This window comes from Pleuronectes platessa, chromosome 5 (assembly GCF_947347685.1).
Source record: "Pleuronectes platessa chromosome 5, fPlePla1.1, whole genome shotgun sequence".
NCBI lineage: Eukaryota > Metazoa > Chordata > Actinopteri > Pleuronectiformes > Pleuronectidae > Pleuronectes > Pleuronectes platessa.
Window position 1 is genome coordinate 10,594,979 of NC_070630.1, and position 124,575 is coordinate 10,719,553.

General features: G+C 41.5%; 6 protein-coding genes across 10 annotated transcripts in view; 3 read left to right on the forward strand and 3 right to left on the reverse strand.

Moving 5' to 3' along the window:
* caspa (caspase a) overlaps positions 1–685 on the forward strand; it is a 5,571-nt gene extending 4,886 nt beyond the window's left edge. Inside the window, exon 8 of the mRNA XM_053421940.1 lies at positions 1–685. This exon is cut by the window's left edge and continues 494 nt beyond it. The gene's annotated coding sequence lies outside the window, so the exon portion shown is untranslated.
* Positions 686–14,626: 13,941 nt separating this feature from the next.
* On the forward strand, positions 14,627–28,978 carry LOC128439599 (caspase-1-A). Its single transcript, XM_053421941.1, has 15 exons — positions 14,627–14,729; positions 17,097–17,217; positions 18,017–18,079; positions 19,192–19,275; positions 21,643–21,697; positions 22,330–22,451; positions 23,966–24,040; positions 24,439–24,584; positions 24,696–24,790; positions 26,508–26,602; positions 26,834–27,010; positions 27,100–27,334; positions 27,886–28,038; positions 28,139–28,248; positions 28,388–28,978. The coding sequence occupies exons 1-15, from the start codon at positions 14,683–14,685 to the stop codon at positions 28,499–28,501; spliced, it is 1,692 nt and encodes a 563-aa protein (XP_053277916.1). The 5' UTR covers positions 14,627–14,682; the 3' UTR covers positions 28,502–28,978.
* On the reverse strand, positions 26,200–79,572 carry stx1a (syntaxin 1A (brain)). Of its 4 annotated transcripts, none has more exons than XM_053421942.1 (10): positions 79,423–79,572; positions 65,145–65,222; positions 58,714–58,813; positions 46,754–46,828; positions 44,355–44,428; positions 43,862–43,970; positions 36,610–36,683; positions 36,388–36,522; positions 32,950–33,060; positions 26,200–27,574 (listed from the first exon to the last, which is right to left on the reverse strand). In XM_053421942.1, the coding sequence occupies exons 1-10, from the start codon at positions 79,450–79,452 to the stop codon at positions 27,407–27,409; spliced, it is 954 nt and encodes a 317-aa protein (XP_053277917.1). In that variant the 5' UTR covers positions 79,453–79,572; the 3' UTR covers positions 26,200–27,406. The 4 variants fall into 4 exon arrangements, with proteins under 4 accessions (XP_053277917.1, XP_053277918.1, XP_053277919.1 ...); XM_053421943.1 differs by lacking the exon at positions 26,200–27,574 and adding an exon at positions 28,497–29,891; XM_053421944.1 differs by lacking the exon at positions 26,200–27,574 and adding an exon at positions 30,459–31,434.
* A 1,105-nt stretch (positions 79,573–80,677) lies between these two features.
* Positions 80,678–85,317, reverse strand: bud23 (BUD23 rRNA methyltransferase and ribosome maturation factor). Of its 2 annotated transcripts, none has more exons than XM_053422652.1 (12): positions 85,114–85,317; positions 84,921–84,958; positions 84,182–84,277; positions 83,915–83,997; positions 83,510–83,606; positions 83,318–83,414; positions 83,158–83,208; positions 82,983–83,068; positions 82,674–82,719; positions 82,526–82,587; positions 81,341–81,430; positions 80,678–81,149 (listed from the first exon to the last, which is right to left on the reverse strand). In XM_053422652.1, the coding sequence occupies exons 1-12, from the start codon at positions 85,159–85,161 to the stop codon at positions 81,095–81,097; spliced, it is 849 nt and encodes a 282-aa protein (XP_053278627.1). In that variant the 5' UTR covers positions 85,162–85,317; the 3' UTR covers positions 80,678–81,094. The 2 variants fall into 2 exon arrangements, with proteins under 2 accessions (XP_053278627.1, XP_053278628.1); XM_053422653.1 differs by having other exon boundaries at positions 84,182–84,288; positions 85,114–85,210.
* Positions 85,318–86,068: 751 nt separating this feature from the next.
* Positions 86,069–88,501, forward strand: LOC128440078 (uncharacterized). The gene has a single exon (XM_053422655.1). It carries the CDS (start codon positions 86,087–86,089, stop codon positions 87,263–87,265), a length of 1,179 nt encoding a protein of 392 aa, XP_053278630.1. The 5' UTR covers positions 86,069–86,086; the 3' UTR covers positions 87,266–88,501.
* Positions 88,502–89,047: 546 nt separating this feature from the next.
* LOC128440077 (SH2B adapter protein 2) lies at positions 89,048–109,196 on the reverse strand. Its single transcript, XM_053422654.1, has 9 exons — positions 108,972–109,196; positions 99,826–100,780; positions 95,698–95,799; positions 95,345–95,436; positions 94,929–95,029; positions 94,669–94,830; positions 94,351–94,553; positions 93,257–93,431; positions 89,048–91,844 (listed from the first exon to the last, which is right to left on the reverse strand). Exons 2-9 carry the CDS (start codon positions 100,747–100,749, stop codon positions 91,510–91,512), a joined length of 2,094 nt encoding a protein of 697 aa, XP_053278629.1. The 5' UTR covers positions 100,750–100,780; positions 108,972–109,196; the 3' UTR covers positions 89,048–91,509.
* Positions 109,197–124,575: the final 15,379 nt, after the last annotated feature.

Consider the following 124,575-nt stretch of genomic DNA (forward strand, 5'->3'; position numbering starts at 1 on the left):
TCAATCTAGCTGTCAGGATTTTAACTATGACAACATGTGTTGTTATGGTAGTTTTAAAGGGGAAAAAGTAAGTGGACCACTAACCCCGTAGCCGGGGTAAAGTGAGACCCAAGACCACTTTTTAAAAAACAATCATATTTTCACCGCCCTTTGTCCTGAAGACATTCTGATCATTTCCATTGCTAGGAAACATCCTGAATTAATGGGAAATGTGTACATTTTACTGATATATCAGTTTAGCTCGCCTAGAGGGGAGCAAATGTAAAAAATGTCTCACATTACCCCGCTCTCTCTACACGTGTTCATAATGTGTGCTATTGGCACATAGGGGACCTATTTACTTCAACGGCCCATGTCTTCGTCAGTTTTGTATTATTCAATTTTTACCCTTGGGTTAGGGTTAGGGTTTGGCCGCCGGAGAATCTTTTTTATCCCAGGGTTAAGGGTCCCATACAGTCTATGTGCAGATGTTAGCTGACACTGGTTGAGAGGTGGGGAACACCCTGGTCTGGACAGGTTAATATCGCAGGGCTGTGTGTGTGTATATAAGCAGTTGAGTAATGTGAACTTTCATACTTTTGTACTTTTACTTGTGTAAGATTCATCAATAACAGTTCACTATGTGATGTTACATTTATGAGTAAACAAGAAAAGTTCAAATAAATGTGAGAATTGAAAAGACAAACTGCGTCTCTTTGCACATTTGACTATATGACTATATGGGGGAGTAGACAATGTCTTGCTTACCCAGATGAGCGCCATGATAGGGAATGTTACTGGGTGGAATTTTTTATAACCTCCTTCCCCATAGAGGTCATAATCAGGAGCAGATCAGCTTCTCTGAGCACATTGTGTGCACATATTTCAAAGTTCCATTGAATTGGGGTCGAAATACCCACTAGTTTACTATTAAACGCCTATTTTGACCTTACTAGTAAACTAGTGAGGTGCAAAATGTTTACTAGTAAGCTAGTGGTGTTGAAATGTGAGCTAGTTTACTAGTTGAAGTGTCTTTTGACCTTACTAGCAAACTAGTGAGGCTAAAAGTGAAGCAAAATTATTCAATAATAAAGAGAGAGACAGAGAGACACACACACAGTGTGATTGAGACAGACAGAGGGAGAGACAGAGAGAGAGAGAGACAGACAGACAGACAGAGGGAGAGACAGAGGGAGAGACAGAGAGAGAGACAGAGAGAGAGAGAGAGAGAGATTTACATGGTATAAAAACCCGATCAAGTCTGACTGGTTGAGCCAGTGCAGTCCTTGCCATCACACCCCCTAACTACCAAGTAATTCACCTGCTCACACCTACATGCACATGCTGGGTGTGTGTTAATATAGTTTTAAACTTGACACATTATCTAAGTGCCATAAAATAAGAATTGTTCTCAAAACGCAAACTGTTTTCCCGCACTCTGTTTTACATTATCTTGCACTTGTTTGTGATATTGTGGGACATTTTGCAATTTAATTTAGTGCGACGACAAACTGAATTTGTGACGTTCGTGGTTGTTCTAACTCAGGGTCTTAACAGGAGCTGTGTGTGTGTGTGTGTCTGTCTGTGTGTCTGTCTGTGTGTGTGTTTAGCAGTGGGCAGGGATTAGGGTTAGCTATGAATTGGTCATGGCTAAGGTGAAAGTCAATGCAAAGTCTTACTAAGGATAGCTGTATAGATCTGTCTCTCTCTCTCCCTGTGGCTGCGCATGTCTTTTTTTAGCTGTGAGGGCTAATTTTGGTTCAATACCATCATTGGGAGGACATTTTGACTGGTCCTCAAATATTTATAGGGCTACTTGAGGGTTAAGACATGGTTTTAGGGTTAGAGTTAGGGTCGGGGGCTAGGGAATCCATTATGCCAAGAATGTTCTCACAGCTATAGAGAGACAAGAGTAGGTATGTTTGTGTGTGTGTGTGTTTGTGTGCACATATATTCAAAGTTCCATTGAATTGGGGCGCGTTTTAGCAATGTGACCCCGCCCACCATGTTGACTGACAGTTCCACAGGTGGAGCGTTAAACTAAAAGTGAAAGTGCAAGATAAGAGCACAGGGTGCGGGCTTGTGTGTCTGTGTGTGTGTGTGTGTGTTTGTGTGTGTGGGGGAGTATGGCAAGCTGTTTGAGCATTTATTCCATATCCTTGATATCACATTTCAGTCCCCTCCACTAGTTCGGTCTTTGTCAGCACTAGTTGGACATTTGGTAGCACTAGTTCAGTATCTTACTGTACTAGTTGAACAAAAAATCTTACTAGTCACTCTTTTACAGCAACTAGTGGCACTTTTGTTCAACTAGTTACAACAGAAACTGTACTAGTAACTTTGTGCGCTGCACTAGTAGCACCAAAGTCCCTACTAGAGGGCTTTTTGCCACACTAGTTGTCCTCTGGACCGAGCTAGTAATGCAGGTGCAAAATGTGTACTAATAAACTAGTGGGGTCGTATTACCCACTAGTTTACTAGTAAACGCCTATTTTGACCTTACTAGCAAACTAGTGAGGTGCAAAATGTTTACTAGTAAGCTAGTGGGGTTGAAATGAGAGCTAGTTTACTAGTTGAAGTGTCTTTTGACCTTACTAGCAAACTAGTGAGGCTAAAAGTGAAGCAAAATTATTCAATAATAAAGAGAGAGAGAGAGAGAGAGAGAGAGAGAGAGAGAGAGAGAGAGAGAGAGAGAGAGAGAGACAGACAGAGGGAGAGACAGAGGGAGAGACAGAGAGAGAGACAGAGAGAGAGAGCGAGAGAGAGAGATTTACATGGTATTAAAACCCAATCAAGTCTGACTGGTTGAGCCAGTGCAGTCCTTGCCATCACACCCCCCAACTACCAAGTAATTCACCTGCTCAAACCTACAGTGCCTTGCATAAGTATTCACCCCCTTTGGACTTTTCTACATTTTGTCATGGTATAAACACAGATTAAAATTTATTTCATCGTGAGTTTATGTAATGGACCAACACAAAATAGTGCATCATTTGGAAGTGGGGGGAAATATTACATGGATTTCACAATTATTTACAAATAAAAATCTGAAAAGTGTTGAGTGCATATGTATTCACCCCCTTTACTGTGAAACCCCTAACAAAGATCTGGTGCGACCAATTGCATTCACAAGTCACATTTGCAAGTCACATAATTAGTAAATAGGGTCCACCTGTCTGCAATTTAATCTCAGTATAAATACACCTGTTCTGTGACGGACTCAGAGTTTGTTGGAGATCATTACTGAACAAACAGCATCATGAAGACCAAGGAGCTCACCAAACAGGTCAGGGATAAAGTTGTGGAGAAATATGAAGCAGGGTTAGGTTATAAAAAAATATCCAGAGCTTTGAACATCTCTCTGAGCACCATAAAATCCATCATAAGAAAATGGAAAGAATATGGCACAACCGCAAACCTACCAAGAGGAGGCCATCCACCCAAACTGAAGAGTCGGACAAGGAGAAAATTAATCAGAGAAGCAACCAGGAGGCCCATGGTTACTCTGGAGGAGTTGCAGAGATCCACAGCTGAGGTGGGAGAATCTGTCCACAGGACAACTATTAGTCGTCTACTCCACAAATCTGGCCTTTATGGAAGAGTGGCAAGAAGAAAGCCATTGTTGAAAGGGATCCATAAAAAATCCCGTTTGGAGTTTGCCAGAAGCCATGTGGGAGACACAGCAAACATGTGGAAGAAGGTGCTCTGGTCAGATGAGACCAAAATTGAACTTTTTGGCCTCAATGCAAAACGCTATGTGTGGCGAAAACCCAACACTGCCCATCACCCTGAGCACACCATCCCAACAGTGAAACATGGTGGTGGTAGCATCATGCTGTGGGGATGCTTCTCTTCAGCAGGTACAGGGACATTTTGACTGGTCCTCAAATATTTATAGGGCTACTTGAGGGTTAAGACATGGTTTTAGGGTTAGAGTTAGGGTCGGGGGCTAGGGAATCCATTATGCCAAGAATGTTCTCACAGCTATAGAGAGACAAGAGTAGGTATGTTTGTGTGTTTTTGTGCACATATATTCAAAGTTCCATTGAATTGGGGCGCGTTTTAGCAATGTGACCCCGCCCACCATGTTGACTGACAGTTCCACAGGTGGAGCGTTAAACTAAAAGTGAAAGTGCAAGATAAGAGCACAGGGTGCGGGCTTGTGTGTCTGTGTGTGTGTGTGTGTTTGTGTGTGTGGGGGAGTATGGCAAGCTGTTTGAGCATTTATTCCATATCCTTGATATCACATTTCAGTCCCCTCCACTAGTTCGGTCTTTGTCAGCACTAGTTGGACATTTGGTAGCACTAGTTCAGTATCTTACTGTACTAGTTGAACAAAAAATCTTACTAGTCACTCTTTTACAGCAACTAGTGGCACTTTTGTTCAACTAGTTACAACAGAAACTGTACTAGTAACTCTGTGCGCTGCACTAGTAGCACCAAAGTCCCTACTAGAGGGCTTTTTGCCACACTAGTGGTCCTCTGGACCGAACTAGTAATGCTGAAAGTGTTACTAGCTATCGAGTGAGCTGCAAAAGCTCTGACTTGTAAACTAGTCAATCATGGATTCAGCTCACTAGTAAACTAGTGGCCTACAATTTGCTGCATTAGTTGAACTAGTGGGAGCCCAAATGCACACTAGTAAGCTATAGTGCAGGCAAAAATACCCACTATTATACTAGTAAAAGCCTATTTTGACCTTACTAGCAAACTAGCGAGGTGCGAAATGTGTACTAGTAAGCTAGTGGGGTTGAAATATGAGCTAGTTTACTAGTTGAAGTGTCTTTTGACCTTACTAGCAAACTAGTGAGGCTAAAAGGGTTTACTAGTAAGCAAGTGACAACGAAAAAATGCCTTCTAGCTTACGGCACTTCTTGCATTACATGGTACTGAGGGGCATGAATTAAAGCTTCCTATTGGCTCTCCAGCAAGAGCTCCACCCAGCAAAAATGTATCCCTATAAAGCATGATGAGGTTTCACTGTTGTGAACCCGCCAGCTCCTTGCTAACTATCCATAAAGAGTAAAGCACATTTAGTTTCACATGTGTCTCTGCGTCAGATTCATAATTTTTTTCAGTCAACAATGAAACAAAGGTGAAAATGTTTTAGCATTTTTTTTAAATTTTGAACAGATTTCTAATAGATGTAAAGAAAAAGTAAAATCTCAACTCTAGATGAACATTATTAACAACTAAATATAAATATCCAATAAATCGTGGTAGCCTACTTTACAGAAAACACTTCAAGTCATAATCTATATTCAATCTATTAGGTGACGGGGCTGTCAGTCCGTGAAACCAATAGTGTTCCCTCCTCTCCCTGGGAAGTGAAACATCCAAGCTACCTCCTCTTGAGGGGAGTGATACAATCTTTCGTGCAAATTAATGATGAGTCATCTGTGCGCACCAAAGTTAACCATGGTGTTCCACAGGGCTCTGTGCTCGGCCCAATTTTATTCTCATTATATATGCTTCCACTAGGAAACATTATCAGGACACACTCGGTAAATTTCCACTGCTATGCGGATGACACCCAGTTATATTTGTCGATAATACTTGAACAAAGTAATCAATTAACTAAACTTCGAACATGTCTCAAGGACATAAAAACCTGGATGACCCGCAATTTTCTCTTATTAAACTCAGACAAAACAGAGGTTATAATACTTGGCCCCAAACACCTTAGAGATACATTATCTAATGATATACAGTGCCTTGCATAAGTATTCACCCCCCTTGGACTTTTTCCCATTATGTACTGTTACTAACTGGAATTCAAATAGACTTAAATAAACTTTTTCCCGTTTGATCAACAAAACATGCTTTGGAGGTGCAAAATAAATTTTATTGTGACACAAACAATAATGAGAACAAAAAAGTTGACATCTGTTGGGTGCATAAGTATTCACCCCCCTGTGTCAATACTTGGTAGAACCCCCTTTCGCTGCAATTACAGCTGCAAGTCTTTTGGGGTATGTCTCTACCAGCTTTGCACATCTAGAGATGGAAAGGTTTGTCCATTCTTCTTGGCAAAAAAGATGAAGCTCAGTCAGATTGGATGGAGACCGTCTGTGAACCGCAATCTTCAAGTCTTGCCATAGATTCTCTATTGGATTGAGGTCTGGGCCATTTTAAGACATTAACATTCTTTAATCCAAACCATTCCTTTGTAGCTCTGGCTGTATGTTTAGGGTCATTGTCCTGCTGGAAGATGAACCTCCGCCCCAGTCTCAAGTCTTTTGCAGACTGCATCAGATTTTCTTCAAGGATTTCCCTGTATTTGGCTCCATCCATCTTTCCCTCTATTCTGACCAGTTTCCCTGTACCTGCTGAAGAGAAGCATCCCCACAGCATGATGCTACCACCACCATGTTTCACTGTTGGGATGGTGTGCTCAGGGTGATGGGCAGTGTTGGGTTTTCGCCACACATAGCGTTTTGCATTGAGGCCAAAAAGTTCAATTTTGGTCTCATCTGACCAGAGCACCTTCTTCCACATGTTTGCTGTGTCTCCCACATGGCTTATGGCAAACTCCAAACGGGATTTTTTATGGATCCCTTTCAACAATGGCTTTCTTCTTGCCACTCTTCCATAAAGGCCAGATTTGTGGAGTAGACGACTAATAGTTGTCCTGTGGACAGATTCTCCCACCTCAGCTGTGGATCTCTGCAACTCCTCCAGAGTAACCATGGGCCTCCTGGTTGCTTCTCTGATTAATTTTCTCCTTGTCCGACTCTTCAGTTTGGGTGGACGACCTCCTCTTGGTAGGTTTGCGGTTGTGCCATATTCTTTCCATTTTCTTATGATGGATTTTATGGTGCTCAGAGAGATGTTCAAAGCTCTGGATATTTTTTTATAACCTAACCCTGCTTCATATTTCTCCACAACTTTATCCCTGACCTGTTTGGTGAGCTCCTTGGTCTTCATGATGCTGTTTGTTCAGTAATGATCTCCAACAAACTCTGAGTCCGTCACAGAACAGGTGTATTTATACTGAGATTAAATTGCAGACAGGTGGACCCTATTTACTAATTATGTGACTTGCAAATGTGACTTGTGAATGCAATTGGTCGCACCAGATCTTTGTTAGGGGTTTCACAGTAAAGGGGGTGAATACATATGCACTCAACACTTTTCAGATTTTTATTTGTAAATAATTGTGAAATCCATGTAATATTTCCCCCCACTTCCAAATGATGCACTATTTTGTGTTGGTCCATTACATAAACTCACGATGAAATAAATTTTAATCTGTGTTTATACCATGACAAAATGTAGAAAAGTCCAAAGGGGGTGAATACTTATGCAAGGCACTGTAGGTTTGAGCAGGTGAATTACTTGGTAGTTGGGGGGTGTGATGGCAAGGACTACACTGGCTCAACCAGTCAGACTTGATTGGGTTTTAATACCATATAAATCTCTCTCTCTCGCTCTCTCTCTCTGTCTCTCTCTCTGTCTCTCCCTCTGTCTCTCCCTCTGTCTGTCTCATCTCTCTCTCTCTCTCTCTCTCTCTTTATTATTGAATAATTTTGCTTCACTTTTAGCCTCACTAGTTTGCTAGTAAGGTCAAAAGACACTTCAACTAGTAAACTAGCTCACATTTCAACCCCACTAGCTTACTAGTAAATATTTTGCACCTCACTAGTTTGCTAGTAAGGTCAAAATAGGTGTTTACTAGTAAACTAGTGGGTAATACGACCCCACTAGTTTATTAGTACACATTTTGCACCTGCATTACTAGCTCGGTCCAGAGGACAACTAGTGTGGCAAAAAGCCCTCTAGTAGGGACTTTGGTGCTACTAGTGCAGCGCACAGAGTTACTAGTACAGTTTCTGTTGTAACTAGTTGAACAAAAGTGCCACTAGTTGCTGTAAAAGAGTGACTAGTAAGATTTTTTGTTCAACTAGTACAGTAAGATACTGAACTAGTGCTACCAAATGTCCAACTAGTGCTGACAAAGACCGAACTAGTGGAGGGGACTGAAATGTGATATCAAGGATATGGAATAAATGCTCAAACAGCTTGCCATACTCCCCCACACACACAAACACACACACACACACACAGACACACAAGCCCGCACCCTGTGCTCTTATCTTGCACTTTCACTTTTAGTTTAACGCTCCACCTGTGGAACTGTCAGTCAACATGGTGGGCGGGGTCACATTGCTAAAACGCGCCCCAATTCAATGGAACTTTGAATATATGTGCACACAAACACACAAACATACCTACTCTTGTCTCTCTATAGCTGTGAGAACATTCTTGGCATAATGGATTCCCTAGCCCCGACCCTAACTCTAACCCTAAAACCATGTCTTAACCCTCAAGTAGCCCTATAAATATTTGAGGACCAGTCAAAATGTCCCTGTACCTGCTGAAGAGAAGCATCCCCACAGCATGATGCTACCACCACCATGTTTCACTGTTGGGATGGTGTGCTCAGGGTGATGGGCAGTGTTGGGTTTTCGCCACACATAGCGTTTTGCATTGAGGCCAAAAAGTTCAATTTTGGTCTCATCTGACCAGAGCACCTTCTTCCACATGTTTGCTGTGTCTCCCACATGGCTTCTGGCAAACTCCAAACGGGATTTTTTATGGATCCCTTTCAACAATGGCTTTCTTCTTGCCACTCTTCCATAAAGGCCAGATTTGTGGAGTAGACGACTAATAGTTGTCCTGTGGACAGATTCTCCCACCTCAGCTGTGGATCTCTGCAACTCCTCCAGAGTAACCATGGGCCTCCTGGTTGCTTCTCTGATTAATTTTCTCCTTGTCCGACTCTTCAGTTTGGGTGGACGACCTCCTCTTGGTAGGTTTGCGGTTGTGCCATATTCTTTCCATTTTCTTCCATCCCTGACCTGTTTGGTGAGCTCCTTGGTCTTCATGATGCTGTTTGTTCAGTAATGATCTCCAACAAACTCTGAGTCCGTCACAGAACAGGTGTATTTATACTGAGATTAAATTGCAGACAGGTGGACCCTATTTACTAATTATGTGACTTGCAAATGTGACTTGTGAATGCAATTGGTCGCACCAGATCTTTGTTAGGGGTTTCACAGTAAAGGGGGTGAATACATATGCACTCAACACTTTTCAGATTTTTATTTGTAAATAATTGTGAAATCCATGTAATATTTCCCCCCACTTCCAAATGATGCACTATTTTGTGTTGGTCCATTACATAAACTCACGATGAAATAAATTTTAATCTGTGGTTATACCATGACAAAATGTAGAAAAGTCCAAAGGGGGTGAATACTTATGCAAGGCACTGTAGCTGCGCTAGACGACATTGCCCTTGCTTCCAATGAAACAGTCAGGAACTTGGGAGTGATCTTTGATCCTGATTTATCCTTTGTTACATCGAGACTTGACTATTGTAATTCATTATTATCAGGCTCCAGCAGTAAGTCGTCAAAGACTCTACAGCTTGTCCAAAATGCCGCAGCATGTGTCCTGACGAGAACAAAGAGAAGAGAGCACATTTCTCCAGTATTAGCATCGCTACACTGGCTTCCAGTTAAATCTAGAATAGAATTTAAAATTCTTCTCTTCACCTTCAAGGCCCTTAATAATATAGCGCCTTTTTACCTTAAAGAGCTGTTAGTACCTTATAAACCCACTAGAGCACTCTGCCTCCAGAATTCAAGCCTACTTGTCGTCCCTAAAGTCTCTAAAAGTAGAGTAGGAGCCAGAGCTTTCAGCCATCAAGCCCCTCGGCTGTGGAATCATCTACCACTTTCAGTTCGGGAGGCAGACACCATCTTTTCATTTAAGAGTAGGCTCAAAACCTTCCTTTCTGATAAAGCTTATAGTTAGAGCTAATTAGTGTGGAAGAACGTAACTTTTTCTATTTTATGACACATGACACACGGAGCTTCTCTTTCCAGCTTCTCCTTCCTCTTCTCCATCACTATCCCCCTTCCCCGGAATCCCTTTGCTTTATCACCCGCAGATCCAGGGCCTCTGTGGCCGCCCCATGGATTGCGGTTTGTGGATCGCGCACCGGGGGTCGCAGTGTTGGATCCAGTGTGGCGGATTCTGAGTTATTCAGGCTGATCGTGGTGCTGGTGGCGGACCCTGTGTTGCGTTGGCATTGGGCACGGGCGGTGGACCAGGACCGCGGTGGTGGCTCGTGATGGGTCCTGGTGGGCGGCGGTGGACGGTGACTGAGGACTGGAGTGGCGTCTGGTCTGGATGGTTGCTGACCATGAACTGTGATTGCAGCGGGACTGCTTGGCATGTCATGTTGGGGTTGTCCTTCGGGATGTCTACCCTCATCAAATGCTGCTAGAGACTTTAATCTTTAATCTTGAAGACTTTAATCTTGATGATGTTTTCCTGCACGTGGCATTTATTGCACTTCTGTCCATCCTGGGAGAGGGATCCCTCACATGTGTCTCTCTTTGAGGTTTCTACGTATTTTTACCCTGTTAAAAGGGTTTTTAGTAGTTTTTCCTTACTCTTGCTGAGGGTTAAGGACAGAGGATGTCACACCCTGTTAAAGCCCTATGTACGGTGGCCCTGAGAGCTCAACGAACAGCAACTTAAGAAAAGACATGCAAGTTAAGAAAACACATGCAAGTTGACAAAACACAAGCAAATTAAGAAAACATCTTCATCACGTTCACAACACAACACAACACATTACAGAAACGCGCTGCAAATAGAGAAACGCGCTGCAAATAGAGAAACACGCTGCAAATAGAAAAAAGCGCTGCAAATAGAGAAGAAATGACAACGGAAGTGTTTCCAGAGGACAGCTAAAAGTGATGGACACTGCTGCCACAAAAACGTCCAATACACCATACAAATTCGGTTCCACACAGGGTTCGGCCACCAGCGGCTCTGGAGCCGAACGCGGCTCTTCAGCCCTCTGCAGTGGCTGTACAGTACAATGTTGTGCATATGTTTCGCGAACGCTGAACTTAACGAATCAGTTTTGTCATATTATTAACGTGAACGTAACGATGAACGTGAGTGAACGTCATGTTCATTTTTTAAATCATCGTATCAGGCCATCATGAAATACCAGGAGCGGGCGAGTGTGTGTGTGTGTGTGTGTGTGTGTGCGCCTGTGTGCGTGTCCCGGCGCTCCGACCCCGCCCACTCGCTCGGAGAGAACCACAGTGAGCTCTGAGCAGGAAGATGGTCCGATCTAGAGACATGCCGTCTTCTCCTGTTAAACTGAATAAACAGCGCTAACAAGCAAGCCCCTGTTTGTGAGGCAATTTATTGTCCATAGTGTGCAGGGGTACGAAACCTTTACTATCAAAAGAGATATTTTGCCCCCTCTTCTGAGCGTGTGGGCAGGGTCGGAGCCCAGGGACACACACAAACACACACACACACACTCGCCCGCTCCTGGTATTTCATGATGTTCTGGTACGATGATGATTAAAAAAATTAACGTGACGTTCACTCACGTTCATCGTTACGTTCACGTTAATAATATGAAAACTGATTCGCTATGTTCAGCGTTCGCGAAACATATGCACAACACTGTACTGTACAGCCACTGCAGAGGGCTGAAGAGCCGCGTTCGGCTCCAGAGCCGCGAGTGGCCGACCCCTGTGTGGAACCGAATTTGTATGGTGTATTGGACGTTTTTGTGGCAGCAGTGTCCATCACTTTTAGCTGTCCCCTGGAAACACTTCCGTTGTGTTTTCTCCTCTACTTGCTGCGCGTTTGTCTATTTGCTGCGCGTTTCTCTATTTGCAGCGCGTTTGTCTATTTGCAGCACGTTTGTCTATTTGCAGGGCGTTTGTCTATTTGGTGCGCGTTTCTGTAATGTGTTGTGTTATGTTGTGAAATTGATGAAGATGTTTTCTTACTTTGCTTGTGTTTTGTCAACTTGCATGTGTTTTCTTAAGTTGCTGTTCGTTGAGCTTTCAGGGCAACCGTACCTATGAGATGAATTGTAATTTGTGTGTAATACGGGCTATACAAATAAAATTTGATTGATTGATTGAATCTCAATCCCGATGTGAATTACTGGCATTGCAGCAACAGCATAAACTGCAGTGTGTAAACATTGGTTAGCTATCAGAAATGACCATCACCAAGCACAGTACAGGTCTACAATATAGCCCCCTCCACCATTAGTGTTTTGATATTTCAAGTTTTTTATAGTCACAGGACTCGGGAGCCTCGGGAGTGGCCAGAGGTCAAAACCTGCATCTTTGAAATTCCATACATCAGTAAAGTCCATTTCAATTTTATTTTGAAAAGAGAGATAAAAGATTATATATAAAGGTAAATCAATTTCAGAGGATTATCAGACAAGAGTTCACCGCACAATGATCAACCAGAGCCACAGTCAACACAACTTTAGAATAAGCTACTTGTTTACCAGCAAGTGCCAGAGCTGTCATCTCAATAAGATGAATGACAAAGTATTTAACATGGTGTTTGTCTGTATAAGGTGTAATTGTAAAATAAATGAGAATGTGTTTGCTTATTATCACATTTTCAGAATCCATTTAGAATCAGATGCTTTTACAAAGCTTCTAGCACAATATCTTTTGGCACGTATTTAACCTATACGTAAATGGGAAAAATAGACTCGAAGATACAACAGGATCATGACAGGAACAGGAAGTTTAATGTTATATTACACCAAATAAGGATATATGTATTTGTTGGAGTGGAATCATTTTTTAATGATAATTCCAGACTTTTCATGTGACTATTGTGGTTAAAAACAGAGCTTCTAATAAACAGAGGCAGGGTTAATTCCTATAAATAAATGCAAATGCTTATAAATGTTATAGCTTCATTTTAACTTTACAAAGATGAGTCGATTCCCGACAGAATTCCTGACTGTGTTGATGCTTTTACTGTCTAATTCTGTCACTGCAGCTCAGAATAACACGAGGAGACTTTGGGACATGGTACTGAAATATCTTAACACATTAAAATAGTTCACATTTAAGATCGACCTCATTAGACAAATTTGATCCACATTACATTTAACTCAAGCAATCAATCAAATTGAATTTGTATAGCCATATTCACAAATCATAATTTGTCTCATAGGGCTTTAACAAGGTGTGACATCTTCTGTCCTTAACCCTCATCAAGAGTAAGGAAAAACTATCAATAAAACCTTTTAATAGGGTCAAAAGATCGTAGAAACCTCAGAGGGTCACATATGAGGGATCTCTCTCCCAGGACGGACAGAGGTACAATAGATCACGTGTAAAGGAGAACATCAGCAAGATATTTGCAGCATTGATTCAAATAAGCACTTTGTAGCATAACTGAAAGTCAATGAATTGATGGATTATTGTCAGTAATGGTCGAGTATCTGAGGAGAAATATTATTTCCATTCATGTAGTAGTTTGTTCATTATCAGACACAACAGCAAAATTATTCAATAATAAAGAGAGAGACAGAGAGACACACACACTGATATTGAGACAGACAGAGGGAGAGACAGAGGGAGAGACAGAGAGAGAGACAGAGAGAGACAGAGAGATTTACATGGTATTAAAACCCGATCAAGTCTGACTGGTTGAGCCAGTGCAGTCCTTGCCATCACACCCCCCAACTACCAAGTAATTCACCTGCTCACACCTACATGCACATGCTGGTTGTGTGTTAATATAGTTTTACACTTGACACATTTTGTAAGTGCCATAAAATAAGAATTTTTCTCAAAACGCAAACTGTTTTCCCACACTCTGTTTTACATTATCTTGCACTTGTTTGTGATATTGTGGGACATTTTGCAATTTAATTTAGTGCGACGACACACTGAACTTGTGACGTTCGTGGTTGTTCTAACTCGGGGTCTTAACATGAGCTGTGTGTGTGTGTGTGTGTCTGTCTGTGTGTCTGTCTGTGTGTGTGTTTAGCAGTGGGCAGGGATTAGGGTTAGCTAAGAATTGGTCATGGCTAAGGTGAAAGTCAATGCAAAGTCTTACTAAGGATAGCTGTATAGATCTGTCTCTCTCTCCCTGTGGCTGCGCATGTCTTTTTTAGCTGTGAGGGCTCATTTTGGTTCAATACCATCATTGTGAGGACATTTTGACTGGTTCTCAAATATTCAAAGGGCTACTTGAGGGTTAAGACATGGTTTTAGGGTTAGAGTTAGGGTCGGGGGCTAGAGAATCCATTATGCCAAGAGTGTTCTCACAGCTATAGAGTGACAAGAGTAGGTATGTTTGTGTGCGTGTGTGTTTGTGTGCACATATATTCAAAGTTCCATTGAATTGGGGCGCGTTTTAGCAATGTGACCCCGCCCACCATGTTGACTGACAGGTCCACAGGTGGAGCGTGGAACTAAACGTAAAAGGGCAAGATAAGAGCACAGGGCGTGCGCTTGTGTGTGTGTGGAATTTCCGAGATATCTTTTTTTTTTAAGTTAAATTTTTGCTGGGTGGAGCTCTTTCTGGAGAGCCAATAGGAAGCTTTAATTTATGCCCCTAAATAGCATATAATGCAAGAATCGCCACTATTTAGTGAAATTTTTGCTGTCACTAGGTTAATAGTAAACCCTTTAGCCGCACTAATTTGCTAGTAAGGTCAAAAGGCACTTCAACTAGTAAACTAGTGTACATTTCAACCCCACTAGCTTACTTGTAAACATTTTGCACCTCACTGGTTGGCTAGTAAGGTCAAAATAGGCTTTTACTTCGTCCCGTCCTGCTGGGATAGTTTTTGTGTCGGAAGCCGCTGATAGGGGACCTGTCACCATGTTCAGGAAAACGGACAAGCCCACCATCACGCACCCGAAACATAAGTAAGTAGCACATTTTATTTCACACCTGTCCACTCTGTCCACCTGTGGGATCGGTGGAGCTGTCTCCAGCCCTACAAAGGCTTTCTGCTTCAGGTTCACATTCTAGAAACTTCCTGTGTAAATCAGTCCTTCCTCATAGTGAAGAAAACCACTTGTGAAAACTTCAGCTAATCCTCCAGCCTGTCTTCATTTCACATGTGTCACTTTTATCACCTGAGCGACAGCGTTTCCTCTAATGGACTCATGGAAGTATCTAAAGTATTGAAATTGAATGACACAGAGGATTTTACCACCCCACTGACCCTGACTGGTTAACAAGGCTGGCGGACTTGTACAAAAATACTTTCTCAGCCCTGACACACCTCAAGAATAAATACAGAGCACAGCTAAACGTGGAGAATGATCTCTGAGTCGCAGTCTCCAAAGTAAAGCCGAGAATGGACTTGCTCTGCTCAATGCATATTGCCCACCTATCTCAATAGTGAGTTTAAAAATGAAAGTAATGTTTAGGCTAAAATAAATAACCCTAAAATGTGTGCACATGGCAGCAATAAGGTGTCTGCTGCTCATTATGCACACAGACGCGCACAGACGAGCACAGACATCACCTGCGCACATTTTTATACTTACAGTATATGCTCACTCAGCCCTGCTGTTCATACAGGGAGTTTCCCTGTATTCTGGTTTTATTCTATTTCTTAAATTGCTATAAAATAATATCATGGCTGTAAGGCTGTTTTTCTTTTGTGTTGTATTAATGCCTGTGTTAGCATAGGCCTAATAGTGCGTGTGCGTGGCTGTGCCCAACATTATATAACACATGCCAGTCTCTGGCACCGTTAGTTTGGGAACCCCAGGTTTAGGAGACTGGTTGTCTTTAAAGGAGTGGGGTGTTTACACAAGGACCTGTTGGTTTGAGGTTTTCAGTGAGAAAGGGGAACAGTACGTATTTGCTATCCAAGTCTGTTTTAACTGAAACCTTCTCAAGGGTGTTTTTCATCTGGATGAGCCTCAACAGACAAATTCCCTGCCACTTGTGCAGAGCTCTGCAGGATATACTTGTTCAAAATGTTTCATATTATTAGCAGCAGAGGCTTCTGCAATTAAAGCTTCTTCAATCAGCAGGAGTTACATATCTTGTGTGCAAATGGTGAATGGGTGTGGACATGCGTGTGTGTGTGATGTGATAGGTGGTGGGTTTGAAGTGATTGACATGGACAGTCTCACACACACACACACACACACACACCTTGGATAGTTTTGTTGTAGTGTGTTTCTCGCTTACATTTACTGCTGTCACGTAACCTCTTAACAGCTGCTGTAATCCGATACTGTGGTTTGATGCTGATGCTTAAATTCTTCTAGAGACTTAATAAATTAGATAACGAGAATTGCTTTTTCATTCAATTCATCAAAGACGTAGGGGGATCAGTTTCAGTACATGCACTGATCTGTTAGATATCGTCCACCACTGACAAGTGTCTTCCTCATCACACACGTTTGTTTTTGAGACATTATCAATATATCATGATCTGCCTCACAAGTATTGGTCTGAATTAACTCACGTTGAGTCTCCTACATTTGTTAACTGAACAACAATATGCTATGACATCATTTCATATCATAGCATGTTCATGTTACTTATCATACATGCAGACAGTGTCTTTGAAAAGCTAAGATCAGCTGAGCTAATATATCATCCAGGCTCTGGTTTCAAGCTGTGTGTGTTATAGAGCTACTTGTGTCTCCTCACTGTCTTTGCTGACCCCAAAGTTTATTTGACACGTGTCACGACTACCTAGCTCACAGTAGTCATGACATAGGGAAGACAGACACCGTCGGGTAACGTTTTAACAATACTTCAAGTTTATTAACAAAATAGATACAAAAGACAGGTGCAGGCAGCCTTCCCGCGTCAGGCCAGGCCAGAGCAGGAAACGAGACCCTTTGAGGTTCCGGGACACCGTTTATATAGTGATGGCCATCACCTGGTGGCCATCACCTGGAGCCCCGCCCCTCATTAACCACAGCCTGCAATCTCCAGCTCCTCCTACATGTTGAACGGAGAAAACAGGAGACATTCACACATAGAAACCACAGAGCCTAGTGTCAAAGCCGGGGCGTCACACACGTAGAACACAACAATCCGTCAGACAACTTTGCAAATTTGTAACTGAGGGTTGGGTATTGACAGTATGTCAGCTCTTGTGTCTCAGGTTTGATTCTCCATTGACCAGCATCATTGTTAGAGAATCTAACAGACAGAGCCTTTTTTTCTCTTCCTGTCACTTGTTATTGTAACACAACCTTATATTTTATTATATAATCTCTGGTTAAAAAATAATAGTTAATGTGTATTTTATTCAGCATGACACAACTGGAGGAGAGGATGATGAACTTCCGAGGGGACCATGACCGTGCCTTCCACCTTGATCGCACTGAGGCGATGCCCAGCCTCAACTGGGGCAACATGATGGATGACAAAATGGTAGGAAAAAACCTACATGTCCCTTCACTCACTGTACTTGCCACTGTGGCTCTGTCATTAACCTCTGTGATCCTCCGTAATCCAGCCAGAGCACTTCCCACATGATGGTGGTGGTGATGGGGTGGTTGTTGACTATTATGGGTAAAGCAAATAAAACAATAGGTCTTGATAAACAGTAACTTCTTAACTCACTTTCCTGATGTTAATATCTTTTCATCGAAAGCACACACACTTGTAATGTCCAACAGTTAAGATTAACTTCAATAGTAAATTACAAAAAACTAATCAGGTAAAAAATCGATGCCACTGACAGGCAATAGTTCTGCAAAATACACCAGATGAAGAAACTTGTGTAATATATGTTTTAGAGTAGGACAATTATTAGGGCCCGAGCACTGACAGGCACTGACAGACAGTGAGGCCCTATTGAAATTGTGAGAATTTTTCAGATTATTATTATTAGGGCCCAAGCACCGAACGTTGGGAGGCCCTATTGTAGCCCTAAAAAAGTTTTAGAGTAAGATCTGGCACCAAAATGTCCTTAGTAATGAATGAAGTTCTATCTTATCATAGTGACATATCATGATAAGGAAGTAAGTAATTGTAATTTGCAATCTAAATGTAAAAAATTAAGAATTTAACTAACGGCAACATGTTTTATTTTCCCTATAAAACTTACCCGATATTTCACATTCTAATTTATCGGGAGACAAACCTGACAAAACCTTTTTGGTATGTTCGAGCATCAATCACAAACCAACAGATATTTTATGTGTCTTCTTTCTCTCTGTGTTTGCAGGCCAGGCAGGTCAGGGGTCTGCAACGGTCGGCTGCAAGCGCTGGAGCAGGTGGCTTCTTTGTGGTGAGTTCAAAGTTTATTTGCATTGGATACAGAGTAGCCCATAGTGCTGTGTAGTAAGTGTTCAGTGTCTGATGAACACCTCACAACTGGGTTAATAGTAATTAGACAACTATGTACTGTATTCAGAAATAATGGACATTTTGTCCGTGTGCTTCTGCTGGAATCTGTCTTGTTTGTTATGAATTCTGACTGAAAGTTTGATTCGATTTGGGAGTTTAAGAGGCGCAAGGAAGCCTCTACAAGTGGGGGATTGTGCTCTACTTGTGTGGTTTGCCCTCTGTCATTTTAGTGAAAACATAAGCATTGTGGCGTGTGACAGCTAATTAGCAGAGAGCTCAGGTGAGTCTTCAGGTGGTTTAGCTCTGTAATCCCTGCTCCTGGTGCTGCCTGGCCCGTCTTTAAAAGTAGCCTCACGCAGCTGCAGAAAATCCTCCTCGACAAGCCGCCTGTTGTCTGTCTTCATCCTTTGCTGAAGACATTTTGCATTTCTGTTCTGTAAAGTAATATATTTTCATATAATCTATGTTGTGTTGTCCCTAAACTGAAACTTAATAACTGAGTTTTCTAAGGAAATGTGTGAATTTGCATCAATAACGTTTTGCTTGTTCATTACGTTTTTAAAAGGAAAAATCGTGCAAACACATTGTCACAGGCGCATTTACTATTTACAGTGTAGTTCACTCCTCTCTGGGTGTCATTTTACAAACAGTGCAACCATATCAGCATTACAGCACGTGTCACGTTACTGACAGAGACCATGATTAAAGGAAACAAATTCCAGTTGTGCAAAAACAAAGGAAATATTAGTGTTTATTTTATATTTCAATTATTTAAAACGTTCCTAAATTCAGTGTGGCTGTTGATGTAAATACATTTTAGCCTGAGAAAGAAGCTATTTACGAGTCTTCCCACTTGACCACCCCTCCTGACAAGAGAAATGTTTTTTACTGCGTTCATTCAAGTCTGACACATTTCTGATGAATATTTTGGTCCATTTCAGAGAGTCGTAAACAGGGGTTCAAATTTTCAAGTTGCAGCTAACAGAAATAGTCTGCAAAGGAATATTAAGGGGGGGAAAAAACTGAATTTATTTCAATTTGTTTTTTTTTCAGCACCCACCGACCTCTGTATCATTAGGCCAGAGGATGGAAGAAATGCGCAACTTGGCTGACACGCACTTCTTTAACGACTTAAAGGTGGGTCTATGTGTGTTTTTCATCCTGCACAAATGCTTTCTTGTCACCTTTTGTGAATTGTAGTGTTATACATCCAAACAGGAGGGTTCGTTAAGATTTTAGTAAAATTCGCATCAGTTGTTTCATCCTATCTCGTTATCAGCGTCATGGTGGTGAAGTATTACCTCGGAGCCCAAGGGATACCATGAATTTGACATGTGCTGTCAGTCTCTGTCATTGCTGGGTGACCAGCCCCCAACTCCCATAGCGGCTAGCGCAATTTGGCAAGCTCTAGTGTTTCTGTGGCCATGCTGTCTGTGTGTCATGCTGTGTGCTTGGTGTCACTGTCCACCTACACCAGACCCAGTCGCATACAGCATGAAATCCCCTGCAGTCTACCCTCCCATGCCTCTTTACCCCCATGATTCATGTAGGCCTAGTGTAAATTCTGCCCCTGGGGCACAGGAATGGAGGGATCAAGGGTAGGGAGGTGTGTGTGCGTGCGTGTGTGTGTGACGACCTCTGGTGGTTCGGAGTAGGACATAACCTAAATGCAACAGGTTTGGGGAAGTGAGGGTGCAGTCACACAAAATTCAAGACCCGATATAAAGCAAAGAACTTATTTATTTACACAAAGCAACACAGGGATCAACAACTGTCAGTGGCACCAAGAAAGGAACACAAAGTACCCCCCCCTTTACAGGTACAATAAAAGTACAGCGGGTGGTGCTCACTCTAACCTTGGGTATTAACAAGAAGTAAACCTAAGTGTGTGTTATATGTAGACCCCGGAGTATCTTACCTGTCCTCGTTGTCCCTGTGCGCACAACAAAAAAAGTTAAGACAAAACCAAAAATAGGCTGCTAACAACTCAAATAATACAGGTAAAACTAAATCAATGCACCAGCAAACACCCAAGCAAAACCAAGCAAAACAAATCAGAGCTCTGCCACAGCTCAACCGAAAAACCTCCTCTCGCTAACAAAAAACAAAGGACTATTTAAAGGTGAAGGTCCGATGGGAGATCCGGAACACGTGTGGTGATTTTATGATTGGAAGCAGGTGAGATGAGCGGCCATGATGCTTCTTCGTCTGTGGCCACTTCACTGACGCGTCCTGCCCGAGAGCTTCCCCTCCGGTCCCCGCAGGCATCGCCAGTAAACCAGGAGGAGGAGACAAAACAACAACACAAAACAGAACACAATACATGTATACATACAGGACATACAGAACACTGTACGTAACAGTTTGTGTGTGTGTGTGTGTGTGTGTGTGTGTTCATGTGATGGGGTGTCTGGTTTATAGTTGGTACTTTCCAGGGTTGAGCAATTCTGGTTATTATTATTATTTTTGGCGTCAAAGTTTGATTACACACCATTAAAATGGAAATTTGATTCCTAGAAATTTTTGAAATTGTATTTTATAATTGGTACTTTCCAGGGTTGAGCAATCCTGGTTTCTATTATGATTGCTTGTGAGTTTCATATTGTTACATTGTGTACAGCACAATCCTAGTTGTTATTATTATTATTATTATTTTTCAATATCATTATTATGATATGGACATTTCATGTTATTTAATTTCCTTACCTTAGCATATAATACGTAATGCATAAACACCCATTTTATAGCTCACTTTAAATATTGTCCTCTACCTCCAACCCAATGTTGGATAATGGAAATCTAGTGACATCTAGTGGCACAGAAATTAAACCATGACTGAATTGAGCCATTAGGTTCAGCAATGTTTGGGGCTGGGCACAGATGCAATATAACAGATCATTTCACATCTTGAAAATGTCCCTGTCCTCCACATACCTCATTAGATATGTTTCTTAAAAAGGCAGTTATCTAAGGCATCCAACTATGGGGATTTCAATGGAAGTCTTTTTTTTTTTATCCAGCAGCATCATTTGAAGTTGAATTTATCAGTATTTTACGGTGGCCCTGAGAGCTCAACGAATAGCAACTTAAGAAAACACATGCAAGTTAAGAAAACACATGCAAGTTGACAAAACACAAGCAAAGTAAGGAAACATCTTCATCAATTTCACAACACAACACAACACATTACAGAAACGCGCAGCAAATAGACACACGCACTGCAAATAGTGAAACGCGCTTCAAATAGAGAAACGTGCTGCAAATAGAGAAGAAACGACAACGGAAGTGTTTCCAGAGGACAGCTAAAAGTGATCGACACTGCTGCCACAGCAGACACAAAACGTCCAATACACCATACAAATTTGGTTCTACACAGGGGTCTGCCACCCACGGCTCTGGAGCATAATGAAAATATTGTGAGTTGCTGCCCTACACCAGATACACAGTATCTGCCTGTGTGTAGAGTGTAGAATGATGATTATGTGGTATATGTGTGTCTCACAGGTGAGTGCAGAGGACAGCTTTCATCCCATGGGGCTCCAGAACCACCTTCCCAGTGGTAAGAGACTCAAGCTGATATGTCTCTGTTGTCCATAAGATCACAACTTTCTCGGCCCACACACAAGGGAATTTCACTTCACAAAAAATACAGAATATGTACATAATATACACCTTTCACAACAGACATAGTTTGTATGGAAATGTTACTGACCCAAGTGCAGTGGCACTGGATGTTTGCACGAGCATGTAAAACTTAAATTGTGTATAAGGCAGATATTTAGATAGACGTGTCCTTATATGTGCAGATTAGACCGTCTATATGTATATAGGCAGATATGGTATACAAAATGAATATAAATATATATATCCATGCATTTATGTGTGTGTATATATATATACACATAAATGCATGGATATATGGATATATATATATATATATATTTATATTCATTTTGTAAAATCTCAATAAGGGGCCAGAGCCAAATTTAACATTATTCGGCTTATATATAAGCTTATTCCTCTGCATATTATGTGGGAGGTTCTTACTCATTGAACATGAACAAAAGCGCATATATTTTGAAAAAAAAACAATCCCAGTTAGAAATCCATCATTAGAGAAACATGCTGTATATAATACAATATGATGATATTGCCTGTACAGTGTACTCAGTCATCACTCTCGTGCTTTAGAAGCGACTCGTCGCTTCGTCAAGCCGTGCATGGACGTGAAGCTGGGCCAGTGCAGCTATAACCCCTTCGCCTTGCAGGAGAGTAGTGAGAAGCAGATCAGAACAAGAATGTCCCCACAGATGGTGAGTTTGAGCTGTTGTTCAGGGAATCTTTATTCTACCTATGTACTCATTTCAAAACTCCCAAGTGGGATTTGACGGATAAATAATCATCCTGTTTGATTGATACCACATGCTGCATTTCAGTGTTTTTACAGAATTATATTGCATTTGTGGTCTTTCATAAATGTTTGAATAAATAACACCATAAATAAGATGCTGCGCTGTAATTATTTTTAATTCCAAGTAACCTCAGTGAGGGTTGGCTCAGGGAGGGTCGATTTCTTACAGTATTGTACACATTTACGTCTAGTCCTATAAAATATCCTTTTAAATGTGGTGTGAAAGTCCCAGTCTGAGTCATTGAGTCTCTGATGTGAGATCATGTAGTTTAAAATGATCTGCTGTAAGATCTTTGATCATTCATTATTACCATCATTACTATCAGTTAGTGGTGCTATAAGAATAGTTCCCAACATGTTTAAAATAAAGAGGTGGCAATGGTTTGTTAATTTAATTCATACAAATCATACTTTGTTGCAGTTGTTAGCCGTTGAAGAAGCTTTGTGAGAATATCAGCCCACATTATGTTGAAGTCGGTCAATCACAGAAAAGCCTTCTTGTTCCCAGGCTGTGGAAATGCAAACAGCCTGTAAGCAGAAACCGTGCTTTTAAGAGGAGCTGTCTGTATTTGTATTCCCTCTCCATTAAGGACCAGATTAATGTTTAGTTCGGACTCAACTCACGTTACTTTTATCTTGTTGTTTTATGCTTTATCAGTCATGGTGTTACATGAGTTACACTTGGACTGAAAAACAGCTGTTATTGTGCCAGTAAGTGTGGACTCCTGCTGGTACCGATCTGCTTCTTCAGGACACCTTTGGACTCCTATCTTTCACTCTGGCCCAGGTTAACTGGTTCCATGCTCATTGTTCTACAAAAACTAATCTTCACCGTAGACTCTTATTAATAATCTTTTATATCCCCTACCTATACAATGAATAATACAATTTGTAATTATAATTTATAAAAGACGAGGCACCACCCTGGTATCAGGGACCAACAATCAAATGTAAAGATCAATCTCATTTAGATCTAGTTCTAGTTTAGAAATCTCAGTATTTACTATTAAAGATTAAATAATGAACAGTGAAGGTTATGGAGTGTAGTGGTTGGCAAAATTCACTTATGTAACATTAATGAAAGAACATTTGTGAAAGAAAAACATTTTTTATGAATATAATAAAATAAAAAAAATGCAGCCTTCCGCCCTCAGACAGATTGTAGAAAAAAATAGTAGAGGGGGAGAAGTGGCCTTATATTGGCCCGGTGACCTCACAGGTCCTGGGCCCAGAGTGACCAATAGGAGTGACCCTTGTGGCTTTTCACACCTCTGGGTGAAGTTGAGGAATTCTGGGAGACTGAGTTCCCTGTGCTCTGGCTTTGTCAGGAACAAGGAACATGTGGTTTCAGGCTTTTGACTACACATATAGGCCGAAGGGGAGGGCTTCGATTTCACAAAAACACTGTCCCAACAGGTGTTTCCTGAGATCTACCGCAGAGAAACTCCCCAGAACAGGCCGCCCATTGAAGCTGATTTTGACAAATATGAGGTATGTCATGTGTTTTTGGAGTACAACCATCTTCGGATTGTCGCTGCCATTACTATACAATTGTTATTTTTGAAGTTGTTTTATATGGAAAAGGAACATTACACTCCTCACCAATTAAACGTTACACAATGTTTATAAGAACGGGGGCCAGCTTACAGAATGTGTTACACATACAAATACTGACATATGCATACATTGAATGGATTATCTCTTGAAATTAACTGGTGGGCTGTATGTGACTTACAAATTGCAACAGCCAGTGACAAGAAGACACAAACAATAAATATTACAATAAATAATATAAAAATAAAAATGTTTTCTAGTTATGGCACTTATTGAATATTGCACAAAAGATGAATCGGTGTAGAAAGTTAACTTGTGATGTTGGACATATGTAGGGGCAGATTTTGCGTGGGGAGAGGAATGCTCTGCCCCGGAACAATTGGGCCAATTGTGATGTGAAGGAAGCAGCCGGACGTAAACTCACCGCACCAGCCTCCAGGTTCTTAACCACCCCCAATGACTCTGTGGCCAACACCTACAAGTGAGTGTGCACAAATCCACACGTGTGTGTACAAGGACATGTACTGGATGAACTCCAACATGGTATTCTAGTTGTAGGCTGTAACTTTGTGTTATGTTGTTGTGATTGCAGTCTGTCCAGCCTTTTGGCTAACAAACAGAACATGGCAAGCAACATGTCAACTTTGCCGAAACGCTACGATGAACTGAAGAAGTACAATGGGACTGGTAAAGAACACATCACAACTTTTAGAAAACTTAATTTAGGTGTTGCTTACAGAAACCTAGGTCATATTTTGGACATCGAAGCATGGCTTACGCCACGCTTCGATGTCGCTTCCGCGTCCGGTGTGAACCCGGCGTAAGAACAGCTGTTTCAGCAGACTCCGGCTCCTGGAGCTAGAGAAACCAAACTCTGCCACTGGACATGAGGACTTAGAATAATAACACCCTCTTGCTGATATGCTCGTGGGCTGCTGCCAACCAAATAGCATAGTATAGGAAAGCCCCTGTAATCCATTTTATTACGTTTTTCGCAAATAAAATTCGTCTTTTGACAGCATCACCTGTTGTTGAGTTGTCTGTGGCAACGCACCAAGCACCAACACATAGTTTTCTTCACGAAGAGGAAAACGCTATGCCCCCAAAGGAAAGCACCCATTATAGCAACCGGACAGGACAGAGAAATTAACCGACTGAGAGTCCTCGAGGCCTACGGGCCCGCTAACATAGTACAGGAAGTCCATAAGTGCTAAAGGCAGCAGATTAATGAACAATGTACAAATGTAGTGCAATATAGACTATCATCCGATTTTCTATTATTACATTTTTATATTCATACTTGAGACCGCTCTACTCTTGTGAGTAGAGTGCTTGATTGTTGCTGACGGTTTTAGTCATATTGTATCTAGGGCCTGTCACTGAGGACTTGCACTAAAGTGTCCCAAACTACAGACTATTACTACTCTCCTAGGAGCAGATGATCAGCTCAGCTTATGGTGATCAGCAGCAGTATGGTTACAGGTAAACTATAATATCCAAACAGAGATTGCATTTTGATGCTTTTAGTAACGTTTATCCTACCGCCTATTTAGCATCGCTAGTAGCACTAGAAGCGGTGCTAGAAGTTCAAAACTTCTCTAAAAGTGTTGAAATGCAATCTCTGTTTAGATATAATAGCTCACCTGTAACCACTTGTTAGACTTGCCAGGCAAAAAGTCAACGCACGCTTGCTGTAACACATCCACTCTGAGCCAGAACAACCCTAAGGATGTGGGCGCGGCTTAAGTGTACGGCAGTGTGCCTGTGCAGGTGCAGAAAGGTTCTGCATGGGGGAAACCAGTGAAGTGTTGCCTGGGTTGACCAATAGGATGGCCAAGATTCAGTGTGAGTTGGCCACAGCCACCCCTGGCCACCCCCAGCTCCACCACTGCTTGTTAGACGCCTTAATGCAATTGTTCGACATCAAAATATCTGGATCCAACCCTGCACCAAAATGTAATGGTTTCTTCTTTGACCTACATCACATCTTTCCAAGTTTAGTTGTAATCCATCCAGTAGTTTTTTGGGCAGGGGTGTTAACATTATAAACTATGTTATTATTATAGAACAGAAGACTATCGAGTTGCTGCAGTGTCTGTATTCACACAACAAACCACAGCAGTGAGTACAAACAGCAACGCAGAGACAGGAACTGTCACCTTCATACGTCCTGAAGCTGCCTCTGAAGTTCTCGGATGACAGAGTACTAACGTTAATTTTTGAGACCAAACATACTTTAAAAACAACGCCATCTATTCGGTAGCATGAACCCTTTGGCAGTTATGGAAAAATAAACAGTTGAATTGTTGTGGCTGCGAAAGATAAATCAACACATCTCTTACCAATATTGTACTTTCAGACTCAAATATTTTATTACGTAATCTTGTATTTCTGTGGTTTGCAGCTGCAGAGCCTCGGAGCATTAAGGAGGAGGGCTGGTCGACCACACTCATCCCCACTACTGAGGATTTCTGGAGGAATAAACAGAACAAGAAAGAAGTCAGTCTTTCATTAAAGTCATATAAATGTGGCTTAATTGATAGAATTACCCTTTTGCTATTTCATTATCTAGTGGAAAGAATGGGACATTTTATTGAGTTAGTTTGCATATCAGTTTACCTCAAAATTGTTTTCTCAAATGTATCTTGTGAAAGTTTTCATTGTAGACATGGTACATTTTTGTTTAATTTACATATAAGAATACAATATCCTTTAAACTCTACTTTTCAGATTTACCCTGTGACCAAAAATAACTATAGGAATCGTGTGGCGCTGCTTATCACCAATATAAAGTTCACGGTTAAGAGAAAACACAGACATGGAGCTGAGAAAGACGAGGAGAACGCGGAGAAACTTCTCAGAGATCTGGGATACGAGGTGGTGAAATACACAAACCTCACTGCAAAGGTGCGTCACGGTGAAAAGGGGAATACATATCATGTTCCTGGTTGACGATGAGTAAATTAAACCTAGCTCTTTCTAATTTCTTCTCACAGGCCATCGATGAGGCTGTAATCAAGTTCTCTAAACATCCAAAACTCCGAGAGACAGACAGTGTGATGGTGGTTATCATGTCTCACGGGGAACTGGGAACTATCCAAGGTGTTGAAACCTCAAAATTGGAACCGGATGAGTTCCCCATTGACAACATCTATAAACACTTGGGTCCAAAGAAATGTCCGGCTCTGCTGAACAAAACTAAAATCCTCATCATCCAGGCCTGCAGAGGAGGTAATTCTCATCCGGTCTTTACAGATACACCAATCTTTCTATAGTAAGGGCTATGCCCAAACTATAAGTGATTTAAAGGTTTGAATGGAAATTGATATGTTGGAAGTGGAGGAGAAATGAATACACGTTGAGTGAAGGAGTTGAGGTGAAGCTGTCTCTCATAGGCTTGTCTGGGTGAGGGAGACTCTTGTTCTCAGGCATCATTCCACCAGAGTTTATTACAGGACACCCAGCCAGTACCTAGAATTAGACATGCAAGAGGTATGAACAGTTGAATGTAGGGATGAGAAAAGGAGCATGAAGTACTGAGGGTAGGGATGAAGGGATTCAAGGGATGCATGTATGGATGAGGGGATGAAGGAATCAGGGTAGGGATGAGGGGAAGAGGATGAAGGCATGAGTGTAGGGATGAAGGGAGAAGGTAAGGATATTGGATGAAGGGATGCATGAAGGGATGAGGTGATGAAAGTAACTAAACTTAATTTAATGCAAATTCATGAAGGTCTTGTTTTCTGTATCAGTCTGTATTAAAAGTGGGCCACATGTTTCAGGTGAGGAAGGCTCTGTGCTGATGAGCGACTGTGCGGCTGTGCCGTATCAAATCAGACTGCACGGGTTTTCTCCTGAAGACCTCGAGGACGATAATTGTCAAAGATACGAACACAGAGAAAAAGACTTCATCTCTCTTCTCTCCTGCACGCCTGGTTCGTTTAAATCTAAAATAATCTCATTCTAAATCTCACGACAGACTGAAGATGAAAGACGATAAATGTATCTTCTGTTTTTTCGTGTTTTGCACTGCAGGCACCGTCGCATATAGAGATCCGGTTCTTGGGTCTTTGTTAATCCAGTTTATTGTCAAGGTATTCAACAAGGCCGCATACGAGGATGACGTCGAGGAACTTTTCAGAAAAGTAAGTGTAGACTCTTCTTAATCCATTCTGAGTGTAAAATATTCTTGTATAATGTGTTTAAAAGGAAAATAACATCATTAATAAAGCTGTAATGATGGTCTTGTTTTTATAAAATCTTATACCCTGTCTGTTTCCACAGGTCATGCAACACTTTGAAGAGTTCTGCCCTTCAAACAAAAGGCAGATGGCGACCAAGGATAGATGCACACTTACAAAACGCTTCTACTTTTATCCAGGTCTCAATGTGGTTTGACACTTCTTCTTATGAACGTGTTATGATATCTTCAGGGGTTGTACATAGGGGATCTATTTACTCAACGGCCCACGTCTTCGTCAGTTTTGTATTATTCAATTTGTACTCTTGAAGAATTATTTTGATAACAAAGTTCTTGCAGTTAAAGTGAATAAAGTAACTATAGCTTCACTTTTCTGACAAACCTGATGAAGTGACATTCGGGCCAGAGAATATTTTTTATCCCAGGGTTAAGGGTCGCATACGGTCTATGTGCAGATGTTAGCTGACACTGGTTAAGAGGTGGGGGACACCCTTGTCTGGACGGGTTAATATCACAGGGTTGTGTGTGTGTGTATATAAGCAGTTAAGGATTAGTATAGTGAACTTTCATACTTTTGTAATTTTACTTGTTTAAGATTCACAGTTCAAACTGTGATGTTACATCTATGAGTAAACAAGAAAAGTTCAAATAAATATGAGAATTGAAAAGACAAATTGCGTCTCTTTGCACATTCATTTTTGCACATTCCCTTTAAACATTGTTAAAATTGTCTACCTCAGTCTTTATGGATGTGTGTGATAAGTGAATATGAATTAGGATTTTTCTTACATTAGATTTTTCATCTTTGTTTTATTTTAATCTATTTTTATATTGTTGTATTTAGACATGTATCGACGACATCAGGTGTAGACAGGGGGAAATAAGAATTTCATTGCATTGATCACTCGTCTCAGTAAGTGGAGGCCTCCAAATCAAAAACACAAACGCACTGAATGTGATTTTTCAGACAAACTTTACTTGAAATAAAAAAAAGACAAGGAAAAAACAACTTGGATCAAACAAACATAACCATGTCGTCACAATACAACACAAAGGCAACAGGTCGAGTAGGCAACATGGTAACATGGTTGCATTGTGCACATCTGATGAGTCGCCAGAAAACTGAGAAGAGTCTTTCACGGGGCTACTTTGAATTCATACTGACTGAAGTTCATTCATACAAATAAACAGAAGTAGTGTGACAGAAGAATGTGCTCTTTTCTAATCTCAGGGTTTGTATATATTAAAGAAAGACATAATACAACAAGCGTACGACCTCCAACCAGACGAGACTCCATTTTAACAGCTTCTTTGAACATACTGGCAGTGTTAGAGAGCTTTTTTATATATATATATCAGTTTACACTTTATACAAAACAAACAGGAGACTATTAACAAGCACTCACATTCTCATCCCATGACTCGCACTCTGCACGCTTAGCTACAAACAAACACGCTCATCACCGCTCACTTGATGCATGTACACACGCAGTCACTCACACCGCAGCCACAGTCAGAGAGGCTGCACGACTGGTAAGGCCCGGACGAAAGGATTGTTTGAAAAAGTTTGGCAGTGTGATGAAGACTCTACGAGCAAATCAAAAAAATCCCACATCAGTACGACTGTCTTCTTTCCCTTTTCACAACAGAATACCAAAAACGCCGTTTGACAGTGAACTAAACCATGCAGGGCTTTCGAAGGGTGGTAGAGTACATCCGGGTCAGAGTAAAGAAAAGATAACAGAAATTAAAACGGGAGAAGAAACAGATCTATAGATAACGTGGCTTTGAAAACACTGCCGATAAGTGGCCTGATACTTTGCCTATACAGCACGAAGTAGACATTACAACTGAATATTTGGAAGTTGGAATGTATTAGTATAGCGATATGTAGCGTTTAGCAACTTGTTCCATTCAAGACTTCACTTTTGGAAACATCATATCTTTGACAACACAAAACACTCAGATAAACAGTTTGCAGCACCGCACATTTACAAAATAGCAAATCATGCGAAAACACCTCTGGCCCTGTACACTGTTTCAAATGTGTTTATCGTACAGCAGGCACCGCACCTTGTGCTAAACGTGTTGTAGATTGCATTCAGGAAAACAGGAAACGGAATTTGTAGATCTGCTCGGTTTTAGATCTGTGTGTGTATCAGTGTAACTGGGACAGAGGGTTAGGCCAACGTTCCCCCGATGATGGAAGCAATGACAATCCCCAGAACCACACAGCATATAAGAATCATGATTTTCTTCTGATCAGTGTTAACAACAGATAATCCGAGGCAGCATTTGGGGAGCAGAGGAAAACATGTTAGAAATATGACTTAACATATTTTAGTATTCATAATATTCAGAACAATATGCAGATTGGAAAAAAGCAGAAGGAGTAAAGAAATGGATCTTGTCATGTTTGCGTATGGAGTGTGGGTTGGATGCATCGTCTACCTTTACAAAAAAATACATTTATAGTCCCTGCATTTTGTTCAAAATACATTAAACAACATATATTACATATATATATTTTCACACATGCAACAAACATACACACTTTTATTTAAAGACACTGTGTAGAAAATAGAAATCCTGAATTTTAAGGACATCTAGTGGTTGTAGAAGGTAGCGCAGACAGGTAGCTCTAGAAATAAGCTGTGTATGGACTACACTGTGATTGTTGCATATTAACGGAAATCCACAAAGTGGCTTTAAAGTAAACTTAAACTTTGTAGTCCCATTTCCGTGAGTTGATTGCTGAAAAAGCCAATGTTCAGATGAAAGGCTCAATGGCAAATCTACTGTAGGGGCTCATATCCAGAGAAGTCCTTTCATATCCAGAAAACGTTACAATACAATACGTTTAAATATATTTTCTTTAATTTCAATGAATAAATAGCATATATATAAAATGACCACATGAAATATGCCTATTTCTTACTGTATCAGCATTTCCTCACTGCACATCACAGAAACCACTGTAACACCTGAACACTTTGTACTGTGCTGGGCATCACGTCAGGTCCTGCCTGCTCTGTGAGGTTCTCTTATGGTCCTAAGTGAGTCCAATAGTGAGGGCAATAATGAGGATGATCACACATAGTGCAACACAACCTCCTATCAGGATCTTCTTCTGCATGGGGGACAATGAGAGGGGAAACAAGAAGAATGGAGTCAAATCATAATTCAGTGGAAAAAGGCGAGAAAATATAAAGAAAAGGAAATATTGCTACTGCACAGTGTTTGATTATAAGTGGGTAAATAATTATACAGATCAGGACCCTTGAAGGGAGTTGGGGTCATCTAGTGCATGGAATTCCTCCACCTTTGAGTGCTGTTACAGATATTTACCAAGAGGTGGCACAGTTGTTCCACTGTGTAGGGTTGTAAAAAGAAGGAGAGTGACATGGGATAATTACACACCACTCTCTGTGAATATGGGGAATGAGGAGCTGGAGCCAGCAGGTGGTTAGCTTAGCTAGCATTGAGACTGAAAACAGGGGGAAAGAACTGGCCTCAGTCTGTCCACAGAAAAGAACTCCACCAATGAGCACCTCTGAAGGTCAGCTCACTGATTAGCATGTTGCATCTGTCTAGTTTAAACACCTATCTATTTCTTTTAAATGTCTATTTCAGCTTCGGTTCAGTTACTTACCCGTTTCACGACCTCTCAGCTGCAGGTGATGTTCAGGTGTTACAGGACTCTCACTGTTCTCTGTGCTTTCTGCTACTGTTTTCATCAGCTTTTCTTGTTTTCTTAGTAAACAGGATTACGCAAAAACTACAGGACGGATTACCAAAAAAATTTCGGACGGATGAAGTATAGATCAGCAAAGAACCAGTAAAATGTTGGTGTGGATCTAGATCAGGGGGCAAAGCCAGGGATGTTTTTACCCCACTGTCTTTCACATTGCAAGATACAGTGTTTTCTGATGTTTCCCAGGGAATCATTTGTGGATCTGGATGAAACTAAATAAGGCACATTTAAGGAACTGATATCTATGAGTGAGAAATGTGGTGCAGCTTGATTTAATTCAGGCGAACTATTGAGCCTTGACGGAGGTATGCGCTCCTCTGAGTGCTAATTATTTGTTTATTTTGTGTGGTATTTCTGTTTGTTTGAATTTTCATGTGTCTTTAAATAAAACAAATAAAAATTGGCCCCAGACGTATGCATGCCGCTGGCTGGGTATCAGCACTGCAGACTATGTCAAATACACTCACGACACACATCTTCTACATGCAGAATACATGCCAAGTGAGCATGCACACTTTATACAGAACATGCAATGCCTCTGAAGGTTTCCATTTGACAGGCTGTTTTTGAACATGCATCGTTTTGTTGTATTTGTGACTCACCCTCCGCGCTTTACTCTGGTATTTTACCGCCTTCTTAGTGTCTGATACTGCCCTCTCCACATAGTCTACTGAGTGCTCCACATTGTACTCTATGCGGTCTATCATTTCCCCCTAGGAGAGGTTAGTGGAAGACATGCAGACAGGTGGAAGAAAGAGGGGACCAGAGGTGGAAGCAGGAGAAGGAGTGGATACAGGTGAGGGGAAAAGAGGGAAAGAAAAGAGAGAGGGGGAAAAAGAGAAATGATAACATGAGAGTCAGTTTGTAGACTGTGTGCATGTTGCATCTCACCCGGCTGCTTGTCTTTTTCAACTTTTTGCATTTTGGGATTCTATCCTTCGCCTGCTCCACATACTCCTGAGCGCCAAGGACGCTGTGCTCAATGTTGTTCACCAACTCACCCTGCAACCAGACAAGAGGAGTCATGAGGCGGCATGAGCATAAGGGCCCGCACACACATATGCAAATGATTCAATGGCAAACACGATATTATCTTCACATTCGTGTGGGACTTATCAGCAAGAACCCACATTCTGCACCATCTTCAATCACACGAAGCACTGGTCTTCATAGATGCATTTTAGAATACGCATTACAAGAGACATTTTATGAATGATTAATGCATTCGATTTATACAGCTCTATTATGTATATATTCTGAAATGACATATAGATTCCTTTTTATTGTTTGAGCCTTTCAAAAGTCATGTTTAAACCACAGACTATAATAACGATGGATGTTGCATATCCACTTCGTTCCACTATCCAGAAATGAGGCTAAAATATCCCAGAAATGAACACTGCCGTATTGCACATTTAGAGCCTGAATCTGCGTATTGGCGTTTTGGGGATGAAGCTGTGGCCGCGTAGTCCCGTTGAAACACGCAACAACTAATTAAAACTAAACTTGGTTCAGAAAATGAACCTAAAATATCAAACATATACTCAGATTTTTTGGTTTGGTACTTGTTTCAACCATTAACATGGAGGAGGTGGGATTTAGGACCTATGCTGCAGCCAGCCACCAGGGGGCAAAGACGCTTTGGATTCACTTTAGGGGAGCTGTTGTGTCATCCATCTTTATATACAGTCTATAATTTAAATCAGCATTAATCAATCGATCAATAATGACCCAGTATAGGTATTCAGCTACTCTTCTATTCAAATGGCTGTTGCACTGAAACAGTGCATCTCTCCATGCATACATTCCAGCAACTGTATGAAATAAATAGAAAAATGAGGAATCACAAGAAAATTACCTTTCCATATTAGAAGGGGAGCGCTGTTCTCTGTTCTCTAGAGCTTAGAGTCATTGTTGTGGTGACAGTGTTGTGGATGAGAACAAAATGAGGGAAAGACAATAGAGAGCGTCGAAGACAGAGAGAGCAAGGCTGAGAAAGGCAAAATTAAAAAAACAGACCAGACTCAGGTATAATCTTGAATTACATGAATTGATAAAGGAGGGGTTAGTTCATTGAATTATTTACATTAAAATCACTCAATTTGTGAGCATACACACACACAAACACAATACAATTATTAGTTGATTCAACAATTATCACTCCCAAAATAAAATCATGAAGAAAAGCCTGTTATTGCTTTTTCCCGTTGCCTCAATTCGAGGACATTCATCATTCTGCATTTTCTCTTATTCATGTGTTCTCTCGCTCCGATTACTTTTGCATTATTCAGACTGAGTATTTCTGATGATGGAAACAGAGTCTCAGTGGGGGTTCGGCCCACACGCACACACACACATTCACACATACATACACATGTAAACACACACAGGCCTACAGATTTACCTGAAGCTCTTCACTTAACTGAAAAGGGCAAAGGCGACTATGTCACTTGAGGATTATCTACATACACTCCTGATCAAAATCTTAAGACCAGTTAAAAAATTGCATGAATTTGCATTTTGCACTGTTGGATCTTAGGAAGGTTCTAAGTAGAGTTTCAAAATGCAAAAAGAAGAAATGGGAACAAGAGCCCAAAAGTTGTGAGCAGGCAATTTATTGAAAACAACAATTTAACTGAAGTAAGCTGTTCATCAGCTGATCAAAAGTTTAAGACCACAGCCTTTAAAAGCCAAAATCTGTGCAAAAATTTGGATTCCATGTCATTTCCTGTCAAGTAATCTCTTGATGACAAAGGCAAAAAAGCTCACCGTCTTTGAACGTGGTAGGATTGTTGAACTGCATAAACAAGGCCTCTCACAACGTGCCATCGCTGCTGAGGTTGGACGCAGTAAGACAGTCATTTTTCATTTCTTAAAAGATCCTCAGGGTTATGGAACAAAAAAATCAAGTGGTAGACCCATAAAAATCTCACCGGCGCTGAGCCGGAGGATCCGAATGGCTGTCCGTCAAGACACGGGACGATCCTCGTCCCAAATTAAGGCCATTACTGGTGCTGACTGCAGCCCAATAACCATCAGACGGCATCTGCGAAGGAAGGGCTTCAAAAACAAGAAACGTCTTCAAAGGCCACGTCTCCTTCAACGCCACAAAATTGCCCGTTTAGACTTTGCAAGGGAGCACCAAACATGGGACATTCAAAGGTGGAAGAAAGTTTTATTCTCTGACGAGAAAAATTTTAACCTTGATGGTCCTGATGGCTTCCAACGTTACTGGCATGGATGCCACCTCAGATGTTTTCTACGCGGCACAGTGGAGGGGGCGCCATCATGATCTGGGGTGCTTTTTCCTTCAATGGAACAATGGAGCTCCAGGTTGTGCAGGGGCGTCAAACAGCAGCTGGCTATGTGGAGATGTTGCAGCGGGCCTCCCTCAGGACTGAGGGCCCTCGTCTGTGTGGTAACGACTGGGTTTTTCAGCAGGACAACGCTCCAATTCACAATGCCCGTCTGACCAAGACTTTTTTCCAGGAGAATAACATCACTCTTTTGGACCATCCTGCGTGTTCCCCTGATCTTAATCCAATTGAGAACATTTGGGGATGGATGGCAAGAGAAGTTTACAAAAATGGACTTTCCAGACAGTGGATGCCCTTCGTGAAGCCATCTTCACCACTTGGCGCAACATTCGCACTAGCCTTTTGGAAACACTTGCATCAAGCATGCCAAAACGAATTTTTGAAGTGATCAACAATAATGGTGGAGCTACTCATTACTGAGTCAGTTTTTGACACTTTAATTTCTGTTTTAGGAGTTTTTTTGTTTTTTTTTAGCTGTGGTCTTAAACTTTTGATCAGCTGATGAACAGCCTACTCAGTTAAATTGTTGTTTTCAATAAATTGCCTGCTCACAACTTTTGGGCTCTTGTTCCCATTTCTTCTTTTTGCATTTTGAAACTCTACTTAGAACCTTCCTAAGATTCAACAGTGCAAAATGCAAATTCATGCAATTTTTTAACTGGTCTTAAGATTTTGATCAGGAGTGTATGTGGTATGAAAGCACATGACGCTTTTAACATTTCATTAATTTTTCAAAGAATAAGTCATGGTTCTTGATGGAAATATCAGACATGTTTAGGAGACCGTTAAGTGTGCAATTTTGGTGGAGATCCAAATAAAAATCTGGATCTAATGTGGTTTCAGAAGCGGACTGTTGGGCCTTGGCAAAGGTATGCACTATACTGTGCAATTCTAGTTATTTAACTAAATTTAAATCTTTACCCTCCCAGACAGCAGGTGGATCACCAATTTATAGATGTAGTGAGTTTGAGACAAATATTTTGTCTGAGTGAGAAAGGATCAGTGTCCTCACCTGACTTTCCACCAGCATGGCCATATCCATGAACATGTCGTGAAGCTCTCTAATACTGTTCTCCAGCTTGATGATCTCAGTGTGCCGAGTCTCGATCTCGTTCATCGCCTGCTGGGTGATGTTGTCCATAATGATCTAAGACGATGTATCAGAGAGAAATAGTCAAATATGATAAATAGATAGATTTGTGTGCTGTCAGTTTGCACTAGTTATATCGCTCACCCCCGAAGTGAAGATAGCTGGGTTGTCACTCTCCAGCATGCTCTCCAGCTCCTCGTTGGTTGTATTTCTCCCAGCTGAAAAGACAAACACACAAATCAGAATAAATTATACAAGAAAAGTGCTCATGGTAGATTAGATTTACAAAGTGTGCTACTGTTCCCCAGAAATTAAAACAGTTGAATGCATTGCTAATGGGTTTAAAACAGAATCCTCACCTGGTTATTCAGAAACCCCTCCGCTTATTAATTTGAGTACACAAGTTAATTATCTAAATGCTCTCTCTGTATTATATATGTTTTTATTTAATGCTATATTTCAATGTTTTCATACTGTATTATTTCATTCCCCAATGTTATTTGCCTCAATCCTGAAATGTGTTAATCCAGTTTCAACCATGTGATAACTGTTCATTAAAAAGTGCTATATATAGTTTTTTTATTAAGCTTATCTTTATCATCTTATCTACTGACCCAGCTTGTAGCACTTCTTACTGCTTCTTCCTGCTGATGTGCTTGCTCCTGGTCCATCTTTATTTTCCCAGACAGAGTTGTCCTACTTCATAATCCTTCCCCCTGCACCTGCGTTAATATCCTTGTGTCTGAGTCCGCCTGCAGAGCTGCTTCTCACAGGCTCCATTTCTACCCCACTGACACTGTGAGTCACAGTCAGGCTTTGGACATCTCAAATCCTCTGTAGATCTATGTCCTGTACATACAGTATGTTCTGTCTCTAAACCTGCAAACCCACAAACTATGAGCAGATACTGTCTCTTTGTTGATAAGACCTTGTCATTATCAATGTGAACATAGAAAAGAACAAGAAAAGAGGAAAGAAAAGTAATTCAACTTCTTGTCGAATGGATGCAAGATATGAACATGCTTGTAGGTATGACAGAGAGCGAAAGCAAATATAAAATCTCAGTCGTGCAACCAATTCAACCACGGACAAATAACGAATGCACGATATATTTCACATATCACAACACGGTCTAAGACAAAAATAAACTAGTTTAAAAATAGTCAGATCTTTCAATTAAATAAAAACAATACCACAGGTCAAATTCTGGGACCAAAGTTATCGTATCATCAGAACTAGAATTACAATCCTGTGGTGGTATCTTATATATACAGTCTATGGTGTGTATGTCTCCACCAACCAGTGCAGTTTCAGTCTACATACACAGTTTCTTCCACTCTTATATGAGGTCACTGTGTCCTTTGACCACTGAGTTTTAATCAGTAAATCTTTGAGTCCAACTGAAACTTGTACAGAAAGCATAAAGCCTCCAATGACAGGATTTCGCCAACGTGGAGTCATAAAAACATTCTTAAAAGACCAGTGTCTAGGAGTTCTTAGTATCTCGCTGAACAATTTCGCTGAATTCATTTTTCCAGTCCCTCAGATATATAACCAGACATGTTATCAAGGAGGTGACGAACCAAAGATGGCGGTTGTGTGAAACATGTTCTGCCCTTCCCCCCTAACAACTAATCACCCGCCCGAACAGGGAAATGTATCAAGACCTGAATTCACAAACTATTTTTTTTTTCTTTGTTCAAGTGCTCTGGTTGATGAGCTGCCGACAGCAGGTCCTAGCTCTTGATTGTCCCTAAACGTGGTTAGTGTGGTTATTATTTTGAGAAGGATTCGGTCAATTATGAATCATGATACATGTAGTATTTATGAGCTGTGATCACGGAAAGTGAAGTAATTGCTCTCTCCACGTTCCATTATCTCGGAATAACTACTCCCCTGTTGCCAATTTTTCCATATAATTTTAATATATGATACGATTTTAGAATACAGGACAATATTAATATCCCTTGTATATTTAAAGGACTAATAGTAGTAGCTGTAAGAAATATAAAATAAATCTGAATGGTTCTACAGAGCCATCTTTGCCAGATATCACTTTAGTAGGCAACATCTATTTATGAGCTCATCACCACATCAGCGACAGTGGGTGTCTGTGTGTTTATGTGTGATGACGCCGGGTGGTGGGAGTGGGGGCCTCAGTGGCTGAACAGGTAGTTTGCTTGTGAGAGTTGATGGTCGAGAGTCAGAGCCAACGATTGCCTTCATGAACAGAATACTGATGAAGCTGCTCTCTAACATTTACCGCTGCAGTAACGTGCGACCGTTTTACATTTTGTTACATTTTACTTGGCACATTGTATGCAACAACAATTTCACATGACGATTTCCATTTATTTGCAGTTAACTGGTCAAGCTTTTCATTACTGTGCTTAGGAATCTACTCATGTTCAGCGATGACATTTTGCCGTTTGACAAATGAGAGGACGGACACGTCGCACGGAGGAGCGAGGGACCACGTTCACCTCATTACTGTGATCAATTCCCTTTTCCTCCCACAGCCTCTCTGATGATAAATAATCCCTCTATCATTAAGGCTAAGACTACAACATTAAAGAGGGTCAAAGTTAGAGTTGAAGGACGGAGAGGAGCGACAATGAGTCATGGATAATTGTGTGTAAAAAAAAAAAAGGAAACAAAGGCACTCTGGTGCTACCGTACCCTATTTATCTCACTTCCTACACACACACATACAGGCTTTTTTTATAAAGCCCTGACAGGCTCAGAGGGAGGCTCTTATTTGTAACCATGGAGACCTAAACCCTGAGAAGCCTAATACGAAGCCAAGAAGTCTTAGCGTTTATGGGTTATTAGATCATTCATACTATGTTGCTACCAGTTACAATATTATTTCATTTCCATTGTTATGTAACACAAATGAAGTGAGACCCCCGAGGAACGGAGAGAAAAAGGCAAATCACAAAAATCTTCATGCACACAGAGGGACAGAGGAGAGGGATTAGTTTGCTTTTGTACTCTGCCATTTCACCTGCAAAGGAATGAGGGAAGCATGTGCAGCTTTATCTGCAATTGTATTGGGCATGCTGTTTGTGAATTTCTCTTTTTTCCCAGGAGTTTTGAATGTGTCCACTGGTAAGTGATACTTTTGAGAATAATGCAATTGTTTTCATATCGACAGAACAAATATAACTCCCTGCAAGAGAAGGTGTTGGAAGAATAGGATTCTAGGTAACCATTTCATCTGCTTTGTCACCTTACTTTATAAAAGACATACCTGGATGGAAAATACCTGGATCTGTTCCCCACTGTCTAAGTGCCTATCCCACCGCACTGTCTAAGTGCCCCTGAGCAAGGCACCTTACTCCCCCAACACCTGCTCCCCGGGCGCCGTGCATGGATGCCCACTGCTCTGTGTGTCCTCCTGTGTTCACCAGATGTGTCAAAGGCAGAGAACAAAGTTCCCCCCATTTGCATGTTGTGTGTGTGTGTGGGGGACCAATAAATGTATCTTCTTCAATAGTGGGTTGGTCTCAGAACCGTACCTATTTATTTATCAATTGTTTGGTTGTCATTAATTCATTTTTATTGTTGTATTGCTCATTTTGATTATTATTTATCCATTTTAATTTGTAAGAAGGGTGTCAAAGAGTCTTTACTGAAAGTCATTACCTCACAGCTGCAGCAGCATAGTAAAGGGATGGGGCCAATTATGAGTTAGGGCATCTAGAGTTAAAAAAAAGAAGTCTGTACATAGGTCATATGCTCTATGACTAGAAGCCAGATCTAACCAGTTCTTTAACTGGCATTCCCCTAACGTTCCTTTGTGGTCCCACATCTCAGCGGAAACGTTTCGGTTTTAACACAAGGCTGTTCTGGCTTCAGCGCAGCACAGTATAGGAACAGCTGTTTCAGCAGACTCCGGCAGTCTGCCACAGACTCCAACGGATGCCTGATTCGATTTTCATTAACTCATCTCTCAAGCTAGAGATGCCAAACACCGCCACTAGAGATGACGACTTAGAAAACGAACAGGCTGTTGCTGACATGTGCTCGTGGGTTACTGCTAACTAAAAGCAATTAGCCATAATAGATGGTTATCTGCTTTAACGGCATCAAACCAGAGCATAGCAGTGAGCGTGAGGGAACTTAGAAAACTAACAGGCTGTTGCTGACATGCTCATGGGTTGCTGCTAACTAATAGCAATTAGCCATGGATGCTGACCACTCAACAGCTTTACCGATGAACCTTTGACTTAGCGGCTACACCTTCCGATAAACCATTGGCACAATAGGTTAGTAAGTCCAATGAACCTTTGGAAAAGGAAGCCCTCAGTTCGGAGACATTGGTAAATAGGCTACGTATACCATAGGAGGCTAGATGGCTACTTGCTTGTAAGGCATCAAACCAGAGCATAGCAAATCAGCGTGAGGGATAGTATCAGGTGAAGAATGATACCCTTTGACTTTTGATGTAAACCGCTTTTATTTTCCATGATCAGCAGTTTTTATTTTATTTTATTTCGTACATATGAAAACCCCTGTAATCTGTGATATAAGGTTTAATAAAAGCCGTCGTTTGACAGCATCATCTGCTGTTGAGTTGTCTGTGGAAGCCCCAAGCACCAACATATAGTTTTCTTCACGAAGAGGACAACGCTATGCCCCCGAAGGAAGCTCCACTTCATCCACACCACAGCAACATTACTGAGGACCTAAGGGCACACAAACCTCATCTCAGGGTAGAGAAGTGCTGTAAGGACCTCTTGCCGGCTTAAACCAGGTTGTTCAGGCCTGGTATGTATAGGCCTTTTTTATAGCTTTTTAAATAGTTTTTAGGCGAGGGTTTTCTGTACAGTCTTCTTCTAGTCGGAGACTCCCAGGGACAGGCTGTGAGTCATTCGGCGTCACAGGGGGCCTCCTTGAGTCTACTCACAGAAGCCAGTGGAGAGTATCACATAAGAGGGCCATCTCCACCCCCTCCCCTTCCTGCGTCCGTACGCCTCGGTGCTCATACGTCGCCTCAGGTCGAGGTCCATTGTAGCAACCGGACGGGACAGAGAAAATTTGCAGTCAGAGAGTTGGGTTCTCTCCTCTTGTCCTCGAGGGCTACGGGCCCGCTAGCATAGTCCCGGAAGTCCGTAAATGCTACAGGCGGCAAATGAATGAACATGCCGTCGCCAGCGGAAAAGCCTCAGCTCTGTCTTGTTAGATGCCTGAAAGCAACACCACTTGCAACAATACAGAACAGTCAAATGACAATCTCCCTCAATCCTACTGAACCCACAGGTCTAATCATAGGATAAGGATGTTAATATATGGATGATATGTTCATCAATAATTAACAAAAATTATACAGAACTGCTATTATGCAGGTTTGAAATGTGTCATATTTGCTTTCGTCTGAGTTAAATGACAGCGGTGACATTTTATGTGTCGCTACATCCAGGAAATGGTTTTCTTTATTTAGAGCAAAGACTAAAATCAGGGGGAAACCGATAGTTTGTCTCTGAACAAAGGTTTAAAAAAAATCTGCCAAAGAGAAAGACTATTTCTTCCTTTTGGATCCATGCATTATTATTAGGAAATCTGTGAGAATGTATAGAAAATACCTTATCTAGCAACTATAACTAAAGTGAAATAAATAAATTAACAAACAAACATACTTGGTTGAAAGCAACTTCCTTCTTAGAGGAAATGAAAGATCTTTAGACAGGCTAACAGTTCCCCCCTATTTTAAGTCTTTGTGCTAAGCAAAGCTAACCATTACCTTGCCTTCTGATTTACAAGACATTTAGGGGCATCAATTTACCACTTAAATCTCCATCGGCCACCAGTATTTTTTCCGCCTTAATATCAGCAGTAAATATTTAGACTTGGGGTTAATGTGGCTCTGTTGGCCATGCAAATGTGTGGGAAATGCTTTTATCTTGACATTGATGTGTTTACACAGTGTTGCTCTCATCTCTGTATCCAGCAGGTTGGAGTACAGGTGAACAGGAAAGGGCGAACACAGCAGAGGAAACATTGATTCTCTCACAGACCAGACTAGATTTCTCTCTGTGTGTGACATACTTATTGATTCACACACAGACAAATAAAAGGAGTTGACACAAAACACATCTCTCTTGCTATAAAACCCTCAAAGGAATTAAATTGTATTTAGATTGATCAGGAGTATGGATCAAATGTAATCTAAAGGTTTTATTTTTCCCCTTCCACTGCGTTTTCATCTTCAATCTCTCCCAGAGCATCTAATCCCTTCCTTGACGACAGGTGATATGAGCTGAGGCCTCCTGTGACTCCAGCAGCTGACAAATCAAATCCAAATGGATCTGGAGGAGCTCAAGGAAAAAGTGAGTCAGGCCTGCGTGCGTGTGAAATCAACTCCACCGGGAGGGTTCTTGTTCGTCTTCTTTTGATTGGACCACATTGTGTGTAGGTATACTGGTTGGAGCTCACACATGCAGACCTGATCGTAAATATCCACTCTAAACTGACAGATGAGCAGAGGAAATGACGTCTAGACCCAGAGGCCCAGTGACATAACTGCCCCTGCTCACCTCTGCTATTAACACTAAGTGAGTCACAGTGCTCTTTTCTGAATTTGGGTGTATGTGTCTTTGGGTATAGGGTGACTCTATCACCATGACCATAGGGGGCAGCTGGCGGCGTGCTGCCTGCCAGGGTGCCCTGCGGCTAATACCTGTCAAATCATATCACACATGCGGCGTGACACAAGTGAGAGCAGTGCAGATCTGAGTCGCGGCAACCTGCCATGAGCATGCATACGGCTGTGGGTGTTGGTGATGTATGTGTTTTGGAGAGTGCTCCGAGTGTGAGAGCTGTTGTTTTGGTACACCGTACAAGACAAATTCTAAATAAAATATGGATGGGGTAAACTGACATTTCTTCATAAACAAAACGAATAATGGACACTTAATTGTTTAGTTATTTTTGGTGTTATTTTTTATGTCAAAGTCTGTGCTCTGTGTTTTACTCATAGACTTAGATAAAGATAGAAGACACGTCACCATCTCCTCCTACTATCCAGACATTAAGCCAAAATATCCAAGAACACTGCCATCTTGCGCCAATGTCGTCATTTGTGTTGTGGATACATATGTCAATCTACTAACATGGAGGAGATAGGTAGATAAACTCGCCTTCAGGGGGCGATGTGAAACAAACAAAAACATTTGAAACAATTTCTCTATCGGCCATCATTCATACACTGTCACAGAGCTGTCATGGGCATTATTGGGGTTCAATATCACCTCTTAAAGTGGACTGGAGGAGCCAAACCACCAAACAAACACTATGATGAAACTGAAAATATGTTATGGGTGGATACAGTGATGACATGTACGCAGTCGGTAAGAGGGCTGGAGGAGAGATTTAGTCTCCCAGGTCTACTCACTGATCTCGAGCTGCCTCTGGATGCGTCCCTTGCAGCGCTCCCTGTAGTCCGACTGCGTGGTGTTGTATTCGGACATCACCTCGACAAACTTGCGGGACAGTGTGGAGTGCTTGAGACACAGTGAGGAACAACAAAGCATTTAACTTTAATATACATGAGTTGCCCTTGTAGAGTGTCCTGAAAAAGTCACAAAAGAAGTCAGTGTGCACATTAAATACTAAATTGTTTCAGGTTGCTGTTGATGGAATGTTTCATAATGCAAAACACACAGAAAATGGAAAAAATGTTAAAAAAATTATTAAAATAAATACAGTGGTAAAAAACACTTAGCTTTTTCATGGGGAAGTTAAGGGAGAGGGATTTTTCCAAAATTGAAGTTATACTGATTCTCTTCAACCAGAACTGCAGTATACTATGACAGTAAGTATAACACATACTGTATACACTTGTATGTATTGGGTCACAGTTGTTGAATCAGCAGCTGTCTTCCTACCTGTGTTTTACGTATCCTCAGGTCAGCTGATGACCTGTTCTGGCCTTCCTCTTGCTCGATGGTGTTCTGGATACCTGCACAGATAAACAGAAACATATATTTAGTCACCTAGTGAGTACTCCACCTTAAAATCAACCCCAATAAAAATACAAATAAGTCCACAACGCTGTTGGCTCCTCATAGTGGTTCATTTTGCGACAAATGTCTTGAGTAAACAAAGAGTTTTGGTGATTTTAGTGCCATCAGGTGTCGCAGCAGTACTAAATAGGGGGTTCCTTGTTAACAACGATCAAAATGATCTTTGGCTTCACAAATAACTATTGTTTTCATCCCATTCAAATCAGCAACTTACAATTGTGCAAATTAAGTTGATTTGCATATTGTGACTTGAAAATACTCATGTGCAAATCACATATAGACATTTCACAGAAAAAGTACACATAAGAGGTTGAGGATAATTAAAATAAAAATTCATACATGAGCTCCACTTTCTCTCTCAGTCCTTCGCTCCATAGCTGATATTAATTGAGATATTCTAACATCTACAAGAATCACCATCTGCATTATCTGTCAGCTCGTTTTGAAGAAATCCTCTACCTGAAAACCATTACATGTGTTGGCAACAGCAAATAATGTTGCTTCCCACCATGTCGAGGATTTGTCCCCGGGTGCAGTTTGACAAAGATGAGGTCATTTACACACAAACACACATCAAGCGGTTACGCAAAGTTATCCTGTGGCAACAATTGATGTGAACTGGAATGAAGCAGAGGCCTGTGATGCAGAGCCTGTTCCGCCTGAAAGCACTTGTGTCTAGCTTGTGTATCATTTACATAAAATGTGCACACAGCTCTAGGTGCATTTATATGAATGTGTGTATATCTGTAGGCATGCAGGACGAGGGATATGGGCGATTATCTTCTTGCTCTCTGCAGTGAAGCTGTGTTCTACTTGCGTGAAAGATACCGAAGACAGGTATTTCATCTCTGACCTCTATTCTTAGACACCTGAGCCCTGCAGGGAGCCACAGGAGTGTGTTGTATTTATTTGAAAATTAATAATGTGGTGGACACAGAGATTTCATACCACAGGATTTCAGGAAGGGCACATAAATATACTAAATAAAAGACTTACTCCATATGACAAGATTAAAAAGTGTTGTAAAGTTTATGAGAAAAGGAAGAGAAGGTGGGAGGATGACAAAGAAATCAGAGAATGATAAGATCATAACACACACACACACACACACACACACGCACGCACGCACAAAATGTCTGTTGAATCCACACAACAATTGTGCCCATACACAGAATTTTACAGTAACATTCATCATTCATTTGTTGATTATGAGTGTGAATAAAACTTGATTCCCTTACTCATGTGTTTCACATAAAACACAAACAGGTGCAGACGGTGGTTATAGACATAGTCATGATAGCATGATACAGGTTTATATCAGGGTTAGTAACAACTCATGAATACCGACAACAAGGACGTTATGTTTCCGTCTGTTTGTTTATTGGGGGGATTGGGGGGATTCCAATAAACAAACGATGCATGATTTGCATTAAGGTTTGTGGAGGAGTGGGGCATGACCAAAGGAAAAGTCCTTACATTTTGAATCTGGATCAGTGGGTTAATCCAGAATTTTCTGTTTCAAGTTCTTTAACATTGTAAAATCAAGCTTTTTCAACATTTTCATAAATTTGTCAGAGAATAATTCATGAATCTTCATCAAAAAAAATCAGTCATGTTTAGGGGACTGAGTGTATGTAGATAAAAATCTGGATCTATGGAATTTAAATCTGGTTTCATAAGGAGAATGTTGGGCCTTGGTGGAGGTATGTGCTCATAACTGCCATTTTAGTTTAAATTTGCCATTCATTTTCTTGATTAACTAATAGATCATATGGTGTAAACATTAGAGAAAATACAAAAACGGAGATTCAAATGTCCTAGATGCCCAAATATTTAATTTATTATTATTTAAGACAAGGAAAAGAAGAAAATCCTCAGTGAAACCTTTAAATATTTAGACATTTTGCATTAAAAATTACTGCAATGTTTAATCAATTATGAAACAGTTGTAACAACATTTTCTCCTGATGAAATAATTCATTAACCAACTGATCTATTGCGCTAAGATTTGAAACTGTATCTGTGTAGTAGTCGTGGGGAGCATAATTAAAAATTACTAACCAATTACTAGCTGCAACTTCAACCACAAAGATCAGACTGCTGATCAGGGTAAGGAAATGAATAAAGCAAAAAAGTGACAGGCACTTTTCAGCATTTGAAATTTTAATTAGCTCATCAAAACACTTCAAATGTTTAATTGGTGAGGAAAATAATCATAGTAATCATTCGACGCAGGAGGTAAATGGAAGAAGTGTACTCACTCTTTAATTTGGATCGTACTTTGTTGGCCAACTTCTTGATGTCAGCCATTAAATCCTCCAGCTCAGCCTTAGTTTCTGAGGAGAAGAGAGAAAGAGGAAGGAGAAGAAGAGGAGAGGAGGAAGAGGTGAGATTACTGGGCTTGTCTGAAACCCCACATAACCAGATGTATATAATAACTCAGTTCCACAGTGACAGAATCAATACTGACACACAAGAAATGATTCTGTGTCACTCAAAACACTTCATTAGCTTCAGTCCACAGCAGCACAACTCATCCTTCTCTCTCCTTTGTTGTCCAGCTCTTTCCATCCTGGCCGACACCCTCTGTAGAAGCATAAAGCTGAAACTTGATCGCATAAAACCAGCTATTGTTAGCTACTGATACTATATCTGCTGTGAGAAACTAACAATTTCCACTTTCTGACATTTCTCTGATATGATTAATGTGCAAGGAAATAGGGAAATTGATCAATAAAACACTGTGTTATGAATTATGTTATGTACTCAATGTTAAATTGGGGTTTAAAGTACCGTTTACCGAGACCAGAAAATGAGACCAGAATCAGAGGAGAATAGAAAAAGAGGAAGCAGAACGTACATTGCACAATTCCTCTCTCTCACACTCTCTCTGGAACATTAATTTCCATTTTTAGAACAGTGCATAAAAGTGAGAAAAGCATTCATCATCTTAATACCATAAGAACCAAATCTCCATATATTAACAAGCCCCAGGAGGCCAGCAGACGTAAAAGAAGGTCCTTAAAAGTTACTGGAGTCAAACTATTCAATCAAACCAAACTGCTCGCAGTACTTTTTATAATGAGGGTTTTTTTTCTTCCTGCATGTAGCCTGCTTCTATAAAATGGCATAAATCATCCAGATGAATAACAGACGCGGGGTACGGAAATCTGGAGAAAACATCTGCATCTGATTACAGACAGAGCCTCAATAGATGATTTGATTATGCAGTGTGAGGAGGACCTCCATTGCTACTAAAGTTCAATTATAAAAACATAATATTTGCACACATTATGAGATAAAAAAAAGAAGCTTAAATATAATGAGATAATCGTGTAATCTCATTCTCTACAGCTGCACAATAAATCGACGCTCTTTGTTTGCTCTTTGTGGCAGTTTGAGAGGTGACAGCAGCACAAACAGACAATAAAAAGTAGAGCTGGGATATCAATCCTCTAACCAGCTTGTATGATAACATTCAACTACAATGGCTCCATGGAGACACTGAACCTATTACACAGTGATCAGCAAAGCACTACAAGCTTTTAATCTGCTTAACAGGCCTTTTTCCATATCAGCGGACATCAGCCTGTGGTACATAACGCTCAGTGGGACAAATCAGTGGACGAAGCAATAACTGATGAAATTACATCAGTTTATATCCAGCTGAAAATAAACTCATTACAATGGAAGATGGTAGGAATACCTGCTGGTGTTTTTGTTATTAAAAAAGGAGTAGAGGACAGTAGAGGAAAATGACAGGAAGAATGTTTTGTCTCAAACGTCCCTGACTGGACTTGAGCCAGTAAAGTAGTGACATGACCTGCATCCTAAATCCTGAGGCCTCTGTGGTAACTATAGCCAGGTGTTCTCAATGTTTCTGGGACTGATTCACGGTTCCATCACTTGTCAACGTCATTGTCCAGGCCATAATTTGGCTCTGCAGAGGCTGTGGATACACCAAACACAATACATGTCTGTCGGCAGGCAAAGGTACTCTGCAGCTATATACAACCTCTGCAGAGCAATGCTTTCATGTCTTGACTCGCGTAATCTATGGGAAGTACTACAGGTCAAAATACAGTATTAGTATTAAGTATTTGAGACAGGGTGATGTTAAATTCTAAAGAATGAGCCTTAACAACAATTGCAGCTTTAATTACCATAATCTTGGTTTAGATTTGAATACAATTCTATCTCGCTAAAGGAGAAATATGTGCAGCACACAATGAATGGTTCAGGGTCAGATACTGATCTGAGGTGGTGGGCTGAGGCCCTCAGGGCAGAATGAATAAACAGTGCTCTGTGGTGTATGTGTGTGTATGTGTGTGTGTGTATCAAGTAGGACTCTTCATAACTGAAATCATTTATCAGTCCTAGAATACCAGTTTCCAAAGCAATTTGATTACTTGCTTGAAAAGGATACTTTCAAACCAGTAATCAGAGAGTCCTCATATGTCGTCATAGCAACCTCTGGCAACATGCTCAATGAGGTCAACTGCAGAGATAACAACACAAACACTAAATCTAGCTTTGTACTGTGTGCGTGACGATGAGTTGGATCTCTCCCTTGTGGTTACCAAACACAGAGGAGGCCAACCTGCTTGATCAAGTGTCGATTCAGCCTCATTATTGGCTGTGTGAGAGCGCAGACTCTGCTGAATAAGTCCAGGGAGAAGTGAGAGGGAAGCAAATTAGAGGGCAAAACTGAGGAGTCAATTGAGCTGTGGCTTCACACTCCATCCCTCTCCCAGACGCTCTCGAATGGAATCTTCAGGTCACGCTTGTTGCCATCATTAAGACTGTGTTGCTATGGCGATGTGTGCAGTCGGTCCTCTCGCCGTGCAGCTTCAGATTGTTTCAAAGTGGCAGAGGGAAAGAGAGAGTCAGAGAGCGAGAGATACGCTACAAGCCAGGAAGAAACGGAGAAATGCGGAGGCTAGTAGAGGAGTGTGAGCAGAGACGATAAATAAATGGTCGTTCGGGATGTTTATTCTAATGTAATAACTGATAATAAAGTAATATTTTCAAGACATTTTTGTCTTCACTTCTGAGTGAGAAGTTAAGGACAACATGACTAAAGCCAGCCAAGATTTTATGCTACAAACGTGTCCCACCTGATGCCAGAGTCGGATACAAATTGCTCCTCCATTTCACAGATTTCCATTGTTGTTCAAAAAGTGTTAAAAACACAATATGAGCCAATGAGCATAAGGCTGACATGATCCTTTCTCTGATGAACACGGCCACTTACCGGCCCCTGTAGGAGTTGACAGACATGAGAGAAACGACGGTGTGAGATTTCACTCTCAGTCCAGTGAGGGCTGATCTGGAGCTCTGCCGACCAAATCCAGGATGCTACAAACCAACCAGTGCATAGACCCCAGGGGAAAAAAGGAAAAACTCTACTCTAGCAAAACTCAGGTCCGCACTTTCCTTATCCTCCTGCTCTCTATTGTTTTTTAATGCATTGAAGTGTCATCGGTATGATTAAAGATTTCTAAAGTCAAAACACACACTGTCTTGTTGATGTAGACACCACATAGAGCCCACAATGAGAATTAAATTGATGATGAAGCTCCTCCTCCTTTAGTGACACTTGTCTTTAGGAGATTGCTGGGCCTTTTTCAAAAATAAACAGTGGCCCAGTAATAATAATATGGAAACTACAGAATAAAATCAAACCTATAATTTTAAAACAACAAAGGAATGGAAACTAGGCCACTTACACATGCAGACTCTGCAGTGAATGAGATTATTCCCACAGTTGTCAGATTGCTGGGAACTAATTCAATTTTGCGAGGATAAAATTGAATCAGGATGACTGAAACAATGCAGAGAAACAGAGCAGAGCAGAGAGACACAAGCTCATTCACCACTTACAGGAAAACACACACACAAATACACCTGGACAAAGCAACACTATACCCGTTTCCTTCTAGTTCCAGTTTTTGTGCTGGTGATGTTGATTTTTCGTTAATGAATAAGGGTATTTTCTGAAGCTGAGTTTTGGTGAAAACCATTAAGCAAAAATATACAACTTGAAGAGTATTCACTGGTGTTAGTTTGCAGATATAGAGGACATTGCAAACACACCAGATTTGATTTTGAAAGATAAATGGATTTAATTTACTGTATAAAGTGTTTTTCTAATCTCTCAACCACTCAAAGTGTCATACAATTTATGTCTCATATACCCATTCATTCATGCACTAACGAAACAGCATCAGAAGCAGGGGTTCAGTGTCTTGCTCAAGGTCTAAAACCAGAAACCGAGCCGCTTTACCAGCAGCTTTAATGTGTACGGATCAGGATGGAACTGTTCTTACATCCTTCATCAGAGACATGAGGATGAAAGCATATCAGCAGAATTTAATAAAAGATAACATCCTGACCGTCCTGGTCAATACTGCTCTACAACATTAAGCTTTACATCCGCTTTCGCTATAGAACACCATCCACTTCGTCTTGACTATCAAAATCATCTGACAGTTTGTTAAAACTATGATTATATATATAGACACAATTTGTGTGTGCGTGTCATTTCGATGTCAGGGTAACATGACACAGACAAGACACTGAGCCAGTCTTGCTTCCTCCTCTTTAACTCAGGGTCAATTGCTGCCATTCCAGCCTCTCACTTGCAGCCATTTATCTTATTTCTCTCCATCTCGCAGTGACTGTGCACGTCTCCCTCTGCTCGCTCTGTAAATATATTACCAGTCCTTTGTGTGTTTGCTCTGCTTATTGATCGTCTAGAGTCCAGGTGTCTGATGTTTCAGAGAGTCACGGAATCTGAGCTCATCCTTCAAACATCACATGATATTTGCAGTAGTGTCGCATACAGAATGCACACAGGTAATGACAAACTGAGAGCAGAGATAAAGTTGAACTACTTAACGACAGAAACAACACGCATACTCATCCCTACTTTTCCATTCTGAAAGTTTAGACTTACTATAGTTAATTAATACCAAAGCATGGACTTTCTCTTCAATGCATGATGAGCCCTGGAGGATGTTTATAGACCTAATTGAAGATAAAAATAACTAAACAATTTTTTTTTAAATAAAAAATAAAGTAGGTAAATGGCAAATACACTAAATAAATAATTATATTAAAAAATTAGCAAACACATTCTATTTTAGCTACTTAAAAGTGGTGACTGGTTACTGTTTGTTGCTCATATTTAGCTCTACCAAGGACATTATATCTTGGTTTGCATTTGCTTGTTTGTTAGCAGGATTACTCAATCTATGGCGGTATCGAGTGCAGGAGGTTGCTCTACGTGCAACAGATCCTGAGTGACAGGTACACAAACACAAGAGTGAAAGAGAGGTTCTCGTGTGACAAAGTGAAATGTATTGTAGGCCACTTGTGGGTACATGCAGCTCTGCAGCTGAAACTATGAACGTCTGTCTGCATGGATGGTAACAACTTTGTCAACCATGGCGTCAGCAGACATTAAAATTGTTTAAGTTTTGGTTTTGTACATCCACTGAACAGGATAATTTTCAAATAACTGTATTTTAAAAGGTGAAGTTTTCAGATTGTACATGTCAAAGTCTGTTCACTGGTCTTGAGAAACATGACTGCATCTGTGAAAAGATGAATGAAATCCTATAAATAGACTTTAGACCCCTTGAGGTTTGCATCTGTAGGGGCTGAAGGAATAAATCTGGGGCTGTGGAGTTAGAAAGAAGTGAACGGAAATATCTCCATCAATTTTATCCTCTCGTTTTTTGTTGTCCAATTTTTTTTTTACAAAAGAATAGGATGGTAATGCTTAATCAGAGGGTTTTAAACAACTTAAAGTAATCAAACTGAAGTTATTACAAACTGTATCATGGCCTTATCATCCACATTCTTACGCCTGAGGTCAACCTGCATTTTAATTAATTCTGGAGGGTTATCTCCACAGTCAAGCCACAAAACCCTCATCCATCAGGGATGTCTTTAACCTTAGTTTTCCATTCAGGCTCACATAGAATATATCTGTTTGGGCAGACGGTTAAATAACACAAAATAAATATATTTTTAGCCATGATTGTGTGGTATTTGATTAACATCCCCCTCCATCTCTTTAACAACTTCTCTTTCTCCTGCAACATCTTCTGAGACAGTATAACAGGGTTAATGTGAGTTAACATCGAAGTGTCACTGTCACTTTGAAACGTCCCCCTGTCTCCCAACACTTGACATTTCTTTCTACATCAGAGCAGCGAGACCACACATGTCCTCTGAAGCCACAGGTACAGAGAGCAGTTAAACTGATTTATACTTAATTTATCATTTAATCAAGCTTTGAACTCCATTGTGTGCATTCATTTGTGTGTTACTCTGTGTGTCCTTGGCCTTGGATACGATTGTTCACATTGTGGTAACCCCTAATTAAGAGGGATATTATTATTCCGCAGAATAAAGCTGTGTCTTCAATAGCTGGAACACCACTCCAGTATAAAAAGGAAATAGAGAGATCAAGTGAGGAGAGAAAGATGGCTGAGGAAGAACAAAGAGAAAACTATGAGACCTTATGCAACACTTCAAACATCTGGTGGGGGAGCTTTGGCAAACATCAGTCTGAGGGTAGGTGCGCATTCAGCCAAAAAACTAACTCTAGAAATAGTAACACTCCCAGGCTGCAATTAAAGCAAAGATCTCACGTTGAAGACTTTTCAGAGTCGAGAGTAAAGATGCTTTTTAGAAACTAGAGGCTGAGATGTCAGAGCGAGCAGCAAATACTAAGTGGTTGGAAAAACATACTGTGAAATGTCGCTAAATAATCTCAAGTGTATAAGAGCAGATTATCTGCATTTAGTTTCATTGAGAGCCAAGTATATGCTCCAGTAGTATGCAATTCAAAATGGGTATTTTTTTTACATTTTGTTTGAATTATTTGTTTTGAGTCACAAACTCTGTTCAATGGAGGCATTTCCACAGTTCCACATGATGCAACATTACAAAACACACTTTTCTCCAGAATGTGATGATCAGTATTCAACCTGCAACTAAAGAGAGGGGAGACAACAGACTGGTAAAGCAGTAGATAAGCAGTAGTTATCAGACTACTAAACCCAACTGGTGTGTAAATTCACCATCTACTATCTGTAACAATGCAACATTCATTGTGGGAAACAGAAAAGGAACTAGAGGTGTTGGCAGAATTGACAAACTAGAGTACTCTACTCAGTAGAGAGCTTACATCCGCCATGGCCCCTTGAATTCAATCAAGCTGTACCAAACTGCATACACACATCAGTCCCCTAAATGTGCCTAATTTATACTGCATTCTTCCCCCATGTTTTGTGGATATCCTTTTGGTGGTTTTTGTGTGTAATCTAGCTTACAAACAAACAAACAAACCAACCAACTAAATAATATAACCTCCTTGGTAGAGGTAATAAACAATATGACAAATTAACAAGGGAAAACATCTATGAAAACATCACAACAAGTCTTTTCTTTCAATATATACAATGTTGAATAAAAAGGTCTTTATACCTCCACCTCTCCAACGGCCACGTTTCATTTCATAGCAGCCTTCCTCTCTCCTGGGAGAAGCTGGGTGTAAAGGCCGCTGATAATCCGGCAGAGGACGCAATCATCACTTACTTTTGACCTTTCATTATGAAATCTAAGAAGAGCCTTATCGATCAAAATAATGCCACAATGCGCGAGTCCAACAGACAACACTACAAACTAAAAAACAAAAATGCAATTATTTGGAAAATGTGATTTTCAATCTATTTTTCGAAATATAAGATGCGTTTGTGTCTTCCTCTCCTGCATCAGAGGAATGTGCTCATGGGGAAACACAGGTTCCATACCCATTACGATCTGATGGCTATTACCTAATCTATCATCGTTACTGTTGCTACATACTGTACACTGCTGTGGAGCGTGCCCACACAAACACACAAACCCTTAACACCCACCGAGCAAAAACAAGCGCAGACATCACTGTATGCTGCGATTCACTGGAGAAAATAGATACGCTTCATTTACGGGGGGTGGTGATATGGGATAAAGTATAATGCACGGGTAAAAGGAATGCGTTGGTATGAATGTGTATGTGTGTGTGTGTGTGTGTGTGTGTGTGTGTGTGTGTGTGTGTGTTTGCGTGAGTTAATATGGGCTCTGCCAGTGGGCTGTAATTAACCCAGTGCAGATCAACAGGAAACGTCTCAGTCAGCGAACACAAAAGCTCCCAAAGCAAAAGGGGGGAGAGGAGAAAAGGGGGGGAAGCTGTGACGCAGGCCAGGTGGGTAATGGCTAGGGAGATGTGATGTGATTATGAACATGATTAACCATGACAGAAACAGAAGGTTTATCACTTTACAATGTTCCGCTGTGGAAGACATTTGAAAAAAACGATTGCATGTGTGTGATTTCTTCACTTCCTTCTCGTCCATTATCCTGTTCCAGTCCAACCTCGCTCATTTTCAATAACATCCCCGATACCAGTTTTTAGAAAAACTGAGTGCAAGGGAGGATTTACTGTGAGGAGAATACCACTTTTGACCAATGAAATCTAATTACTTCATAAATGAGTCCAATTGTACCAAATTGAAAAAAAATCTCTGGAGTTGCTCCTTAAATATTGCATTCAAAAGGCAAAACATTTGCTTTGTGAGGTCACCCCGACCTTGACCCTTTACCACCAAAATCCAATCAGTGCATCTGTAAGGCTATGTGAATATTTGCACCAAAATTGAAAGGACTTTCTTGAGGCAATCTTAAGATAATTCTATTCACAAGTTGAAAAAGGATTTGCAATGTCAAAGTGACCAAATTTGAAGACATTCCCTCAGGGTGTTCTTGAGATATCGTCTTCACAAGAATGGGAATCCATCCTTTATCAATACCACTTATCCTCCTAAACAACCAACCAGCCAAACATCTATCTATGAAAGGAGGAGATTAGAGAACAGGTCTGAGGCTCAAGTTATCACAATTCCTCCTGACAGGAAATCATGTGTGTGCCAAATGTCACAGCAATCCATCCAATAGTTGTTTTGAAATCTTATTTTAAAACTTAATATGTCAACCTATGATGGGGCAGCAGAAAATATCCGGACATCATAAATTCATTAGGTTATATCCCCTGGTGACCATGAGTCTCTGTTAAAAATGTACTGCCAAGTCATTCTCCAGTTTGCAGCAATATTTCAGTCTGGAGGAAAGTGGTGGTGACAGGCGGACGGACAGACGGATGGATGGACAGATCCAGGGACGAACTGCCTGACTGACTTGCTGTCAGACGTAGAGGGCTGTGTCTCTCTAGCATGGCCAAAAATGATTTACAAATAAACTTGTGCTTTAGCATTTTAATTATATAAGTAAGACCATGGTTTCTCCCTTATCTCACAAAAGTGCTTGGAGTTGCCTTAACAACACCCTCGGAATTGTGTTGCCAGAATATTGTGAGAAGAAGCAATGAGAGACATTGACAGTAAACTTTCTGCAGACACATTTAATATTACTAATTCCCAGAGTTTTTTCAATTTCCCACAATTTTGGAGGCCCACTTCACCATGACCATTCCTGGTTTACTGCTTGATATTGATAAAAAATACAATCTGGGCACCATTATGTTTCCAAACTAAATGTATTCATCAGTGCTGATGACTTGAATAAGAATTTGATTCAGGAGAAAATTGTTGCACAGACATAATCATACACGCACACCATGTATAAATGTTGCTGAAGTGATAGAGCGGCTGTCTGAATGAGGACATTCAGATGATTGAGGTCCGTCGGCTCCAAAACGCAACAGGAAAACGGAAAAGAACAGACAGACCTCTGTGTAATGAACGACCCTGACATCTACATCAGCTGCAGATTGATGTGCATTTATCAGGGAAGTGCGCGCACACACACACACACACACACACACACACACACACACACACACACACACACACACACACACACACACACACACACACACACACACACACACACACACACACACACACACACACACACACACACACACACACACACACACACACACACACAATCAATTTCAGTCACAAAGGAAAAGGCTTGTGGAAGAATTTGTATCTTAAACCCAACACCGTGCCTCATTTCTGCTCCACTCAGTTTGACGCACCCCGCCTGCTACTTGAAGGGCTCATCTGACGCCTGCTGCTACACACAGATCGGTGCTTTCTCAGATAGGTGGGAGGTCGGGAATCAGGGGGAGGAAAGCGGGTTAGAGGGTGTTACTAGTATGAGTAACATCCCCCTCGTGAGTGCGGTGTCTAGATCAATGCTCTGACATAAATGAGAGAGAGGAAGAGGTGTGAGAGGACACAGATGAGGGGGTTGGGAAAGATGGATTGTAACGCACAGATTGAGGAAAATCATAGAGGAGAGTGGTTGAAATGAGAGGAGGGATTATGGAGGAGCTGATAAACACAGCTGACGATGTTACCAGCAGGTTAGATGGGGCTGAAGAATAATGAGGAAGCAGAAAAGTGGAGAAAAGTAACAACAATGCAAGACATTTTACTGTGAGAGTATAAAAGCTTGAAAAGGACAGAAAGGACTGATTGGTGGAGGGTGCGGCTCTAAACAGATTTGAGGTCTTCCGATTTCTATCAGTCCCCATCAACAGGCTGCCTTTTGGCTTTTTCCTGAGAAACTCTTATTTATTTCCAAAATTTACTGGAAAGGACAGATACATTTTTCATTCTTTTGCTGAGTGGAATCTGCCACGATTACCAGGCTTTTCACTTCTGTTGCACATTACACGGCATATAAATAACTGACTTTTGGCTTTATTCTCTTCTGTTCTTTCCAATAAGAGCTTCTCCGGCTCATTACTGAGTCAGTACAGAATAAAACATTGATGTTTTCATTAAGGAGGGTTAGAGGAGATGTGTGCAGACGGCTCAAGCTTGGTTTGGACAAAGCGCTCTGGAATGGTTGATTAAATCTTCGCCTGAAATACAGCACAGGAAAGGTGGCGTCCACTCTAATGATGCAGACTATAATATGAATAGCGAACAACAAATACCTATATCTAAAGCCTGTGGCAGAATAAATTCAACCCTCAACTATTGCACAAGATAAAATGGATCATCGATTGATAGGTGGTAGGTTTGCTCAAAGTGAGATAGTTTCATTTAGGTGTAAATGGTTTAAAAATCTTCTGTCGGAAGAGCAAGTTTTTCATATTTAAAAAGATGAACGTCCCTGAGGATATGCTATGTGTCGTTTTCTTTATTAATAAACTCTTAACGTGTTAATGAGACTATTATTAAAACAAGTAAAAACAAACATGTCTCTCGAATGCTTCTTGTTAATGCTGCTGGAGAGCAAGGTCTAACACGTTGCTCTAAAAAACACTTATATGTGTTGAGTTGTGCTGAGATCCAGAGCTGGTTTCACGAAGATAGACTTTTTAATTTGATTTGAATTGTTGGTAAATTACAGCTGTTTTCAATCTAAAAATTCTTCTGTGTTCTGTGTTCACTCCAGTAGAAAGTATTTATAGCACACTACAGCATGAGTCACATCAATGGATACAATCAAAACATTCTATGACCCTTTTTCCCACGTCATTTGGTTTCTTGACACATTTAGTCTTTTTCATCCAAACAAACAGTTTAGTTAAGTAGCGTAAGGTCTCTTCAAGTGAATCCCGGTTCACGTTTCCACTGCACCTGAGGAGCTTTAGGGCGGGTGGGTGAGGGATTAAAAATGCTGTATTAAAGATACAATTTTAACCCCAGTAAGCAAATATGTCTTTTTACTTTTCCCTTAGAATTTTTTTTCAACAAACCTGTGTTTTCGGCCTATATTTCTGTTTCAGTACAAACACAGTTTCTGTGATTTAACTGTGCGCAAATTAAGTTTTCTTTCTTTTCTGTACTGCTCCCTCGTTTCCATTCCTTTGGTTGATCTAACTTATTCTCTTCATTAAATTGTCAGAAAGTCAGTAACAGTTTTTAATGTTACCTGATTTCTCTTTAGTTTATGCACATCAAACGTTCCACAAAATGTTCTGTGTCCCTAGGGAAAGTGTCTGGGCTAGAAATGCCCTGATTTATTTTTTCTGCAATCATCTAAAACCAGTGCAAAAACTCCACCTGTACCCTTGATACACTTGAATCCTCTTATGAAACACAGTATTTGTGGAGAAATGAAGGTCATGTTGAATATCTCCCTCTGTGAGATTTGAACAAGAAGGAGAAAAGTCAAACAGCCTTACTCTCATCGGGGTTAGGTGAGGCGAGGATGGCGCTGTGCTTCCTCTTGACCTCTTCAACTTTCTCTGCCAGAGACTCGATAAAACCCCGGATTTCTTCCACCTGGTTTAGGAGAGACAGAGAGACCAATATGTGTTTTAGATCTGACAAACATACTGAGGTAGGAAGTGAAGTTGACAGAAACTCATCTGAAGATGTTATCATGGTACAGGCAGAATGACGAAGGTTTATGTGAAAGAAAACACACATGACTAAAATCCATCAAATTAGCATTTGCAGGCATCCTCATTTCATCAAATTTGCAGGAAAAAAGACGATTCAGTGCACTCCTCCCCTCAGTCTTTACAACCTGTGATATATCTCAGGATATTATAGAACGAATGTGTGATTCATAGTTTATATAAGACCGTGCAGGGCCAATTTTGCCCTGATGTTGGGTGATGATACCTGGCTCACAGCTGGTAATACATTTCATCCCAAAAACTCTGGATGGGGTTAAGGTTAGGACTCAGTGCAGAACAAGGTTTTCATATCAAACTCAGAAAATCATTTCCTTAAGGACTTTGCTATATGCACGGAGGAGTCTTCCTTTTTTGCAGGTAAGAGCCTTGAAGATCACAGCTGTTCAAAATATGGTTGTGTGCTTTTTAGTTCCTTGTAATACGAGAGGAAACCTGTGTTTTCATGATAAAAAAAAAACACTACGTTAAGAAACATCTGGATCTAGATCAATATTGTACCTAATTGTTTGTGCCTTTTTAAAGAGTCTGGGTAATCTGCAGAGGATGAGGACAAAATAAATTATAATTATGTGAGGTATATAGTAAAAAAAGTTTGTTTCATATTTTTTTTACTTATTCCCTCTGACACACAAGGAATAGCTGAATATGAATGCATTTAGAAGCTTTATCTTCAAATGTTACAAAACCTGTCCAGTTATTACACTTTGGTTCTCGCATCTCGTGCTAACAGGTGGATTTTATCGCTTTTAGACAGATCCAGACTGGCTGTTTCCCCCGTTTTCACTATTTACATAACATCAATCTTGCTAACTATAGCTTCTCTGCAAGAACGTGAATAAAGTAATTACCCCCAAAACACTGAACTGTTCCTTTACCTACATTAATTGAATGCATGGAGGTGCATCTCATGCATATACTTCTATGAACTCTGTACTTCACAGCTTCATCTGCTACCAAGCTCCAGGTCTGACATTCTCCCCCAGTCAACCTCCCTCGTCACCAGCTGTGCTGCCTCTGACTCCGGTAACAGCTGGACGGGCAGCAGGTCCCATCTGCCAGCGACTTCATCAATCTCTACTCTCTTCTCAGTCTGTCAACCACCCCCGATCACTTTCACCGCCTCTACACCTGCTCCGATACGGTCCATCTACAAACTCCATTCATTCTGCTCTATCCCAGGTCACTTTCACATGCAGATCTCTGGTTTGAAATCTCCAATTGCAGTCCACGTTTTCTCCGTCGCCCCTCACTGCTCTGCACTCCCTGTTCCTCCATCCATACCTTCCTGAGTGTCCCTCTTCCACTCAGCCTGGGTCATTATTCTCCCATTATCTCTTTAATAAGCTGCTGATTGGATCGTCTTTTTTAAATAACAATCATAATTGGCTCTGAGCGACCACTGGAGAGGGACCAGGCTCTACAGGAGGCCCACTGAGGTGAGCAGAGTTAAATGAATGCAAGACCGACATGTGGAGAGAGATCATAAAGTTAAAAAGTAAGAGATTGATCCTGGTAGGAAGAGAAAGAGACATAAAGTGAGCAGAGGATGAAACCACAAATTCTCTGGGTTTGGAAGACGTGTTTGTGAGTCATCTTGTGTGACTCAGAGAAACCAATATCAGACACTACTGAAAAACATACATGCAAAACAAATAATCAGACATATGCACCTAAAGGACCACCTGACCAATTCTATAAGTTTTCATTATTAACTTGAGTTGCTTCTACCATGACACTATTCAGGAGTCTCTGTATCTGGTACAAATACACAATTGCAACAATCCCACAGCTGCAGAAAAAAAGAAAGCTGGTTTCCTTCTTCATGGTCTAATTTGAGTTATGTTGGTGCAAAAGTCTTATTTTCATCTAGAAGAAAAGACGATCAGAAGCTCTAGGGGCCACAGAGAGTCTGCCTTGCTTTCATTCACTTCATTCTTGCATCATTAGGTGAAGGAGCTTGGGGCATGATATGAGCCTCGGTACTACACAAAGCAAAAGGAGGGATGACAAATGGTGCTCATATGCTTCTCATACTGTGACAGCAGTGTGTTTGCTTCAGAGTTGCTGTCTCTACAGTGATTTGTAGCTTCTTTTTTTTTTTTATGATTTTAAGTTTACCCTTATTTTTTTATAATCATAACTGATGTACCACAAGCTTTAGGTGCACTGGTCACAGTTGAACATTTTTGAATAAAAGAAAATTGTGTTTCTAAAATGATCGTAATTAAAAATATAGATGACGATGAGGTCAATGAATTTATTGTATCTTCATAAAATGAATCTACATTTATGGTAAACAGCCTACACTTGCTAAGGCAGTTTATTGCAGCTACCATTTATCGTGCTTCACAATATTATTTAGATCATCAGCAGAAAATGTCATCATTTTGTTTATTTAGTGGACCCATTAAAGCATATGGGAGTAGGCAGATCCCAAATGAACAAGGCAAGGCATTTATTTATAAAGCACATTTCATACACAGCGGCAGATTCAAGGTACTGTAGAGGGACATTGAAAGCAACACAGTGACAAAATTAAAAGCAATCAAAAAGGAATTAGTGGTTCTTGGTCAGGCTGGTTCTGCTGAGCTTGGCGGACTCAATCTCCCAAGTGACGGTGATGACGATGCTGGAAGAGATGGGATCAGACTGGGAATTGGCATCATCATCAGCAGACGCAACAGAATTGACCTTCCTGTAAGAATCAGGGCAGTAATGGAAAAATAAGTTTGTGTTGGCCAAACATGGCGCCATGGCTGGTGATGCTTTGTCGGAGAAAGTCTTTGCTGTTATAGTATAGCCAGATCGTATTGTTAAGGTGAGTTCCTGAACCCAGATGCAGACTAAAGCTGATTTCAGCAAATGTCCGAGTGAGACATCTGCAGTTTCTACGGAGTTTACCCGCAGACTGACTGGAGCAGATGCTTTGATAGGGCAGGGAGGTAGAGGCAGAGCTGGGTATTTGTGGAGGACTTCATTACGGTGATGGGGTGCAGCTGATGTGGCGCCGCATTGACTCCAGTGCACCTGCTTCCACTCAGACAAACAGACACGAGGAGAGAGGGGCACAGAGCCAAGGGGGGGGGGAGAGTGATAGCCTGTGAAGTTAATGCCTTGTTAAATGGATACATTTATTGTGCAAGGGATATGCACCATCTTGTCTTATGATATAAAACAAACACAGGATTTATGTACATGCCTCGTGCATGTTCTACTTAGACGACATGCTTGAGTGTTCTTGACATTTTCCTGTTGTCCTGAACCTTTCTGATGCAAACAATCTCCTTTACAAGACAAAATTAAAAAACAAACATGTTACATATGTACACCAAATAAACCAAGTAGAAACACTTCAACAAGAGAATAAGTGTGGAGAAGGTACCAGCAAGTACATATAAAAAGGTACAGAACCAATTACACTTCTTCACACAGATCGATTACAGGCACAGTGTAGTACACTATACTTAAATACCAGAGACAGACCAGCTACATACAAGCCCACACAAATGCCACAGCAAACACATTATAAAATCAATAGCCCCACTGTGAGAGTCATGTTTGTGGTGGAGGACAGAGGGCTGCAGCCGTCTGTCCACTGCTCGGTTCCCTCCAGATCACAACTGAAAGCCTAATTAACGGATCCAGTCAGGGTTAGAGGCTGATTACTCCATCACTCCCTCTGCCCCCTTAATCTTCTCCCATCATCATCTCTCCATCACATGTTATTACCCGTTCCTTCTCTCTGGTCTCAGTTTCTAACTTCTACCACATCACTCTCATTGCAAACTCTGCCTCTTTCACGATCCCTGCAGCTTCTGAATCGGTCTCTTTTTTATTCTCTCACATGAGACAGATGTAAGAGCCTGAAATTCCACACAGATAAAGAGATGCCTCGATATCTATGATGGATACAGACAGTTGTCAGAGGCGAGAAGCAGCAGAAGAACAGAGATGACTGATGTCTACAGTATTCCCTCAAGGCTAAAACATCTTAGAATGAATGTTTTTAATTAAATTTCAGAGTTCTATTACATATATTTTGAATCCTCAACTTCTTGTATTACAATAAAGTAAAATGCAGTATATGTTTTGTATATCTGGATCAGTGTTTCCCACTATCTGTGGCAGGCTGCCATTTTCTAATTTGTTTCGCCATAATTTCATGAAGAACCAGAAAATGTTTACACTTCTCATAATAACAGAGAGATCTCTACCTTGGTGTGTGCAGCGCTATTTGCAGTGTTACATACCGCATGCTCGCTAGCGCTGTAACTCTACATTTTCTTCCAGAGGCAAAGCAAATCTGCAGCGTGGCTTCGTGTGAACTATTACCGGCGACACCCTAATCCAACAATGTGTGGTTGATCCCAATTGGCTATCACATCCTCCTGCCAGCTACCCATCTCCCTCTCTATCCAACAACCCACGACCACATCCTGAAGCTGGATTTCTGTGTCCGTCATATCCTACAGTGCCCACATTCAGCTTTTGCAAGAAATTATCATTTTCCTGCATTCATGCCTATGTAACCGTGCCCTCACGCTGGACTCACACCGGCCTCTGATGGGTTTAACCGAAACACTGCTTCACTGTGAATGGGCTGACGTCGTCTTTTCCCTAATTGGATTGTGGTTCCTGCGAGAGACCCAGCATCTCACTCAACTTAACCCATATTTATTATACTCAGTATTTCCATCATAAGTCTGCTGGTCATTTACAATATGTGATGGCTGCTTCTTGTTGTCGGACTATATTTTCTACATGGTGTCCTGATTGTTAAAGGTTCCCTAAATATCTGTACAGGGTTTCATTGATTGATGCACCTGTAGCTCAGTCACAGATGATTTAGACACTTTGATGATGCATTTGTTGTCTCATGTTGCTCTGACGACCCACATATCAAAGTGCGGATCGTCAGACCTCTTTTATTAACTCGCAAATGATATTCAACCTCACCCCACCAACCTCTTTGTTCCATTTGTGACTGTGATTTAAATACTTCAAAGTTAAAGACTCTGTGTTCAAATAATTGGTATACACAGGTTTAATATACACAGGGATTAGCTTATAAATATATGTGATATAGCCGTGACATAGGACTAAATAGACATTGATTAATATGGAATATAATAAAAAAAGTTTACCTCAACAGTCTTTGAATTATCCTGCTTTATACTTCTAAACCACTCGCTGCAGGAGATGAATGTAGCAGGCCTATTAAAAAGGCATTACAGAGGCCACTTTACTCACTGAGCACGATGTCACATAGTAAAGTCAGACCAGCTCCATATGGCTGATGATTCACAGCAGGTCTCCATCTTTCTGGGGAGGAGAAGTCAACTGCCACTACACTGAAATTGGGGCCCCCCCTCTGAGAGCTATGACGATGTTCAGTTTGTGTTCCAAGCACAACTGCACAGCGTGTACAGGAAAACTCACTCCTGAATAAATGCATATAGATAAGGTCTTGCATGCATATAGAACAGAGGGTGGGGAACCTTTTTTTTCCTATGAAGGACCATGTTAATGTATATAGAACAAACTGTGCAGGCAACACTAAATCATTCAACACGTATCACACAAGCCTCTCTAATGCGATGTCTAGAACTTCATCTATTTTACAAGATGTCTGAGGTCAGATGGTAGTGATGAGAAAAAAAATTGCCCTCATGATTTTGTTCTGTTGTACTTTTTAATTGTTCCTCGGGTTATTTAAAATTCTCTCAGAGGCCTGTAAATGGTCAAGAGTCTCCCCACCTCCACCTGAGTGTCTATCAAGCACAAGAGGCGAGACTGGAGAGCCATGAATGAAATCACTGATGCTGTTATACAGACCTGGACAAAGAGAACATTGTTGTGTCGTTGAATCAATAAAGTGCTTTTCAAATGAAATAAAACACATAATGATCCATGCCACACCAGCAACAACATCAGTAGCTATAAATCATACCAATGCTCCCCTGGGAAAAGAAAAAGCAAGAGAGGCATTGCAGCTCGCTCTCTGAAAAACGAACATGATTAGAGAATGGCAGAAGAGGACTGACATCCAGGCAGGATGTAGTGTGCAAACGACCTCAACTTTAATTTGAGATGACAAGATAATAAACAGCTATAAACCTGTTAGTGTGTGAATGGAAGAAATAGTGACTGACAGAAGGAAGAAGGAAAGATCAGGACTGAGATAAACAAACCTGTTCAAAGAATTCGTCCATAAAGCCTTTCTCCATTCCCACAGCGACTTCATCCTCTTCCTCTGTCGTCTCCTTCCCCTAGGAAAACACATATAACATGTGGGGTTAAATACAACAGACAAAGGTAAAATAATGAATTAATTAAAGACATGTTTGCATTACATTACATTGGTCATGACTGAATTGCGTCAAACCATGATGTAGATGTTCAGTCTCCTATGGCAATGCAAGACACACAAAACCCTTCATGTTAATTTCTGTTAATCATGAAATCATTTTTTTTGAGACATAATATTAAAGTTCAGCCTCAAGGGGTCTCTCAATCAAAACAATAACAAAAGACAATATACCTGACGTGACTCAGGTGCAAATCATGTTCATGGATGAGGTAATGTATTCAAGTATTGTTCATGTAACTCAACATTAAAGCAATGAGTAATCGAGATCCATTGCGATTGACCAGTACAAACAGTGAAAGGAAAAAAAAAAACTGGTAACTGGCTAGCAGTTCACCATACATCGTTAGCCCAGGAAGTTAAAGCAGAGATGGGCAAAGCCACGAGGAAAGCGGACATGAAGCAAAACAACCAAAATTAAACGTCCTGTTTCCTTGAATTATAGGGGCAGTTCACAGCCAAATTCAATACAACTGAAGATATTAGGGACTTATCTTCAGACGTGAAAAAAAAAACATAAAAAAAAAAACATAAGATGATAATGTCCGTGATTTACATTGTGTTTTAAAGCCTAAATGTCGTTGATATCTTGTCCCTAAAATCTTCAGTTGTATTGGAAGATGTGTCACCAAATCAAAATCAACTAACTCTATAACATCGGTCTAATCTAGGCATTTAAATAAAGAATTGTAAAATAATGAGAATTTTGTCAAACATTATACCTATTTTACAGTATTCCAACATAGTACAGTAATCTAACAATCACACAGTTAAATATGGTTTCATTGAATGATAAGGAAGAAGTCAAATTTTAGGGCCTAAACTTTATAGTTCATCCTATAAAGTTAAAACTTAGTTTTATGCATCAAGCCATGATTCATTCTGAAGTACATGTTCTCGTTGCTAATAACAAATCAGTCATTGCACTACATTAGCAGGGATCTCATGTGGCCTCATCTCATTCATCTAGCCCCTGTCAAACTAATTCAATTCCCCATTAGCAGCCCATGAGCTCCATTTGCTCCTCAGTGCTGCAGCGAGAGAGGAAAGTTTTCATCCTCTGTCCCAAAAGCAGGGAAAGACTTATGTATGACATAATAACTAGCTATGTGCATTGTAAGTATGATTTAGGATTTAAGAATCTCTTTTTTAAGGGCGACCTGGCCGAGATAGGCCGCAGCATGGATAAAAACATATCTGAGGAAGCAGAGACTAATACCCATTGCCCAATAGACATTTGCTTAACGAGACACACAGGTAATAGGGAGCAGGCCCAGAATCGATCCATGTAGTTATTGGATCACAGGAATATCGTTGGTTTTGATTTTGGTGTAGGGACCAATGTTTTGGAGTCTGATGCACATTCCTATATAAGGGGGTAAAACATTCCATAATAATATCATATGCAGTCTTTATGATGTATAAAAAAATATCACTTGGCAATAGTTCCCAATATGTCATCAACCCCTTATGACAACAAATGTAAATGATGCTTGATATTTTACAGTTTAACAGTAAACTTTATATAAAATTACTGTAAATAAGAGTTAAATGTAAACAAATATGTTCTGCATTGTTTAATAAAAGGTTTCATAATGGCACATATCAACAAACATGTATGTAGATACCAAAATGTCTGTGAAAAACTCATATCAGCCAACCAATACAACGGACCAACTCTGAAAACTACATCTTCCCAATACTAAAGACAACATTTTAACACAGAAGAAAAAAGCAATAATAATAAATAGAAATAACAATAAAATGAATGATGGCTGAAAACACTTTAGCTGCTCCAGTGTCAGGCTCTAGTACTGTGCATGCTGGCTCACTGTCACACTGACATGTCTTACTGGGACACTAATGTTATTAGTGACAGCAGCGCTTCTCCAACTACAAGTGGAAATGTCTGCTGTGTGAAACATCCACTGACAAGACACATTAACCAGTCAACCCAAGTAATCCTTCTTTAAGAGATAGAAGAAAAGGGGCCTGAAATTCACCCCATGCTCTCGGATGTTTCAATTTATTTTCCCAAATGTGAAACGTCAATGTATGTACCACCAAAGCTTTTTATATATGTAGGGGAAGAAACAGTGTCTTCTGAATGTCCAAAAAAGTCTTTGAGGAGTCGTAGTTTTTTTTGAATGCATTGAAAATCTACAATTAGACAATCCCAGAATAATATTCCTTTAAAGATTTTGCATGACCATAAAATGACTTTACCAAATGTAACTGATAACATATAACCACATTTGTGTCTGCTACTGTATCAAAAAGTGATGGATACAAGACAATTCTTGCTTGTTTAATGTTTTCTCAAACACAAAATTAATAGTGTGGAGCTGTAGCAGGTGATGTGTCGGCACAGAGGCAGAGGCAGGGAGAAGATGTGGAGTCAATGGGCAGAAGAACAGTCGGATAGAAACCCGTTCTTGAGATGAATGTCAGAGAAGACAGAACTCAGCAGGAGATGGTGCGGCAACTGGCACAAATTTTAGAGTTAGAAGAATAGAGAGCCACTTGGATCTTGCTAATATCTAAACCCAATCAAGCTCTATTTAATTCAACAAAAACTGGATTGTTATTTGCTCTCTCCATCAGACAACCTTAAAAATAGTCTGTACAAAACAGTTAAGTGTTTAATGTGTGCTGTGACAGTTGGGCATATAAATTAGATACACAATATGTTGTTTACTTGATGTCTCATTTAGGAACAAAACTGCTATTAATAAATACATTTTTGGTGTGAAAACGAGGTGCATTTGAGGAACTGCCGACTATTAGAAGCAGAGAGAAAAGAGGCAGCAGCAGCAGCAGCAGCAGGAGGCGGCGGAGGAGGAGGACAAGCGGGGAATCAGAATAAGCTCCCAGATCACCCGTAGTGTTTCAGATTCCATGGAGAGATGCTGCATCCCCTGCAGTGAGAGGAGGGCTTTGGTCTGGTTTTACTTTGAGTGGTCAGGAGGAGAGAAGACTGAGCGGTGCACCTCAAACCTCCAACTCCCACACAGATCTGAAGCTCCTGCTGAGCCACTAGGGGACTGAGAGAGGCCTTTATCGCTGCGGTCTTGACTCAGCCTACAGTCTTGGACTCCACACACGGCACATGCTCTGAGCTAGACACACAAACATGCATGCACACAGCGATAATATTTAACACATGGTCAACAAACAGAGAGAACAAGCCGTATGCAAGCTGGCCCCCATTACGGCCACAACCCTCTGATGCACTCTGCCCCTGGGGCTCACACTTGGGTTAAAACACCCCAGCAGGAGGAGTGGCCTGATTATGCCGTTTATTCGATTAGAGAGTTGTTCTAGGCACAGTGCCAGCAGGGAGTCGCTTCATGAGGACAAAAGGCATTGTCTGCACATCCAGTGTAAACAGGAGGAGGAGGAGGAAATATTGTCCAGGACAGAGGGAGCGAGAGATAAACCAGACTTTTAGTGGCGCTGGCTCATGTCAGCATAGAAAGACGAGTAGGAGAAGCAGGGCAGCACATCAGTTACTGAAAGCTGTGACAGTGCAATAAGAGGACGCAGACTGTGCTGATGTATAAAGAGTCAGGTTAGGGTTCAGTCCCACAAAGTCTAATTCCACATGAAGCCACGCCGCAGATTTGCATCAGGAATCAAATGTTTTATTACCGCCTCGCTCAAACAGATAGGAGGTGAATAGGTTTGTCTCTGATAGATTCAGGTCAAGTCTTTATTCTCAGTTTTAATTAAAGTTTGTCACATTTTACATCTTTAAATGGAAAGCGAAGGAATACAGTTGCAAGTACCATGCATTCAGGCGGTAACCTGAGAATACTGGAGAGAAGAGCAGTGACGGTTCAAGTAGAGATGGAAACCCATGTGGGCAGGACTTTAATGTCCTTTTGTGTTTCCATATTAAAGCAGATCCGTTTCCCTGCATCTTTGTATTACAGCCAATTCAAGCAGCTTCCTGCAGTCTCATTAGAAATGACTCAGAAATTTGTGTCAGCTGCTCTGAGGAATATAGAGAGCATAACCAGATTTATTATCATAATACAGCCACACAGCATTCATTATGGATGTGTTCACACACACACACGATTTATTCATGTTTCCTCTTGCAGACAAATACAGAGATATAAACAACAAAAACTGACTTCTGCTCCAATTGCAGGGCTGCTCATATGGTATATTCATTTGCTAATATAGAAGAGACGTAAATAGAGCACGCACGCACGCTCATGTCAACATCAAAAGTCATAATTACGACTTAGAAAACCTCTGAACTCTCTGATACCTTTCTCTTAATAATGCAGAGGTAGAGAGAGATATAAAGCTACAGTTTATTGTCAAAATAGTCCCTATCTGGAACTCTGAATTTTGTATATCCCTGCTCTAGCAAATAAACTTCAATGCCACCCAAACACAATGGATGGAAAATTAGATTCCGTGGTGCTAATAGAATTGAAACATTAGATTCAATAGATTTAACCAGGGTTTGACAATGTATCTCAAATGAAAACCAAGTCATTCCCATTTATAAATGTCCTCATTCTCACTGTTCAAAGCTCAAACTGGTCCTCACAAAGAGACACAAAAACAACACGCAGGCACACAACCCGACTTATAGAAATAGGAATGGCTGTGTCTTCAGCTGCTCCCATTCTAAAGCCCCCAGGACATTCACTACCTACACGCCAAGAGATCTACTGTCTATGCGGGAAAACAGCCGACAGCAAATCACACAGGGAATCTCAAGCGTTATGCCTCGTGGCCAGTCTTCTTATGAAGACAGGGGTTTAACTGAAAATACAATAGATCAGCACAACAATCAATACAAGAGTCCAGAGTCTGAATTATAATATTTCCGTAACTCCTGAATGATTGTGTAACTTCAGCCAGGATTAAATTTTCCACCATCATGTGGTTGTGATGAAAAAGGCAAAGCCACAAATCAACACACCGGCCTCACTGACTGATTGCCCCTCAGGCCACCTCACTGAATAACTGTCAGAGTGAATGAGCGACTGATGGCAGAGCAGGAGACAGTGTGTGGCTATCGAGGCAAGACTTTCACACAACCAGCGAGCAGTGTGGGTGAGCAGAGGACAAAGGAAGTGATAAGATTGAGCCAAAAGAAAACAAGGGAAATGCAAAACTCATTGGGTTTCTTTGACATTACTGTTTTCGATCAGCAGCAAGAGCAGCCTTCAACGAAAATCAACAAACTTTGATTGAGCATTAGCATGAATTTCAGCCATTGCTCTTCAGCTGGAATAAAATATATTGTGCACTAGCTGATCCATGCTCCCCTGCTGATAACTGGCTCTTTAAAATACAGATCAATACTTTTATTACTCTGAAATATGCTCTATATGTGCTGTATTACTTTGCAAACATGCTTCCTGCTGTCTGTACACATGTTCACAATCTTGCTCTGAAGTACATCAAATCTAAAAGTGGGAGAGATCACAGGGGAAAGAATACATTCTTCTGTTTGCGCAATAGAGTGTTGGAATTACATAGGTTCAGATCTAAATGTAATGTCTACTGTTCATCACACTATTCGCAGTCCGAATCTGGACTCAGGTGCTGCCCTATCTGGGCCGGGACATATAAATCGAGCATTACTGCAATTTTCTTGCCTTTACCGTATTGGTTTAGCTGCCCAGGAAACTCAGACCAATTTTAGGCTTTGTAAATCATCTCATGAGACACCACTCAGCCAATCAAATCTGTGAATTCATGACCAGCATGGGCAGTCTTCAAATATTGTATTATGCTTTCTTTGTTTGACAGTCAGTTGTGGAATACGCACGTGTCAATGCATCTAATATTTCAATATATAGCCTATTGCACTGAATCATTTGCTCTTTTACATTGACATTATGTTCCCGAAAGCTGTGTGAAAAAAGAAAAACTATGAATTTCAATTAAAACCTCTGCTTTACACTATTCACAGCAAGTTGGTAAAAATGACCATGAAGGGATAAATGGAGTACGCAGATAAGACTGAATCGGCTATAAAGGATGTTTTACAATAACTGTAGGATGACTGACTGGCTGACTGATTGCCAATCCAGATACCATGCAAATAATTTCACATCAATATGGAAATGAATTTCCACAAATTTAGAGGTCTATTAAATCAACATGATAAGACACCTAAATAGCTGCTAAAATGTCAGACACATGATTCAAACAGGTCTGGTGTTGTGTTCAGTAACTGCGGTTTCTATGATAGGAAATATGTATTAAAAAAAATTGGGGATAAAGCTGTTGAAGATGAACAGCGTAGATGCAAGTCAATTCAAAGAAATATCTACTCTTAAATTTGTTGCTAAAATGTCCTTTTGCCTAACAATGACAATGGTGGGATGGATACATCATCACAGCTGTCCTAAGAGGGAACAGCAACATGAGCAGAAATGTCAGACTGGAAAAACGAAACTGAATCTGCTCGTCAAGCTCAGAATTTCTCTGAAATGTTTTATCTGGAATTAAATAGCACAAAAATGTAATAATCGATCCCCACTCTTTAAAGAGCATGTTCAAATTAAAATTCTTTGCTACGGTTGTTGTATTCTGTCTCTCCATGATTGGTGCATCCGGATTTAATTTAATTGGGCCCTTTGATAGTCTGCTCCTTGTAATTTTGACTGTTAAAATGTCTGCTATGTTGATTTTGTTTAAAAATAAAAAGTGCACAGGTTTCTCAGGCTCAGCTACTTTCCATTCCAGTGAAAACGCAGGTCTGGCCGAGGTTAACGAGGTTGTTTTATCAGCCCTGCCTACGGAGCACAGGGTCCATCAGATACACAAAGAAGAAGAATGTGGGTGGGAGACGAGATGAAGCACTGCCACCACAGTGAGTCAAACTGTGTGCATGCGCAACAATTTCCATTCCCTAACAATCCTCCTTAATGTCCTCCCCCTTTAATCATCCTCCCTTTTCTTTCTCATTCTCCCTGTCCGTCATTGTCTCACCTCCTTCTCTCTTGCTTGCCTTCCTCCGTACTTCTGCTTCGCTGCTGAATTCTTATAGCACATAAGGCCCACACAACATGCTTACCTTTGTCTCGCTCTCTGTGGTCACGTTTTCAGTTTGTGTTCATCTTTTCTTCCTCACCATCTCACTATCCTTGCTCAAGACCCACAGCGTCGGTGTTCATTTACCAAAACTTGCACTTTAAATGGTTTTATATTTTGTTTGTCATTAGAAAAACATAAAATTCTGTTATAGGTGCATTCAAAAATTCAAATATTTAGAATGAAAAATTGATTTTCCTCATGCGGTCTCTTCCTCCTCAAATTGTATCCCCCCCATTTCCCCTGCTATGTCTTTCATCCCTCTCCGCCCTCTGGCCTCCTCACATCTTTTTGACCTTTAACAGTTTAATCATCAAAGTGATGCCATTTAAATCGTTTAAATAAGAATTTACCAAAACGCCTATCTATTAAAGATTAAATAATTACTTACAATGGGATAATAACACGTTTTTCCACAAAATCAATAATAATCAATGTCAGGGCCGGAATCCAAATGTCTGCAGCTGCCAGCTCTCACAGAGATAACTCTGTCGGCTGCGGGGACTTCGAAGATGAGAAGACCGACCTTTCAGACTAAATAGTGGATGCTTACTTCCATTTTGGCTTGTTAGCACATAATGGCCGATGGGTAGGATTTTATTAATTACATGCTGCTGCGGATGTTCATAAACCAACTTGCCTGCCCTGGGGATGTGTGCAGGCAGCTGCAGGTGGTCGACCAGTGTTGAGCGTTGCAGGAGTAGGTGAGAAAATGTCATAAAGCTTCAATTGAACTTAAATGACGGATCACAGGCTGGGAAAAGAGATATCACTGCTATAGGCTGTGGTTTTGCCCATCCCCAGTCTCTTCGCCATCTTCCCCCTATGGAATATTTTTTCAGAGCACTTCACTCTGTAACTCACTGACCATGAAGGATTATGACAGCACCAATGTGCTACTAACACAATTACATTGCAGATATGGGGGGGGGGGGGGGTGACAGGGAGTGAGAGAGATGTCAAGGAACGATAGGAAGTGTAGAAAAAGAACCATAGCATAAGAGAAGAAAGAGCAAATGGACGGGAAGTGCAGAGAAAAGCCAAGAGAAATATCAGAAAATTCATTTGGAAAGAGGCAGAGATATAATATTTTCAAATACATAAACATGTCAAACTAAAGACTTTTATTTAATTATTTTGTGTGTGTGTTGGAGATGCTCTGATACCAGTATTGGAAATGCCTCCATTACTGCAGAAAATGCCAGGCGAGTACAAAATTCAATGTACTGATTTGATACCACATCTTTATAGTATATTAGATAAAACTTATTTTTTCTTTTCCTGGATATCACTTATTCTTCGCCACTCCAAAACAGCAGATGCACCATACTTCCATTGGCAAACATTGCCTTTAGAGCAGTGAGGAAGCAGTGATTTCAGGTAGTATAGCCAATCGATCTAAACTGTCATAATGTCGATATTTAACACTTTGGCACTAGATGCCAATTGCAAGACCAGCAATAGGCCACACAACAATGACAGCAATCATCACTTCTATGCAGGGTTTGTAGCATATAGCTGTTAAAATCATGGTTATATTAATATTTGTATTAAAACCAGGTATTAGAATCTGTATCAGGAAGGAGAAAATGTCCGAATATCTCTATTTAAAATGTCAGAAAATAACAAAAGTTGTAAGTACATATTCCTAAAGCTCGTCATATTATTTGGTTTGACCATCAGAACGTTAAGGTTTTCCATTTTCTATCGCATATGACAAAGAAAAGCAGAAAATTTAACTCTGAATGTTTTTGCTTGAAAAATACCTTGAGCAATGACCAAAGTTTCTACAAGATCATGTTCGTCAATTGACAAATCAACTCAATGTTTCTTCTTTTGCAGTGGTTGCCATGGCAAAATCTTTTCAGAGAAACTGTTAAAAGGAGACAGTCTTCCCAACAAGAACAACATCATCAGTCATGTCAGCAAATGGCTAAAGGACAGGTCAGAAAATGTCAAATACACGTCAGTCTGGGGACAACTTGTTGCAAATCATGTCTTTAGTTGTTTAGTTTGGACGGCTTGTTAAGTCATAAATGCTTGTTTAACCTCAAGAAGGAAAGACTCATATTATTACTCTAAAGGAATACCACCAAAGAAAGACTAACAGAGCTGCTTAGGCCCTAATGAGGTCAATGACAGTTCAGTTGGTCGCAAATTATGTTTAAAGGTCCTAATCTCCGACAAGAATCTGTGATAGAAGGCAGTACCTTTGCTGCTACAGATCCACTCTGCGGCCATCAATTAAGAGATGATGTGAGAGGAGAGGTCGGAACATTACAAATTCAATTTTAGCATCGGCAACAAAAATGACCTGAAGCTAATTCTCCCACAACAGATGGGGGAGGTTTGATTACAGAACCGTCTTTATTTATTTTTAGGATCTCCACTAGCTTTGGGAGCTGCTGGTGTTTATGAGAAGTAAACAAGATTGTACCAGCATAACAATAACCAATCTGAAATACAACAATGAATATAAGAGCTTATTACTTCTGCCAAAGAGGTTGTGTTATGGCACCTGTCCGTTTGTTTGTGGGTTGGATTGTATGTTGATTGTGTGTAAGAAAGTATTCGCAGTATTTATGGACACATTACCATGATGGAGGTGGAGATGAAACATTAGAACTCAAGTACTCCTGTACTGGCATTGATCACATTAGTACTGCAAGTAAGCACAAATAAACCTGTTGCCAAATTCCTGCTTATAACGCTGCAAAATTTCACTTTTTACATTTCGTGTGAACGTAGCATGAGGAATTTTTTTTTGCAAGAACATTGCAAGATTTGGCATAGGGGACTGACTTCTCTAAATGAGTGCAATTTGGCGCGGCTTGATTTCAATTTTAAAAGGGAATGTTGGGCCCTGGCGGAGGTATGAGCTCTTATGAGTGTCATCCTAGTTGCATGCTTTGATTGTTATGGATGAGGATGTTGTGTTCAATTCACACATTTAAGAAATAACCACTAGCAGCCAACAGATATTGGATATCATTACAACCATCATCTCATTTGCAGAGACAGACGAGTCCCTGGTGAAAAGCCAGATCGGTCATACTCATTTCATGGTTAATTTATGTAATTATGCAGCCTCTATGTGTTGATGCATAATGTCTTTATCTGTATATAAGAGGGCACCTTTCTCATGGCGACGATACAGGACAATGACAATACATTTTACTGCTACTTTATCCCTACAAATAGATATGATAAGGCTCATCTGTGGGTCAGAATCAGTGAGTAGCCATTTCCCCCCCACAACAGATCCCTGAGCTTACAGAGGCCTTTGAACAAGGACAAATAAAACCTCTGACCCTGTAGGATCGGTGTTCTGTTCAATAGCAGGCAAAGTGGCTCTTTTTCCTCGCTGCTGTTTGTATCACTGAGGAAATGTCAATAGCCAAGATCAGGTTAATGACAGAAGAATAAGAGGTAAAGAAATGCACAATAAAGGGGAGATGGATGTGAAAGAGGAGCGATAATGAAAAGATGAAAAGAGAAGCAAAAGAGCCAAGGACGCAAACACGGCCTCTGAGTGTGCCACATCCCTCCTATTAGTTAATGTGTCACTCTAATGCCAAGTTGATAGTGACACAGGTTAGTGCGCACGCACACACACTGAACCAATACTGAGACTGACCAACAAAGCTGCGCAGAGAAAACCGGAGGAAGAGAGCAGCAGGAAAAGTGTAGGGGAGGACAGGAACCCATCTGATAAATCACTGACAGGAAAAGAGCAAAGAGCAATATGGAGGAACTCACCACTACAGAAAACGGAGAGATTAAAGTTAAATAAAAACAGCTGATGAACCATCGAGGAGATATAAAAGAGAGCCGACCTGTTACGGCAGCGTGTTTCCCCCTCAGGTTTCAGAGCTCAAGACGGCTGACAAAAGCATCATGTCTGCCGCCATCTGTCACTAAATCACATCTGGGCCGACTGGGAGTGATGGGACGAGGGGAGGGGAGGCGAGAGGCCGTACGCCCGCTTTAGTTATTGAGACTGGCAGCTTCAGGCAGCAGGCTAATGAGCTGTTGGGAGAACAGAGTCAGGGGCAGGTGTGAGCTCATAAAGTGGGCTTATGTGCATATGGGCGAACCTGCGCCCTCGCACAAATATGAGCAAAACTCAATTTCCTGCCAAAACGGCACATGAGCACATGGGTGAGTAAACCTGCAGTGAGACTCTACCAAAAACACATGAAAAGACACAGCGGCAGTGAAATCTGCTCAGTTCTCTTCACTTTAGCTGCATCTGTGTTTGGTTTGAACATATGAAAATGAAGGCTTATTTTATTTGACCTGCCTTCATATACAATAAATATGAAAAGTCTGACCCCAAACCAAATTATCTGCCTGTTATAACAAATCTGGAGGCAGCTTATTGGAGTCCATTTTTAGAGCTGCTTTCTGACATGCACCCTAGTCCTGATATACCCAGCGGGGCTGTATCTGAGACTGTAAATGACAGTTGTTGAAGTGTTGATGATACTGGAAAACAAAAATAATACAAGTCTCTCAGGATGAAAAAGAGGTGCCATACAAGTAGAAGACGCCACAGTTGATATCAACTTTGAAAGAATACGAGATTTGGGAACTTTTGGTGATAAGGGTAAACGGCCGTGTAGATGTGCTATAAACAAAAAAATGTGATTTGTGCAGTGGGAATTATACATCACGTTGAGAACAACTGCTGCATTATCTTAATGTGATAGGCAAACACTAAAGAAAATCCAGACCCAATTGTCTGAACATTTTCTGGAGTTCATGTCTAAAATGGCTTAAGTGATATCTCCTATTATGTTTCCAGCTCTTCGCTGATTTGCAACCTAAATGTGACCATTAACAGTGAGCTAGGAGACATTGAATACATCCTGCAAGGATAGCGTTACTTTGAAATAAGACATAAGTCTTTACGAAGCAGCACAACAAAGTCCATCATCCTGTTTCTTTCCATTCACTAATGTACTGCAGGTGTGGAGGCGAGAGAGAGAGCTCAGTCGTCTGTTTCCACTGCCACTACCTCTAGTGCCTCCTGAGGGATGTCAACATATTCCTCAGGCTGAGACACACGTAGGGCCACATGAATGCAAAGTGAGCCCCCAGCCCGCTAACCTGCACAGTCTCCTTACCTCTGCCACTTGCATCTTTGAACTGCTTTTTAGTTTGGCCACTCACAAAGGACCACTTTCCTCCTCATGGGAGACCCTACCAAGAGCTGTTTCCCTGGCAACATACCCAACTCCCCATCACGATAAGGACACACCTCCTGGAGAGGGACAAACCTCATATGTTCTCAAAACTAAGAAAATACAAGCTAATGAAGCATCAACTCAGCAACTGCACAAACCTGACAATTTTTTTTATTCTGAATGTCTAATGACAATATTTCCATAACAGCCGTCAGCTTTTCCAGCTTAAAAATCTGCATGAAAGAATAATAGCAGCCCAGTGAGGGAATGTGGAAGCAGATAGATGTGGGTTCATGCCATCAGCTGTAGAGCTCTAGATGACGTCTCAGAAGAAGTTTTCAGACAAGAACTTTGGAAACTTAGGAAATTAAATATATCAGGACACTATACAGTTGCGATATTTGACGGATGAATCAGTATTAAAAATGATAATTACTTGCAGCTCTAGTCCAGAGCTGCAACACAATCGAATGTGCATCCTACACTGTACTGCTCAGGTCCACAGAAAAATGTCGATGAGCCGTTTTAACTTTAGAAGGGAAACAACATTAATCCGGTGCTGATGAGAGATCACACGTCTGTGACTTTCAATTTATTTCAATTTTATTTGGTCCCGATTGTCTGAAAATGGTGCAGCTCAACACTAATCTGCCTTTTCTCAGACAGGAAAGATAAGATCAAGAATCGTAAAAGAAAATAGAATCTGCAGCTCATGTATAATTTCTGTCTGCTCCAGCCACTTGGGCTGAATATTGGTCTGACTGTTTCACACTGAAGCTGATGAAGAAGATTCAGGCTATTTCTCTGTAGCATGGCAGCCTGGAGACAGGCCTCTCCTCCTGAACAAACACACACGCACACAATTGGCAGGGCTGGGTTGTTTCCCCATGAGGCCAATTCATAGCAGGATCTGCCCTGAAAACTGAGGAGTCGTAAATTGTTTCCCCATCTATGTCCTCAGCTTAACTGCCAATTACCCAGTTCTGACAATGGCCACTTTAACACCACACACACACACAAAAACACACACACACACACACAAACAACACAAGCTTATCCTTTAAAAGGATATTATTCAATCTTCTCTTCTATTAATCTTATCAATCATGCATCCTCCTCATTTCTCCCATAATCTAAGAATGTTATACTGCATATTCATGATTATTCCAATTGTCACAAGGTTTACATTTAAAATCCAATTAAGTCTTTATTTTCATTTACAAAATGTAGGATTGGACAACGTGATTAATCTGTGTCAGAATGAACCCCCTCTTCTCTCTGCACGTGCACACCACAGATGTTGGAAAGGGACAAACCATTGTGCTTGGACTGGGTAATGTTTACATTTTGTATATATAAAAACATGTTAAAAGGTTATATGGGCGAGCTGGGACCAATTTCCAATCACACACACCAATAGTTCAGCCCAGATTGATCCAACGAGACAGAGACAGAGACACACACACACACACACACACACACATATCTGGGTGTTTTTTAAATTCAGAAAAATGACAGAAAACGTGTTAATGTTATTAAAATAAAACTGAATGATACTTTCATTCAACTAAAATGTCATTAAAGTAAAAGTGCGATAGAGGAAAGCTGAGCCCACCTGTGAGCACATTAATCATGTCGTTGGTTATTCAGGAGCAGAAAATGACTTTAACTTGGATTAAACCTGTGGAATCTCTGTGTTGTTTCGCTCGCGCTCCACACACACGGTGAATCTCAGCAGCGGCTGCCGGTGATAAAAACCCCGGAGAGTCACAACTGTTGCTTCCTGAACCAGACCAACGGAAGAACATGATTCCATGGAGCAGCTGCGTGTTTTCTACTTACGTGTCGAAGTTCTAGCATGCGGTCCTTCATGGTTTCCCCGCGTTCCGCTCCCGTTCCTCCGGTCTTCCTCTGGGTGAGAGAGGTGGTGGTGGTGATGGAGCGGCGGGGCGGGATGATGTGACCGAGCCGGGGAGGCGCGTCTAGTGGCGGCGGCTGCTCCTCAGGGATGGCGGCGGGACCGCGGGTGACGCGCACGACAGGTGAGGCCTTCCGCCGTTAACCCATCACACACCCGCAACTTCCTCCTCCTCCACTAATGCACTAATGGACGCTTGTAAATCAAATTAAAGAAGGAAGAAAGTGTTTGTGGAAGTTTGGTGTCTTGTTCCGGCGGGTGGAGGGTCTTTGACAGAGAAGTTACCCGGAGACAGCCGCTGAAGGAGCGGACACACTGAGGGGGATGTGCTCGTTGATTGAGCGCGTTCACGCTGATATAACGCCCAGGTGCTTTGTGGTGTCCAAGCAAACAGCGCCCCCTGTCGGACACACTGTGCGGACCGTGAGGAAAGAGCAAAAATAGCCAAATTATCCAAAATGTGCAAAAAATAAGGCAAAACCAATATTGGTATAATATATTTTCTTTATATAAAATTAAAAACAACCACCATTTTTCTGGCATAATTGACCAGACAAAAAAATCCCCTTTTCTTTGTATAATAATTGTAGTTGAATAATATTAAATTCTATCTTTAAATTGCAAATACACCAGTATTCATTGGTACATTTTCTTACATTGTATGATGGTAATAGTCTGAAAGTTTTCTCATCTTATTAGCTGCAATGTTCTAGAGATAATGAGCACATATCTATTATTACCTGCCAGGAGGTTATTAGGGCTCGAGGCACTGATAGAGCGAGCACCCTATTGGAACTGTGATTTCATTATCATTTGTTTCTGTCTGTTTACTCAAAAGCTACCAAAATGGTTTGAATGAAATTTTGAGGGGTTGACTCAATAAGGTTTCAAGCAGATCCAGTTACAAGGGCAGATCTGCCTTTTAAAGGGGGACCAAGAGCATTTTTCGACATTTTCATAAATTTCTGAAAATGTTGGATGAGATGTACCGCATGAGGGACCTGATCACAATACAGGCAATTTGGTGGTGAAGTGGCCAATCAGCCTTAGTGCTCTTCTAGTTGTACATGTACTATATTTGTCATTTTACATGCAGGGTGTTTTTATTTAATCATAGGATTGTGAGAAACCATGTTGCTCAAATTATTTTATATTCCAGTAAAAAAACAATGCATCAAATTCAATAAAAATCTTCAATCGTTCAGTTTATTTGATAAAATATTATAGATAGAACAATCAACAGCTGACCAGAAATGGAGGATGACATTTCATAATCTATGAACATTGTTTTAATTCTGTGACTGTGTTGTTCTTGCGTCATCAGCCGGCAGCACACGTCTGTTCATGTACTTAATATTCTCCATCCAGCATGAATGTGGAGAGAGCAATCTTACCAACGTGTGTGAGAAACAATTTCCCAGACACTCGACCAAATATAAAAATAATTGGCCATAATAGCATTTCCCTCTCTCCAGTCCACTTGAATTAAAGAGTTGAGAAAATTATTCAAGTCCAAACACTCTGTGGCTCCAGAGGTGAATGTGTGTAGGGAGGCACAGACAGGAGCTAATGAGGGCCCAGCTGCATGAGTCAGAGCTAGAAATTAGGTCTTCTCTGACGTCCAGTGTATTTAGTGTCGGCTCGAACTTCCCTGCAGGAGACAAATACACAGCAGAGAGGGGCGGCGTCAGCAAGCATCACAAAACACAACTAATCAGAGGTGATTCAATTAAAACTAAACTTAAATTGCATTATTTAGAACATGAATATTGAGCACAGCATAATTAATAAATCAAATTAATTTGTCCCATTAGAGATTGAAACACAGTCATGCTGACGTACCTTCCCTGCCTCCTCCTCCTCTCCTTTTTCTCCAAGATCCAATCTCGCCCCTTCTTCCCTGATTTGCCCTTCATGTTTTTGAACCGGCACCTTCACAAAGACAAAGTGGAGCTGATAAGGTAATTTAAAATACACAATGTTCTTCTTGAGAAATCTCTTCCAAAAAGGAGAAACTTGAACATCACTATGTGAAAGGGAGGAAAACCTGCCTGACAGGGTTTTAAATCAGGCAGGACAACGGCCCTTTTTAGATTTCTCTTGGTCTTTTGGCTTCATCAGCACAGGTATAACTGAACCCACACTTATCCTCACCAAGACCTGCTCACTCTCAAAATAAACTGGAATAGTTTCAATAGAGATGTTCTGATAACAATAAGAGCAGTAGAGATGTCCCGGATACACCTGAAAACATTGGGTCAGGCATCTGCAATTATGCAAATCTTTGTATAGATCCTTTTGTATATCTTTAGAGAAAAAAAGTTTCCGGAAATCACATCTTCTTCACTGCTCCAGAACAGCAGGTGTTCTGTACTGACAGTAGCAAGTACTGCATTTAGAGCAGTGAAGAAGCTTCTGGTACTGTAGCATTAGCCTGAGCTCGCTAAAATGTTAATGTGTTGGCAATGTTTCACAAATTCCAAATCACTGTACATTTCAATTACAAAATATTCTGTGTTCAGTATACTATCATGCAAGAAGAAATAAAAGAAAATCGTTACATTTGAGAACATTTAATAAGAAAATATATCAAAAATAATAATTTTGTATTAGATCTAAGATTGAATAATACACAGTCAATCAAAATATTATTCAATTTATCAAGCCGTTATTATAATACATCTTTAGATCTATTTTGGCAGGTAAACAGTCAATAATTCAAGATTTTTTTTTTCTAAGATCAAATATTCAAAAATGCTCACAGACTGAAGTTGATGTAAATACAAGGCGTTTGTTCAAACACATAGCTGCAATCTGCAAAAATACTAGTTCTTTCATAGTTGGCCTCGGACTAGCTCATCTAATTGTACATTTCTGAATGAAACACATCAACCAACAAATAACTTTATAATTTCCAAATATGTGAGCAGTTTTTTAAATCACAGTAATCTGACTACTTCTGGTTATCATGGTATTTCCTACATATAAACAAAGCCACCGTCTTGCCTGCTGTGTGACCATCATTACCTTTGTCCTGAGTACTGGACCTGGTTTGAGCCAGCTTTGTCTGAGGCTTCTATTCCCAATCCCTGAGAACGATAGACAAAAAGCAGAGTTATTAAAATGTGGCTAAAACAAATCATAATGTTCCCAAAATAAGTCCTTTGTTTCTTACTTTGGGAAGGGCTCCTGATACTCCAGCAAAAAGACACAAGAAGAACCTGGAAACAAAATGTATGCGTGCGTGTGTGAGAGAGAGAGAGAAAAAGAAGTTAATTCAGGCAAACCATTTTTAATGTAATAATTCATTACCAGGCTAATGAGAAGCAGTCGAGTCAATATGGATGTTGTTCTGTTCTAATTAGTGTTGTGTTGTCGCTAAACTGGTACTAATTTCACAGGCTATTAACAAGGGATCAATGCAGAGGGGAGCAGCTAAACGTGTAAAAAAAAAAGAAAGCCCCTGCTTCTCATAGATACTGACTTTTTAGCTTTGCTGCTGTTGGGATAGTCCACCACCATTCCTCCACTGAAACCTGCCCTCATGGCCTGCGTCGTGATCAGCTCCAGCTTGAAAGGGGGAAGGAGAACAGAATGTGAGCATGTGAATCAGTATAAAATGTTAGATTTTACATCCACCGCCCACAGTGTATTTTCACCTGCTCTGAGTTCTCGGGATAAAGCTGAAAAACTGCACGTGAGCCTCTTGACTGAAAGACAAATAGCATGGAGAAGTAAGCAAAGGTCTTCGCTGTAAAATATGGGTAATGGGTGTTTAAATGTTTGTCTAAGCAGTCAACTTGAGTGATAGATGCTTACCAGAGAAGAGTAGAGAGTACTGAAGAAGGTATAGAGTCTCTTTGGAGGACTGTGTGACTTCTTGTCGGCATTACAGAGCCACTGCAGCGCTGAAATACTGACAGGGAGAAAATCATCAAGAAAAAACTGAGTCAGATATTTACTTCATGTTTTGTTTTGTTTTTCGAAAATTAAGTATGCTTTGATTTTCACCTGATACAACCGTCAAAAGTGCCAGGTCGGAAAGGCATCCCCTGGCCCATGTCCCCCACTAAAAGATCTCCTTCAACTTCTCTGTCCAGTGCAACATCTGTCAAAGGAAGGTGTTTTTATTTAAATTCATAATTTCTCAAAGAACATATAAACTATAAAAGATTTTGTGCTCGAGTTAAAAGGTCACTCGGAGTGATAAGCCTCTGATATAATGTTTAATCTGCCGAGCCATCAAACCTAAACACAAAGTCTCACCTTTTGTAAAAAAAAAAAAAAAAAAAGTATATAAACAGGGATTCTTAAGTGTTTTTCAATGTAAGACGTTTATAATATGAACAGCAAATCAATCGGATGGGATGTCTTTGAGAAAATCTGCAGACAGATTTCTGTAATTCGAAAACTAACCCAGCATTGCTGTGCTGATGTCGACTCCAACCCAGAGGTGTCCCTCCTCTGAGAGGTAGTCTCCACTGAGACCAGAGCCACACCTGAGAGACAGGACAAACAGACCAGAGTCTTTTACAGCACAAATACAAGATTACTGTTATTCTGAATATTGTGAGGTATTATGTTAAAACTTAGAATAAAGAGGCGTTACACTGAATTAGAATGTGAATTTGTCTAATTCAGATTAACAGTGCAGTCCATGTAAACACAGTCAGCATCACTCACCCCACATCGAGCAGGAAGCACGGCTCTCCCTCTGGCAGGCTCAACAGCTCCACCGCTCTCTCTGACATCTGGGTCTGGATCTCAATCATTCGAGAGCTGTGAAGCAACTACATCGTTTACAGGACTTCTTGAAATGTAGAGACATTCTTACATGACAGAATTAAACATTTACACGTGACAAAGACAGTAAACAGTCACACACAATAGTAGCAAAGTACAAGTTTAAGGATTCTTTACATGTATACTTCTATTACACTACAACTTAGGACAAATATAGAACTTGTATGATTCAAACATTAGTTACTTTGCAACTTCTGATTATTGGGATGATAAGATAAGTCTAGCTTCATTGCCTTTAAACTAGTAATAGTTACATTCCAAGAAAATTCCTTCTATTCTTCTGAAATGGGACATTAAACATAATAAAAATAAAAATAGTATTTTAACTTGTGTTTATGCTTTGACTTGTCAAGAGTATTTTCTACAAAGAGATACTGCTACTTTTACTTAAGATCTGACACACCCACACACATTATCTGCTCTCTCTTCCTTTGTCTCTCTCTCTAACACAGACACTTTATAAATGTATGTCAGGGATTTACTCTAACACTAACCAAACCACTAGTTGCGAAACCAAAACTCATCTTCTATTTACACTGGTAACCAATACGACAGTAACACACACACACACGCACACACTCTCTCTCTCTCTCTCTCTCTCTCTAACATGCAGACTCACTTCTGAGAGTACTTCTTTGCCTCGGCTTCATTGTAGTACTGTGGAGATGTGAGCACATTATTAGGACCTGGACAAACTGCTCAGTAACACTGCTGCTAACCTAACACAACAGTTAAAGGTCTTTAAACATCCCCAAATACTGCAGCTGAAGCTAAACGTTAGCCTAGCAGCTACAATACAGCTCGAGACTCACCACATCTGGGGGAGCGGAGTGTTCAGGCCGTCGACAGCTGGACGACATGTTTCTCCTTGTGTGTGTTTGTGTGTCGATACCTGATTGTAAAGAGCTGGTTTAGTAATTTCAGGTTATTAACCTGCCGAATGTTATGGAGGCAGAGACTCAGTCCACACGTGAAGACTCTACTTCGACGTTTCAATAAACGCTATACTGCGTAAATATGTGCCTATATCGCCACCTACTGCTCCATCCTGTGAACTACATAATCTACTTGCTACTATTTCAACTACTACTACCATCAAAATACGTATACTACTACTGCTATTACTGCTAATAAGAATAATAATAATAAGAAATGTAGATTTTTTCCAAAACTCAAAGTGTTTTCAACTAAATAAATCAGTAAATATTTTAATATAAACTTAAGACCAATTCCAGATGACAATGAGATTGAAAAGTGATCTTGTGCTTCATGGCCTTTGTGAGGCAGCATACTGTAATCTAATTAGGGCCCGAGCACTGACAGGCACTGACCCTATTGAAATTGTAAGGATTATTATTATTATTATTCAGGCAAATGAATTGGCTTTTTGAGAATGTCACTTTATTAATATTTGTATCATAATTGTTTGATTATGTTGTCTTTTTCCATAGTAGCTAAGCACTTCAAATGATTGAGAGAATTGTCCAATAACCCAAGCTGAGCACACAGAAACCTATTTAAAACATTTTTTTTTATTTGGACAAATACAAGTGGCACATTAGTTAACTAAAAAAAGCTTTTAGAGACTCAGTAATAACATTTAGTGGGAAACATTTTTTTCATTATACACGAAAACTACACGTAACCCTTCTCATGTTGAAATGATTGGTCGACTGAAAGTACTTCCTGTAAACATTGACGCTTACTGGTGGCTCCTCGAATGACGTCGCCGGATGCTGCGGCTGTTTTTCCGGTTTGGTCCTCTATGATCCGTTCTCGGTTAAAATGGCAGAGGTCGGGCTGAGGCTGGGCGGCGGAGTTTACCGACTGTCCGCCCTGAGGACCAGCCGCAGTCGATCCTTGATCACCGGCGGAGGCCCCGGATCTCTGCTGGTGAACGGCACCGTCAGTGAGAGCCGGGTGAAGGCGGAGTCAGACCGGGATCCACGTGAGGATCAGCCGGTGTCAGAGAGCAAAGCTACACAACACAGATCAGAGAGAGTTCACAGAGGGAGAAGAACTCAACAGCAACATGATAACAGACGTTTGCTCTGTCCACTGTCTCTGGAGCTGGATTCATCACGATTTTTTGGGTTTGTTCATACAAGACTGAGGGTCCAGGCTCAGAAACCAAGCCTGTACCACCCTGCAGGACCACTTCCGCTCCTGCAGGAGAAGCTGCTGCCCTGTAGGATGACACCCTGGTCCAGAGGAGCTGTCTCCACCTGCCCTGACACCTTCAGGTCTCATCAGCAGCTCCGAGCTCTCTGCACTGTCATCTTCATCCTGGCAGAGCAGGAATCAGAGTGGCCAGGCTGTGCACAGAGACTGAGACGACTGAAACTAAAACCTAACCCATGCACAGCAACTAGGAGCTACAGCTGGAGGAGTGACAGAAGCTCCAAGGATGCTCCTCTGCACAGAAGCAGGACGGCCTATTACGATATCCTCAAAGTGACCCCTGGGGCCACGCAGTCCCAGATCAAGACGGCCTACTACAAGCAGTCCTTTATTAACCACCCCGACAAGAACCAGGGGGACAAGGAGGCCACCCAGCGCTTCTCTGAGATCAGTGAGGCTTACACCGTGCTGGGTAACATCAGCCTGAGGATGAAGTATGACCGGGGCTTCCTGAACCAGGCAGACGTCCACAGTGCAGGGAGACCGTCGGTCAAAGAGGCCGCGAGCAGATCCACTGCCTCCTCGCAGCAGAGGCATCAAGACACAGCCAGAAGGTTCTCACAGGCCAGAGGGAAGCCCATGTATGATTTCGACGCCTTTTATCAGGCTCACTACGGCGAGCAGCTGCAGAGAGAGAAGGAAATGAGAGCCAGGAAGGAGCGCATGCAGGAGCAGCGGAGGCAGCATCTGGCCAGGTGGAGGCATGGGAAGATGTTGGAGATAAGTGTAGCGATGCTGCTGACACTGGCAGGGATAATATTTGTGAATCTCAGCAGGCCCTGAAATAGAAGCAGCGAGCGCACGTGGCCCTCTGGGGTTACATGTTACGACTCCGGGGGGGGAAGAGATGGAGGGGGCTACCTCTGACTGTTTTGCTTGTGTTGCACAGTTTCTGACAGTGGAAGAGGATTATGTTGCAGGAGGAAATGAAAGCTGGCTCTGAAGCTAGTCGCTCACAAAATGTATCGCAACAAGTTCAGTTTATTAAAGTTCTTAATATTAAAAGATCATGTGCCGACTTGAACACAAACAGGTTTTCATACTGTAATCATTCCTCCTATTCACACCGGCCATTAGGACATCCCCTCCTGATGTTAATTGCAGCAGATATGATGCTGCAGCAGTTTATGTTATACAAATCCACTGGTTCAAGATCTTTCTGTTAAATACAAAATTCACTCTTTGTTTTAATGTTCTCTGAAGCTCAGAATGTAAACAACCCAGGGGAAAAAAGTGTGACTGACTTTCAAAGTTATCATTTGATGTGTCCAACACTGGCTGTCGAAGCCCCATACAGCTGTCAGAGGAACATAGTAGCACAGAATAAGGACTGTAGATTGTATCTTCCATTACTTGCATACAAAACGATAGGATACAAGCCTGTAAACACATTTTACAAACACCTACCTAGAAATGTATAAAATATTTAAAAAATATATATATAACTAGAAATTTGATCACTTAGCAAAATGTAAATTATTTATCCCTGCATTGATTTTGAGCATGTAGCTCTTTTTCAAATGCACCCTGTGAATTTTTTATTTCATTGCTTTCCAACATTTTATTTTAAAACTGGTAAACACTTGCCACCATGCTGCAACCTCTGCATGAGAAAACATGCATATGTAAAAAGTCAACTTCTGTTTTAACAGTTGATAAGATGCTATGTAAACCCTTTGATTAATTGACTTTGATTTACAGGTGAAAAGTGATCAATCTGAAGCTGAACAACTTTCTTGGAAGCTTCAGTCTATTTATCCATCACCGCACGAGGATGAGAAGGATTAACTTTACATGCGGGACAGCGCACAATACCTCCTTACACTGGTTCTTCAATGTAGACAGTTACTTTGAACTGAAGATCGTTTGCTATTTATAAACACTTTGGCATCTTTCTACAGGTATTTAGGTACCAATCAATGTATGTAACGTACATAAAGGATGCTACATCATGTCTGATATGTTATTAGAAATGTTTATTTTGTCTTTGAGCAGATATAATAAAATTGATTTATTTTTCTTCGTTTTAATGTTTATTTATCAGTGATCATAGTAAATATGTTGGTGCAATTACTCAGCCTTTTTTAAGTGTTATAAACTGACCTGTAGAGGGCGCCTGTGTTCATTTAAATGATGTCTGGGTTACAGATGAAGGCTTGGGGGGGGCTTGGTGATGCTGATGCATGTTCAGGGCGTCTCACTTTGCTGCTAATAGATTAACACAGGTTATTTTTGTCCAGCTTCTCTGAAAACCTGGCAATTGAGACCAGGTTGATATGGGATCATGTGGTCAGTTGTCAATTCAAGTAAACACTTTATACATTTAAAACGGTTCAAAGTGTGTTTGCAATATTGCCTATTTATGGGACATAGGCTGACAGTGCTTAATTTAACACAACCTTAAACATGAGAAAAACGCATGTTTGACACTTCAGTCGAGATGAGGTAATAGAAATAAAAGTTTATCCCTGCAAAGCGACAATTATGACTTTTTAATCTCCAACATTTCAGCCTGAATCCTCAGATTGGGACATTAACAAGTGAATAACTACAGAAAACAGGAGATTCTTTGTTCATATTTTATTCACAGAAATATAAAGTAGTATGTCAAGTACATCACTTTGTACAAAATTGCACAGACTCTTCAAAACTCACTCAGACAACAGAAAAATTCAGCTTTAAGAAGTGTTAAGAAAATAAAAGGGAGACGTGAGCCACTCTGTGATATGTGAGATGGACTGTTGCGACAGACGTGTTTCACTGAGGATGTTTCGTCAAGAAGAATCAATCAACTCTACATAAATAAGACTCGATAGGAAAAAATGTCATTTACAACAGCCGAGGAATAAATAGGTTTCAAAAATAGGATTCAAATTGGCACATGAACTGCTTTGTCTGCTCCACTCAATCAAAGTTTCACCTTGGAAGCTAAATGGCCATGCTTGACAAGACAGACGCCGAGCCTTGATATGTTTGTTCCGACTGAACTAAAGTGTTGCATATGTTTGAAGTACTGCAGCTGCTTGCAGTGATTTGAAGGGAGTCACTTGTTGTCCTGTTGAGAGATGAATGATCGATAGCTTTTGCTATCTATGCGGCAAATATTAACTTAGTGCTAACAACTAGCTAAAATAGCTTAGCACCATGCCTGGAAATGGGGACACTAGATAGCACGCCCCTGTCTAAAAGTAAGAAACTCTACCTAACAGCACCTCTAAAGTTCAATTACTAACACGTTACTTATTGTTTTGAGTTCAAATTTAAGTGTAAAAACTGCTAAAATACTTCTATTGCCAGACATGGTGATTCTTTTTGCAATTTGACTTTTATACGGAGTAAAAAATGTAATATGTGTTAGTTAGCTATTGCTTTGGAATCAGCTAATCTAGCTTAGCTAAATGGAGAAACCAACTAGCCTGGAACATCCCAAAAAAGCTAAATCTAGGCCTATTGCCCATATTCTGGCTTGTTTGTTTCATTTGCACAAACAATTTAAATACAACAAGTTATCATTTACGAGGGGATATACACTGGACTATTTCTTGGAATAGGTAATAGCTGGGAATATTCACTGGCCGCCTGGCAAATGGTTGTGACCTCGAAGTCGGGCAATGTGACCAAAACAAAACGGGTATGGTCATTTTGTGAAATGGGATTTGGTTTTACATGAACTAAACAAATGAGATACAGGTTGTTAAGCCAGCTCGCATTTTCCTATTCAAGCATGGCCATCTAGTACTGTTAACTGGACCAACTGTACTGTTCCAGTTCAGCCACACGTTCAGGCTTCACAAACAGTGCACAACACTGCCATCTTCCTAACAAACACTTCTTAAGTCCCCCCCCCTCTGCTGGATTTGGTATACTAATATCTTCAAGGCATTACTTCAAAGTGAACTCCTACATAAACAGCATCTCTAATCTACAGTTTATCGATATGATGAACTTGAATACAGAACCAGCATCAGACAGAGGGACCCTGAAAACCATGTTTTGGAAACACTACTGTAGCACACCGATCATTGAAAAACATTTGGACTCCACACACACTCATAGAAATAACCCAGTATGACACCTCGCCATATTCGCACGGACTGAACTTGTATTGTATCTTTGAAACTGATTTGTAACTCAAAATTTGACCACCAAGTACGTTGCAGCTACCAACATAACTGTGAGAACGAAACCCTTTCAGTATGCAGAGATATGTGTGATCGGTGCGTTTCAAGCAGAAACCGATGTGTAAAATAATCCCCTGCGCTAAATTCATGGGCCGCTGTGAATACATGTCAACATCCTCCTCTTCATCGCTACAGGCCACAATCCGTTCAAGTCCAAGGGAACTGTCAGGCACTAAGACCCTTTAGGCTGTACACTTTTGAGTAAAACATCCCAGAGCTAACACTAACACACCCATGATTGCTGCACTGATGTAAGTGTAGAGCAGAGACTTTGGAGGGAAACCCCACGGGAACAGTGAGGATATCCGGGACAGACTCAAAGCAGCTTTACAAACATCAATTGGACGCTCTCGGGAGCTCTGAGGGGAGGGACTATCTCTTCAGGGTCATTTCAATCTCTCAGTCCTTCAGTGGAGTGGTGACACGGGCTCTGCTCCCAGGGAAGTGTGGGCAAGGGTGAACAGGAAGTGGTTAGAAGAGGTGAATCAAAGCTACACGACCCCACTGAATGACTTCCTCTTGCTTTCTCCGCCTGTGTTTATCTTCGCCGTTGCATTTCCTACATCTAGAACTCCCTGCTCTGCCTGGAGCCCTCTATAGATCTGTGTACTCCCGTCCCTTGACAAGTAAATTTGAAAGAGCCTGAGGGATTTATCAGCATAGACACGTGGTTTGGCATGATCCCGTCCCCTATCTCAGATCAGAGAAACAGGAAATTGCCTTGAAACAAACAAAACAACGGATGATCCTGTGATTTGGATCATTTTCAACATCCCATGTCTCCTCCGACTTTCTGCACATCGTCCAGTCCAGAAAATACATGACTGAACCCAGCCCTGGGTGGCTTTAGTAGAAAGAATACTGGTTCTCCACAGCTCGGGCCCTGCGGGTCCCATCAGCCTCATGGTAGTCCTCGGATGCCGCGGTAGAGGCCTCCAGCAGACGCTCAGAGCTGTTGCTCCGGCTCTGTAACCCTCCTCCCACTCCTCCTCCAGTACCTGGGTCACTGCGGGAGAGGGAGGGAAGGGTGGTGGGCGATGAGGAGGTGCTCGATGAGAGCGGGGTGTCAGGGGGAGGCCCCGCAGGCGCTGTCATCCCAGGAGGGTGGAGGGCTGGCTGGGCCAAATCTGTCCGGCAACCTGTATCCCTGGGTGGGGTTGGGATTGGAGGCACGGTCGCATCTTTAGTATGCCATGGGGAGAAGAAGAAATAGATAGTTTAAATACACAGACTGAATGATATAGAATTATCTGTTTTGCTGATGATTGTTTGGTTTAGTTTTTTCTACTGGCGAGCTGTGAGCAAAGAGCTCCTTCACAGAGAAGCATGTAAACACAGGCAGTGTGGGACTCCTTTATTATCCTTTCTCTTGGTGGGCAATAACACCGACAACACTGCTGCCAAAGACACGCCTGACCAGTGTATCAATAAAGCCTTTTAAACGCCCTGAATCAAACCCTTACTCTATGTGCGTGGGAGTTAGTGCATGTGTCTGTGTAGGTCCAGTATTTGCGAAAAACAGAGGGCCTCTTTGTGGCCACCAGGGTTGGTTGGGGCCGGAGTCTCGGCCTGCATGCAAAACTCCTGCGGTATAATCGCCCCCTCACTTTCCTGTACAGGAGGGCATTCATTTCATGCCAGAGAGCGGAGGGCAGGAGCAGTGTTGGTGTGTGTGTTTGTGTGTGTGTGTGTGTGTGTGTGGGGGGGGGGGGGGGTAGGGGGTTCAGTGAGTTGTAGCATTGCTTCCTCCATCTGTACGGACAAACCTCTGCTATCCATCAACATGTCTAACTTTCTGGTAGTTTAATCTCACTTCATTATTCTTCAATGACCCACGAAAAGACCACCAAACCCTTCCCAATCTCTGCAAGTAAAAAAATATTAACTGAGGCGTTTACAAGACATTAACAAGTGAACTCGCACATAAAATGCACATAAAACTTTTAAAACATCTGTTAAGATATTGGTGAGACCAAACCAAGCCAGACAGCAAAACTGTTCTGAAGTGAGTATGGTCCATTTCTCAGTCAAATCATTTTCCCAACACTTGTTTATTGTATTCATATCAAAACTAAAATAATTTTCTTGCAAATAATCTTATACCTTCAAATTTAAATAAGGAATAGTCCGAAGCTTCTCTACTGGTCTTCTAATAGCAGGAAAGACACAAACATAGGTTACTTAAAACATTATCAATCAACATTATCCATTCCAATGTTCCAGTAAGACGTGATAATGTGACAGAAGCAGCCAAATGGAATTCAGCCATCATTCATTTTATCATAGTGTGGTTGACTAACATCTTCCTGACTCTCCAGTCAGTTTTCTTGTTCCTGTTGGAGTCAGGACAACTCACAGGGTTGATTTTCTTATTAATACATTATAACAAAGACTTTGGTGACCTCAGCTAATTTCCTGCAGAGCTCCACGAAACACAACCCAGGTTTCCAGGACCCTTCACTTAGTCCATATGGTTTGACCTCTCAAGCACTGATTAAGCATCTTTTAAGGATGTGAGAAAGTGCTGAGCAGAGTCGATGACTTTAAGCTTATGTGTGATGTCTGAGTAGTTTGAAGTTTGTCCGTTGTGTACCTGTGGTGGAGCTTCGCTGCACTTGCACATAGGAGCGTAATGTGATGTCAGCTGAGCCCCCCGACTCGAGGGGGATTGGGTGGGCGTGGAAGTGTCTCAACATGTCCGACACAGTGTGGAACCACAGGTGGTGGACGTGGCACTGCCCGTTCTCATTCACCGACAAGCGCAAATGCTGTGAAAGTGTTGGAAAGAGAGGGAGCAGGGAAAGAAAGAGAGCAGAAAAAACAGAAAAAGGAAAGAGGATTTCAGTGTGAGACACAATTACGATCTGAAACAGACAGGCCGAGTCAGAGGTCGGGACATTAACTGACAGGCGTCTCGCTGTGGGAGCTGAGAAACCGAAATGCCAAGGCTGACACTAGAGGAAGAGGCGGCTGCTGACACTTCCTCAACACTACCGGATGGCAGGATGTGATGTGCAGGGATCACGTTACATAAGAGAACACAAAACATTGACATTACGCCATCGTTTCCAGACCCTGAGCAACTTGGTCAGCGCTGTGAGCTGCAGCGGCCACATCCCAAATGTCAAGAGAACGAGACTGAGGGAAATTCACACGGCTGCAGAACCAGACTGCAGCTGGGAGCAAGCGTTTGATATTTTATAAACCATATCAAATATTAAATTATTATTAAATTCATCATGTCACCCTAAAATCACATTTAACATGCAGCTTTAATGCACCTTACAATATTCATATTTTTTATAGGATTTTTCATACTTATATAAGTGACTTTACTGCTACTGTAAGGTCAACTCAACTTGTGATTACTTATATTTCATTTTTATTTGATTTACTTTATTTTACACTTACTGTTTAGTATGACTTTTTATTATATTGTGACTGTTTTATTTTTATTGTATAGCCTTCTTTTGTAAATCTTTGTAACAGGCACAATTTGATATGAGGATCAGACTTTTGACAGTTTTAAATGAAGATAAAGTTCGTGAATCTTTTAAATTAAATCAAAAACATACCAAATATCAAAAATATATTAGTTGCACCACTGATGTACATATATTCAAGAGACTAACATCCCTCTTTCTCTGAGTCAATTTACGGTTAATGTTGTGACTCTAATCGACTCACCTTGGCTTTGCCCTGGAAGTTGAAGGTGAGGACGTATTCCCCCGGCCGTGTCTCACTCTGACGAATCACAAAGAGCCCGTGGCTCCTGGCCCCGCCTGCAAGCACCAGCTGGGCTGCACGCACGCGAGACAGCGTACCGTGGAACCATGGGTAACCTGCCAGGCTGGCATCGCCATCCGAGTCTTTTGCACCTTCACTCCCACCTGAACAGAGTCACACACATAAATTCACGTTATGTGTTTATTTTCATGTATGTGTGTATTCAGCTGGTTAGAGATTGATAACCTCGAGAGAAAAATTCTATGTCTCTGTTATTACCTGCAGAGGAGTTGGAGGCCTGAGCCTCTGGAGACTGGAGGAAGCGCTCTAAAGGCATGTGAGATGGGTGCTGGGTGAAGGGGGGTTCCCGGCAGCGGACTGAGGGGGCGCTGTAATGCTCTGCTGCTGTAGGGCACGACCTCTCTGGAGCACGATACACCCCTAAATATGTTTTTTATGTATTAACATGTTTGTTTGGATCAAAATATTTGATTTTGTCCCTTTTAGGGGACAGTGTGTGCTGCTCGGTCTGTGCTCACCCTCAGACAGCAGCTCACAGCTGCAGGAGGCCACCATGGAGCAGTCTTTGGAGGCCTGACCATGTGGACACGACGCCAGCTCGATGTCATCGCCGCTGTCCCTGTACACAAGCAGGAGGCTCAGGACAACCGCAAAACGTAACACACAACTCAACATACATCCTCGTCCTACAAACAATAATCCGTCTGTTTGACATCCTGAGCTGCACCGACTGAAGTCCAGTGACCCAGGAGACGGTTGAGGAATGTCAGCGGTGCGAGTTTGCCCGTGTTTGTGCTCATGCTACCTGTCAGAAACTCCACTAATTTGATGATTAATGACTGTTTGTGTTACCCCTCCCTCCCTCCATCCTATTCACCCTACTCCCCCTTCTCTCCATCTTCAGCCAACAGCAAATATTTATCTGGTGGTTTACCCCGGGTCTGTGCAGTCCTGAATGTCAGCAACCCAGGAGTTTTTCTGCAGCGAGTCAATGGTTTCCAGGATGTACTCTCCCCCATTTTCCACCTGTGGAAGCAGCCAAACAGTGCGATCACACACTGAGCTCAGTTCCAACGACCGCATCATGGCACAGAACAACACAAATCCAGTGTTAACTCAGCACGTGCATGGGCTACTTCATTTTCCAGCAACTTGTTTTGTTGTTATAAAGCTGTCATCAACATTTCAAGCTCTATTTCTATGTTGTAAAAAACGGGTTATTCCCATCACGCTATTCAACTCATGCAGGTGCAGTTGTGCAAAATTAGCTGTTTGTGTTGTTTCTACCTTAAGAACGAAGGTGTTGTCCCTGTCGGGCATCTCCAGCGGCATGGTGGTCCTCACCTCCACGATGGCTGACAGAGGGATGCTCACTTTAGGCTTTGAGGACTAGAACCAACGCAAACAGACACATAGAAGCTCAGATTAATAGTGTGAGGTTTAACTTTCGTTTTTGATTTACAGGACATCGTCAGGTGAACATTCAAATCTGTCATGTGTTACATTTCCCGCAGGTTCCCCACTGGTCACCTGAAACCAGTGGCCACAGGCATTATGTTTTCAGAGGGTCGGTTTGTCCCATTCTTGTGAACACTAAATAACGCCATTTGTTAAAATGTTCAGTTGGACACAAAGATGACCTGATGGCATTTTGGTGGTCAAAGTTCAAGGACTCTGTAACCTATTTTTTTTTTTTTTAAGATTTCGGTCTTGTGAACACAATATCTAAAAAAGGCCTCGGGGGGGATTACAAACATTCAGTTGGAGTCGCAGATGAACTGATTTGATTTTCATGGTCAAAGGTCAAGGCCACGGTAACCTTGCAAAAGAGGTTTTGCCTTGTGATCACATTATCTTTAGAATGCCTCAAGAGGATCCTTTCAAATTTGGCCCCAATTGTCACATAGACCTGTGTCGAATGATTAGGATAAAGAGTTCAAAGGTCAAGGTGACAGTAGCCTCTTGAACATGAAATCTCAAGTGTACCTTTAGGGATCTCCTTAAAATTTTGACAGGTCGTCAATTTGACTCAAAGATGAACTGACTAGATTTCAGAGGTCAATGGTCAAAGGTCACTGTGACCTCATATTACTGTAAATTAAATATGTCAGGAGCACCTGGAGGGCCTGAAACTGCTCCGGCTGGCGGAAGCATACAACCGCAGGCTGGTATTTCTAGTTCTCTATTATTATACTTGTTGTTTTGATCATTCCAACTCTAGAGAGCGTCACAAAATCTAAATTAAACCCTTGAGGAAGCAACTGCACCTCGGAAACATTTTATTTTACTACAAAAATAACTCTACATAGTTTTATAAGTTAGTGATTACAGGTTTAAATACTACCTCTCTTTATTTAGGACATATTTAGTGTGAAACACACCCAGCTTCTCCTAAACCTCAAACTTCTTCACACAATCATAATGAAGGGGAAACGAGCAGTCTGAATTCCTGGCCCAGCCGTAGCAGAAATGAACGAAACCCTCCAGCCAATGTTAAAAGACCAGAAGAGAGTTTATCAAACATGACACAACCTAAAAGAAACGACTCCACAGCTCTGGTTTCACGCAGCTTCTTATTGAGCGCTGCATTTCTCAGTGATTATTCCTGTTGACTGACTAACAAACATAAAACAGGATGAGATTACAAGACGGTGAACACAGTAAACAGCCTGGCCTCAGTTTGCCCTCTGCAGAGAGTTGGATCTCAGATGATAATCTTAACAGACCCAAAGAGTGTGTGTGTATGTGTGTATCTGTGTCTGTGTGTGGCTGCACAAATTTATTTCTATGTGTCAGGGGAGACGGAGTGAGAAGGAGGCTGACTGATGGTCTGGCAGAGGCTTATCAGCTGATCTGTCTGGAGTAACACGCTTCTCATCTTGATCTGTGCAGCTGGCTGCCGTCCACAACCCCAATGATTTTCTCAGGATCAGATGTCACAAGCCACTTCCTGTATTAACGCATCGGGCCGCTTCCTGTACTTCTCTACTTTTGGAAGCAGAAACCAAATGTCAGCATTTAGTTGGTGGAAACCAGTATTAACCAGTGCACATGACACAGTGTCTACATATATATTATTACATAGAAACGATTATAATAATACATTTTGTAGAAAATTCAATCTTTAGACCTTCACTATTAAACGTCAACCTTTCTAAAGGGTTACTCCACTCGAAAAACTAAAATGATATGTGCTTACAAATCACTAATGGCCTCTATCTATCTATCTGCTTGCCTCTGAATACACTGAGCAACATTCATATTCATAAGGTCAGGTTTGTGTCTGATCACTTGATAAATGCTTCATGGGACGGTACAAGTGTGAATGTGGATGGACGGTGAAGAGGACATGGAATCAAACCTGTGGCTACAGCAGGTCTCAAACCTCATTCCATGAAGTTCATTAACTCTCTTTGTCGCCTTTTTTGTGGGCCAGAAAGAACCCATTAACATTTGGTGTGGATCCAGGAACTTTAATCACCTTCTTTAACATTGCAAGATCGACAATTTTGGGGAGTTTTTCAAGAGATAATGCAGAGATCTGGATAATGATCCAGATGTTTCTGATCTCACCAGTGCAGCTCAGGTGTACTATTGTCCAAACATTCACGGCTATCGATGATAATTAAAAAACAAACCCAAAACATTAGCTTTTTATCTCTTTATTCTACTGGATTTTTTTTTTTTACTTCAGTTTAAACGGTGTAATGTTATTTTTGGATCACAGATAGTTCCTCTGATGTATTCCTTCTACGTTATGGTGGCTGGTGTCGTCTCGGGCCTGCTGCTGTGTCATGATGCAGGCAGCTAGCACGCCGCAGTGTGTTGCCTCCGCCGCCCTGAGCAGCCGGCAGATTGATAACCCTGACAGGGACGGAGCCAGACCCAGGCAGCCAGGAGCGGGCTGGAGGGAGATTTTATGAGTGCGTTTATCTCTCCGACACTGTTGACTCTGTACTATTATGATTTGCAAGAGCTGAATAGGACGGCAGTGATAAAACAACTGGGAGCGTGTCTGCAGGTCCGGCCTGTGGAGATGTGTGCGTTTAATTAATGTGCCGTCGAGGCTGAAGCATCTCCTCATCCCTGCCCAGTCCGTGGCTGCTAATCATTTCCCCACGTGTAGAACATAACAGATGAAACTGCTGAAGCACAATCATTACATTTCATTTGAGACGATCCCCTTGTGGCTCTAACTGAGTTTGGCAGAGTGTCTGAGTGACTCAAAAAACTATTTCGGTTCCTGTTTTCATTTTGTCGTCTCGGCCAGTTTACCGGAGAAGAAAAAACAATCAATACTTTTTCTTTTTTTTGCACGAAAGGGAAACTTTGCGATCCCTTACTCTCAGAGAAATCAATGGGAAATCCTCTCTCTCTGTATCCGCCCTCAATCTCCGGTTTTCTGTACCAGCTCCCTCACCCCTACCTCCCCCTGCTCCCACGTCTGCCCCCCACTTGTCCTTATCCCTCTCCCCCCTCCGTTCCCACATTCCCACCAGCCACGATCAAAGCCCGGTGGCAGATTTACACACACAAAGCTGCACAGGCTCGCAGCCTTCTTAAGGTCAGGGGCAATGATCTGGAAATCCCATACAGAAAAATGTGAGGTGGGCACGCATGCACGTGAGTTTGTGTGAGTGTGTGTGTGCGGTTCAACTAAAGGTTGTGTCACCCGGGGTCAGAGAAACTGGATTAACGGGCCGATCCATATCTGGGTTCCATGTAGGGAAGCAACTAATGATTATTTCCATTATTGATTCAGGTGCCAATTCTTGTTTCAACTCTAATCTAATCTAGTCCTGCTCAACAGGAAATGTGCTCGTCCTCCTGCTTTTTAAACAGTGGCAGCACAAAATGACATTCCACTTAACCTAGAAGAAGAGGACGTCTCTGTCCAACATGGTAATCGGAGGGACTGCGATCATTCAGTGCTTTTCTCATCTTATCGACCCCTCAGAGAGCTTTACTGTACGAGTCGTATTCACCCTTTCACACAGCACTTTTTCTATCACACAGCTGTCAGGGGCAGTTTGGGGGTTCAGTGTCAATTTGGCATCCAGATCGAGCCACTAACCTTCTGGTGAGTGGACGACCGGCTCGGCATCCTGAGCCTCAGCCACCAAAAGATTACAGGACCATACTTAGATGAAAACATGGACATTAAATAAATGATGTATCGACTACATGTTGTTCTATAAGAATCGTGAACATTTGAGGGAATGTGTTAATTTTCACTAGCTTTTATTTCAGATATGTATTAAAAAAGAAGATAATTAACTGACAGATAATTTGGCCTTACATGTCATTGCCGCAGTGTATTCACTTATTCATTCATTCATTCATTCATTCATTCATCTATCATTCATTGTGTTCCTCAGCCCATCTGCTCCTCCATGTCGGTGTGTGTTTGTGTACCTTGGGTGGTACGTAGAACTCCAGCAGGAACCTATCCCCTCCTTCCTCCCTCTTCGTCTTCCTCAGCAGTAGGCGACACTTCTGCCATTGTGCGGCGCCCATACAGTTTGTGTCATCAGCCACCATGTACCTCAGCACCCCCTCCCTCTGGATTTCCAGCAGCTCGGCCTTGTGGCCCTGGGAACCCCTGGGAAGCCGCAGCTTCTGGGACCACCTCTCTCCCCCCGCAGCCTCCCCTCCTCCTCCACCTCCTCCTCCAGCTCCCCCGATAGCTCTCCTGGCTCCAGAGGGAGCGTCGGGTTCCGGGGAGGCCCGTCTGTGCCACATCTCCTTCACCCCATCCACCACACACAGGCTCATGTTCCTCAGGGAGAAGCCTTTCTTGAAGCGAGCCTTTGGGTGATTGACTGAAACGTCCTCTGAGCTGCGAGACTGTCCCAGAGCAGACACCTTGTGGGCCGGCTGGGGGCCTCGAGCGGCACTGGTGCCACTGCCTCCCCCATCAATCCCTCCCCCTCCGCTGTCCATACTGTCCAGGGATTCACTTGAAGCCCCAGCGTCCTTACGTCTCTGGTAGAGGTCGTGACCGTAGGATGACGGGCAGCCCTGGATTCCCAGGAAAGGAACAATGCTGTACTTGGGTGCCGTGTTGGAGCCGTCCTCCCCTGGCGAGGACGCCTGGTTCTCCCGGGCCTGGGTCACAGCAGCGGAGAAGCACTCCAGAAAGTGTTGGGCAAAGTGCTGTGAGAAGCTGACATCTGCGCCGGGTGAGTCGTAGCACGGGTTCTCCGACAGGAAGCGCTGGAACTTGTCAGCGAAGTCTGCAGCAGAGGCTCGAGCATGGAGCTCACAGAACTCTCGCCAGTCAGGCAGTGGGCACGAGGAGGAGAGCTCCGGGCTACCGGGCACCACCGCTCCGTTCATCACTGGGCCATGCCAACCCACCGAGAAGAGGCTGGGGAGGAGGAAGAGGAGAGCAGTGTTAGTACAGAGTGTAACTACCTGCTGTGGATCAGACTCACAACAGCTGCAACTGCATGTGTGATGGTGCAAATAAGAAAATATAAAAAAATGAAACCAGCTTGTGTCTGATATTTATATTATAGAGAAAGAGCAGCACAGTGGTGCGAATTTGTGGTGCGTGTCTTCTCCAGGTACTCCGGCTTCCTCCCACAGTAAACTCTAAATTGACCATCGGTGTGAATGTGTGTGAACATTTGTATTTGTATGTATGTCGGCCCTTCGATATGCCGGCTACCATGTCCAGGATGTACCCCGCCTCTTGTTTCATCTCCCTCAGCCTTATAGATATGGATGGATATCATCGAGAGAAAATAATTATTTGTATGCAGATGTTCTGTTACGTGTTTATCAGTAAATTTAAGTACAAATATTAAAAAAAATCCAGTATTTTTATGTCAACATTATTTGGTTTTGCCTTAAATTTCTCCCCAATATTTTCTCTTCCAACACCATATCCAGGTGTAAGTCGCCCTACCCCAAGAAAAATGTCACCATAGTGTCATGTAGGTATCAATCCTTTGAAAAACAATTATCGCCAAATCTGTTTATCAGATAAAAAATCTGATTAATTTCTGACAACCACTGATTATAGATTATATGACGTATCTGTCAGATGAGATTAACAGCATCTTTTTATTCAAACACAACTGTATTATATGTCTCCTCTTTGTGTCCCGTACAGTATTTCTTTAAGACCACAGTCGCTCTTTGTCCACTCATCCTTTCATCCCCCTCCTCCTCGACATGTGTGTGTGTTTGAATGAGTCACTCCTCAGCTCTGCCTCCCTCTCCGGTGCCAAACCACATCACATCACTGATAAAACTCTTTGCACTCTGGTCTGTGGTGGGGCCCTGACACATAGAGCTATACCACTGTAGAGTAAGTATATCAACATCCAAGCACTTTTCCCCACGCTCCTCTCTCTCTCTCTCTCTCTCTCTCTTTCTCTCTCTGCTTCAGCACATCACAAGACAGCATCAGTGAAAAGTGTCAAACACACATTGGTTTGATTATTCATATGTCTGTAAATCATGATGAAAAGATGTGGCGTCTGTGTGGGGGTTTACTCACAACAGGCGCTCAACATGCACATTTTATACATTTGCAGAGTGTCCTGGAGTTTCTCCTGCAAACAGATCTATTGTCATTTCCCAGAATATCAGTTTGGGTTGTCTCTTCATAAAAGGAGGAAAAAATCTCCACCTGAATTAAGCCTCTCTCTCTCCTCATTCCCTCTCTCACAGATGTGGAACAAACAATATGCCAGATTAGAGAGTGGATAGGATAAAAAGATCATATGATCAGAGGAAATTCACACAAGAGACAGCTCTTTGAAGGACGATCTCTAAGGTCATCTCGCTCTCACACACACACACAAACACACACACACACACACACAGAGAACTGCTGATGCTGAGAGCTGGTGACAGAATTTCAGAGGAACACTATAATGGATAGAGACACTATAAAGTAAAGGAAATGTTGGATTAGAGATTAATAATAAATCTGCATGTTCTACCTCATGTTATGAGAGAGGAGCGATTTCATAACCTGTCATCAGGTGATGGATATGTGCTGCGGAGAAGGTTCTATGCAACTTATAAATCATTAACTAAGAATGACTTATTCAGAAAGTTAATAAATGTATGAAACGAAAAGTAAAATCCCTTTCATTCATAAATACATCACTTCATTCCCTAACCAAGATAAACTGCGAATCACCATTTGTTACAATAATGTGTGTGGGTGTGTGTGTGTGTATTTCTCAAACTTCTGCCCTCCCGCAAAGATGAGGATGTGCCTCTCTCAAGGATACTGAAAGCCTGGCGACCACACACACACACACACACACACACACACGTCCACTCCCCGAGTCAGCATGAAACTCAAGCCACGAGACACTGGAGGAAGTGGACAGCATGAGGGTATTCTGGGGCTCAGCAGACGGAAGCAGACGACATATTGCGCAGCATGCAGGGATATAAACCGAAAGTGATTGGCAGAGAGAGAGAGAGAACTAAACGTGTGTGTAGCTGCTGCACCGCATGTCCGACAGGAGTCACACAGCATCACATTCACTGATTGAACATTAAATGTAGGTCAAAGGGAAACATGATGATGAGTTCACAACCACAGGGACAGTGATCAAATCTCAGTTCATACTGTACAGAAAAATTGTGGAACCTCAAGATGACGTTGTAGGTAACAAATCTAAGCTACAGTTAGCCTGCCATACCAGCACTAGCAACCAGGGGGCAGATCTCAGAAACATGCTACATGAGAATGTTATGATGTCCAAGTACTTGGACATATGATGTCCAAGTACTACTCATAATGAACAAACAAGATCCCTTTAAAGTGATTTTAAACTGTGTGTTTTAGAAGTTTAAATAATATCTCAAAATAACGTTTGATTATGTTTTTTTTTAACATTATTTTGACAGAGCTAATTAAACTAGCTTAACTTCAACCAGCCTCAACAACAAGATGGTGTTTAGACATCAATGCATCACATCTAATGATATCATGTGTAAAATAAGTCTGGAAAAGATAACTTGTTATACTTCATAGCAGCAATGGCAGATTTTTTTGTGCCGTTTTTTTTGCATGCTCAGCAGATAGGAATATTTGGTTGTTTATACATCAGGAAGTTCAATCAATGGTAATCATTGATTGAACTTCCTGATGAATAAACAACCAAATATTCCTTGTCTTTTATCTCGGTTTTTGGTCTCCACCTACTCCCGAGGGAAATGTCTGGCTCTTCTGCGGCTAATTGCTCCCATTTGTATTCTGGCTTTAGCTGCTAAATGTTTCTGTGAGCTGTTTGTGATCAGTGTTTTTTTTTTTGGAGCTCACTAAAAACAGCTGCCTGCTGTGAACCAAAAGCAAATCAATGAACTGAGTTTCAAGATGAAGCTGCAGATTCAGGAGCTGCAGACCCCTGTCACACAATGTTTTCTATATTTTCATAAAAAAATATTACAGGGGCATCAAGTAAATTTCACTCTTAATATCGCTGTGCTTCTTACTTTAAGTAGGATTTTCTTCCACTACTAGATGGGGTCGTGTTTTTGCTCTGAGGACCGGCTGCTGAAACAATCAGTGAGTGTGTGGAGGTGGAGGAGACCAGGGGAGCGTAAAGAGAGCGAGAGGATGAATGAGCAGAGACACCATCAACCCCCCCTTCCCCCACCACCACCCTCAATTCTTTTGCTCACGGTCCAACGAGGGGAGTTGTGGGGAATCTACACTGTTAACCTCCATCCCTTAAGGCCCCAATAACGCCTTCCTCCTTCCTGTACCTCTTCTCCGTCTGTTGTAGAAATCTACCACCGCCGTGCCCCCTCTTCCTCCCACTTCTTTGCCCGGGGGAGCGCGGCTGATATCTCTTTCAGATGGTTGGGAGTTGTGTCTGTAACATTAAACTGACTGAGGAGGACAGGAAAGAGACATTACTGCTCGGGGAGAAGCAATCAGCTGCAGCCTGCAAAACACATCGTACATGATCCCCCCGCCTGGTGCAGCGTGTAGGGCCCTCACAGGACTGAAGTGTGCAGAGCCAGGAATCACACACAGTATGCCTGATTGATACTGTGGTGTTGTGGGTAGTCGCTACCGAGGAAAGGACATCCTGGCCAAGAACGCCGGACGTGCAAAGATTTGTGTTTTTAAAGCTGTGTGTACACATACCTCTGTGAGATAAACACTGTACATGTTGTTTAAAAGACTCCTATATCGTCAGACACACACGTTGCTCTCTGCCGTCGCAGTTTCCTGCCAGAAGCTCGCTCTCTGTGATTGGCTGATGTGGATGATTGGTGATGTTGTGCTCCCACCCTAGGGAGTTTGGGCCCAGCCATGTTTACTAAGATTAGCCTGCTCCACAGCACAGCACACAGCTGGCAGCACACCCAGTACAGTACAGCAGAGAACACACACAAATACACAACTCTACCTGAATCCATGGATTATGTGTCGTTATTAAAGATGTAAATCCTGCATACATGCCCCGCCCCTCGGGGAAGTTGAATGGATATCGGTTCAGGAGTTTTTGTATAATCCTGGTAACTAACAAACATACGGTAATGAAAACATAACCTCCAATAGTTGTGTTTTACTTTGGGTACAGTAACCGTAAGAGAGTAAATACTGACGCTAGTTGTCCTGGCTATACTGAAACCAAGCAGAGAATCAGGCGATGCAGAAATCCACATGATCGCATGTCTGTTTAGTTGTGCTGCTCCACTGCAGGAGGATAGAAACAACAGCCGACAGACACACAGGAGGGGAACTGACTCACCTGGAGCAGTCAGAAGTTATCAGAGTAGACATGCAGGTGTTTGTGTGTGTGTGTGTGTGTGTGTGTGTGTGTGTGTGTCTGTTTGCTCTTGTACAGCTATCTTTGTGAGGACCAGTTTGAGCCTACAAACTACAGAGTGAGGACCCTTTGGGAAAGTGAGTGCGTGTGCGTGTGTGTGTTTGTGTGTGTGTGTGTGTGTTTGTGTGTGCAAGACGATGCCAACAAAGAAAAGAATGAAACTGCATGTAAACCAAAGTTTAACATCTCAATTAAAAACAGGATGACGGTTGTGGAAGAAAAGCAAAGGAGATGTAGACACGAGATAATGATCCCAGGAGGGAGAGAGTGGCGATAGAGAGATAGAAGTAGGAGAAAGAGCAGATATAAGGGCTCGGCAGTAACAGACTTCCACCCACGTCTGTCCACAGTTGGTTTCATCCGTCCACTTCAACCTTTAACCCACGCTCTGATAACCTCGTCCCCGCCTCATGCCACTGAGCGGCGTCTGGAGAGTTTCGATCAGTCCCGCCGGTCTCAGACGTTATGGAAGTAACACAGTCCTGATCCAGACACTGATACACCCGGCGACATAGAGTTACCTGTGTGTTCAGACGCAGGCGGATGGTAACCAGAGATAACGGGCCAGACGGTGAGAGGACGTCGAGGACAGACATCCCTCATCACGGCACTGTAACTGCACACGAACAAACCGGACAGCGCTCGCCAGCCACAGTGAGGCTGCACGTAGCATCACCTCATCACACGTATTAAACTCATTCGTTAGCATGTCCTCTACTAGCAGCTCTCTCTCTCTCTCTCTCTCTCTCTCCCTGGTGAACAGTGACAATGTGTGAGCGCAGGCATCCATATGGCAGCCAGTGATAAAGGACGGAGCGCGTGGGAGACACACATACCGCCACTGACTTCCATTTCCTGCCTCTCACCCACCAGGTCTAACTAATTTCACAGATGACCACAGGCCTCTCTCCCAGAGACGAGTGTGAGTGTGTGTGTGTATGAGTGTGCGTGTGTGCGTGTGTGTGTGTGTGTGTGTGAGCAGCGAGATTGTCGCCCACTGGAATTGATGACGTTTTAATTCAGCATCACAGAGTGAAACTGATGTCGAATAAAATAACCCGACCACAGTAAAACCAGCAAGTGCCTCTCAACACAGGGCTGCATCTTAGACAATACAGTTTTTAACAGTTACTACCTTTACTCAATCAGTATTTATGGGTGTGATTAACATAGATCAGACAATCTTTTACATTTCAGGAAATAGTGAAATATATATGAAACAGTTTCCAATAAAATACTTGTATAAAATGAATTGTCCTGATGAAACTGAGAAACTGATCATATACTAAGATATACTAAGATGGAAACAACATATTGATAAAGAAATATTTTCATAGTAAATATCAATGCTGTATGAATGTGGGGATAGTTCAAATCTTAAGGTCCAGTATGGCAATGACTAATCAGTGGTACTGTGGGAAGTTGTGTTGGTCCACCATCAATAACATCTTACTACAAAACGAGCCTTACATAGTATTACTAAGGCCGGTTGCTATGGTAAAACTGCTGCATTACTACATAATAAGCATCAGAACATATCATCAAAGAATCAAATATGATACGCATTAACGCATTGGATTGAATTATATTCCAGGGGGTCTGCAGGGTGTTTGTGTTACTCCATACACAACATACAGTCTATAGCCTGGGTAGTGTGTAAAATGTCTATAGCTATTGCATTAGTCAACAACTTGGATGATGAATACTGGGAATAAATAGAATACAAATAAAATCTGAGCAGTTTTATCTGAACATGTGCAGTGATGTAAGGATCTATAGTGAATGCTGTGTCACTTTGTGGTGGGGGTTCTTGTTAATGTGTCCACTCCCTGCTGTGTCTATCTACACACCGGCTGAAGAGCTTAACTTTTAGAGTAGGATTTAAGATTTAAGAGGGATGCGGCTTAACTATTACAACAAAACAACATCTTGATTAGGAGTATTATAAAACATAAGCTTTGGGAGAGGGAGGATAATAAGCCATTTCCTTTGATTACAGCAAAATAAAATCACAACATAGTGTCAGGGAGCCTCATGGGAGTTTTTATCAGATTATTACAGTGATGAGAGCGTCTATATAAACACATCAGGAGTTACTTTGAAGACAATTCACCTCTCAATTAAGGGTTCTAACTGACTATATGACATATTTTACAGCGACGTATTGGATTTACACTACACTGTAGGGTGTTGTTGTTATTCTGTCCCGCTCTGAAGCCTCGCTTGTGTCGCATCACTTCACATTAAGAGCTCAGAGGAACTGAGAGAAACTGAACATTGAGCGAGAGAATATTTTTATCTTCGTCAATTTTAATCTAGAGGATGTAGAGTAAATATCACAAAGAAATCCACTCTAAACCCGCTGCAGCCTCATAGTATTAAAAGAATATTAAATAAAGGCCTTTATAACACATTAGGATTCGTACATGGCCAACAACTCTCATCCAAGAGGTCTCTACAGCTCTAAATCAGAACATAACACATTTTGCAGCAACATATTGGATTACATTACACTGTAGGGTATTGGTGTTATACGCTAGTTTGGCATCACTTGGCACATGAGCTCAGGTTGAACTTTGAGTGACTCTTTGCACGATTTGACTTTAAAAGGAACGATGCCGAAACATCACAACAAAACAAGGACAGGATTTTCACTGAACCCAGTGCAGCCTCATGGGAGCATTATCAGAATATCACAGTGATGTTATGTCTTTATGAAACATTTTGGATGACACTGTGTTTTTTTTCCGTGTTATTCTGTCAAACCCCGTGTGCTTCTGCTGGATTTCAAATGACCACATTATCATTGACATTATGAGCTGAGATCAAGTCTGAGAAACTGAACTTTGAGAGACAGAATTTTTGCATCTTTGCAAAAATTTGACTTTAGGGAAGCTGCATAAATATCACAAAACAACAGTCCTATTAGAATAGAATAGAATTGACACTAAATCCAGTGCAACATCATGTGACTATTATCAGAATAAGACTGCATATCCTGGTCAAATGGGGCTTATTAAGACTCACATTAACTGAGTGTAGCCTATGAAAAAGACACATGAGAGAAAGTCAATAACAGGCCTAGAACAGGCCTATCGGAGGCCGGTGAGCCTATTTAAAGCCAACAGTGGATCGTTGTGCAGGCTGCGTACTGGACTTCATGAATGGGAATCAGCAGCAGCAGCAGCAGCCTCATGCTGAATGGCTGCTGACAGATCCTGGTCCAGGGAGGAGGCGATGAATGGGAGCCTGCGTGCGCGGTCACGAGTGGGCACACTGGTTTTGGGTCAGTTGGAGCAGGGCCTGCACGTCCCATCCCATCACATCCGGGCCCTGCGCCACCCTGACACTGACCAGACTTTACTCCCTCAAGGCTATTAAATGGATTATCAGAAAAGCCCCTTTACACCCATCCTCTATAACGAGCCCACCCCCCTCAGGAAGCCTCATCTACGGCCAAACACCTAAAAACGCACGACTGCCATCAGCCGCACTTGTTCTCTCGCCCCAGTGAAAGCCGATCTTTACGCAGAGGCTGAGTGAGGGGATGAAGCGCCCCCCCCCCCCCCCCCAGCACCTGGAGGTTTGTTGTTGTTTTCCTCCACAAACCACGATGATGACGCGTCTCTGCTCACATCACCAGCGCGTTTAAAGCATCTGCAGAACGAACCTGATCCGGCGCGTCAGGCCGGTCCAGGGCGCACAGAATCAGAAACAACACGCAGCAGCAGCAGCTCTCACCTCAATGCAGGACTGGCTCCATGACGCTGGTGTGTGTATGTGTGTGTGTGTGCGCGCGCGCGTGTGAGGCTCTGCTGAGAGGATGTTCACTCCCCAGGATCACACATCATGCAGCTCCGTCTTCTTCATCTGATGCGTCCTCCTCCTCCTCCTCTCTGGTTTATGGGAGCAGCTCTGCCTCCATGTCTCCGCTCGACGCACTGTGCTGCTGCTCTGTCTCCGGCTCTGTTCACAGACCACTGACAAGTCACACAGGGGAAACATGATACATCCGGCACCAACCTTCAAAATAAAGCTCCAATGTGGTATGGGTTTGGGGACCCCTTAGTTCAGCAGTGCGAGTGACAAAGGGGCCACAGATGTCTTTTTATGGGTGTTGGTCATTTCAATGCAGATTTCTGGTTACTCTGATAACTACTTTTCAGTTTTTAGTACTTAATGGTTATTTACCAGTCATTTTATTGGAGGTTTCCTGAAAATAACAAATATGAGTTTAAGAGGTTTTGCTGACCCAAGCGATTTTTTTTGATTATATTTATCAAATAATTCATTTTATCGGCTAATTGCAAATTTCTTTCAAAATAAATGTATAACTACAGGCAATATTAACTTAAGCCGTGCACAGTGGTGCTGCATCAGAATCATGTGTTACGCTGTTTAAATTGAACGTTGTTTAATATTATTAGGGCCCGAGCACTGACAGGCACTGACAGACAGTGAGGCCCTGTTGAAATTGTAAGGTTTATTATTTATTTTTTTAAGGCAAATGAATTGGCTTTTTGTTATTATACATTTTTTCTTCTTAGTTTAATTAAAGAATATATATATTTACCTCCTGCGCAGAAGCGGACTGCGCAGGATTTACTTTATTTTATTTTATTTTATTTTATTACATTTCTAAATGAAGTTGACTTTGATCAAAACATCACAATATATCTTTGCTCCCTGCACGGGTCAGACAGGACGTTTTATTCTGTAAAGCTCTTGGACTTCCTATGTTTGGAGTAGAAATGATATCTCAGGTCTAATTTATTGACTATTTCTAATAATATATTAATATATTAACCACTTTTGTTACTGTTAAGGCTTTTATTTTGAAGGCCGACTCACACTAAGACATGGTTTTGTGTCTCAGGCTGAATTGACCCCAGCTTCCTTCACTGGGGGTTAGAGTGTGTGTTTGTGTGTGGGGGTGTGTGTGTGTGTCACAGATCTATTTAACAGCCACCTTGACTGCCCTTAAAGGAGCCACGCCCTTTTATTGTTGCCATAACTCCACACTGACACAATACAAGAGGCCCAGTGTGTGTGTTGATGAATGAATGAAAAAAGAGGGCATTCAACCCACTTTCATAGCCTGCACACACACAACCAGATACACAGTGACTTTGGACATACACACACACATGCACACACAGACACACACACACACACACACACACACACACACACACACACACACACACACACACACACACACACACACACACACACACACACACACACGCAGACTACAGACTGAATGGATAAGTGTAAGTGTCCAGTGAAACTGCTCACTGGGGATTTTGGGATCTGAGCAACTGGAACATTCCCTCAAAGCTTGAAGATATATGATGGTTTCCATTAAAAAAAACTAATTTCTGCTTTGACACTGAACTGTGTTGAGCGATGAAGAGGTGAGGTAACCCTGACGTCATGGCGACATGTAGAATCCCTCTGCTCTTTCATCAGTTAATGACATAAAGAAAAGACGATGGATGACGTGCACGTTGATCTCCAGACACGACAGAAACACTTTCCGATGAGGCCACGTTTGAAAAAGGACCTTAGCCTTTCTCAATAAATACTTTTCTTAAAATAAATGTAATAGTGCTATTCATCAGTTAGAAGCCAATAATAGGAAGACAGTTAGGTTGCCAGGTGGGGGGAAATCATCTGGCATTTCATTTTTTAATGAGGAGAATGAACTGATTGACTGAAACTGACAGAGAACATCTGGTCCAAAATCTGTTTAAACTACAAATTAACATTTCTAATTCTTATAATAATTAATCAACTGTCACTATATACTGACTCAACAGCTTAGATGTGTAGAGGGAACAATACAGTTAATAAGAAATTATTTTATCACAGGTTTAAGTTAAGTTTCTGTTGCTTCAGTAAATACTATATTCACAAATATATAATAATGCTTTGTTGGTAAACCATCCAGAAGCACTCAAGCTTTTCCATTTTCTAATAAGTCATTAAGTTTGAAGTAATAGATGATATAGAAGGAGTTTGCTGCAGTAAAAATTCCAGCCTTGTGTTTACGCAGAATTTGTTATTGCTAACCCTCTTATTTTATAATGAGTTACACTTATAGTTTCTGAATTTTACAGCTACTGACATGATGTTGGTGGCAGTGGTTACGATGATGATCGTTATTATTAAGTTTATTAATAGTTCCTTTGTCATTGTTTTTTTTGGCTTTTATCTAACTGTATTTTAATCTGTATTTATCTTTTCAGTTTTTTATTATTGTGCAGCACTTTAGTCTTATCTGGTTGTTGAAAATGTGCCTCATGGATAAACATGGCTTCCCTTGATAAGGATACTGAGTCAAACAGATCAACGCTGCTGTTGCACCACAGAGCTCCGGCTGACACCGCTCCATATGTGTTGTTGCTGTTTGGCTCATTGAGACTCTGCACGTGGCTCACTGATGTTTACCGCTCAGTGAGAGACAGAGCATGGCACACCTTCATTATAATCCTCACTGAGAGGATTGACTGTGCGTGACTACATGGTGGGTTTAAGGGCTAAAATAATAACCCGTTCAGAATGCAGACAGGTGGTGGTGGTGGTGGTGGGAGAGGACGAGCAGAAGGTCACCATCTGATCTGAGTGTTTCCTCTTTAACCGGCGGCTCCTCACCTGTTCCTGCTCAGAGCTCCCACACACACATCCTGTCTCACATACTCTTCTGTCAGCTGCTGTTCAGCATCTATGATCCAAGTGATTCACACTCAGCAGAAGATAATGTGACTGAAATGTTGCCAGAATTATACGTCAGTTTGAACCCCATCAAGTCTTTCACTATCCAATCCCAGCAGCCTGTATGAACTGCCCACCAGTGTGTATACGTACGTTTAAAGAACATAACCTTCTGTATTCAGGTGTGGATCATTTCTATTCATCTACTTGTATCTCGGCCAACAAGCTGCTATAAACCACAGCCTGATTCCCTCTATGTATTATCATCCTTAAGGCTGACTTAGAGAGATGAGAGAACTATTAATAGCATAATTATTCTATCATTTATGCTGTGAGTTATTGTCTTGTTTTTATTTAAATTTGTTGGTTTGTTTGTCTGCAGGGTTGCACAAAATCTACTGGACCGATTTCCCCGAAACTTTGTGGAGCAACCGAACACGGGATAAGATAGATCCCATTGTTTTTTTATATTTGTTATGTATATTTCCTGTGCAGAGGCATATGCATTTCATTCGGAGTATTTCTAGTTATTCATTAAGACAAAAGTGTTTCACAACATCTGTTTGGTTATTCCTCAGTAGTGTTATTTCTCTTGTTCTCTGAAATGTTCAGTTGTTACTCCCTTGTTTTCCACCTTATATATACCTCTAGTAACTTATTGTAATTTTTGCAAGAATGTATAGAAACAATAATGTAAATTGTGATGCTGTTAACTCACATTTCTGAATGAAATGTATTTCTGAAATGAACAGAAGCCTGTGTTGATATATAAACACATTTCAACTAAACTCTGGTTTTAAATCCTACATACGTCTGATCCAGCATTTAAAACTAAGATCATAGATCGATATCATTTCCACCTTTGTCAAAAGGTGTTTGTGGTTGAGTCACTGTCGCCACTTTTATTATCTGTGACGATGACTACAGAAATCTTTCAGCTGATTATTCTGGACCCAGAGTGAGGAGCAGCTTAATGAAACAAAAAGAGACCTGGGCCTTTTCTCCGTCTCTCTCCAGAGACCCTCGCTTCTTATTGATCCTCACACACTTCCTGCCGGAAGGATGAATCGACGGGAACCAGAGGGGGGCAGGGGCCACTTCAACCTCCTGCTTATCCACAAAACCGTCACTCTCTCTCTCACGTCACCGTTTGTTTTATTCCCTAATGATTCAATCCCTCTGTCCAAACATCACATCATCACACTTTCCTTTCCCAATTCCTCCGATCTCTCCAATCACCAGTCCTCAAAGTGTATTACTCTTCCTCTGTGCAGATGTACAGTTAAGTCTGAGAGCAGAGCAGGAAACCATAACATAAGAGAGAGCACACAAACAACAAGGCCTCCTCGCCGGGTGTCATCGATCAGGAGTTCAAACACAGACCAAATTTAGACTTCAGAGGGGTGAGGGGGGGGGGAGCAGTTTAAAGAGAGGAGGGGAAAGAGAGAGATGCTTTTGAGTTGATTTCCTGTGAAAGCATCTGAAGTGGTCAGGACAGAGATTGGCCTCCTGGGGCTGTTTGAGGATCAATGTGTCAGCCGGCTTTAATAAGAAACTGCCCCTCACTGTCTCCTGAGCGGGAAAAACTCAACTGAAGAGCACAGACGACTCAGCCCAGACTTTCAATGTAAAAAAACTGATGGACACCACTGCCACGTTAGTCGAAAAGTTGAAAACTGGTCGAAGAATTCAAACACTGCAGTCTGGAAAATAGAGAGAATCTACTGCCTGTGAGGGAACACAATCATAAAAACAGAAACAAATCTACAGTTGTTTTCAGATGTGAATTCCATAAAAAACACAGCTGGACATTTTCCAGACATCTTACAAGGGAGCTGGAAGGAGAAGTTCTAGGGTTAGGGTTAGGGTTATTTCGGACACATTTATTAGTTGTTTTTGAGGCGTTAGTAATAGGTTAATAGTAAAATTGATAGAAACAGTTCGGTTTGCAGGTTGAGATGATTTTTAATATCTGTGAATTATTCATAATTTTACAAACGCAGACTTGGTGGTTTGGACAAAACTCGATAATTAATTTGAGAGGTAAGTGAACTGCTCGAGGATAAAGTTCATACCTGGAAATCAATTACTCATTACAGATGAGCAATTAGCCATTGATAAAGTGATTAACTACAGACGACAAAGCCATTATAAATGGTGCCTTATCAGATAGTAATGAGAGCTTAATATCTATAATATTATGGGTAGCACTGTTTTGAAAAAATAGACATTAATAAGATGGGGGTATTGTCAGTATAGCCCCCACAGTGTCTGATCGTCTGATCAGTAACATCGGGGCCCCCCAGGGAACTGTGCTGTCCCCCTTCCTCTTCACCACATACACTGCTGACTTTAAGCACTGCACTGAGACGTGTCATCTGCAGAAGTTCTCTGATGACACGGCCATTGTGGGGTGTGTTGAGGGCGGGAGGGAGGCTGAGTACAGGGACCTGGTTGACCGCTTTGTGAAGTGGTGTGGGGAGAACCGCATGCAGCTCAACGTGAAGAAGACGAGGGAGATGGTGGTGGACTTCAGGAGGAACAAGCCCCTGCCCTCGCCTGTCTGCATCGGTGGGACGGCTGTGGAGGTGGTCCCTGCATACAAGTACCTGGGTGTCACACTGGACAATAAACTGGACTGGTCCACCAACACAGAGGCCGTCTACAAGAAGGGCCTGAGCCGGCTTTACTTCCTGAGGAGGCTCAGATCCTTCAATGTCTGCAACAAGATGCTGCAGATGTTCTATAAGTCTGTTGTGGCGAGCACCATCTTCTTTGCTGTGGTGTCCTGGGGTGCGGGCATCAAGGCAAAGGACGCCAACAGACTGAGAAAACACCTTAGGAAGGCAGAGTCTGTGGTTGGCTCTAAGCTTGTCACCCTGGAGGAGGTGGTGGAGGACAGGATGCTGGCAAAACTGCTGGCAATCATGGACAATCCCTCTCACCCCCTCCACAAAACACTGGACAAGCTAAGGAGCAGCTTCAGCCACAGACTCATTCAACCCCGCTGCTCTAAGGAACGATACAGGAAATCGTTCCTCCCAACCGCAATAAGACTGTACAATTCAGCTACCTCTTTCAGAGCCATCATCACAGAACTGCACCTGTCTCCTCGCACTGTGTACCCTGTAAAACACTCCGCTATGTGTTAATATAAACCATATTGATACTATATATCATTTTATACAATAATATTGTCTTTTGCACACTGTCTACATATTCTTACACTCATAGTATATTATATTATCTATTGTATAGTCGAATACTTATATTTATACCTCTACTATATATCATATCATATTATATCATACTCTTTGTATATTCTTTGTATATAATATTTATACATGTGTACATGTTATTATTATTATATTTACTATTATTATATATACTGTTGCTGCCATTATTACTATATACTGCTATTATAGTGGTAGAATTACTATCATATATAAATATATATATTATGTTATATTATATACTATATATATACTGTACTATTTGTATATACTGTCTAACAATAACATTACCATCATATCATCAGTACTATTACCATCATCTTGCCAGGACAACTTATCTACCTATTTATCTTGTGTTCCTGTTTTTTTTTTATTTTATTTTTTTTTATTCTTTCTACCTCAATATTTTGTATTTTATTCTATTGTATTGTATTTTATTGTATTCAAATATACCTGCTGCTATGACGACTTAATTTCCCTTCGGGGATGAATAAAGTAATCTATCTATCTATCTACAACACACACCCTACTCTTTATTTTGCACTGTGACTGTACCATGTCACCTACAACCTCCTATCAGGTAAAGTGCAGTAACTATATTTAGACGCCCAGAGACTCAGAAACCAACTGTAGCAGGTTGTGTATGTTGTTAAAGTTGTGTAGTTGTGTGGTAAAGACTTGTTAATGTGTCCAACTTTTCCATATGCAACATTTAGAGGTTTGTTTTCAACTTCATGAAATTAAAATAAAAAGCGCATAAAAATGTCAGCCTCCTGCAGAGGCCTCAATTACCTTTTTTCGCAGGTTATATATGATTCGTTTTTGCTATAAGATTTATTAATTCATTAATCAAATCAACTGAAATGTATTGCTTGCAGACGTGGAGCTTTTGAGACCCGTCAGTTTCAGGGGACCACACAGGGGCCGTTTCCCTGTTAATATCAATTATCGTTACATATTCAGTCTCAGCTCAGAGGTCCTGTTAGAATCTGACCTCTGAGTCTGACCTCCATCGTGGCTGAGAGCACGAGCTGGAGCAGAACTTGTGTCATGTGCTTCCTGTGTGTGGAGATGGAGCCTTCATGGTTACAGATCTCCTCACACAGACTCACAAGTGTCAGTCTGCCAGCTGAGTCACACCAGCCGTCACTCACAACTTCCACCGAGGTGACAAGAAATTAGCAGCGCTTCTCCTCAGATGACCTGCTGGTGAAACGTGTATGTGTGTGTGTGTGTGTGTGTGTGTGTGTGTGTGTGTGTGTGTGTGTGTGTGTGTGTGTGTGTGTGTGTGTGTGTGTTTCTTCGTGTCACCCTGTACCTGAGGTCACGTCTCTTCCGCTGAGCTGGCAGGAGATGATGCATGATGGGAGTGGAGATGTCATCTGAGCCACTCTGGAACTCAGCCCGAGATCGCACAGTATCATAAAGAACATTCTCACTGTACACAGCTCGAGGAAACTGCAGCAGGAAGGAGAGCACGTCAGTCAGGCAACTTAAAAACTTTAACTTTTTATACTTAGAAATACATTTGCTATAAATACACTTTTAGATGTAATTAATGTATGCAGGCCTTTATCTTCAAATCAATTCAAGTTGAAGTTAGATTAATATTTTTCAAGAAATTTTTTAACAAATGTAATATGCTGTTTTGAGTAATAATCTCGATATAATCTTGTGTCTTGATATTGTTAGTATGCAACAAATCAAATACCTCACACAAATACCTGCATATATGAAAATATCAAGTGTCACTAGTCTCCGACTAAGTGAACATGTGCTCTGGAGGTTTCTAGCTCCTGATTGCTGCAAAAATTAGGATCAACTCCAACCACAGATATGGAAAATAGAAAATGTGTCATGTAATGTAGTTCTCACAAAGAGTCCAGCAGATAAAAGTATGTTCAGGAGGGTTTCTGAGTCTCTTCTAAGAAGGTCTGGGGTCGTCCAGGAGCCCAAACAGAGCTTCAGGTTTGAATCCATTCATAACCAAGGCTGTGAATTCTGTAATTTAAACATGATAATCATATTTTTTTTCTTTCTACAGTGAATAAACAACATCCAAGCACTTGTCACTACCCTTCACCTTCCCCAGGAGAGGTGATAGAGAGAGGGGAGGCAGGGTGGGGGGGAGATTTAAGCGATGGGCTGGGGGGTCATGATGAGAGAGATCGGCTCCATGTCTCTGCGTCCTGATTGGCTGATGCAGGAACACGTGGCGGAGTGATTCAGCCGGACGACGTAAGAGCAAATCAGAGCACAGCTAAAGTGTGTGTGTGTGTGTGGGGGGGGGGGGGGGGGGGGGGGGGGGGGGTGTGAGTGTGGGGGGTGTTCGGTAAGGATCCACCTGACAAGAGGAAGCCTGTTTCCATGGCAACACCCCAGTGGGGGAGGGATTGGGTGATGTTGATTGTGTGTGTGTGGGGGGGGATGTTTCCAGAGAGACTAAAATGTTAGTGAATGATTTCTCCCAAATAAAATGAATGACACCTCTGAAACACAAACAGGCGCCAAAGAGTAACACACAAACACACACACACACACTCCCACACACTATTTGTATCCATGCAACAGTGCTCCGCTGCAGTTTAGGACCCGAGCTACTTAGCAACACAAAGCCCAGAAATCCTGAATGGTGTGTTGTCTGAATGAAGTCGTGAATGAGATTTTCTCAGCCGCAGAGACATGAATGAAGAGGAAGCTGCTGAATGGGAGGAAGAAGAAGAAGAAGGAAAAACAAATCTTACCTGTCGAGCCTCAGGAGGATTCACACATGGCCAAGTGTCTCATAACTCCTCTGTCAGCACTGATCTGCAGCTCAGGAGGGAACAAACGCTCAAATTCCCAAACTGGATTGTGCTCGATGTGGATCTGCAGAGTCAGCGATCACAAACATGTCCAGTAACAATAGTTAACTGTGGAAGATGAACCGAGGAATCTAGTTACCTTCACTGAGCCGCCTGAGATAGAAGGTTTTCCTGCTTTTCTATTTTCTATCAATACCAAGATTTGGTATCAAGGTTTTAAATGGATAATAAAAATAAGCTGTAGGTCATATCTCTAATGTTATTGGTTGCAGAAGTAAATGAGCTCAAGGATGACACAAGGATTTATAATATAAAAAATTTAAATGTAGTGATTTAGTAGCACTTAAATGGCACTTACCTATAGCTTTATATAGTTTGGCTTACACTTTCTTGATTCTTGTTGTTCTGGGTTTGTACCCTCATGGTTGAATGCACTTATTGTAAATCGCTTTGGATTAAAAGCGTCAGCTAAATGAAATGTAATGTAAGAACAGGATTCAGAGGTGCCTCAAAAAGATGCATTTTTTAATGATGGATGATGTCATATTATAAAGTTCTTCCCAGATTGTGCATGACCGCACTTATCGTATTGTATGAGGGGAAATACATTTCCAATCAATATAAGCTTTAAATTATATTTGATCGATAGATATACTTAGTTTTTCTTACCATACTTTTGTAAAAATCCTTCTATCTGTTGTTGACACACACAAACACACCCACACACCTACACCCACACCCACACCCACACCCACACACACACAATGTTACAACATTGACATCCAACATGATTGTTGGATGATAAATGTATTTTCCAGTCGAATGCACCGGAGCACCGACCCTGAGGAAGAACGTGCGACCTTCCTGGCCACTCACAGTGTCGACTCTATGATGTTAACAGTAATAGTAACATGAATCATTTCACAGTCAAAATAATGAAGAAATAATTAAAGAAAAAAAATAATTGTTACCTGCAGCCTAAAAAAAAAGCCTCTCATCATCATCGGGGTCAAAGATTTCACATTTGATGAAATTACATTCAAACACAAATGTTCCATTACGAACACAGAGGGAAACACGTTTTAAGATCGACTGAAGTTGGCAGAAGCAAAACCGACAGAGACAAGAGGAGTCGGCTCAATAATTCATGTTCATATTAGAAACAGTAAAAACTTCACTGGACCCAAACTGGAAATAAAAAATCCAGACCGCTCCTGTCCACTCAGTGTCTCTCACAGCCTCAAAATAAACATGACAGGACAGAAAACCACCATAAAGCGCTGAGTCATCAGTGTGCCGTCATTAAAGAAAGCTCCAGGCCCAAAGATCCGTCCGGGAGAAATGACCGGTCCACCGCAGTAAAAATATAACATCAGGCCATTAGGCTTTACTTAAGACCTTTGTTATTCTACGGATTGAGGTTGTTAATATTTATGGGGCTGTCGATGGAGAGGCCCGAGACGAAGGATATGGAGGAAGGAGAGAGGGAGAAGTGAAAAGGTGTGTGTGTGTGTGTTGAAGTCTGGGGTTGGTAGTGAATGGCGCTCTGGAGGTCACGAGGAGGCTGCAAATGTGCTGAGTGATAAGCAAAATTAGGCTTAGGACAGATGGAGAAGTGGAGGACCAGGGGGACGAGGAGTGTGTGTGTGTGTGTGTGTGTGTGTGCGTGTGTGTGTGTGTTGAAGTTTGGGGTTGTAGAATGGCGCTCTGGAGGTCACGAGGAGGCTGCAAATGTGCTGAGTGATAAGCAAAATTAGGCGTAGGACAGATGGAGAAGTGGAGGACCAGGGGGACGAGGAGTGTGTGTGTGTGTGTGTGTGTGTGTGTGTCTGTCTCGTTAGTCTTTAATGGCTGTGAGCTGAGGAGCTCTTTAAGAGGAGGCCTTTCATGAATAATGCAGTCTAATTCAGTCATACCCGAGGCCCCGGATCACTGATCAGCACATTCATTCCCTATGAGTGTGTGTGTGTGTGTGTGAGAGTCGGTCACTTCCACCTCTTCCTCCTGGATCAGCTGTTAAACAGACCCGAGAGTGCTTCCTATCAGCCCACGCTCGTCTCTTTACCATCATGACTTATGTAAAAGTACAGGGAGACCATTGTCGTATTAAAAATCCAATAGAAGGAATAAAACCTCCATATTTGTGACTTCCTCCTCCTGGCTACTGCTTCAAGCACCAACCAGCTTCATTCTCACTGAAGATATAAAGCTTTAAATATGGATTATCACTTAAACAGTGGCGACCGGTGCAGGGTGCAGTCTGCCTCTGCTGGGACCGGCCTCCTGCGACCCACAGAGGAACAGGGAGGAGAGTAATGGATGGATGTTTCTTAAATATTTTAAAAAGACTAAGTAATCCAGTACAAAAAAAAACTGCACTTTAGCATCTGGAGTGAATATTGCATTTACTGGGTCTATTTCCAGCTGCAGATTAATACACATTAAAAACAAAGTTGCTTAAAGGGGATATGAGTCCATATTCTTCATGAAGAAACTTGTTCTCCAGTAGAACAATGAGGTTCATTGATGAGTTTCTAGAAGCTTTTTAGAGCAAAAGAGGTAAAAGAAAAAAGAAAAGGATGTATGAAGAAACATCAACACAAAATATATGCAATACCTGTTAAAGTTTTAATTACCTTATGTTTTCAGTTCCCAAGATTGACCATCAGATAAATGTAGAATATTGTGAATCGCGAGACGTATCCTGGTAGTCTAGAGCTCTAAACATATTAAGTTCAAGACCTTTTGAACCAGCACTCAGTAGAGCATACCTCTGCAAAGGCCCAACAGTGCCTGAATGAAATCACCTCATTTTTTATTTGGATTTGCACCAAAATGGACACACTCCTAAATGGAAGGCGCCCCCCCCCCCCCCCCCCCCATTCAAGATCCATGAATTGTTTTCTGAGAAATCCACGAAATTATAAAACCACCTCACAATGTTTAAGAGTGAAAAAAAAATCTGTACCTGCACCAACTTTAACAGGTTCTTCCTCCCTGACTCAAACCACATCCTTCCACCAAGTTTCGTGATAATCCATTGAGTAGTTCTTGTGTAGTACTGCTAACAAACAGACAAACAAACGCACAACATCAACATCCCCCTCCTTGATTGAACTAATGGAATTTAAGACCAAACCTGCGATGGGAAATTCAAAAAGTAAAAAGCGACTTGTTCCAAACACGTCTGTGTCTGTTTGACTTCACCAACTTGATCCCCACTGTCCCCAGTTTGAACGACTTAAACAGAAACAGATCAACTCCTCGGCTCAAACATCAAACGGTCAGAGTAGAGAAATCTTCACTGTGACCTTTTGCAGTGACGTGCCTAAAAAATAAATTAGGACCCATCCCACGTGAATTAAAGCCTGTTTAAGAGTTGTGTCATGTGCAAACTGTGAATCCAGTAGAAACGATAAGAGAGGACACATTACTGCATAGTCTTTATTTTTGAATAGATCTGAAAGAGAGAAGCAAGCAGGAGAACATGCACATGTCATTTATCTTGGACATTAGGATCACAGACAGTCACCACTGATGAAGCACTGCTGCAGCGATCATCTATCAGGAGGAGAGATGATCTGTGAACAGCCAGTGAACAGTAACAAGGTGGATTCAAGACATTAAACTGCACCTATCAATTAATCAATAATATTAGTCTCTTAAGTAGAGAAAATCTGAACTGGAATGAAAACACAAAATCTATTCCACCACCATCACCTCTTAAAGTGACCACCTCTTCCACCATAACCATCATAGACAAATCATAAGAGTCCCCATTTAAACACAAAGTCTAATGTTATATGTTTCACCTTAAATCTTAATATCAACCGACCTCTGTCAGTTTCTTTTTTATTTAAAATCACTTTAGAGATTATATGTGTGTGTGCATGTATGAACAGTGGAGTCACTGTAATGTAGTGTGTCACACATCGATGGTGATTCTGTTATATAATGATCATACAGCTCTTAAACAACTATTTCTTTATGATTATATTCCCTATTTATTCTAAATTCCAGTATAACTCAGAAATCAACACATCAACACTCCAGTACTTCGGTCCCTTTGGTTATTAAATCTTAACTTCATTAAACTTCTGCAACAACAGCACATTAAGGACTAATGATTGGCTTTCAGCATCATGCCGATCTAAGATTTTTTTTTTCTAATAAATCAACCAATCAAAGCTGGAAAGGAAAAAGAAAATTCTCTGTTGGAATCGACCAACCGTTTGATGAACAGTTTACAGCCCTCAGCTGCCCCCTAGTGGAGATGAGTTTCAGTTTCCATCATTAAGTAAACTGCTGCTGAATGTTGGAGCAGCCTCATCTCACAGGAGCAGGATGATGTCACCGCGGCTCCGCTTACAGGTTCTGTTCGTTCTCGTGGAAGCGGTGGATGTGGTCAGAGTACCTTGGAGAACACAGAAAATAAAGAACATTAAATCACCTGTAAGGATTTAAACAACATCTTGAGTTCACACATGATATAAAACCCGGACGATTCCAGGGTCACTTTCAGCTGCCGGGTGCACTCTCACTTTTTGGCGCAGAAAGCGGAGCAGTCTCTGCCGATGCTCTCGCTCCAGGCGGTCTTGTACAGAACCTGAAAGATCACAGGGGACGATTCAGTTCAGTTTCTCTGAAGCTGAACACACAGAAGGATTCAAGGTGTTTAAGAATTAGAGACTAACCAAGAAGACCAAGCAGTGCAGGAACAGGGTGTAGAAGAAAGCTATGGTCCGGGCCACTTTGTTGGAGAGAATCACTCGTCCCTAAAGAGACAAAACCAAACGATCAGATCAGGAGTGTGGACGACAAACCAGATTTCAGACAAGTATTTGAAAAAGGTGTTTGGGTCGGGTTCATTTGAATTTCTATCCTGCATGTGTTTGGCTCAGTTGGGTTCGGACATGGTGAATTTTCACAGGCAAAGTTCGAACAGAAAGGTAAACCCGAGATGCACTCTAGTACGTGTGTGTGTGTGTGTGTGTGTGTGTGTGTGCGTATGTGAGTGAGTGTTACCAGGCTCAGGGTTGCCTTGTCCCAGGGGCTGAGGCTCAGGTATCGTCGCTGACGCTCCTGAAAACAAACCGTAGTTAACCTCAACTAATGTTCATCATCTTTGGAAATTGTGAACAACTCAAATAACATTATTTAAAAATAATCAAATAAAAAAACACATTTAGAGGATTTTACATTTCCCAGAATTACTTTCAGTAAAGTACAAAACTCCTCCTCAACAAGTATACACTACGCATCTGGATGAATTCTGCACATCAGAACTAAATGTAGAATCCAAATATGATTCTTTTATTATGCTGTTCTGACACTAAATAAAGCTCCATTGTCACTGTATTGGAAATATCCCATCATTCATTTTCAGTCAGCAAATGAACTACAAAATAAAGCAGGAAATTGGCAGGTTGATGAATGGTGTGTTGTCTTGCACCTTCTTGCTGAAGGAGGCGAATGGATCCAGTCTCTCCTCGTACTGGGAGGAGTAACGCATGACGGTGTCGTCACTGCCTGAAGCCTGCGACACACAGAAAACACACACAGCTTAATGTCACTCCAAAGTATTTCAGGGTGTTAGATTCCATACGATCGTTATATTTAAACCTTGAGTGACACACATGTAGTTCTCAGTCGAACAAACACTCACGATACACACCTTGCTGGGGTAGCTCTGCAGGAATTTGATTTTCTCATAGAGTTTGATGTTGTCGGCTCTCAGGCTGTCCAGCTCGGTCTGCAGGGCCTGCATGGTCTGCTGCAGGGAGCGGTTCTCCTGCAGGGCACACAGGAAGCACATGGACAAGAAATGAGCTCTCCTACAATACAACACTGTGTGTATGTGCGCATGTGTGTGTGTGAGAGGAATCGTGACTCACAACTTCCAGCTCCTGGTTGCGGGAACGGAACCTCTCCCTCTGGCTGGAGATGATGGAGAGCAGCGAGTCCATCTGGCCCTGAGGAAGCTCGGGATGTGGGCTCACACCTGAGTGGGGGGGAAATAACATAACCCTTAGAGCCAATAAATCACTTTTCTCTATTTATATGTAGATATGGTCACAGTATGATCAATTGTATCTGGAAAATGGGTCAATTGTTGTTAATCTGTTTCACTATCAGACAGATGGTGAGAGTCTAACTCCATTTGAACTGGACACACTCCCTCTGAACTGACGACTGACATATGTTACCAAACTCCCTCAAATACAGAGTCAGAATCAGAAGGTTATCTCATTACATCAAGCTTCAGTATTTTCAATTGTATGCTCATGAGGACTGAAATGGCATCAATGAGCTTTAATCTCTTTTGGCGTTCAGACTGTTAAATGTGGAAATTTACCAGAAGTGGAATATTTATTAAAACAGTTTGTCTCAATCCTTTTAATTTACAGACAAGGAAAAAAATGGGTTAGGGTTAAATATTTATTCGGAATATTTAACTTTGAGATTCACATCGTCTTTTTTGGGTCTTTCTGTGATATTGTGTATTTAGCCAAAAAGGAAAATAATTCCAGTGAGCAGACAATTAAAACACCCCGGATGATTTTCACCTGAACAGTATATTTACTGTTAAAG

Coding starts and splice junctions, on each gene's coding strand:
- LOC128440078 (XM_053422655.1), top strand. CDS start 86,087: ATGGCAGAGGTCGGGCTGAGGCTGGGCGGCGGAGTTTACCGACTGTCC.
- stx1a (XM_053421942.1), bottom strand. CDS start 79,452: ATGAAGGACCGCATGCTAGAACTTCGACAC. Junction 36,684..43,861: donor CCAGAGGCAGCTCGAGATCA/GTGAGTAGACCT, acceptor TTGTCTTTTCAG/CTGGGAGAAATACAACCAAC. Junction 33,061..36,387: donor CCATGCTGGTGGAAAGTCAG/GTGAGGACACTG, acceptor GTCTGGTTGCAG/GGTGAGTTGGTGAACAACAT.
- bud23 (XM_053422652.1), bottom strand. CDS start 85,161: ATGTCGTCCAGCTGTCGACGGCCTGAACACTCCGCTCCCCCAGATGTG. Junction 83,209..83,317: donor GTACTCTCTACTCTTCTCTG/GTAAGCATCTAT, acceptor TTTGTCTTTCAG/TCAAGAGGCTCACGTGCAGT. Junction 82,588..82,673: donor TATCAGGAGCCCTTCCCAAA/GTAAGAAACAAA, acceptor TATCGTTCTCAG/GGATTGGGAATAGAAGCCTC.
- LOC128439599 (XM_053421941.1), top strand. CDS start 14,683: ATGTTCAGGAAAACGGACAAGCCCACCATCACGCACCCGAAACATAA. Junction 27,335..27,885: donor CATCCAGGCCTGCAGAGGAG/GTAATTCTCATC, acceptor CACATGTTTCAG/GTGAGGAAGGCTCTGTGCTG. Junction 28,039..28,138: donor TCTTCTCTCCTGCACGCCTG/GTTCGTTTAAAT, acceptor TTTGCACTGCAG/GCACCGTCGCATATAGAGAT.
- LOC128440077 (XM_053422654.1), bottom strand. CDS start 100,749: ATGAACGGAGCGGTGGTGCCCGGTAGCCCGGAGCTCTCCTCCTCGTGC. Junction 95,800..99,825: donor AGTTCTACGTACCACCCAAG/GTACACAAACAC, acceptor CGTTGGTTCTAG/TCCTCAAAGCCTAAAGTGAG. Junction 91,845..93,256: donor GCAGCGAAGCTCCACCACAG/GTACACAACGGA, acceptor GGCATACTAAAG/ATGCGACCGTGCCTCCAATC.